This window comes from Melanostigma gelatinosum, assembly GCF_949748355.1.
Source record: "Melanostigma gelatinosum genome assembly, chromosome: 20".
Classification (NCBI taxonomy): domain Eukaryota; kingdom Metazoa; phylum Chordata; class Actinopteri; order Perciformes; family Zoarcidae; genus Melanostigma; species Melanostigma gelatinosum.
Genome location: NC_136653.1, coordinates 15,272,787 through 15,416,965, shown reverse-complemented (window position 1 = coordinate 15,416,965; position 144,179 = coordinate 15,272,787). Strand labels below are relative to the sequence as shown.

Sequence of the window (144,179 nt, the reverse complement as noted above, 5' to 3'; positions counted from 1 at the left end):
ATTGCTCCTAAAGAGTTTATCATCTTCATGAATGAGGCTTTTAATTCAAGTGGTTAAATGGCATTGAGTGTAAATCACTTTACAGAGCATCTCGACTTCACCGTAGAATTATTCTGCATGATAATCTATTCTGCATAGTTCTGCATATAACAGTTTCTTATGCGTTTTCTTACTTGCCATTGAATTTAAGCATAAATCTAGCAGAGTGGAATGGATGCAGTTTCGGCCATCTTTCATTTTAAATCAATTTCAACTGACTCCTGTCACTAAGTACCTTAAATAGCTACAATCTTTTGAATAATTGAAAAGAGTACAGCTTACACAAAAGCTAATTTGATGATTTTAATTTAATTATTCTTCAACAAGAATTTTTTAATTTAAATAGTTAATGAACTCTTGGAAATTGTCTAATTTCAGAAGTTACGCCTCAAGTGATCCCCCGACTCATCTTTTAAGTGAATAGCCTGAGGTATTGCCCTAAAAATAAGACAATGAATAACGCACTCAAGGTCATGTGCCAGGAAGCTCTTAGAAGAGCCATCCATACTGCTTCCAGGGACCGGCCAAGGTAAGACAGGCTGAGGCTTCATATTTCTTCAAAATGACATTAGCATTTTCAAGTCAAACAATGAAGAAATGTAGTTTGGAATTACAATAACTCATCTAATATTGCTCTCCTGCAGCAAGGAGGCCCTTTTGAATTCACACCGCGAGGTTCAATCATCTCTTCGTTACATTTTTGTGTTCGGTATAGCGGATAAAAACGCGCCCGCGCGGTTTGCTGTCAGGGCATGGTCGATTCCCCTCTTTTTCATGTGTCTGGGGCCTTGGCCGCTTTCCTGCAATCCTCTCACCTCACTCAGTTAAAAATAAATAGTGCGGAGAAGCAATAGAGCATGCTGGCCCCTGACAACACACACACACACACACACACGCACACACACACACACACACACACACACACACACATCCCAACTCTGTGATTCACATGTCATCTCAGACACCAGCCAGTGTGCACTTGGGTAACAGTATGAAGGGCCTTTTAGTCTGTAATTTGCTGCAATCAGAGACCCTGGACCTTTGGGGTGCGATGAGTCAGATACTTGAAATTGACACCAATCAATGGAGATCTTACTGTCCTTCCCTGTTGGTAGGCTTAATATGAAGTCTTCTTCCAACCTGATCTCACGGAGAGGCGTATAAGTAGCACAACATCGCAAGGACCCTCCGTCCGTCAAAATGTCATTTTGCGCCACCTTGTTTCTGTGTACCGGCTGCAGTTAGGTTTAGGCAACTAAATCACTTAGGTTTCGGGAAAACATCACGTGGTTGGGCTTAAAATACGTATAAACGAAGTCAAATGTAAATAACATGAAGTATGGATTAAATCGAAGTTGTAGGCTGGAGCTGAGGTTTTGATCCTGGAAATGACTAGTTGTCTGTAGTTTCATTGACCCCCAATGTAACAGTCCAATCATGTTGCTTCAGGAGGGCTTTGTAAAGAAAAGTCATGTATGGTGCCGCCGCTTGTTGCCTTAAGGGCGCACTTCAAGCCGGACGTTTTCTTGTCTCTGCTGTAGCAGTTTGGTTGAGATGCTGTATCTCCGCTACCATCTGGTTTGGCTCCGTTAAGTCAGTGAGTGTGCGCTTGAATGACCAACACGATGTTGCTGGTTGTTAAATGGCTCTCTGATGAATCTCCTTGTGGCACACACATATTCTACTGGCTGCTAATTTTCAGCTAACTTCCCGTCATTCTGCTGTTGATTTGGTTTTTGCGGAGCTTCTTTTTCTTTGGTTGATGGCATGTGGATTATAATGCCTCTATATGCTGTTTCAAAAGTGGGGGAAATGTGTTCTGGGGGCCATTGCGCCAAGTTTGTGCCTTTCCTGTCCCCAGGACATGACACGCATAAATATGCATGAATGGTATCTGCATAATACATTTAATCATCAAGCAAAGTGTCCTGCCCTTTGTCCTGATTACATTTTGAAGATACAACATGTAAAACCTGAATAGAAACTGAAAAAATAGGATTTCAGCTTTCCCCCACTCTCAACACTACACTTCACCGTGAAATTGAATGATTAATACATTTCCAAAATCTCTCTTTTTTGTATTATTGTGTGACTCTATTTCAAATGTAGACATTAGATACAATTTGTCATCGGACATTTTTATTAATATGTTAGTTAAAATACACATTTTAATCTTGTCTCCAGGTGTTCTCTCAGTCTGATACCACTGTCATATCTGTCGGCTAAATATGAAGCTAATGCCAGCAGTTAGCTTAGCATAACACAAAGACTGGAAACAGGAGGACACAGGTAGCTTAGCTCCATCAGAAACTAAATAAAACTAGTACCTCTGAGCTCACTAATTGTCACTTTATATCGCGTTCGTTTAACCGTGTAAAAATGTCCGACCGTGATTTAATGGGAGGTTCTTGGCTTGGCATCACCGTGCAGTTGCCAGGACTATATTTGGTCATAGACATGGTTCTTTACTTGGTACCGGACAAATATGATAACAGATTACAGAAGCCGCTAAGATTAACTTTCCTATTGGCATTCAAACATCATGGCAGCTTCCACGTCACGACGAAGAGTCCTTGTATTTTGCCATCATTTAAATATTTTAGAATCAAGTAGGAAACGAGGCTGCACTCTCAAAATTCTCCACTTACTTTTGCAGCATTTTCAAGCACAAGCCATCTTCAGTGCTTTGTCTGCAGGCACTTTTGTTATGCATCTTGTTGACAAATGCCGCTCAGAAACCTTTGGTTTGTTCTTTTTCCAATCCTACATTTCAGGGTCAGAATGACAGAAATCACAAATGTGGAAAACATCTGTCGACATATGACAGTTTTGATTAATTGTCAGCTATTCAGCTCTAAATATGTGACACTGAATTATATCTTTACAGACCACTACAGCATTGTGTTCTCTATAATTATGACTCCCTTAATTACAACTGTTAATTAAAGGCTACATATTTTGATTAACATCAAGTTCCTTTTTGGTTTGTGTCCTTGAAGACCATATCAATGCTCAGTTAAAAAAAAAATCATGAATTTGAAGTAATAATTATTCCGACAGATTTCACTCTTTGGTGTCTGTTGTCCTCACATCTGGACTGACTGGGTTTGTCTTAAATATGGAGCAGTAGGAGTCAGGGATTAACAGCTAATTAGTGTAGCTGTGTCATGGGATTAATTAATTCAAAGCATTTACATATATTCTAATTGTCTTACCACGGTTTTGCCACAGCCGTAATAATGCGGATTGTTGAAGTTTGTTTGCTTCCAGCGTAAGCCAATATGTCAACCTTGTGCATGTTGTTGTTGCCCTATCAGCTGTTTGAAATGCATACACCCGGTAAACACCGACTGAACACCAACAGCCTAGTGTTCATTCAAAACGCGTTCATGGCAGTCTTGGTTTAGGTCCAAGGCAGACTGTGATTATTGTAATGAAAGTTGTCAGACACCTGAAGCCACTCCTGAGAAATTAGCCAATTTATTACCTAAATTATACATAACAGATATAACAACTGTTGGATTATATATGATCAAGGCCGTACATTTCTTAACGAGTCATAAAACACAATTTTTAATGATGATTGAAATCTCTTTTTATGCTTTGTGTATATATTTTGTTGTTAATAAACACATTTACAGACTATAGTTCAACAATTAAACTCTTGAGTGAGTGGATTAAGTTACTTTATCAGTATTATTGATTAAAAAAAAAGTTCTATAAAGCAAAGATAGTTAGAATTTTTATAATTTCTGGTGGCAGTTCAAAGTATTTTGACAATGGAAATTGTTACAATTTCCCTTATCATGCAGATTGGGATTCTTGGAAGACATTTTTATATTATTTCCTCTGAAAATGTGATGAAATAAAGGCCAGTGTTGAGCTGTATTTCTGATGATATCAAATGCAATGCAAGTGGGGTCATGAGGTCATGTTTATGCATTTAGTCACTACGTTTAAACCTATATTGATAACTTCCACCAACTCACTGCTTGTTGATTCCAAAAAGGCTTAAGACCACTCACAAAAATGTCAGAGATAATTGATGCTCATCTGCGTTGCAGAGCATGCTTCAATATTTTAATTTAGCTGTACCCAGCAGAGGGAGGGGGCTTAAGTAGGGAGGATAACTTGGCACAAGGTAGGACTTCTTTTTCTCAAACCAATCTATTTCCTCTGCATAATTATATGAATTAAATTAATTGATTACATTTGCATATCTAGGTTATTTCTCTTTTGGAGAAAAGGGTCTTTGGAGAGTATAGAAACAATTAAAAGCTTGCCAGACGGTAAAACACCTCTGTTTCCTCCTTCACGTCTTTTCCCCACAGTGTTTTACTCCAGGGAGGATTTGGCCTCAGTACTCTGGAGGAAACGCCACAGTGCAGGACTCGCATCCATGAAGCAATTTAATGGACTCGGCAGCCACTCTTAACACACACACTATCACCGGACATCTTTAAATTACTTTGAACAGTTGTTGGTATTCATAAAAATGGAACTATTTGTCAGGGAGGGAATAGTTGAAATTAAGTTCTAAAGGAAAATTCAGACCTGATCTGATACTGGGTGGTATGGGAGGACTGTAATCTTCTGCTGCTGCCTAACAATGTTTCACTGCTGCATTGTAATATACTGAGCCAACGCGGTATAAAGCCGTAGCTATATTTCATCAACTAAGCTGATGTATTATATTGTTCGGAGATACTTCTAGACTATCCGACTCAACTGAAAGTGGCTTTCTGCTGGAAGCTCAGAAAATATCTGAGTAAACTTTGAATAACAGTTATTATATTTCACCACAGAGGGCCAATGTAGCTGTTTGACTGTAATAACTTGAGTGTGAGTGCATGCTCCAAATTCATCCGTCTCCCATTTATTTCAGATGCTTTCCAAAGGGATGCTGCAACTAACAATTCTTTTTCCTGATTGATCGGTTAAGCCCTTGTTCAATGAATTGCCAGAAAATGGGAAAAAACGTCCCCTTCATAATTGCAGAGCCCAAAGGTGACATCTTACAATGTCTTGTTTTGCCCATCAAATGGTCCAAACCCCCAAAATATTCAGTTTACTATCTCAAAAGATCGAGGAAAAGAGAAAATATTCCCATATGAGGAGACTTTTGTTTGTCCATTCTGGGTTAGAAACATAGCTTCAACATGGCAGCCTCCGTGAAGAGCATGTGTAGATATGAAGGGCCCATTCTAAGTTAACAGAAACACAATGATTCTTAGTTTCAGGTGATTATCGTGGCTATAAATCCCCATATATCCTACACACTGAGAATTCAACTGATTCGTCAATTATCGAATTCATAGACAAAGACCAGAACATATTTAAATTTAAAACCAATCAACCTGTCATTTGGAAAAGATGTTTAAATCAAACTTGAATGAAAAATCCTCCATATTAAGCTGCAGGCAGCTCTGTAATTCCTAATGTACTGCAGCTGAGTGTGATATTGCATCAAAATCGATGTTTCTGGAAGCGGAATACTGACTCAAACATGTACACAAAACTAAATTACAGTGATCTGATTATTCGTGATTTTACACTTCTGTGTGCTCCAACGCGGCCCTGGAAGCACATCAGTCCTGCATTATGAAGCCAAATGAAGATAATAACATTCTGCAGAATTTCAAATACAGCCAGTGTGAGTTCACGGTCCGGGTCACAGACATCCACCCACAACAGAGGGCGCTTTTGTAATCTAATGTCTGTCTGTAAACACCATAATAACACTTCACAAAAAGCAAGATTATGGTTAGTTTGTTGTAAATGAATCTATGGTTCTCAATCCAAGTTATTAAAAACATTATATCATGTGTCTGCATCTTACTATAGTTATAAATATTATATACTATAAATACTATAATATATAAATAGTTTGAAATAAGCGGGGGACCATGATGCATTACATTTCTTTATTTGTCCCAGTGAAAACAAACTGGGCTGTGCGGCCACTATGTCCATCCATAGAGACATTCATTGTACCCCTATTGTACCCCTATTGTCTCCCCCCCCCCCCCCTACAATGCTGTCATCTGAGGTTGGGTCCTATTCTGCTCAGCATCCTCTTCAGAGGTCGTGCTCACAGCCATCGGACATGTTTGATATTCCGTTCTTTGGAGCTCGAGGGCACTTGCAGACGTGTGATTAGCGCTGCTGTTTCACGTCATAGACACAGCGCGAGACGCAGAGAGTGAGTGGGAGAGGTCACGCAGGGCTTTGTTTGTTCACCAATCTGGAAAATGTCATCGTCATGGGTTTTAAAAAGCAAACAAAAGAAGCAATCATGTTTTCAATTTGCACTAAGAGCTGAAGTGTGCATTAGTTAGTTCTATTTATTTATTTGATCAAAGACTGAAATCAAATTTGGCCTAAAAAAAAAAAAAAAGACTGAGCCACACTGGATGATATCATTTAAATTCGTTTTGAATGTTTTGGATTTTTTTTGAATTGATGAAATTTGGTTGTGAATCATATGCTCAACGTGTAGACTGTCTCTCTACAAGCTTGAACCACTGTGCCATCTTCTGGTGCAACAGAACGATGTTTGGCATGTCATATTCTCAATTTGAAGCTAACATATGCTGCCCCCTGCTGGTGATTCATGTAAAGTGCACACCTGCTCGACGTGAGTTGATTCATTTGATTGTTTTTCTTTTACCACGTGAACTCAGATTTTGCAGAGGTTGTTCTTGGCGTCGTCTGTTCTGAGGTCAGTGTGCCACACTGTCTCGCAGTCCTTGAATGCCACATAGGGCTCCGTGTCACCAGGTCTGCTTGACTTATCCTTGCACAAACATGCAGAGATTAAGTGGATCAAGCTCATGATGGTCATCAGGAGCATAAGGAAACCTGAAGATAAGAGAGGACAGAGTAAACCACACAAAACAACGAAAACACATTTGATTGTTAAATGTGCATCTGCACCCTAAAGTGGCATCGTCTTACCACAATAGGCCGTGTTTGGGGCGAGATCATGGAAACGATAGCTTCTGGTGAACATTGCACCCAGGCCCAAGATGAGAATGGCGTAAACGCTGAATGTGTAGCGCATGTATTTGGCTAACAGGCAGCTCTGTAGGATGAACCTGCAACATTTTCAGTCATTTCTTTGAAATTCAATTTGTAGATAATTTTGCTTTACAAACAAAAGGCTAAATCAGATATTAGGCATCCCTTTAAATCTCCAGTTCTTCTGCCCTTACCATATTATAGTGCACGAGGAGACTATGGTGAGGACTATGGTGCTCGTCAGTGGGTCCGGCACACCGGTTTTGTACTTGAGCACGATGCCAATACCCACCACAGCGTTCAAGAGAGACCACCAGGCGAACACTGCCAAACCATTCTGGGTCTGCCTCAAAGATAATACAGATGCATTTGTGTCGAAATACCACATATGAAAAAAACAACTAATGATGATAAAATCTTAAAGTAGTCAAATACAATTTGGCTGGAATTTAGCATGGTTTCCAGTCTTTTTAGCAACTGAGTGTCCTCACCAGATAACGTGTCCACGAGATCACACAAGGGTTGTTAATGGCTAACCAGGCCTTGTGCTTGTTGAGGTTAGAGTAGGACATGTAGAGCATGTAGAAGCTGAGGACTGGGAGGATCCACCCGAGTATGACGGCTCCAAATATATCGCTGTAGAAAGCAACAGCAGCTTTTATTGCTTGTGCGCACACACATTTGTTGTTGCTGTAGTTGTGTGAGCTTCATTACAAGAGAATTGGCTCTACTTACTGCCTGTCCCATAGAGGCATTCTGCACATCCTTGCAATGTTGATCATGGTCCACATCAGATAAAATACTGGAGGGTGGATATCCGGACCGAGGACGTTTCTGCAAATGGAACAATAACACATCAAAAAGATCAAAGAGTGTTTGCTGCCTCGAGAATTCTTGGACCTGAAGTAGTAAACTGCACAGGTGTCGTCAAATAAAACAGGACTGAAATCTTGTGTCAAGACACCGCTCATGCTACCTTCTGAAAAGGTTGACCACTGCGTACAAGAGCCACGCCTTAGACCACAAGTCAATGATAACCCAGTAACTGTCAGACCACCAGTCCATCGTCACCTCCAGGGGGAAGGTCTCAGTCACATTCCTGGATGAGGTCTGAAACAGAGCTGAAGGCCAAGACAGAAATAAACAATCACTGATTCTTGGTGAAGATACAAGAGAACTTCCCATACAGGGACACATTGTAGCTATCGGGCATGTATATGATGATACATCAGTGTGTTGATTTGTTCACTTTAAACATACACTCTCGTAAAAGCACTGTAAAACAAAACACATCATATTTTATGTTACAGACTAGATCAGTCTAGATAGTGGTGTGTGTGTGTGTGTGTGTGTGTGTGTGTGTGTGTTTACATGTCCTAGTTAGTTTCATTGGCCTCCATCCAGGTCAATAGCTTTCAGGGCAAAGGTCCTTCAATAAGAAGTGTTCAACTTGGCATTTCATGATAACATTAAATATTCTCGACTAAATAAACCTCTTTTCGGTATTATTTATCAGAAATGCATCAACATTGTGAGTGATGAGCTAAAGTATTGTGGCATTATCATCTATGCACACACACGGACTTTAAACCATTGAGAAGAGCTCAGAGAAAACAACAGAAATACAAAACTCTCTTCGCAATATTTTCGGTTTCTTATTGAGAAAACAGACACACAATAACGTATCGCTTTAAAGACAACAATTCTCACGTTTTCCAGCTCTGAATATGAACTTCTGCTACGAGTACGTGATTGAAGTATTCAGTAGATGTGACGTCACTCACCGTTGGGCACGTTGCCGTCCTCTGCCAGGTTGCAGAAGATGTCTGAGATTATCTGAGCAATGACAGCCAGGACGACGCTCCCAGCATGTATCACTTCATGGTTACCGTTGTTCACGGAGAGGCGAGACATCTGGAACCTCACCATGATGTTTGACTACAGCTCAGACAGCTGCGAGGCACAATATTCTCTCTGAGTTTTCCCAATCTAATATATTGGACTTTGGATGGCCGTTCAATTTTATGGCACCTCTTTGATTACACTCGATTACTTGATTCGTGTGTTTGTGTGCGTGCAGAATAAGGTACTGGTGCTATTTCTTACTTTCTGTCCAAAAGTCAGGTGCTGACATGAGAACAATTGATACATTTGCAACATTGACGAGTCAAGAAATTATCCAAAAGAATTCTGATAACAGATTAATTGTTTAATAAATGTATTAAGCAAAGATGCCGGCTTCTCAAGTGTGAGGATTTGTTGCATTTCTGTGTTTTCTACAGTATGATTGTAAACTCAATACTTTGGTTTTGTAAGTGTAGTTTGAAGATGTGACCTTGTGCTCTGAGAAACTGTGATGGACATCTGTCACGTTGTTTTGCACATTTAGTTTGACAGTTTGTTTCATTGGTTCTGAAGAATCATTGTTGGTTTCAGCCTTGAATACGTTGTTTCTTTCTGGAGGGAGTTATTTCGCCGCCAAAGGTCCAATTATCTAAATGTGTTCTTTTTTGATCATTTCGATTTGACATTTCTTTAACTCTTTACTATTGTCGGTGCTTTTGTAATTTTGTATTCCAGCATTGGTTTTTGTAGTCTTATACCTGTTGGAATCTTTTGATGACATGTCTTGAGAAAGTAAACTTAGTGATAAGTGTGTGTGTGCAGGAATTAACTTTTTCTTTGCCAATATTTAGCTTTGCAATTATTTTTCTTTTGATATCCTTATGCCTCAAAACATGTATTCTACTTCATGACTCTTTCTTAATATTCTCATCAACCCATCATTTGTTCAGTGTATGATTAAAAAAACATTCTTGACTTCCTTTTATCTTCCATTTAGTCGTTTATTTGTTAAAGAAGCTCTTTCTTTTATGGGATGTGCGTAATGTTCAAGTGTTTTGGTTGTCATATTTTTGCAGTATTAACACAGACCGTTAGTATTTATTGTTAGATTAGTTCACTCTTAGCTCATATTCATAAAAAGAGTTTACTTTGTGTCAAGGCTATTTCCACTGGGGACATACTGGGTCTACTGTCACTGTAAAGCGGCCGTTTGAGACACTTCCACGTGACCAGGGCAAGGCGTACCACGAAGATGATGCAGGAAATTGCCAAGATAAAAGCTGATGAGGGAAAAGGAGATTAAATATCTGTATCAATCAATAAACAGTGTACAGAGAATAGCAGTAAAAAAAGTATATTGGAAAATGTGTGTGGTGTTAATACGCCTCAGTTCCAATGTCAAACAATACCTGCAAAGATGTAAGTCCGACTTTCAGGAGAGCCAGAATTGCTCAGGGTGGCGGTCAACCACAGGATTACAACAGGGTAGATGGTCACAATGTAACGCACATGCTCGTCAAGGTAGAAGTTCTCTAACAGAAACCTGGGAACAAACGGAGACGCAGACAAAAGATTAAGGTCCCGTTGCTCCGTGTAGCGTCTCTCAGGGGACGAAAGGAAACGGAGACAGCTCAACGACAGAACGCAACAGGGAGTGAGACTCACCAGACCAACAGCTCCATCAGAAGCAGCAGCAGCGACAGCATTGCACAGTCACATCTTAATATGTCTGTCTTATGCTGCAAGTATATCGTCAGGTTCAGCAGAGTGTAAAGGGTCCCCCATGTTGCATATACTGCGACTCCATTTTGCACCTGATTCAACACAGTGAAAGAAGACTTCATGAAGCATGCAAAGTTATGACCAGCTTCTATGGCAGCAGGCAACATTCTAATCCTGAAGTGTTTGGCAGATTTTCTTGCAGCTTTAAACCTTGTTTACTGTACTGGATGCTGGTCAGTCGCGGTGGCTTTATCGACCTCTTCTTTAATTATAAGTGCAAGGCAAGGAGGCACTGGAAACCAATCTGTTTCTGCTGCAGCCTAACTTGGCTGCTTCTCACCTCCTAATCTCGGGCCACAGTCGCCTTGTGCACAGACTTTGCACAGCCAGACGGACCGGGCATTTTGGAGAGAATTCGCTCATTAGATATGGGTGATGGAGCCGTGACTGACTTCTTGAACCTTTTATAGCGTGTCAGCAGTTTGCAGTGGGATTTAACAAATGGAATGCCAGCAACTGAGTGATACAAATGTGTCCTTTAAAGGTAAAGTTTGACATTAAAAAAATAAATAAAAAAGCTTTTTTTGCAAGTTTACTATTACAACTTTCTAAGAAGTTGCTTTTAAGGTTACATCTCCAATTACAGTAAAGATTGAAATGTACCCGGATGCAGGCCACCACTACAACATGTACTCTGTAGTTGTAACCTACAAAGAATGTCTTCTTAATCACTCCAAAGGGCACATTTATTTGCCGGATGTGTGAATTCATACGCTTTTACAAGCGTTTTAGTTGCAGTGACCATAAACCAAATACTTCCTTCCTTTTAAACTTGTTATTCCCTTTGAAGCGCAGGTTCGAGATGAAAAACAAAATCATTTATTTCAAAGTCCATACACAGAAAAAAGCCCTTTGATATCATTTTACCAATATTCTGATGAGCCAGAGGTCTACGTTGTGATATTTGTTCAACCAGGCTCCATAGACCTTCAGTCCACGACAGGAGAAATACAGGATCATGTAATCACTGAGCATCATTAGTGTGGAGATTATCAGCGCTGGCAGCAACAACCTACACACAAAAAATAAAATACAAAAAATACAGCTGTTAATCGTGTTTTTAGAAATAGAGCATCATATTTGGGTGGCCAACCTGAACTCGCACACTTACTCTCTGTCAAACAGAAACAACCATGTGATGTTCAAGCAAATATTGACGATGATAGAAACATGAAATCCATAGGGGAGCACTGCAGGCGTGGTGTACATCCAGTCGTAAGCACTCCTGCGGAGAGAAAGGATCATGTTGTCTTATTCGTGGGAGAAAACACACCACAGCAAACAAACTGTGCCTCTGGGGAAATAATCAGACTCTTTCATATGAAGCCGGAGCAATCTGCAACGTTGAAGAGCAAACGACTGCACGGAGGAAGAGTGAATTAGCTCTGGACTAGGTGGAGTGATTTACTGCGTGCACGAATACAACAGGATGCGATTAAAGTATTAAGAAACAGGCACAGTTATGATGCAGCTATTGAGCATTATTGTCTTTTTTGTAAATTATGCATGAAAATATGACAAATGGTACCTTCTACAGAGTCCCGCTAAAAAGTATAGAAACATGGCAAGAATCCAGAAATATATGAAATCCCAGACAAACAGAGCCCACTGAGCAGGAGTGATGGGTGTTGTATACTTGAGTGCCACATCTTCTGTGCGCTGCTTGAAAACACCTGGAATGAGATGAGCGTATAGTTTATTACTCATGCCTTTACAAAAGCTGCAGCTGATTTGATTTATACGTCAAATATTCACCTGATTTAGCACCGAATCCTGACAGATAGTTGAGCGTGATTGAGACTAAAAAGGCGAACAATCCAACAAACATGAGCACAACGCGGGCTGGGCTGTGGCTCACCATGGCGATGGTCTGAGGGTAGAAGTCCACAAAGGATTTAAGCCACTTTCGACCGAACCACCCCCCAACAAAAGCACAGTATTTATATTCTCGACATATAAACATCTGAATCCACAACCCACCTCTTCATGAATCCACTCGTCTTCATAGAACTTCCACAGCCGCTGTAGTCCAGCATCCGCAGGTGTTGTGAAATAGGGAATGACAGTACCTGCTATACTTGGCATGATATACGCTCTATCTTTGTCATCGCCTTTTATTACCCTGCACTGATCATCCATTATCTTTCCCTGTCATAAACAATCTGCTGTTTAGAGTAGGGTAAAGAGTAAAGACAGAGACATCTATTGAAAAGTGGGAGAGTTTTAGAACAAAACAAAAAGTTTTCTAAATCACCAGGATGGCCTTGGTAGTCCAGCTAAGCCTGAAATATAGAGGCACTTGGATGTAGCAATCTTTAGAGTGATGAATTCAAAAAATCATAAGGTTTTATGATGGCATGAGTTCATATCGACCAGGCTACAACTCCCTAAAAAAATCTCAAATCTCTCTTGCTGATTGAAGATGATCATTGTTTAACGAGCACAGCATCACATTAAATCAAGTACGATGAGGTTACGGCACTAACCGACCTGGAAATCATTTCTTAAACTATGGTATTGAAAGTATCTTGATGCTCTTGACGGTCTATTGTTTCTCTTATATGTTTGCACGAGAAGGCTGAGGTGAATGTGTTGGAGTGAAACCTTGTTGATTGTGTGTGCATCTAACAGATTTGCTGTTACGTAAAGTCACTGCAGGTCTTGTGTGTGCGGCTTTCTTCCACACAGTGGCACCATTGCATGATGGTGTGGGCAGTGGGGTCTCGTGACAGTGTTTGACATCAACTTACTTAACATTTAAATGAATTCAACTTTTACCTTTGGCTACTAAGTGTATATAAGAATGGTATAAAGACTTTTACTTGTATCTCTACACTGGTTTTGCAACGTTTACTCAAGTAAAGAGGACTTCACCGCCTCCTATAACTTTTCCCACAGTCTAGTAGGACATATAAACAGGTATTTTGTGTCCGTTTGTTGCTATTATATTGTCCAATTATACTGCTTCTGAGGATTGGCTTAGTGGGCCGGCAGGCTGTGAGACAGCAGCACAGCTGAAGCTCTCACTCGACCCAGCAAACCTCTCCTGCTGGTTCCCTCCGCCGGCACCACATGTTGCCTTGTGGTGTGGTGTATTTAACGCTCGGCAATAATTAATGCAGAGCTCCTTAGGAGGGCTTAGAGGTTTTATGGAGCCCTGCACACAAATGTACACACTAAAAAAGCGCGAACACACACACGCATTGTATGGTAGAGTTGAGTCATAACTCCTGACACATAACAGCTCTGAATTGATGCTTTTGAACAGCAGTTATTCGTGACCTGGTCAACAAGCTCTTCCCAGTGTATGAGACGAAATGTACCAAAAGAACACTTCACACTGCTGTTGACTTCACAGAAACGCACATTTCTGCTCTGTTGTGATCCCACATTGTGTCTGGATGACTCTCTCGAGTTTACCGACTGCTGTGACCCGCGCTGCTGGCAGAGGACAAGGCCCAATTTGTCGGCTGCTCATCATCTAATTACTGAAATCATATCCAATTACACGCCCGCCATCTTCGATCACTTACATTATGAGAGATGTGTGCATGATGGGTATTATAAAGGATCACTGTCACTTTGGGCGCAAATTATGATTCACTTTATGACTCATGTAGGTCTCGGCGACTTCGGTGAATTCTCAGAGGCTTTCTGCATCGCGCGGCGATTACGTTCAAACTTTAAAATGTCGAAATACTGTCAGAATAAGAAAAGCAATCACGATGAACTGACAGGCATCCGGATAAACAGAAAACAGTTTGTGGCTTGAAATCTTGATCTGAAGAAGAAAGAAACGATAATTTGAAAAGTAATATTTCAAATAGTTCTGCATGACAGCGGCTTCCTTGGCATCGTTTCTGTGCAGACTAGATTGGACAATTGGGAGATTCCTGCATGAACCGTTTGTTAATTAGGGTGCCATGACTAACGAGCTCTGTGTGTTTGGAGTGTTTATCTCCTCACAGCCCGAGCTAAGTGACTTTCACACTGCATTTGTGGGACGACATTGGTGGATCCCTCTAGAACCGGCTTTAACGTCACAATTAGACTGCCGTGACCAATAGTGGCGGCTGTGCCAGCGAGATTACAAATGAGGATGGTGAAGGATAACAAAGGTGAGTGGATGAGGTGAGTTCGCCTCTGAATGACATCAAGACTTACTCCGAGTCCCAGAGCCATAATTGAGACATCCATAGGAAAGTGTTATGTCTGAAGAGTACCAGCTTTTCATTTCTCTGGATAAAATACTTTTTCAGCTCGAAAGATGTTGGTGCTCAGGCATTACTGAATAAAAATAGCGAGTAAGGACACAACAACGGGGTTTGTTAAAAAAATAAGAATAAATCATCGCCTTTGACCAGCAGTAGACACCATATTTTCAGCTTTGATAGAAGTTTCCACAGGGATGATATCCAATCTTACTCCTTTCTGTCCCCACCTCTTTGACTCGTCACAAGAGATAAAGCTCCACATATGAAACCACTTTGGTCTGTAAGCTGTCAGAATAACATTTTCATTCCTCCACGCGACCCTGGTCACCAGCATTTTTTTCTTCCTCTTAGAATGTAGGATGTGTACAGACTGCACAACCTCAATGCCACTACTTTTCTGTCACTCAAATCCTGGGCGCTGTTCGTGGACTGTGAAGCCTGGAGGGGGGGGAGGGGGGGGGGGGTGACAGGACCCTTCAGACAAGCCAGGTGATGTTCAGTGCCATGTGTTAAATGAAGACTGGTTGTTGATAACTGCTTTTAAATCATACAGTAGTTAGAGTATAGGTACAGTGTGTGGAAATATAAGAAGCACTTTCCAGTAAAAGTATGAAATTAAAGGAAAAATGCAGTAAACGCAGATTCATCCATTAGGAGTTTATTTTGAGGGGTCACAGGCCAAGCAATTTCAAAAACCACAGTGTTAGACAGCGCTCTCCATCATCAAAACACCAAATTAGGGAATGTCTTTCAGAGGAATGGTGTTCAACCCTCGAATCGATTTTCAGAGACTTGAATCTCTGCCAAGGAGCATTGAAGCTGTTCTGGCACTTTATGTTGGCTTCTCCTTTTAATTTGTCACCTTTCTGTTGGTGTGCAGTCACGTGCACTTTTGTTCACATGCACGGCGATATCCCAGCTGATTTTTAGAATTCCATTCCTGTCACCCAGTTCCACTCTTTGCTCTCACATGTTGTCAACCTGAAACTCACACGGCATCATCCATCATGTTCAGCCTGATGGGGAGCGCAAACTCTATAAATGTCTGATGTCAAGAGAAATATACGACGAGGTGTGCCTTGCTGTAACTTGGCCCCTCTGATCTGTGAAATGATTAATTCTACTATTACAGGAGGATGTATCTCATTGAGGTGTAACTGTGGTTACTGTTGGTGGTGGATATAGAGTAACGATCCCTCTCCGTCATCCCGGCCACAAAGCTTTCCTTCAGCAAACCAACATTCAACAGCACATGTCGGCCCGCAGCAGCATGCCGCTCATTCACTCAGCTTCCTTTCTCTCTCTCCATCCTCCATGATTTACTTCCATATCCCCCCCACCCCCGCTCTTTCATCTCCAGAATGTAATGTCAGAGCCATAAACTCCCAGCAGAAGAATACATGGTGGTTTAGTGGCATTGTTGGAGTGTCTCAAATGTGGAATTGCTTGATTTCAGGTCAGGTTTGCACGGTTTTGTTTCTTACAAAGACTTTTCTGTCCTCAAACTCCCTTTAAGGAAATTACTTTTTTATATTGTAGCATCGATTTGGGTTATTTTGAAATGGAAAAAAGCCATGTTTAATTCTACGACAGTTAGTCATTCAACACATTTCCCAGTACAAACACATTTATTTTTTCCAGTAATGCATGTATTGTGTGGCTGCGTAGTGCACTGTGGTCTATTGAAGCCACTGTCAGCAAAGCCATGAGCAGCTCCCCCTCTTACACAACGGTTTTCAGACACAATTCTTAAATGTATTCATCTTATTTGAAAGTAATTGACATTGGTTCACAGCTATAGCAAGGGTGTGACAGGTCCAAGGTGACACTCTTTAGTGAATATGAGAGGAGCCATCCTGACTCCTGTCACTTCAGTTGGGTTCCAGTGAATTGAGGGTCCAGAGAAAGAGACAGTCAGAGACGAAGAAAAGAGAGATGGGGGGGCTGCCAAGCTCCTGCCTGTCTCTACCATAAGGACATGGCAGCTACAGCACCGAGTGGCATCACAGTGACAGAAAGTACCAACACATTCCTATAGTGCCAATATAAGCATCTCTCTCCCAGGGTGGACGAGGTCTCTCACAGAAATCCAAGGCTCCGATGTTATAAAAGCCTGCCGGAATGTATAAAGCATGCTCGGTCAAGGTTGCACATTGCTTATTAGTAAGACCGTCCCCATAACTGGAGGGTCAGCGCTTCAATTTGTGTAGCAGGTATGTGTTCATTTTTTATATTTATTTGCTCAATGCTTCACATTAGAAATGTACTGAATGACAGCATCGCATAATGGCAGGAAAGGGATAGTTTGGTTTGTTTGGGAAATATTCATTTTGCTTTCTTGTCGGGAGCTAAGAAGATAGATGTCGCTTTCATATATGTAAGCTAAATATGAAGCTAACACTAGATGTGATGGACAAGAAGTGATGGGTGAGCAGTATATTCATTTGAGTCATTGCAGAGATCAGAACACGTATTTACGGCAAAGTTTATTTTTTTCCACTTCTTTGTCATGTTGTGTTTTGTTCTAATTGATTTGGTATCATGGAGCACTGGCTGCCTCATTAAGCCAAAGTGTGAATTTACAGCCTCTAACATTACAGCTGGGTCACGATTCTGACTTTTACCTTTTCATCCACAAATCTTGTTCCAACTTGCTCATCCACTGCACTTGACAGACGACCGCTTTAACGTTCTCACTTGTGCCGTTCAATATTTAATACTTCACTGTGAATTTATTTTGTGAAGTTTAGGGAAGTGTGAAAAGCACAAGTCCCACAGAAGGATGGAGGGCAGGCGCTTGAATGTGGGAAATAGAAAGTGTTCTGTTCGGGGAGATGAAGGCATAGATTTTCAAAAAAAAAAAAACCAATGGGGGAACAGAGCTGTTTCTGCACAGTCCACAGGGCTCGCATTAAAAGACAGGCTTTAACATTGTACTCAATGGAAAGCTAATGGAAAGAGGACCCTGTAGACTCACAAATGAGCTGAAATGGCTTTTATCAATTGTAAATGTCTTTTACTGTGTGATGAGTAATTCCTGAGGCTCCAGCACTCATTGGTGATTCAGATGTAAAATGACTACGTTTATTTGAATGAACTCAACCCACAGGAGGCTGTGATATCACCAGTTCATCCTTCTGTAAAGTGTCCCATTCCTGACTCTCTCTCTCTCTCACACACACACACACACACACACACACACCCACACACACACACATACACACACTTAACAGATCATTGTCTCCGAATACAAACACACAAAGACATTTTTTAGAAAATCTCGTGTATTCCACCCCCTGCGTCTGAATTATTCAGCTTCAATGCCATTTCTATTCTTAGTACTTCAGTGTTTGGATGTCTGCAGAACCCTCAGTATACAGTGAACAACATTAGCGTACTGTATGCGTTGCATAATGCCGACAGAATATAAGCAAATCTTACAGCTCTTCTCAGCTCTTTCATGTGAATGCTGTGGTTAAGGAGGTTCAGATATAAAGATGTGCAACATTAATTGGGGAATTATAAAATGCAACTTGTTTGATGTTCCTTAACTTAAGACCTTCATGTTCACACCATCTGCTCTTTGCTTTACAGTGTGCATACGGTTGAAATGAAAGGCTAGAAATTAATTTGCTTCAAGACAAAGAGGCCTGAATTAAATCAAGTCGAAGCGATAGAGTCTTCAAGGGAACATCAAAGCTTTTGCAGACGTCCCTCTGGGCCGTTTCATGAGCATTGATCCAAAATGCGTCGTGGGAGTGTGCTTACGGTCTCCCATCCACTGAGACTGTTTTCTTTGAGATGTTATGCAATTCAGATTCCTTTCATCATTCACTCAACATTCTACCTGCAACATTCATCTCCACAAGTAAAAAAATAGAAGTCTTCTTAGCGTCATTTGATGTTTCGGTTCAACAATTAATGTGGCTATATCTTACAGCTTACTATTTGTTCAATAAAATACATTGCATTGTAATTATAAACCGCAACATTGCTGTGTTGACTGAGTCAATGCATGTAAAGAAATACGTCTCTGTAACAAGGAAGACATATATTATAATCGCCTCTTCTTGGAGTTCTTTGAGAGACTTTAACAGTTTCAGGCTCTGACAAAACTGTCAAAGTGTGATTTAATGGCAATTGTGACGACAAAGTAATTCAACAGTTACTTTACACTCTGTCATCTTTTGTATGTTTGCAACTACCTCCTTTGGTATGAATTATTGATAAATAGCTGGCTGTTGCGCGCTGAGCCAGAGAGAGGCGTAAGATATGGACTGGATTCAGTCACAGACGGGATCTTCAACTTGTCTGACAAAACCCATACACAGTACCAGCCACTCACGTTTCATCTGAAATGTAAAATGTGTTCAAACACTGCTGTTGTTGTGAATTTTAAATGTATAGTGTGTCCTCTTTTTTTCAGTTACATGTTCAAACAAAAATGAAGAAATTCAACATGAAATCTTGTTCAATTGCGTTGTTGACACGCCTCAGGGATCACAGGATTTAGTTTATTACCAATGTGGCATATTTGTGTTTCTCAGCCTCGAGACACATTTTGAGAGAGCCAAGCTATTTCACACCCTTTGAAGTGTAGGCCAGCATCATGGATGTACTGTACTTGCAGGATGCTGTGACGCAAATAAGATCACACATGCCTCCCGAGGGACTCACTGCACCGGTGCACGTTCCCTTAAAGACAACCACACACAGAAACCAATCTTGAATTTGACAAAGCTAACCTGTACACACACACACACACCCTTCCTGCTTAAGCCAGTGGAGAGCGAGGTTGTTGTCCTTTAAGGACAGCTCACCAAAGACTTACTGCGGTCAGCCAGTTCAGTTTTCCCCCAAGAAGAATCAGTCACCACACAGGGATCAGTTGGAAATAAACCATTACGTTGACAATTAAAGTCAAAGGGGGAATGAAAGGGAGAAAATGGTCAAAATTATGAGTCGGGAATTATACAGATCCAGGTCACCTCAGTTAATTCTGCCCCACTGGCAACACAGTGAATCTATCTTATTTGCATACAAGTGTGACCACTCATTACCTCTGCTTATTTTTTCTCTCGCTCTCCATCCCTCTCTGTGTTGTCACAGGGGGGGGGGGGGGGTATTGATTTCACTGACACCTCCAGGGAATGCTTTTATTGACTGTCTGCCAACAAGAAATAGTTGATTGCTGGTTGATGAAAAGGCTGCAGGCTTCAATAAATCCCCTGATAATGTCTCAATGCAGACATTTTCTCATGCAGTATCACATAACTGATTGGTTTAAAGCCTGATCACCCAAAAGTCCATGCTAACACACACCCGAAGCCTACAGTAAGTTTCGTCTTTGCTGCTGTTATGCCATTGAAGTAGGCTATGCAACTTTGTTATTAGATCCAGGCTGCCTGGCAGGCACAGAGCTCTCTCCCAGCAGAGCCGCTTCCAGTCATTCATCCGTATCACTGCTAGAGAGAGACAGAGAGTGATGGGAGAAGTGTGTGTGATGTGTGCGCTGTGCAGCGCGACTGTCTGTCATTCTTTGTGTGTGTGTGTGTGTGTGTGTGTGTGCATGAGAGATTTGGGTGAGAAAAACTGCAACGAAGGATCTCTTACTCCCAAACACAAATGTCAAGATGTCCCATTGTGTGTATTATTTGCAGCCCATTACAAGACATGATAATTCAATTTGAACATTTTGTCCTGACCTGAAGTCAAATGAACATTACAAAAGTACGAACACTTATTAGGGGGTTGGCTGTTGGGAAAAGAAGACATGGTTTTGTCTGTCTTTTGAATTGTAGATATTCAAATTGCTATTTTATGAATCATTTCAGGTCTTCTCTTCCACGTAGGCTAAAAAATTGTGAATAATCCCCCATTACTGTGTAAAGAATATATATGTATATATACTCCAACATAAATTATTTAACTTGCAATTTGGGAAGTCTTCAATATTTCATTGAATGTTGATGGTTGTTTAGTTACGATATATATATATATATAGATATATATATATATCTATATATATATATAGATATATATATATATATAGATATATCTATATCTATATATATATATATAGATATAGATATATATATATCTATATATATATCTATATATATATATATATCATTTGTCAAAAGGATGAAAAGTGTTGGAAATCTCTGAAAAATGCAAGTAAGTGGTTGTATCTTAAATATGGCGTGGTATACATGTATAATATTTTCGTGTGATTGATACACAAGTACAATATTGTATTATTGATTTTGGGGCTGAATTATGAAACGTAGGATTAGCCATTAGCCTCAGCCTGTACATGAGTTAATTAGTGATAAATAAAATGCCCCTTGGCAGGCCCCCCCCCCACGATGTGGCATCAACACAAATCGGCTAATTGAAGGGCGAATGTACTAGGATACTTATTATTAGCCTACGAAGAGGCTACTATTAATTTTAAGTTTTAGCTGTAAACTACCTCTTAATTGTTCTGTCTGTCGAATTTGAATGAGTGGACCGCCGAAGAATCCAAATAGAAGACTCCATGTCGGACTTTCCCTCTCTCCAGTCCTGTGAAGCGCTGTTTCATACGTTCAGTGATGCCTCTGCAGCCCACAGACGGGGCGACACAGGAAGACACTACAGTGCATGGGACCTTACCATCCAAGTGGCGTCCTATATGATACATCCAGACTTGTTACATTGTCAAGGCAAGGAAGCAATTTCAACGGAATTCAGAGGATTACTCCTGAGGCTGTCGGACGACCTGTGTTGACAAGGTAGGGAGCAAATGCGCAAATTGTTTGTCTCGGTTCATTCATTCTGCGGTGAGAATTTATGTGCGCTTGTCATGACTGACAAAATAGACGCACATGTTTCGGAAGCCACTTTTTTATTTTCTCGCGCGTGCAGTCCTGAACGTCATGCTTTTAGTTTCCGTGTGAGATTGTGCGTGGTGGACTGCATTGATTGTGTTTTTTCACAACTTTCTTGTAAACCCGGACACTGACAGAAATTAGGTAATTCGTTTTGACAAAGTTGTTGGACTGCGTCCCCCTCTGTGGCACCTTGCCAGCCGTCCTTACCACTTGCCGTAAGTGATAATGAGGCAAGGGAAGAATATCCACCCAAGCGCCTTGACGGAACAGCCGCGTCCGCAATTGCGTTTTATTATGAGGATTAAATGCAGAATATTTGTCCTTTTGCAAGGGTTAACAGCTTGGAAGCGGAACAGATCGCCACCACTTGTGGGAATAGGATACAGTAATGTTCAGCGGAACATGTGCCATCAAATCACACTGTGCCCAAGGCTTTGAGGTGTTCATCTGACCACATCTTCCTCTCATATACTCTGAAGCCTTGCAGGCTGTAGACACTCCAGCGATGGCTTCTGGGACACCCTGCCCTCTTTCCATGCCAACCTGCTCGATGTGTTCATTGAGGCTCTTTTGTCCGCCTGGAAATGGGTTTGGTGTTGCATGGGGTCTGCACAGACATCATTGCTGCAGACTAAATGTGTGATTCCACTCACTAAAACACTGCCACAAGTGCAGTAGTAGCTTTTGAAATGTAGTCGGCATGAACTGAGAACATTACATCTGTAAATGACTCTCTGGACTAACTCCAGCTGTGCTATGAACGGACCGCTTGTGTGATGTAAATGCACAAGTTAGTCTTCCACAATATAGCTGTGTTAATGGCTCCTGATGTCAATTATATGCCATTAGGATAGACTGCAATTATTGTTGTGTGTGTGTGTGTGTGGCACTGAGCCAATTGAAGAAAAAAAAAAAGCATTTCTTATTTTGACTCCAGCAGAGGTATAGAGTCAGATTCAAGGAGGATCGGAAGGGATCAAGGCTAAGAGGTCAATCATGTATAAAGAAGCTATTAGCACCCTACAAAAATGAATTAAGAGCCTGAATAATGCAGGAATATTGACTGAAAGCTGCAGGCCACATCCTCTAGATTTGATTTAATGTGCTACATATCTTCTTTTTCTTGCCTGTACATCAAGTGATAGGCATTGCAAGGCAGACATTTTACCAAGCACATTCTTTAATCTCAAAGAAACAGCGAAGAGTCCTGTAATCTGTTGATGTGCCCGTATCATACCCTTAAACCCTGCACACTTTCCTTGTTAAACACAAGGTCCCAGCATCTGCCCCCCCCCCCCATCAGAGACCCTCTGCATTTCGCTCGTATGACTGACTGCAGGGGCTTCTGTGGAAATGGAGTGTTGGAGTGATCATTAGCTTTGCTCGACATATAATTACGCACTCTGTACTGAATTCTCCACCTTGTGCCTGTGCTTCATCAGCTTCCCTTTTGTCTCGGTGCAGCTATCAGCTGTAGTGGCTTCCCCCTGTATCATTTTCATAGATCTCAGTCACCGGATACAAGTGAGAATAAATTACAGATTTGAAGGTATTTTGTGACTTCCTGTTATTATTCCCATGTCAATTAGAGGAGGGCTTATCCTGCTCCGGTCTGTGTTGTGCTGTTGGTGAAGCTGCGCTGTGGTTTAGTTAAAACACGATGAGATTTGCTCTGCTACAAAATACCTGTAAACACTGCTTCAGCCGCTTGCTTTCCACTCGCCGCCTGTGGAATATTCAGGATGCTTTCGAAGGGAGATAAGGGCTGTTGAATATTTAAAAAATCTCTGTATATTTTTCACACTTCTACCATACCCAGCAAGCCTCGCTTTTCCATGTAATTATGCAGATAATGCTTTCCGGATGTTAATGTGTCATCCCAGGCCGTCCGAATAGCCTTGTTTGTGTGTTTGTTGCTCTGTTTTGAGTCTCAGAAGTCATGGAACCCTGAAATTAAAATAAAATTAGAAAATGACCATCAGATTTGAGCAGACCAAAGGGCAGAATGAGGCTAAGAGTGGCACAAATATTGCTTTCTAACACCCCACGGCTTTACAATAAAGTAAGGGATGATGACAGTGAAGAAGATTGTGCACCGCACAGTGAAGCCATAGCTGTTACTCATGACTTGTCCCCCTCAGGTTTTTATTATTTTATTAGGGAAGGCCAGAAGTCACAATGGTGTTGTAATGATGGTTGTGGATGACAGCGATGATGAGTCGGCCATCGCAGTATTCTCTGATGCGCTATAGTTCCAGGCTGTGTTCTTTTCTTTGATGCATTTTAATTACACTGCACTGTTCTACTGAGCAGAGCCGTCAGGTCCCACAGCGTCTCGTTGCGTCTCAGTGGTTGACCTATGAGAGCAGGACGTTCTCTGTGTCCGAGTCTTCTCTCATGCACCAGTAAGACTTACTAGCTAATCTCAGCCCGAGCACTTTCCGCTGCACTTTGCTGCTGTGATTGGCCGTCAGCAGGCCAATTTCATTTCTTTATCTTTTCTCCTGTGGAATTATTATTTATTTATTTTTCAAAAAGCATGCAGAAGAAGCAGTGTGATCCCTCGTGGGAAACCAGTGGAGAACCTTTTATGTTTTTGTGCTCCGACTGTGAGGTTTAGAGAGAGCTGAACTTCTTTATGAAGCCTGTATTCACTGAACCGATGACCCTTATATTGTGCTGCAGCTGAGGCGGCGTGAGGCAAAGTGCATTACACTTACTGATGATGTCACCTTGCTGTGTACAGTATTATGCTGAGGGAGGACTGTGTGTGCAGCAGCAGCTTCTAAGTCACAGCTATTGAATGTCTGACGAAGAGCATTGTCTACCATTACAGCTTCCCTTCATGCCTGCAGGACTTGTACGTTATACGTATGCCTCAGGCTGTCTCTCTGTGTTGAGTGTGTGTGTTTCTCTACACACGCATCATAAACAGGAAGTCGCTGACAGTATGTCGTATCACATCCTTATATTTCCATAGTTCTGTCAATCCCTCTGTCTTGTCTATTTGTCATTAGGGAGGACATGCTAATGCAGCGCTCTCACCTTTTTTCCACTTTACGAACATGCAGTGACACTGGGTCCCTTTGCATGTGTGATGCCATTCATGCCACAGCACGCTATGTTGTCTGCTTTAGTGTGATCGCCTGCTTTTCATTTGCCTTTCAGCAGAAACTGGGGCGCTCATTTGTTGATATGAAGACGTACTGTAGACCTGCGTTCGACAGCGGACAATGTCAGTTCTGGCGGGAGAGCGAGGGGAAAGGGGCAGAGGCATGTTTGTATGCCTTCCAGCTATTGGAGCATGCTCCGACTGTGAAATGCCACTGCCATTGTTGGGTAACATAATCCACCAGGGAGGCCTTCGGCCAGACACTGGAGGACTGCCTTTACACCCCCCCCCCCCCCCCCCCCTCTCAGTACAGATGAATATCCCTTTCTTTTGCTGGAATCAGCTGCTAAGCAATTTTCAACTGTTACTGAACCTGTGTGTGGGGCGATAGTGTACACATCCAATTATTGTTGCCATTCTGAACACAAGCTCTCTGCTCGCTGACGGCTTGTTTAATCAGTCTTATTGAAAGCGGCATATATTCCGCTTTGCTTCACTGTCGGCGCGGCGCTGAATGGAGAAAAATAGACAAACAAATACCTCCTCTGGGAGAAGGTAACTCTCGAGATGACTCTCTGTGGATGGTTTTAATGAAGTATGGTGGTGCGTATGGTCACCTGCGAAAACTGATACCAACAATAATGTGTCCGATTTGTGGTTTGAGAGTGGAATCTGTGGCTCCAAATGGATTATACAGACGCGCTTTATATCGGATCGCTTGGAATCTAATAAGTATAGACATTATTTCCATAATCATCATGGAGACAGATATATTGTGGTAGGCTGTGTATTGCACTGACTCTGTGTACACGCATGCAAACAAATACGCACTCATACAGATACAACTTCCACACTTGAAGGAAGATCAACCTGGTTTCGGCTGCCTGATCAGCTATCACATCTATTTCTAACCTTTTCAGGTTATCAAATATCTTTAATCGTCAAACAGCAGTCACGCTGGTTCACATATTCACTTTTCTCACTTCCAATTTCATTTTCTTTGTGAGTGAAAAGCTCCTTGCTGCTAAGAGAAGCCCGTCATTGCCTCGATTGTGAGGGCTCTACATGCGAGTGGGTAGTATACATATTTGTTCTTCAAATAGCTTTTTTTATAACGCAACATTTTGCAAGCATAATACAGAAGGCACATATCCATTATAAAGCGATCACGCCTCAGAAATGGCTATACGCTAATGTTTTACAGTTTGCATCTCTCTAAACCGGGTTTCTCCTGTAATTCCAGGCATCATTTAACAGATAAATCTAAGATCTGGAAAGCCAGTGGCAGAGCTGATGTGAATTGCTTTGTTGCACAGTCTGTTAGCCTGTGTACTCAGTCAATCCAGAGAGACTCATTTGCATGCAGACTAACGCTTCAGGAAAGTCTAGATGTCTTGTCCACTACACTGAGACTCTTTTGAGAGGATTCTTTATAAGATCTTACTGTTTTGGCAGGAGGCACTAAAGATTATGATATTCATGGAACAATGTACAGGAATAAAGTTACCTTATAATTTAACGACATTGAGTCTACTTGAAACCAAATTTGTATTTTTCCATTTTTCTGACCAAATTTATGGCGATTTATTTTTTACAACAGTGCCAGATGAAGGCATGTGATAACATGAATTGCTTGTTGTTGAACAGATAGACACTCGTGCCTTTTTATGCTCTGACAATTGCCTCGACAGGCTAATGGATTCTGTTATCATTCCAGCATTTTAAAAAGGTGTCCTAGTTGGAGAGAGAAATGATTATAGGACATAGTATTTTCACAGCGATCGTCAAACCCCAGCCGCCTAGATGGGGGATGATGGGTGAAATAGGAATGGGCCGAAATCAGTGTTGTGTCAACCTATTTAACCTCCACGCTGCACAAGTGTCACGTCATGTTGTAAAAAAAAACGAATGTGACATTTTCACCGTTCCCTGACACTGGTGAGGATTTTTTGCAATCTAACCGAGATCCGGGTCCGTCTTGTTCCATCACTTCCTGCAATATTCATAACCGATCCACTGTCAAAAAATGATGAAAATGATCATGTTTTGTAGAACATTTGATGAACCGTCATGGTCAGTGTTAACCTCGCTGGCCAATACTTGCTTCACAATAAAAGCCCCGCCATGATTCACCAGTTGAACACTTTTAATGTGAAGCAGCAGCTTTATGAAATGTTGGGTTTGCATTAGCAGTAACTTTATGCAGCTTTGTTTGGGAAAGTAAACAGCTTGGCTGATAAATACTCTATCAAACATGAAAATCTCTACAATCATGAATTTGAACAAAACCCCACTTTAGTCCAGTTTCCATCCATCTTTTCCTCGCGTCATATTTCCCCCCCCTGGACTTTGAAGCAGCTTGTTGCTCACAGTGTCGGTGTGGGGAGGATTGGCTTGGCGGCGCAGTGAGTGGGCTTGTTTTGACCTGCCAGCATCCCTCCACGCCACAGCTTTCTGCACTGCCCTGTAGCAGCTGGCCTGGCTGCCTCTCAGTGTGGCGGTGACGGGAGAAAGGAGGATGACGATGAACCAGGCGCATGACGAAGATCTCCCCCAGCATCTCTCCGTGTCGCCTTGGGCACTTTCACACAGCGAGAGAATGTGTGATCACAGTTGCATTCAGCCATTTTAAAGCTCATAGGCAAGTGTGGTTCCGCAAAGCTGGCACACAAGGCCAGATTTGACATGTCTCTGGGGGGGAAATGGTGAAGCATTTAGCAATCTGTTTATAATATTGTTTTATTTAAACGCATTAGAATTCCATTGATCTATTTATTGGTGCCTCATCAATGACTACACATTTTTTAGAAAGGCCTCTCCCTTCAGCATAGAACACAGAGTTGTTGGCATTAGCATGTCACGCCTGTCAGAGTCTCCATTGGAGGTCCAGGTTAGTTAGGGTGAGTCATGTGACCCAACATCAAGGAGAGCTCAGCTCCTGTTTATTTAAAGCTAGGAGATTTATTCAAGAGCGTGTTACACAAGATAAGCTGCAAAAGGTAGAACTCTGAATGGAATAAAAGATCCAATTTGTAATTGTCCACAACTGCCAGGGTTAAGTGCCTGACTGAGAGATGAATAGAGGCGAGAAGCAAGAGAGGATCATTTCAACAACGGGTATTTTAAAAGGTAGATATTTTGTGATGACAGCCTTTAATTTATCTTATCATGTTTGATTATAGTAGTTTTATTGTGATATGTTTTTTTTTTATTGAGCTCGCCTTAACGTCGACAGCGCTCTGTCAGTTCACAGAAAGCTTTAGTGAGAAAGATGGCCTCAATGTTTGAACAGGAATTCTGGTACATCAATGGCTGAATTTCCTCCCTCCTCAAGCCTTACACGCTCAATAGAGAGAGTCACTTGGATCCCATCTTTGACAATGACAACCCACAAGAGATGGTCTGAGGCAGAACTTAAGTAGTGAGGTTTGACACAGTTGTTTTGGATCCAAAATGGCGTCGGCTCAGTGGGAAAGCCCTTTCATGTTCTTGATTTTAATTGAGAGAGAGCCCCTCAAGCGTGCTGCCAATCTCCCCCCCCCCCAGAAGAAGAAACCCTACAGGGAACATTTCCTGCAGTTGAACTACTCCTCGTCCTTCAGCGCCAGCGTACAGTGCTCGCAGCTTTTCTGTCTTCTTCTGTTACGAGAGAGTCTCAGCGATTATTCTTCTAGAAACATAAATTATGTGATTGACATTTGAATTGTAAGCTATGTCACTGTGATATTTAGTGTACTTGCGCTGTTATGTGTATGAAGTACATGCAGTAACCTTGATATGGTTGCATGATCTATAGGATTGTTTAGGATTAGCGTAGCTATCCAATTTGACATGACTGCAATAATAATCTGTTTAACTAATAACCTATTAATCGTGGTGGGAAAACCTTTATTCCCTCATGGAAGAGCCGGCAACACTTTTGACCTGACAATTAAATAATTGATTAGGAGAAAAGAAGTGGGGGGGGGGGGGGGGGGGGTCCAGATATGATCCTAACATTCACTTGAGTTTTATATAGGGCCCATGGACTGTGGAATGTCCATGTGAGGAAAGGCGAGGCCTTAAAACTCTGCCAGATTTCATTTCACGCTCTGCAGAGCACAGCCTCTGAGACGGTGACATTTACATGGCCCTCTATACGACCGCCAGTTGCTGCAGGCCAAAGGCACTGGCTAAATCAGGCACAAGGGCCAATGAATGGGGAGGCAATGCAGGAGGCGGAACAAGGAGGAGATGGCTAATGTGCTGTGCAGAGAGCACATGAGTTCATGATGAAAGGACTGTATCACATCACAGTCATCTTTGGTATAAGGACCTCTCTCTAGAGGAACATGCATTGCAGTTTGTGAAATATATGTATTATGCAGTGATAAGTTATCATCTTTGTCTGTATCGTCGCTAAGATGTTACATGCAGCTTCTGTACTGACCTTTACAAATGACTGTGGCTGCTTTGTGCAGCAAATATATGCAAAGCCATGAACTCCCGCAAAAATATTAAAACAGTTCATTTTGGCAAACTATTATACAGACAATAGGTACTGTATGTGTTGACTGTGTGTGTGTGGGGGGGGGGGGAGGAGACCATTGTTCTGTCAGTAACACCAGCTTTTCGGGGATTATCTGCACCAAAGACCAACTGGTCATCTCCGAACCAAAAGGTCATCTGGCTGGTTTAAATGCTCGTTAACCCCTCCTGTCCGATCTCAACATGCTCACTGTAATCTGATTGGGTTCTCCCCACCTCTAGTAGCTGCTTCACTTCAGCCGACATGAGTCATTTAGTCCGTACTGAGCTCCGTGTTTGTAGTTGATGGCGCTCCCCCTGAGAGGTTTCCCAGTAGGTTGAAATAAACATGCAGAGCAGCTGCACATGCTGAAATGTTTCTGGCTGCATTGAAAGAAAAACCCTTTGGCAGTAGGGGAGTGTTTCTTCCTCTGAAACCATTACAGACTGCTCTCACAGGTCTTCCAGTAAGCTCCTGAAATTGTAAAAAGACAATGCACATTTGGCTTAACCGCACAGGACAACTTGGGCATCCCCCCCCCCCCCCATGCTGAGAGTCATCATCTGAGAGTATTCTTTTGCTGAGCCAGTTGGCACACATTTCCAACTCCTTTTGGTCTTCAAATCCTGGCTTTTGTTTTTGGTCCCTGGCAAGCCACTTTGCTATGATATTTTTTCCCAGGTGGTGTGAAACTATAGTGCCGTGTGTGGAAACGCATCACTCGGTGTGTACTGGGAGCCTGTTCAACTCAGAAAGCTGTGGCGTTGTACGTGACAGCCTTTCGTTGTCTGCAGAAATGTTTTTTTTTTAAATTCATAACATATTTATAAAAAAACAAATGTTGGCCCATAACTGTCCCTGCAATATGATCAGATGTAGAAGGAGAAGAGGCAGATGGACATAATGACGGCAGTAGCTCGGGAGCAGGCGGAGGTCAGCGTTGCCACCACGCAGTCTCAACCGGCCTGTTCGTCATGGTGCAGTGAATCAATACGGCTGTTAAGCAGATGAGTCTGCACTGCTAGTCCATTACAAAGTGGTAAATCTCGCTATGTCGCTTACTAACCGCCATAATGAGGTGGTAACAAAGTTATGGAGCCGTTATTGAGCATGTGTCGGCGAGGGAAAGCAAGCTCGGGGAGGTTACAGCATGACAGATGGTGACTGTTTGTGTGTGTCAGTGTGTGAAAGAGTGAATGCTTGGTGCTGGTTCTCAGGGTTGTTATTGCTCAGAAACAAGTGAAGGAATGAGAGAGCATTGATGGGCCTTGAAATTGTTGCCGGTTTTGCTTTTACTCCTTTATGAGGAGGGCTAGTTGTGACTAATATGATTTCAATATTGTTTGCAGTTTGGAAGATGATTCATCAATAGCTGTTTTGCCATCTTGGTTCAATAGTGTCAGTGTTTTTTATTATATTTAGTGACTTATTTGGAAAGTGTTTTTATCCATGCTAAATTACCTTTCAATGTTTTCCACAAATGGTAGTTTTGACAAATATCTTAATTCAATTTAGCCGGATTCAAGGCTCCCTAATCATTCCCATTTTATGAGTAATAATTCATCCCAAACAATAATTCTAATGGAACTAAACCAAATGTCATGTTTGCATTAATTCCTGGATTATCTTTTGGTTCATCGAGGCAATCCTTTGTCAAATTATGTCTCTACGGATTGCAGAAGCCGGCTAACAACCGCATTCTTTTTATGATTTACACAAGACCCCAGAACACAAGTCTGTAAAATATGTGGTGTAGAGTAAACGCAGATCCTTGTGTGGTGTTTTTACGTTCCGCCGTAAATCACCATGTTGCGTTTTGGCTGCAGGGAGAGAAAAAGGGGAGAGTGGAGGCAGAGGAGGGAGGGGCTGAAACTGTGGTGTAAAGCCAAAACACGACCGATGCCAAGGTGGCAGCCATGGAAGAGGTGGGAGTGGGTAAACATCTTCTCAATCTAATAACCTGCATGGATGGACAGTGACGGACAGAGGACCTAATTATGACCAATCATCTAGATTGCTCCTCTATCTGCATAGTCAGAGGTATTAGGGCATACTTTTCTATAGTTTGAAAAAAGTACTTCCATACAGACTTGAAAATGACTCGAACTACACAATGGTGCACCATAGCTCACTATTCAATCTTTTTTTTTTTTTTTCTTAAATGGTTAAAAATAATAGCAAATGTTAGACATGATTTGGAAAATACACTGTTGTTTAAAAACTGAAATTTGAGTCCATCCCACGCTTTGTTTTTGCTGACTTTCCTTGGCAAAGCTCACCATGTTGTCTTTCCTCTCCAGAGATTGACTTTTTTAGTAATTGTAACCTCAAAGTGTGAAACCTGCACTTTTGCTAGAGCAGCTTTTTCTTCTAATTCCTCTCGTGGCTCTTTACAAACTCAGATTAACCCGAGTGACAGGGAATATTGCTCTGCACCTGCAGAGGGGCGAGGAGGGGAATGAATCAGCAGAGCCCGCCATCAATGTCATCTTCGTTTTGGCTCCTCTCGTCTCTTGACCTCCACACCCACTCGTTTGTGACAGAGAAATGTCGTGTCTCGATTTATTCGTAATTTAATTAGCGAGGAACAAAAAGGTCAGGACTGAGATCTTTGCACATGTGCGATAGAGAGAGTTCTTTGCTAATTGAGCACAAAATGGACAGACAGCTGCAGGTCATCAGTCTGGCCCTGTGGGCTGAGTGATGGGGCTGCTGTTGAATTAGCTGGCTTCTCGTCCTGTTATCGTGCACTTTTTCGGGTCACCACTTATGCCTGTATTCTCCCTGAGCCTTTTCAGGGACATGCCATTTTTAGTATAGCTAATCTAGGTATACATAATAAAAGTCGTTTTGGGTTGAATTCAGGGAAGAAGATTTGCAAAGAGATCAAAATATGTTTTTGGCTGAAACTATGTGTGTGCATGTTTGTCCGTGCGTGAAACAGAAAGAGAAAGATGAATGAATGTCACTGAGAGCAAGTTAATGCAGCGTGCAGGATGACTTCAGCACCACGGACAGCGACTCATGCTTCACGCATATCATGTTGCTATTTTATCTGTATTGCAGCACTCCATCTGTTCCCACGCAGTCACACTACATGCACACATACAGATTAAAAAGCAAACGTACGTTTATAGATTAATGAGCGTGGCTGTGGAGCAAGTTTCCGTGATAAGCTCAGCGAACACAAGCAAAAGGAACTGTGCTTAATTTAGCATTACCTGTTATTTTATCTGCTTATCTCCACAGCTGACTTTCACATGTTACACATTTACAGAAAGGTATTTGGAATGGTCATTCCTCAACCTCTACCGCTTCATGACCCTTGTTATGAAAGGGCGTTTGTCTCAGTTCAACCTCCAGTGTATATCTAGGCTGGCAGTTTTTGTTCAAAAGGATGAGTGAGTGCGATGTTCACCATCCGCTCCTGTTTAGCATCGCTTCACCCACCTGACAACACTCAGAGGAGGTGGGGGCTGAAAGGTGTTTCATCCCAACTCAAATTGAATATTCATTTCCATTTCACAAACTTCCCTGACTCCATTCAGACAGGCGTTTCATTGAAGTTTATAGTCTGGATAAGACGGTTCTGGCCCAGATTATGCTTCAAAAAGTTTGGTCTCTTTGAGAAATTCTTGTCTCGTCTTCGTATTTGCCACATCAAAAAAGAAGAATGAGTGGAAAATGCAAACAGGCACCTATTTACTCACTGATTTGAGATCAATTAATGCCTTTGTCCCTTTTTTGAATGAGATGTATCAAATGCATTATAGACAGCAAGCAAGCCTTTGTAGCACAATTAGCAAGTTGTTGAGAAGAGGATGCTGGGTTTTTTTCCTCCCTAAATGCTTTCCACACTGCCAGGCAGTGAAAGCCTGCGTGTCGAAAGCATGAAATACTGGCATCTGTGAGGACACCCAAATCAGAGAGAGAGAGAGAGAGAGATGGCTTAGTCAGGGTCATCACTAGCCAATAGCTTTGGATCGCTATGACAAGCCAGGGCATTTTCTCAGGCTCCAATAAGCTAAGTGAGAAAAGATCTTGACGCTACGATGCCAACAAACACTTTTCTCACGGTCTTTATCAGCCATAATTATCATACATTTCATGAAATGGTTCAGATTGTAGTGTTTGTATCAAACCTCCAGAAGCTTTCACAGCAGCAGGACATTTGTGGTCCAAATGAAATTTCATCTCCCGTGCACACTTTTGAGAAACTTTAAACTTTAAATAACACTGCTGACAAAACACAGACAGTTCTTAGCTTGTTAAGCCAGAAGTTTATTTAAATTGTGTCGCTCCCGGCTCAGCTTTCAATCAAAGACTTTCACCAGGCCGCCCACTCAGAGGCTTGAAGGCAAATGTTTCTGATGTACCTCAAAATACCGCTATTCTTCATTTCAATAATAGATTTGTCATATCACATTGACATGATTTTAACTGCAAAAACTTCTGTAATTTGAGTTTGACTGTACGAGCTTTTCTCCTTTTTTGGCAGTTTTTTTAAACTAATACAGTTGTCAAACTGAATTATCCTCATTCATTGTGTATATGGCTGCAATAAAGTGATAATATGCCCTCATTGAATGTAGTTTTCCATCATATGTAAAAAGCCACAGCAGGGGGCAAGGTACCTCAGTATGGCTGAAGCCAAACCGAGTCACAATACCTTTGTTTACTGCTGCACAGTGGGATTATTATTTGCATGTCAACGTGCCTGCATGCTCTCCTCTAGATGAGTCTTGTCACTGGAGATGCATTTAAGCATATACTGCTGTTATCCAACAGATGTACTTCCTGTGTTGACAGACACGCGAGCCGTGTCTCTAAAGCCACTGTGCATTTGTTCAGTGTGATGAAACCCAGTCGGACCCTCTCTGTTCAACCTTGCTGAGAGTTTGTCATCTTCAAGAGTCTTTTTGTTTCCCATATGAGGATGCTTTTTTTTGATATCAGTTTTTTTGAGAGCTCTGAAATGCGCAAAATATACACAAATGCACAAACATAGAGCAATAGATACTGCACTGACAAAATGCCACCATGCATGCACCCGCTCAAAAACACTCATTTGATGATGTCATTTGTTTAATCTGATGGAATCTGGGCCAGCGCTGACGAGAAGGCAGCCAGCGGGATGAGCAGTCACTGTCATAATGATTTGTTGTGTAGGAGGGGAGGTATGGGGAAAAGAGGTGTGTGTGTGTGTGTGTGAGTGTTCCTGCGAGTGTCAGCAGGCACAATTCTCTTGCTCATTTGCTTTATATGAAGGTTGCAATGAAACAAAATGTACTGACGCATGAGTTATTATACCTTGTGTTGTAATTTATTGCAGTCACTTGAATTCAAACAAAGTGGTTCTGCTCCATGTGCACCAGTAGTCATTTATGTTCGGCTGATCTGAACAGGAAAGGAACACGAGCAGGAAATGTGTCAAAGAAAAGATAAGAAAATGGAAGATCATTCATTATTTCAGAAGATATTTTTGAACAACTGCTCTTGTGCAGTTTGCTGAACGCTGTAATTACACCCAGCTGTGATAAATGGCAGATTTCCTTCAGGCTTTAATTTAGATTGTACTCGGCCTTCAAACATTTGCGTTACTTTTGCAATCGCTCATGTTTCCAAATGCCAGATCATTTTAAGTCATCAACACCACACTTTTTGATGAAAAAACATTTTGCTTTTGGTCGCAAGTCACGCAATAAATTGTTGGAACAAATCCTGAAAGAATTACAGGCAGTTAGACATCTAATTAAGCTCGTACTCGTTGCCAAACATGAATTCAGATTCTGCTTCATTATCAGGATAGTCGATGTAATAAAGTAGTTGAACATTTACACAACAAATGAAGACACGAAGGTATTTAAGTGATTATGACAGTTTTTTGTCCATAACTTGTGTTTTTTGCAATGACCTGTGAAAACTCAGCTTGAAGCTATCTAATTTGACAGCTAACAATCAATGAGTGTCTACTGATCTATGCACAGGCCCAAAACAAACTGGACCAGACCGTAGTGATGCGTCAACGTCCTCTGATTGCCCCAGAGCAAACGTCAATGAAAATGATTAACAGACTGCTGTAGACGTGTTCGGGCCACAAAAGTGTTGTTGTTGCTGCTACATGTAGTCATCTCTCAGGGTAACATTAATACAATGCTGTGAAGTCTTCAAGCTCTGAGACGACGTTGTTGTACAGACTAGTAGATTAAGACCTTGTGTATGTTTGATGGACAGGCAGTTTGGTGGAGCGTTGTACCGGACTGTTGTGGTGAAGATTTTCCTCGATTTTACCAGTCCATCTACATCCCGACCCGGACTTATGAGCTTTGGGTAGATGGGGTGAGGAGCTCAGGCATCCGGAGGGAGCTCGGAGTAGAGCCGCTGCTCCTTTGCGTCGGAAGGGGCCAGCTGAGGTGGTTCGGTCATCTGATCAGGAGGCCTCCTCTAGAGGTTTTCCAGGCACGTCCGACTGGTAAGAGGCCCCGGGGTATAGACCCAGAACACGCTGGTGAGATTACGTGTCTCGTCTGGCCTGGAAACGCCTCGGGGTTCCCCAGGGGGAGCTGGATGGATATTTGATGTAAGTTGTGTCCATTTTTTAAATCAGTTCTAAGACTTATATTTTGATAGATTGCCTCACATACTGTAACTGATGATCTCTGTCCTTCGTGGATGTTTAATGTTTCAAAATGCCCCAAATATGTTTTTACGAGTTGTATCTGAGTCATCGCATTTTGATAAAAGGTTTGACATCAGAGATACAGATTTAGAAGTTGGATTACAAATTCATGAGTTCACATTGTGCATCAAGTCATCATCCCTTTAAAATGTTTTCAAAGTCGGAGAAATGATGAGAGACAACGTCAGACAATCCCACCAGAGACGGGGACTTTAACCCATCCTCCATGGACACTGTTACAGTTGTATTGCATGTGGCAAGTCCATGTGTGCATGCACCAGGTTGTGTAGTATTCCCCACTGATGCCTTCTCTTCAGATGATCTGAGGTAGAGACCAAGGACTGCTTCTCTCACCAGGACACAGAAGGGACACATGGCTCGAAATAACAAAACCATGTCTGCTGAAAATATAACACATCGACCTCTTTAAGATGCCCAAGCACCATCCTTTCTCATGAGTCATGCGTTTCTTCAATAGGCCCTGTTCTTATGCAAGTGTGATCCCACGCTGCATTACACGTATAACCCACAGACTCTTGTGAACAATTACACACGAGGCAACGAGTTAATGGGCGATACAGCATATAGTGTGTACACACTGATTTCATTATTCCAGGCGTTCCATGAGGTTGCGTCAGAGAGCAAGCTGTAGTGTCAGCCAGATGGAGGGGGTGAGCGTTCAGCCTGCAGGTCCGCGTTTCACTCTCTGCACGCAAATGCATGTTTATTTATTCCCTTTTATGTTGGTGTGTGGATGCCATCTTTTATTTATCTGGTTAAATTGTCAGATGCAACAAATGTTCAGGAGCTGTCAACACAGTGTCGCTTCTGTGAATTTCAAAAAGGGGAGGGGGGGGGGGGGGGGTAAGACTAATGAGACTCTGCAGGAGTGGGACATTAGAATTACACGAGCATATATCCCATGTCTTCTGAAGTCTCTGTAGAACTATCACAACCCTGCAGTATGTGAATTAAAAGTAGAATTTGGTGCAAAGGCACAATAAAAAGAAAACAATGCTGCAAACTGACAAACAGTTGAAAAACAACAGGCTAAAGGGAACCCATGACAGGGGATCCATTTCTGTTTTGTCTTGATTTGTATGCAGTATGTATTATCAAAGATGTCTAAAGGCTGCAACGTGTAGAGCTTCAGCTGTTTCAATTCAATAAAGGATAACACTTGTAATACAATATTAAGAGAATAGTCTGACACTCTGGGAACTATTCCTGTCACGAAACAAACCCGTAAACAATGTGAAATATTATTCCCATAAACGGATTGTTAGAGTTCTTTGTCATGCGGTGTTAAGGGTACAGTAGAAAAACAACAACACCCTTTATATTGACTGTGTGTATTCAAGCAAGTATTGAACAGTTCACACAGTATAGTTACATCTGGGATGGCAAGTGTCCAGTGGTTAATGAAGCAGCTTAATGAAACCCAGTGTTTCATTAAGCTGCTTACCTGCACTTATCAACCTTTCAGAAATCTCTGTTGTCCCTCCCTGTCTGCGTTTATCTCTGAGACTGTCTACCGGCGACACACCTCCCCACCTCAGCTCGCTCACTATTCACAACACTCTGCCTCTCGAATGTCTTCATGAATTACATCATCACTTCATCCTGATTAATCTCGTATCGTCAAACACATTTCAGAAGGAGTGTTTCAACACAGACTCAAACCACATTTCAAGAGCCGGGGATGGTGCCTCGACTTGATTGGTATTTTATTTATGAGAAGATTGAACCACTTCATAAATATAATGGACTCCACAGAAACATAATCAATCTACTTAAGTGTCATAAATTGTCAGGATTCATTATTTTTGGAACTTTTAAAGGTTTTTTATTTAGTTTTTTCATTCATTGTTTGTACAATTTACAGACTATACTCTAATAAATAGCTCATATATTACATCACGTAGTATTTTACAATAGTGCAGGTCATCCGTCAGACAGGTTATCTACAGTATGTCTTTGCAAGAATAATACAGTAAATATGGTAAATGTATTAGTCTAGATTAACTCATTTTGTTCTTTTAGTTGATTGTTTGGGCCGTTTTTATAAAAGGTTGTCAATAAACAAAACCAATGCCTGAAGTAATAATATACATCAATAGTGGCTTAAAAAAATGACTGAATTGTTATCCATGTCTTCGTTTGGCGGCCAGTCAGTGTGAAAAGATATTGCTGAAGTCAGCTCTTCTCTTAAGGCCTGTCTGTTTTATAATGCTCGTGTATTTAAGATAAGACCATAAACACTGAACGCGTGTCTTTTTTTTATAGCACTGGTATTTTGCTCTCATACAGAGCATTCAAGTACAAGTAGTGTTTGAGGTTAATTCTTTGTGAGGAGGGAAAGACAATAAGAGGACAGCACTGCTTTATTCGACTGTATTCAGTCAGCCAGTGACAGGGAAGCTGTCTCAGAGCAATGTGATGACATGCTACCAAGTACTTCAGCCAAACACATTGTGGGTATGAGAGCTTAAGTTCAGGTAATTCTCCACCTTCCCATCTCATGACACTCAAAAACAAATCGCTGATACTTCCATGTTGTATTCCCTGGGTTTGAAGAACACTCATTGTTCCCCCCCCCCTCTTTTACCTGATCTGTTTGTTCCTTTGTTGGTCCTCTGAGCTGTACGATGCATCTGTTTCTCAGCTGTAACTCATCCAAGTGGTGTTCTAGAAGCTCGTTCAGTCCCACTTTACTTGCTGTGGATGACATGAGGGCTGTTCTCTGCCCTCCTTCCCTCAATGTGAGGGTTTAACGGTGTGTGTTATGATGTGTTCTGCTCGCTGCCCTGCACTGTAGATAGAGCTCAGCACACTTATTGGCTCAGTAATGGGATATCTGCTTCCTTCAGATTGGTAGGTTTGCTGTGTGAGTTTTCTGTCCTCACACATTCTTTAAGGACAAAAACATGTTAATTATTCAACACCGCTGAAACCTTGCGTTGCATAACCTCAAAAACATTCATCGTCAAGAAAATATCAGTGAATTATGCTTCCCAAGAGAATATTGCTGTTACGCAAGCAGTTTTAATAATTCAAAGGATTTTGTGTTTTTTTTTCAAATATCCACTCTATCTCAATTTAGGTTGAGGTTTAAAGGAAAGAATACAAAATGGAAAACAATGAAACGGCGACTTTCAATGAGGCCCATTTTGTTGTCTGATGGTGTGTTGCCGTTGTTCCTGTGGATAACCCCGCCTGGCAAAGAAAACTCCACACAATTGGTTTGGCAAGGCCAAAAAGAGCATTAACTTGAGACACGCATCATGTTAAGTGGGCTGTACAATAGACGGCTGACGGTTCTCTCCTTCACTTGGACAGCAACATGAATCAACTCTACATCAGATTGATGAACACACTGGTCTTTGACTGTGATTTCTAAACTGGAAACACTCCACCAAAATCATTGCGTCTTCATCATTTGGTGGCAAGAAATAGAGTAAGACACGCAGATGTAAAATGATGGTTCATGTTTTATCAAACCACTTAGTTTTGATAGTTGATTTTAGTAAGTTTACATTTGTATCTACTGTAAACATTCAGTTGCTCTCCCTCTCTCTGTGTGTGTGTGTGTGTGTGTGTGTGTGTTGTCATCAGAGCTTCTCCTGGCATTGTTGACATAGCCCAACAGGCTGTGCGTGATTTTAGTGCACGTTACAGCTGATAACACCGTCCCGACCGACATATCGTATCTTGGCACCTTTCACCACACAAAAAAGTGTTGAAAAGATATTCAACAAGACAGAGTTCATATTTGGGAAAATTGGTCACTCACTTGTCATCTCTTTCTCGCCTCTTCCTCCCCCCACACTGTCTGGCTTGGTCTGGGGAAAAAAAGTATCCCTGAGCTTTGTGCCTGTGTCTGGAATATGATGTGCACTGTTTATTTATTTGTGCATGTGGCAGGCGAGCAGATGACATGTTTGTGCATATATTTCTTAATGTGGCGTATTAATCCTAATATGGGAAAGGGACAAAAAGGGAGGTTATCCCCGAGAGATGAAAGAAAAGATGACAAAACGAAGCTAATCACGGTGAAAGCAACGTCACCATCACACTCGTCATCAGCCCTCCCGGTGCCATTTCCCAGCTAAGTCCCATTTAGTTTCCCTTTAAAGTACTGGAGAGCATTGAGCTATGGGGCCGATACATTGAAACGCATTATGTCTGACCCTTGATCAATGTAGTCGAGAATGCCAAGAGCTGTGTCTGAGAAAGAAACAAATAAAACCTCATAACTGCATTCTGTCATTCGTCTGGCTTGTGTCCAGGACTTTCAATCTATCCGTTCACAGCGAGAACTCAGAAAGAGATTGAATTAGGTCCTGGGCGTTGAACCACGGTTTCTTAATTGGCACAGGATTAGTTCACATTGATTTGGCCTGATTAGAGTCCCTAGCTTGTGTTTCCACTTAATCACTGAGCACACCCTTTTCTTGAACCACCATTTGCATGCACCCTTCCCCTCAGCCACACGTCACTCACTCGCATTCCACGGCAAGCGTTTTTGAATTTGCATGAAATCATTGACTTAGACTGTGGCTGCTTTACTATCGCTGCTTCTGCTGCTGCAGCAAACATACTACGCTGTGTTCATCAGATTTCTTGGTGGTGTTGTTATTATTACAGTCTTGGTACAGTATAGCAAAAGGCTGATGCTCTGCCAGGTCTAGAAAATTGCCCTCCGGTTACAGAAAATGTTCTGATAGATCGCTGCTGTTATTCTGAGTGAGCAGTGGAGAGCGATGGAGTGAGAGAAGGAGCCGCAGGGGAAATAAAGTAAAAAAAAAAAAAAAAAAACCGGGGAAAATCACAGATTATGCATGAAAGGGAACAAAAGAGGGGCAGAGACCGAAACAGATCACAAATAAGGTTTTGGGGACAATATGCTTGGAAGAAGATAAGAGGGAGACCGATATGAATGGAGAGGGTGACATAGAAGTGGAGATGGACTGGAGCTGTGACGAGACTGTCTATTTACAGTTAATTCTGTGCTTCCGCTTCTCAAAGCTCAGACCTTGAAAGCAAGTGTCTCCATTGAATTCAATTCATTAGACCATTGTACCGTCTGTGGAATTGATATGTGGAATTGCGCAACATCTTGGTGCCTGATGTTGAATTTTCTCATTGTGATGAAACCCGTCATCTCTCAGAATAACTTGCGCTGATAAGACATGTGTTCGTAAAAGTGTGCACTGGCGCAGGATGTGTCATCTAGTCAACGACATGATTGGGTTTGATTATGGGCTCAGACTACAGATGGGAATTTATAGGTGGTGTAATCTCACATTGCCAGACCAGGCCCTCACAGGAGAAATGTCAAACTAAACACTTTAATTTTAGATAAAGAAAACAATCTGGGCTGTTTTTAAATGTCCTAATTCAATCAGGGTTGTCATGGGGATGTCGAAATGGCACAACGCTGACAGGAGCTCATGAGGTGAAATTTTATTGAAAAGGTATTACGAACTAATTACCTGCCTTATGTTCAATTCAAATTATTTTTCCAAATTCAAACTGGTTTTTTTCTAACATTTGTTAGCCATTACTTTGCTGTTAGCCGCTATGATTTGAGGATACCCAAAGCTTTGCAGCTGAGTGTATTTTGCCCAAATATATATATATATATATATACATACACACCTACACACACACACACACACACACACACACACACACACACACACAATTTTCAATAAAATGACGACCTGTCATCAGTGTGTGGTTCTCACTTTACAGCACTGAATTCATTATGTGTGCCCTTTAGAAGTCTTACCAGCCAGGTGGGGTGCCGTCAACCCCCCTCCTGCCTCTGAATCACACCGTGCATTTCAATTGCAAACACTGTACACATCTCGGTGCTCTTCTACAAATCCCTAAATTATGCAACAAACTGCACATCAACCTATAACTACACTTGCAGACACAGCTCGCATTCTTTTTCTTATTTTGAACAGTTCAAAGCGTTTTATTCGTCTGTCTGTGTATTGTTAGAACTGATTGTTATGTCCAACCGAAGGGCCTGGAACACATTTTTATACACTCTGTCTCCTTCTTGAAATTGTCTCTGGCTAGCTCTCGGCCACTCTCGGAACATTTGGCCGATGTGCGTTTGTTTTCAGGCGAATGGACAATTGGGCTTTCGGTCCAATAGGACATTTTGCAGACGATTGGGGTTTCGGAATAATGGGCCATCACAACAATGGGCAGTCCCTCACATAGCATCGCGCTGAAAAATGAAAATTGGGGTGTTCATCCGGTTGTCATGTTTATATCACTGCCAATTGGAGCTGGAGCTGATAAATACCTGTAACTACAGCAGAGTCGATCGTCGCTACAATGAATGCCGATTCTAATCTTTCACAAAAGCCAGATGTCAGTGGGGAAGGTTTTTTTTTTGTCCAGTAGTTAGATTAATCGCCCGTGGTTTATTTAAAATCTGGAATTATTTGTCTCACAAAGAGATTTGGGTTTATTTTGAATCGGATTAGTGTGTTTTTCTGCAGATAGATTTTAAAAGTTCATTATGTACACTGTTCTGGCCCTCAGCTTTTTGAAGGATGTTGCTGTATGTTTATAGCTGCCTGTGTTTGCAGTTAAGGGATAAGGCCTAATAGAAAAAGGCAGGTCGGACCGGGGCGCAGCTTGGATTTATGGTTGCCTGAGCAATGTCGGTCCAAGGTGACCTGAGACGGTCTTACTCAATCATCACTAGTTCATGTGTAAGTGTGTGTATGTAGAGGGGAGGGGTGAGAGGCTCTTGTTGACTGGCAGTGGTAAATCTAAATCCTCATTTTTTCCGTCAATAATTCTCTGCTTTTTCACAGCCCCTCTAATCCTCTTTCTTACGTGACTCACCTCTATTTAACACCAGAGTGCCCGCATGCCTCAAACAATCAGGCAAAAGTGTGCATAACAGTCAGTTTGTACGTGTGTGCGCATATAAGTGAGTGTGATTTTTCAATCTCCGTTGCGCTTGATCTTCTAGCTATGTGTCCTTGCCTGTTTGTGTATTTATTTTGCTGTCTGCTGGCAGTTAAGGAATCGCATGACGCCTGAGTTGATGATATGAGCTCCTGCTCCGCAAATTCCATCTTTGTCCAAAATAAGCATCAGGTCCGCAGCCGACTGTTGCAAAGTCATGCTGCGGTGGAAATGTAATAAAGCATAGAGATAATCACTGCTTAAGTTTCTATCATGGATCTGTGCTACACCAGCGTAGAGTTTATGCATCATGCCGGCAGCCCGCTGGTGCTGCTGCTGCTGCTGCTGCTGCTGACTCAGTGCAAGCATAGCTGGGGCTCGGGGGGTTAATGCAGCCGGGCCACGGGCTGATCCACAGCCCATCCTCATCTGCCAAAACTTCAAAGGATGCCCTGACAGAGTCTAAATCGCCATCTCCTCCAGTCAAGGCTCTGCAGAACACTTCCCCTCAGTCCAACTTGGCCTCATCTTTTATGTATCGCTTGCCCCATTGATTGCGCTCTAAGAGATTCATGAATACAGAAGGCCCTATTTCCGTATCACACTCCAGCATATGGAGTTTTTTTTCTTTCTTTTTTTAAAACAGTGGAAATATTTCTCTCGTTTGTAAAGCTCTCGTTTTATTTCCCTCTCATTCTTTTCACTGTTTCTGTTCCCCTGTCATTCTTCATCCCGGTCTTCTCGCTCTCGCTCTCTCCTCTGACTTTCACTTATTTTGCGTAGAAGGTCACAGTCATTTCTCCTTTTGACAGACCTTTTTTCTGTTGGTATTTATTGTTCATTCATGAATTATTCAGATTGCCGATAGTGAATACAGTGAATTTGAGAGCTGCAGTTGATTTACAGGAAGCTTCCTGGAGATGGGTACTTGGAACAACTTCTTCAAATCAAATCTGGACACACCATAATAAAGACCCTACACGACAATGAAAACCCTTCTTAATCACTGACTCAAATCATAATGCAAGTCTAATCCCATTCTTGTTTTTCTGTGCATGTGGCTGTTGTTGATTTGAAAGTAGACACAGCTGGGGAAGGGCCAGTGGGTCTTCTTTGACTATTCTGCTTACTTGTACTGAGAGCAGTGAAAGCTTTATTAGTATGCCAATGGCGTGTCTCAAATATTCATTTATGTTCATCCCTTGGTTGTTTACTTATTCATGAAAACTTGTGTTGATCCATCTTTTTGTAACAGCCCAGCCCCTCCCCACCCACCCTCTGTTTCTGTACCTGTGTTTAAGTGATGTGCGTGTTATGCGCCCCAGCAGAGTGTGAAATTGAAATTTTCCCCTGCAGAGGTGACGTGATTGACAGAATACAGAGGACACATGAGATGTGAAATCCCATCTTTTACCGACGTTGTTGTCATTTATCACTTTAAAACTATTTAATCAATTTAAAGAGTTGTATCACTCTTGATAAGACTTATATTGCCATATTATTACATGTTTATAATACTATAATCTCATAGTGGTAACGGCTGCTGTTTAAATATTTATCTCACGCTCCTACATAATACAAGCCTTTTGTTTTTGTTGGTATCACTGCGTTCTAGTCATGTGAAAAGGACCTGAAGCCCCCCCCCCCCTGGAGCATTGCGCCCCCTCTGACCTGTGTGTGTGTGTGTGCGTGTGCGTGTGCGTGCGTGCGTGCGTGTGCGCAACCTGTCCAAACCAAGTCCCACCTGGCGAGCGTCGGATAGACCACCATCTGTTAAGTGCCCCCACAATGAACTACCTGCCACCTCCTCTTCATCGCCATAATGGGATCTCATGAAAAGGATTCTTTCCAGTGAACTGATTTGCAAATTGTTCGTCGATTCTCTTCAGCACAATTATGAATCTGGTTGATAGGTTATTACAAGGGATAATTATATAAGATGTCTGAGAACAGGATGTTTTCCGCCATAAGCCTTTTTCATGTGGGGAAAAACACAACATGACAGGCCAGTGCCTTGTGCTTTAAGAAATGGCAGTGAGAGTTTGTGATCTATCTGCTTTATTGTTAAGTAGAGTGAGTCATTGCCCTGAGACAATCACCCTCCCTCAAAACACGAGAGGACTTCACAAGCTGGATTTAAAGACGCTCAAATAGGCTTAAAATGATTTTCCTCCCCTTATCTTTTTTTTTCTTCTTGCCTCAATGAGTTCTACTTCATGTTCCCTATCTCCTTTTGTGCCGTATCCCTGAGATGTTGCTTCCCAAAAGACAGGTTTAGGATGAAAACCAACATGATTTTACAGCCAAACAAAACTTGGCTGAGCTGACCATACACAGACATTTTAATGTCTTTTAATTAAGCCACCCTCTCATAGTTTTCAATTTCTTTCTGGGGTCAACTTAGAAGCAGGAAGGTTTTTCTGTTCTTTTCTTCCAAAGAAGATTTGTGCCGTCTACCATCCCCAAGCATTTCACGAGTAATTGCAACACTGAAGTGAGTCTGGAAAAAGCGCAGGGAGCGACATCACAGCATGAGCACATGGCACATGGACCAGCACATTAGCCACCGGAGCACCACAGGAGTGTTTTTCTATGTTGTGATGAATTCTCAACCATGGACTCTGTCTTTTTTCACTTCAAGGTGGAGAAATGTGCTCGCACGGAGGACGAGGAGCCTGGAATTAAGCACAGGAGAGAAAAGATGCCGAAGATGAGACGATAAAGAAGGTGAGTTACACTTCTCTGCGTGCTTTTCCTCCACTAGATCATTATTGCCGACATTGCTCCTATAAGTAGCATGTATGGATCGTGAATTGATGCCTATAACGTGGGTTTCACTGAGGTGAGCAGTACATAAAGAAACATTTTGATGTTCTGTGTGTAATATAAATTCTGGGTGCTGTCAATTTTCACACCTGCATACTCACAGTTCACCTTTGACCCTTCAAATGCAGCCTGGTGCTCTAAAAGCTATGACCTTTCGGTGCGCCATTAGTGGAAACGCATCCGTCAAGCTTGACTGCTTACCACCGATGGCAGCAAAACTGAGACAGAAAGAGACACGAACGCTGAGCAGACAGCGACGGGGGGGCGAATGGCAGGAAAAAGGGGGATGATGGAAAGATGAGACGAACAGACCAAATGAAAAGGAGGTTTCACAGAGGCTGTTCGGATTCAATGCGTTTTCCTGTTTGCATAATAACAACTGGTGACAGAGCAGATGGTTGTGGTGAGATAAACAGTTTACAAAGTGTGCAAAAGTGCCTAATGGCAAATAAAAGTGCTGCACATGTTTACTGTGCCAGTAAGTCAAAGCACTCTAGCAATGTGGTGCAAAAAGTAAGGGAGGGCAAACCGGAGCGAAGGATTTAGAGTTATTTTTGTCATAGGACACAAATAAAAACATTATTACGAACATTGTAATCTGACATTAGGATCATCGTTTCATGACTTTCACTTGCGGATGGATGCTGTATAATGCACTTTGGATCTATCCTGTCAATGAATTTTACATTTTTACATTTTCTTTTTTCATCCGTGAGAGTCGTTCATTTAACAGCTCTTCAGCAGCATTTCAAAGATTGCTGGATATTTCATTTTTGGAAAATCTGCTCTGTGTAACTCATAAGAAGCACAGACTGGGGCTGAGGGCTGATTGTGCTGTTTGCCAAGTTTTCGCCACAATCAAGGCGCAGAAATCATTTTTGAGATGTCGCACAACAATTAAACATTTAACAGACAACCGGCTTCGTGATTGGGATCTCTTACACATCTCGCATATACAACAGGCGCTTCTCAACAAATGTTATGAATGACTTTTCAAATTGAATTAGTATTGATATGATCTGACCTGTAAATGTACCGTATGCTGTAAACTGTTGTCTTGTCATTTATCAAGCTGACATTTTAGATTGAAACATTCTGTTTTTTGTCAGACATCTCAAAAAGCCAGTTTGCTTGACAATGGACTGATTAGAGCACTGACTTATAATGAGCCATAATGCAATGTAAAGTTGTTATACCTGCAGGAAATAATTCAGAATAATTCTTTCACAGAATTCAACATTTTCCAGAATGAAATATGTAAAATAGGTGTGTGCATAATAATCACATCAGCTGCAGCTTAATTAGAAAGGAAAAAGTGCATCGTCATTACCACGAGGAGTTAATGTATAATCACGCATGGGGTCCCATCTCTCGCTCAGCTCTTGTAGACGAGCCAAACCTCAACCCTGAGGCCTGGAGCAACTGGCAAAAAGCTGGATTTACAGCGAGCGCAGCTTACCATTTGAAAATGTATCGTTGCGCTGGCTCGGATCATCATTGAAGGCTGTTTGAAAAGAAGTAATGTGGACTACAAACAGACTCCAGGCCAGTGTGTACCGTACATCAGGGAGGGAAGTGTTCGGCCGGCAGTGGGATAAACAGATTGATAACTGACGCCATATCACAGAATTCCCGCTGTGCAGTCACACTCTTCAATTTAACATATTTTTCAAATCCTGAAATCTTGATGTTATCCTGTGCAAACAACATTTCTGGATTCCACTATCAAGCGGGTTTTCCGTTGAGTGTGTTTATGGAGATTAGGCAGCGAATGAGTGTGTAATTAGGGTGTGTAATCCAATGAGGTAAATCTTGGCCAGTGGGAAGAAAGCCATGGCACTGATACTGGCAATCGCAGCAGAACAGAACGGACACCCGCGGAAAAGGGAAGGGAAAAGATAGAGGAGGGAATGACCAAATAATGGAGAAGGGAGGTACGTAAGGTTAGAGAGGGAAGAGAGGAGAGCGTTTTGTGATGTAACAGAGTGGAGAAAAGGGGAAGGCGACCCACAACTGGGCTGGACATCACACGTGTAAAAGCTGCTCCTCATACCGCACTCTTGACCGTCAAAGATTAACAATAAACTGCCCAGACTGAGCTTATCTGTTGCACTCATGGTGGATGGAGCTTCAACGCAAGGTGTTGTGATTCATTTCTTCCACACTGCAGGCGATACCAAAGATGATACAGAGAATACACGTTGGCATAAATAGGTTGCAGTAGATGACACTAGATCTGGGACAAACCGTTTGGTGTGATCGTGAAGCACAGAGCACGCATAAGAACAGCTTCATTCACAAGTTCAGGCGAGTATTCTAAAAGTAATCACAAACCGTTATAAATCCATCCAAGCTCTCAGCAACTCTTTAAGTGGTCCACTGTTTCAGAATGGGTTTTTTTTATGAGTAAGTTATTAATGAGGCTTTATTATATTTTAATATAGAGCACAAAGGAACGCTCAGCGAAAGCCTCCTTATCTTTCAGCCTCCCCACTTCATTAATTCATTATAAACTAAATTTTAATGATTTTTTTCCCCTACCTTTCAAAGACTAATTTAAGATCATATCTCTTTGTTGCAGAAATGAGACTCCTTTACCGTGGTTCACATCCTGAGAGTTGCCCGTGATAGATGACAGCCAATATTTAAAAAGTTATTTCATGCGATGTGCGTCACCGGAGTACCACCAGTAAGTCGGAGGCTGTTATCTGTGTGTACCTGAGCAAATTATGAAATGAAAGCTAATTTAACTCGCACAATGAGCGGCGCATTTTACAGTTAATTTGGTCGTTCATGAAACACTCAACAGCAAATCACTTTTACATCTTCAGTGCTTTGTTTCTAACACTTGAGGGCGGCTGAGGAAAGACGTATAATGTTCTCTTTACAACACTGTAAAACACTGCAACTCGATCATAACTTGGATATACTATCATAAGTTCAAGTATCCTTGAAAATGCATAATATTTGATCTTGCACTTGAGATGAACCCATTTAGTTTCTATAAACATGACTAACATTTACTTTCACTTGACCTGTATTCGCTTCAGTCTCCATGGAAAACCATTAACAGACAGCTAAATCTGCTTTTTATGCCTCTGCGCTAGCTGTTGCTTGAGGCACAATGTTTTCTGGTTGTCCGTCCGTCTCATTCCCGTGAACACCGTGGCGACCGTGGCTCACTGGGTTAAGAGGGTCGTCTGGGAGCCGGAAGGTCAACGGTTCGATCCCCGACTGGGACGTGGCACTTGTCGAAGTGCACCTGAGCAGTACGCTGAACCCCCGGCTCCCAGGGCGCCGATCAATGGCAGCCCACTGCTCCCTATATACAGGGATGGGTCAAATGCAGTCGTCAAATTTCGTGTATGTGTAAAAATGTATATGACAATAAAAATGGTTTAGTCTTTTTCTTCTTCTTCTATATCTCATGACGGCATTAATGGAGATATACAACCACGATGTAGTAATTCCATTTTTTTTTGCAGTTTTGTTGACGAGCTTAATTATTTGCTGAGCTCAAGGGAGTTATTTCATATCGCAATTATATGCAACTCACACATCGTTGTTTGGTATTAGGCTTCACTGGCACTTCATGCAATATTTAATCTTTATTGACCACATATTGTCTGATAATAAACGAAGAATAAATAGCTTGGCAACGGACATATTCAGCCAAAAGACTATGAGCACATTAGCTGTGTGTACTTGAGGTCGGCTCTGTTTCCTGACATGTAATTAACTGTAGAATCAGTTGCTTGAAATCACCTGACACTCTGGACGCCTCTGGCAGAAGTTTGATGACCAATGCTGCCTGGCAGTGGCAAGTGTGACTGCACTGTGCATACTGTACAAAAGCTGCATGCGCACACAGCCACGCTGCTTGTTCCAGCAGGGAATGTTGTGTTTTTCTTCAATAAAAACAACATGAATGCTTTGCAAGTCGCGTGCAATGATGCATGCACATTTTTTAGCGAGTAGGCAGCTGAATATACAAACGGTTTGTTTTGTACGGTTTAATTGTCCATGTTCAGTTTGGGCTGCTCACAAGCTTGAGTGGAAATGGCAGCTGTAATGAAGAAGCAGCAGCGGTCTTATTATCCGCTACAAGTGTGCGAACACGGGAGAAATGCCACGAGGAGGAAACGGTTGCAAGCCTTACGGTGACTTTAGCAGCATTAGCAGTTTTTTTTTTTCCCACGTGTTTCCTGGCCACGGTGGATGGTTGAGGCTGCAGTGTGTTGTGCATAACATGCACGGAGATGCGCACACACGTACTCCCTGACTCTACAGGGTTCAATTTACTTATCGTCGTCACAGCACTATGCCGCTTCCACACAGTCCAGGATTAGACGCCCCAGATTTCACAGCTCTTAAGAGAGAATATAAACATGGAGGTTATTATTTTGTGTGTGCACAGATAGAAATATGCATATCCAAACAAATGGAGAGGATTTTTGCCTGATGTTTTTTTTGTTTGTGCGTTGACAGGCTCAGAATAGCTTTTGTTGAGCTGTCCCACTTTTAGGGAATGCATATTAAAGTAAAAAAAAAGAATTGATGCACTTCATTTTCTTACCATATAAACAACGTTTTGAACACAACGCTTGTCATTGTTGTGCAAAATCCTGCAAAATGAAGGAATCATTTGAAATTGTTGAAGTCGATTCCATTTATATACTCAACACTCCTGTACAGATGGTTGACAGGTGTGTTAATAAGGCAATGGGACACAAGTAGCTTCAGTTTTCCTTGGCATAGATTCTACAAGTCTCTGGAACGTCACTGAAGGTATGAACAGCATCCTCCCAAGAGACATTTCCTATTTCTTGTTTTGATGATTGTTGCGTTAACACAAGCCGAGGTATACTTCCAAAAGAACTATTTTGTTGACGTGCCGTCTGACAGCAAACATGTTTTGTAGCTGTTCTCTAAGGTGAGGTGATCCTGCTGTCATAGGTGCTTATTTGGGTTTAGATCTTGTGGTCTGTGAATGTCATGTCTACTGTACATGAGCAGTCGGTATGACATATAGCGATCTCCCCAAATTCTATAGTACCGGCACTCCTCTAAATGCGTTCACATTTTCACATTACATTTATCACAGACAATAAGTCCATTTTAATATCTTTCTTTTTTAGCGTTCCCAATCAAATCTATCCTCTAAAAATACATTTTTTTTTAGTATTTCCTTGCTTGCCTTGCAGGAAACATGAAGAAATAAAGCATAAGAAATGGCGTCTTTGGTTGCTGTCCACACATATGATCCCAGAGGCTGGTACATGAGTTCTCATTAGCTGAGGTGAAAACACGTTTTCCACCAGAAAATCCATTTGTTTCCATGGTGATGATGTGTCCTCCCTTTGCCTGCTTTGTATGGATAGCTTTATTGAGCTTCATCTTTTTTTTACAACATGTTTATTGGCTTTTTGTTCATTTTGGATATGAATCCGAGACAAATGTAATACATGTTAGAAAGGTGTCCACATCTCATAAAAATCCTCAGCTTAAATTGCATGCGTGCGTGTGTGTGTGCGTATATGACAATTTTAAATTAAGTTTTAATCAAATTTAATATGACGGCTTGTGGCGGTAGATCATTTGGGAGGGCTCAAAGTGAACTCATCTAAAACACTTTGCTCCCGGGCAATAAACTAACGTCCATATTCAGTATCTATTGTTGCTTTTTATCCAGTTAATTTTATCTATAATTGAAAACAGGAACATTTACTTCGTGAAAAAATATAGCCTTAAACTCAGAAAAAGTAAATCCTTTTTTTTCATCAATAGTGTAGTCAACCCAAAATACCTCCACACTTTACAGATGTTTTTTAGGGAGGCACCTATTTATTTAGTTCAGTCCCAAAAGCAATACCTGAACTTTGGGTATGGGATCTGACACCGGTGTTTGATTCATTCTTCGTTTTTGTGGAAGGCAACATCTTGCTTTCTAAACTTTCTAAAACAAAATGTAACAAATATATACTTGGATATAAATGTAATGCATTGTCTGTTGAACTCATGGTATATACAATACCAGATCTGCCCGTTGTAACTGATCCAGCTGTTTGAGTCGGAATCGGACCGATTCGTCTTTTTGTCAAGGAACCACATCTCTTCACATAACTTTGCAAGGTTGACCCAATCAAATTATATTTTGCATTCGGAGTCGGCTATAAAGAATCGTCAATAATTGTGATTTTAGCCTATATCACCATGTTATCATAAGCATCTGGACTTTGAAGAAACGTTGCTGTGAATTTGGCCTGTTTAGAGGAAAACAAGATTCTGTTTTGAGTTTTATTTTTTCTTATGAATTCACAACTATAATGTCAGAATATTTTGTCTCAGACTATTATTTCTCCCTACAATGACCCGAATACACAGTCGCATCGTGCTGTTTAGGGAAATAAATGAGTATTGTTAGAATTGCAAATATCCTCTGAGAGATCTGCCTTGTATAAAGAATAATATCTATCTGTAAATCACACCCTTTAAGTGAATAATAGGGTCTGTCTTCTTTATCCTTGACTCCCACTGTCTGCCCATGATGGATTCAACCTTAAGCCATATAATACCAATCTCAGTGGAGTCATGGCCTTTTGTTACCAGTCAAAGTGTTAGATCCACTGAGTTCAGCCTTCATGAATGATTACATTCATTTTTTATGAGAAAGGGGAAGATGGTTTTTCTGCACTTTTCAGCACACCAATCTCAGTCTGAACTTCTTTCATGTATTATTGCAACTCATGTATTCCTACAGTGTCTGCAAGAATCCATATTAAATGAGTTATTTCCAGTGAATTAAATATTTTTAGTCTTTTGTGGAAATAAAGATTAAACTAAATGAAAATAAGCATATCAGATATGACCAATACAAAGTTATGATGTGCTTTTGCTGAGCTGTACACTGAAATGCAATTGCAAACCTCTTAAAACAACTGTGGAATTACCTTCAAATTCCATTCCAATAGTTCGCCTCCATTTTCAAGCCGGTTTTTCTGTGTCGTCGAAGTATCCCGAGCGTCGGTGACAGCTCTGCCTGCAGACAAACACCACCAGTCTTTCTCTCGACTTAATGCCTGTTAATTTGTTTACCTTGATCAAATAGACCTCATCACTTGAGGAATTTGTCCCCGGAATGTGTTTGGCGGGGACTGAGCTATAACTCCCCGCAGTCACTCCATTTGTCAGAGAGAGGCCCTGACAGTCAGCCTAATTAGTTTGGTTGTGACAAAGGAGCTGTCTTGTGGAAACTGGGAACATCAATCCATCCATGAAGGAATGTGTTTTCATAATGCAGCCGATACAGTGAGCAGAAACACGCCTATTAGGCGTCGTCTGAAACTGCATCTACAACGAGGCAATGATCTGTTTGGTTCAAAAATGAAATGCTTTCAATACGTGCTGTAAATATGTATTTGTATGCCAGGTTATTTAACATGCTTTGATAAAATGTCAAGCAAGTTCTTTTCATTCTTGGATAAAAGCTGCATATTACATCGGAAGCATGTTGTGTACGCTGTCATGTATTGATACAGTAAAGAGTTACAGCCCGGCTTCTTATCTTCCTTGGTGTCAATTTTTGAAACACCTTTGTACAGACCTGTCTGTGGTGGAGAGCGAATATGCCCCTCCGTGAAATAAGATGGAATGCTGAAAGCGTTTTACTTCTATCAATTTTCAACTTTATGGACTTTTATCATGTGCTCTATTGCTTTTGTAGACATTCATATATTTTATGAAGCACATCATATGAACTAAAAGCAGCAATTTGCAGTTTTTCTTCAAAATATTGCCACGCTGCAGCCAGACAGGACAGTCGAGGAAGACGGTCATCCATCATTTAAGAGTCAATTTAACAGGAAGACATTAAGGTTGGTGGTTGTCAGCCTCTCCTGACATCCCTAAAAGCCACTTCTACATAATCCGGAAACACAAAAAAAAAAATGACCAGTTCCCTCAACGGCTGTTTGGCCCCCGGCTGGCTCTTAAAATGTTCCACGGCATCGTTCCCTGGGGATTTTTTTTTTTAAAGGCACTGTTCACACATTCACAATGAGTACATCCTCTCTGTCGCTGTTGCTGCTTCTCTGCCAGCTGCAGCTCTCCTGTGTGTGGACTTGCTGTGAGAGTGTCTGTTAAAGTGCCTCCACAAAATAACTGAATATACCTCGTTATGGGAATTTATGTCTGCATTTACTGCTTCTCAGTGTTTTTACAGTGAAGATTTATATTTTTTCGCTAAATTGACTTCTTCTGCTTAGAAAAGCAGAATGCTCTTTATATTTAAAAGATCAAATGCAGTAAACAATCACAAGTATTTAAGTCTACTGACATCCTTTTCTGTCTCGCATGTAGAAACACTGTGCGCGTATCCTCACCCTTATCCAGTTTGTGCAGTAATATCTCGCAGTATACTCGGAAATATACCGCCAACGTCTGCAGGATCAAAGGCAAAACTTCACTTGACCTGGAAGATGGAGATAAAGTGCTGTACTCTTTCCTCCTCCCACACATGCGCCCACATAAGAAGAGCCACGTCCACTGAGGTGATTGCATGCCCCATGGAGAGCAGACTGGTAGTGTTTTCAACCTTTTTGAAGAAACCATTGCTTCTCTTTGAGTGGGAAGAAGAGACCTTTTGTAGCCTTGTGGCCTCTGAAGGCCTCAAAGAAGCTCTGTAAGCCATGAGCTCCGTCTTCCGTCTTGCAACCGGCGTTTGATGTCGGCCGAGGAATGTAGACGGAACGGCAAGCAGCCTTTTATTTTGCCAGCGAGAGAAGCTGCAGCAGTCTTCTCACACTAAGACAGATTGATTTCACCCCTTCCTACAAAGATGGTGTGCTGTAAGTAAGTCAATGTTACTTTGCATATTCCTACCAACCTTTTTTATTTGCTTTGGTAAGTCTCAAAGCTCGGGGTGAAGTAAAGCAAATTAAGATTAGATTTGACCACTATGAGGCTGCTTTCAAATTTGGCTACGGAGTTACATGATGGAGAAGGAAAAAAATCGATTTTCCATTTATCTCATCTGAGCCCAAAGAAGCAGAGCATCTAAATATAATTTAGCCTGCTGTGCTGATGCAGTGCAGGTGTTAATAGGCATTAGCATTCATAGCCTGACGTGTTTTATCTACTCCTGCACGTTGTTTGCACACCTTGCTGTTCAGCACACAATCACTGCTAATGAAATGTAATGAAGTCTTTGTAGTTTTCCGAGCCTGTTCACGCAAAGTATTAAAGGAGCACGTTGTTTGGGTCTCCTTGATGTTTTTTGTTTGTTGGTTTTGTGTCGTGTAAACAGGGATTTTAAGCGCCGTAGTTCATGAAATTGTTGTGCTGCTGGTGTGGTTCAAGACAAATATCCATGGTGGCAATTGACCATTCACTGAATCCATCCCACAAACTAATTGTCCAATCATAGCTGAGCAATCAGAACTAGTCATAGCACGCTTGTCAAGTTTTGGATTTCTCTTATTTTACGTGTCAACGCGGTGTTCATGGGACTCTAGTAAGAACACGCAACATGTTGGGTTTGGAGGGTGGTGTCTTGTTTTAAGCATTTCCTGAAGGCTGCTCTAACCTAAGCTACATTCATTAGCATGTACGGCTAACTAGCTTAAAACCTAACGCATTGCCAACGCCAAGAACATCACAAACTAACCACATTAGTTTGCAGGGTTAAAGGTTATGTTAAAAAATCCCGTTGGTTAGTTTTTGCTGAATCATGTTACTGTATTTCCATGTCTATGGCTCATCAACTGGTGAGAATGCTGACTTTTAGTTTGCAACATGTAGTTTCAGTCTTTCTTGGCATTATATCATGCAGCCATTGAGTGCACATTAAAGACCCCTTTTGCAGGACTCTTGTTTTAGAAAGAGTCAACTGAAACATCCAAAAAATCTGCCAAGGACTCGTGCAGATACAATTAATTAGCTCACTAACCACAACTGATCAAATCTGTCAGCAACCGTTGTTATTTCAGCCGGTAAAAAAAAGTCAGCAGATCAAAATGGAAAGCCTGCTTTTGTCTTTACCTATTGAAATCAAGGACCTTTTGTTTTAAGGACCGCTGTCATTGTTTTCATTGAAAATTGTCACGTGCTTTGTGAACAACATTAACTCGGAGTGTGGCTTAGCAACATGTATGGAAAGACCAATTACAACCCATACCTTGACAGAAGTGTTATTGTATATGTATTACTATTTCAGAGTTCTAATATAGCCTGTGCAGTTGTTGGTGTGCTATGTTGAGGTTGACTTGACCAGACAGGTAGAGACACAACTGGGTCAGTCAGCTACGATGGACATGGAGCATAATACATAACCACAGCTGTCCATGAGCTTTCCTCATGTCACTAAAGGCCAGACACGGCAGAACCAGCAGAGCTTCTTCTTCTTCTTGATAACCTGCATTTTAAAAACTAGCAGCTACATCAAAATGCAGCTTGTCAGATACACTATGTATTTGTAAGTGTGTGTGTGTGGCTAGCAGGCAGAAAGCCAGCATGACCCAACTTCAGCTTAGTGCAGTGCTGCAGACAGCTGTGCCACAAACACGCTGCTGTGGATCACCGCGAGGGCCTTTTATTTAGGTCACATGCTGTGCTTCAGCGGCCGACAGAAGGGATCTCTGTCAACTGCAATGAATACCTTTCGTTGGACACAGCCCACTTCTTAAGTGCCCTGCAAGAAGCGGACACTGTGCGTGTCTGTGTGGTATGTAGCGTGTGCTTTGTGTGAGTTCACGATGTGTGAGTAAGTGAATATATTCCAGATGGAGTTGGGTTTTGACGATACATTTCGTTTCATTTACACTCTTCACAATACATCTGTAATATATTGGCTTAATTCTCTGCCAGAGTGATATGATCCCCTGGTTTACAAGGGAATTGCATGAATTAATCCAGCATCCAGTTTATAGCCACATAAAAGAAAATAATAGATCTGACTCACTCTGTAGTCATTATACGTCCTACATGAGCCCTACACAGTGTCTTCTAGTTATGTAAAGAACTGACATATGTCATTCCGCTGCTCTGCCTCCCTTCGTTTCTCTCGTTATGTTTCCTTCCTTTATTTCCGCTTCCCCTTCCTCCTCCTCCCTTTTTTTAATTTATTTTTTATTTACCACAGTGACCTTTGGTAGAGTATTATGAATTGCAGTGATGAATTCTCCGTGCAGACTCAGCCACACTGCCGTCACAGTGCTACACCGCGGTGCGTGGGCTCTTATTATTGTCTCGTTAGCTTCACCTCCGGTCCATTGGAAGCCGTGCGGGTTCAGCGGCTATCCAGCCCCAGATGGGTAAGGAGGGCAGTTTAAGGGCCCTGATGGATGCCATTGTTTTCATGTCACCATGTAAGGGAAAGGTGGTTTATTGCCGCTTGCCTCGACCGGCCCAGAAGCTGTCGGCTGGGTTTTACTGGCCAATTAGTTTGCTCTTAGAGTAGAGCTAGAGGTATAGAGGAAAAGTGTAGGATCAGGCAGTGAGCATTTGTTGTGTTTGTGACCGGGGGGGGGGGGGGGGGTGCATGCGTGCACACTGAGCAGGTGTACTGTAAAGCAAAAATAAATTTACGTTTTCAGTACTACCCCATGTTTTACAGAGGATCCCTATGTGTCTGCATTACCAATTTGTCAGTACCCTCGAACAACATAGCATACACTTGAGCTAGAAATAGATTTGAACTCTTCTTGAAACCCCTTCTACCTTTTGTTTCTCTCTTTTTCCTCGATCTCCTGTCACTTTTTCATTGAAATCTTCCAGAGAGAACGGAGAGGTGGTAGAGGAAGCTTTAACACAGATTTGGATGGTCTGGGACCACATGCCAAGTGGCTGCTATATTTAGAGATTCTCTTTGTTGAAGTTTTGAAGGACAAAAATCAAAGAATAGGTCCAACATCATCAAGTTTGATCCTCTGTGAAGGAGTGCCAAAAAGCATCTTCAAATTAAATCCGAAGAGGACGCTGTGCTTTGAGTGTATGCAAATATGAGACATTTATAATTCTGTTTGTTTGTCTCCACACTTCTGTGTGTTTCTTTCTTTTTAGAGCTGGTTTTGGGGCCTGTGCAGACTTCCCACGGCAGCAGCTGGATGTGTATGTCGACTCGGCCACGATGACGATGAAAGGCCTGTCCAGCAGCCGTAGTCACCACCACGCGGTGACCTGCGACCCCTCTTACGACTCCATGACCGTGGGGCACTCGGATCGCCGGTCCTACTTCCTCAACTCTGGGGAGGCTCATCCTACTGACCACCCCTGCTACACCCAGCGCAACTCCTTCCAGGCTGAGTGCAGTGCGTACCCTGACCTGGCCAGCTGCACCTTCCCTCGCAGACATTACAGCTCTCACCATGAGCTGAAGGAGGAGTGTGGCGCTGTGGTGCCTTATACAGGGCCAACAGGGAGCATTAAGGCAAGCGGAGGAAACAACAACCGCATCCCTTCTAACCTGCTAGAGCAGTTTGAGCGCCAGGCGCCGGTGCGGCGTGAAGGCTACCACACGCTGCAGTACAAGCGCACTGCAGTGGAACACCAACGAAGTGACAGCCCTGGTCGAATACGCCACCTTGTGCACTCTGTCCAGAAGCTTTTCACCAAGTCCCACTCCCTGGAGGGGCCCTCAGGGTCTGGTGGTGGTGGAGGGAGTGGGAGGATGAACGGCAGCAAATCCAGTCCTGATGACCCACCCTCTTCTTCTGGCACCCTGAAGCACAGTAAGCGCTGTAAGAGCAAAGACCGCTCCAAATCAGAGCCGAAGATGCGCACGGCCATCTCGGGCTACTGGAGCTCAGACGACACGCTCGACCGAGAGATGTGCCTCTACCGCCATCACCACGGGGTAAGCAGTGGCCTGCCTACAGGGGTCATGACCATGGGGCGCCACCCGGAGAAATCTCAGTCGCAGTACTTCATGGAGTCCTACAACACCATCAGCGCCCACCCTCTCAAGACGTCACGCAGCAACAACGATGTGAAGTGCTCGACGTGCTCTGGGGGCAGCAGCGGAGGTATGCCGCTGGTGGGAGCCCTGGACGGACAAGTGCAGCTGAAGAAGAGCTCGTGGTCTTCTACGCTGACGGTGAGCAGAGCGAGAGAGGTCTACCAGAAGGCCTCAGTCAACCTAGATAAAGCGCTAGTGAAAGCCGACCAGGGACGCACCTGCCACTTCCTACAGGTAGGAGAGTTACAACAGCCCCACCTCTCGCATGTCATGCTTCATGCTTCGTGCATCCTGCGGTGCCAGCTGCTCCTCCATGCTCCAGTATTTCCGCATGTATCTCTGTTTGTTTGTTTGTATGTGTGCCTTTTAGAGGGGACTACTGGAGAAGCAGTGGCCCCATCCTTTCACTCCCCGTGACTTCAATAATTATGGGTCTTCAGAAAACATTTAGCAAAATCATCACATGTCAACAGCTCCTCTGTGCTTGTCTCCGTGTGCATGGAAATATTCATACGTGAAGTAATGCGGTGCCATTACTTCTGTACTGCACAGGATGTCAAACCAATTGTCTGACAGGCCAGGTTCATGTACCAGCACCCACAACCAGCATTTATTTTTCACAGTCTACAAGCACAGGAAAGCAGACCAGAAACACCAATCTAATCTGTGTTCAGGCCATAAATGGCAAATTGTAACATGGAACAACATTTCTGCAGACTGTACTGGTGGTCGTCACAGCAGTGTTGTGTGTGTGTGTGTGTGTGTGTGTGTGTGAGAGAGTATATCTTATTCACTGAGCGAGAGTAGGGTGCTGCTATAAGATTGGAAAGAGCCAGAGGGGAGGAGACAAAAAAATGGAAGTGACTCATGCGATCCTGCTTCTTTTTTTCTTTTTTGGAAAAGATCAAGATGTTTAAAACTGCATACATTCCTCAACTCAGGATGTGTTTCAAATATAAGCCAGAGGAGAGACATGGAGAAACAAGGCAGGGAGGATAGAGGGAGGTGTGTGTGTGTGTGTGTGCGCGCTGTCGGAAAAAGACAGAAAGAGAGTAAGTAAGGGCAACAGAAGAGGGCGTGAATGGGGAATGCAAGAAGCAGAAAGTGAGAATGAGGGAGCATAAAAGACTGAGAGAAAGTTCTGTGTGGCCTTGCATTTTAACAGCCTGGAGCCGAGCGAGCAGATCAAGGGAGGATGTTGTCACTGCAGTACGGCAACAGTTCTCCCAGCCTAAAAAGAGCCATCGCTTTTTCTTTTTTTCTTTTTTTTTCTTGAAAGAGAGACTGAAGAGAAAAAAGCAGGCTTTTAAGGGGAGCAGCCAGGACAAGTTAGTCTGCAGACCTTTTTTGAATCCTGAAAACAAGATGTGCCATTTGCTTCGCCTGCTGGGGTAGAATCCTGTAATCCTTATTTGATGTTCATTCTCACACACACACACTTAAATTAATGCCAAACCTCTTTATGCACTTGTGCAACATTCACACAACATTTAAGAAATGATACACTATACTGTGAGGGTAATGACATTTAAAAGCATGACTCGACTTATTTTTTTACTTTTCCTCAAAAAGAGTAAATGCTTTTGAGGTCATTACAATCCCGGTCTTTCCCGAGGTGTTACCACAGTCTGTAGTTGCCCCTGACATCAAAGTCGGCTCTGTTTCCTAGTTACGCACCAGTCTGTTGAATGATTCTCGCTCTGTATCTCATTCCTTTCACTTCAGAGCTGGTGCCCTAACAGCCACTCACATTGGGACTGCAGTGGTTCTGCTGAACAAAACCCCCTTTGTTTTCCCTCTCTCTCTCCACGTCATGCCGTCTTTGACTCTCTCTCTCTTTTATATTAGAGATGGGAGATAGCTTTGCCTCCTTTTCATTTTTACCTTCATTAGTGTGTTTGAAAAGTCAGGAGAGCAAACCGAGGCCAGGGTACTGCGACGTTTTGTCAAAACAATTCATTTCTCTGCTTTTGATATGACTCATTCATCACAGGACAGACAAAAGAAGGCCTCTGGCACTCACAGGCTTATGGTATGATCAAGCCGGACCCTGCATTGATACAGTTGCTATTGAATCGTTTAAGGCATGACGTGCTCTGTGTGATACAGGTATTCATATCAGGCCAGGGTAGAAAATGTTGCAGCCTTGTGTAAGTGCATCTGTATGAGCTCTTATGTCTGGAAGGGGACCCGTGTTTGCTCCTTCTTTACAATATCTCACCTCATATCTACAGGTGCCTCAGGATGACTGGAGCAGTTTCTCTCCGCTGGGGAAGGACGACGAGATCCCGTGCCGGCGGATGCGCAGTGGCAGCTACATCAGAGCCATGGCAGAAGAAGACAGCGGTGATTCGGACTGCAGCCCCAAACCCTCGCCCAAGGTCCAGGCGCGACGAGCCAGCTACCTGAAGGCCACACAGCCATCCCTCACAGAGATGACCACACTCCAGTAAGTGTGTGTGTGAGGGCTAAAACTGATCAATTCTCATTATCAATTCATCTTTTAAATATTTTTTGATTAATCAGAAGTCTCAGAAAGTGAAAAAAACACAATTTCCCAGTGTTCAAGGGGTTGTCTTCAATTTTCTTGTTTTTTTTTCTCCCACCAATAGACCAAAAATATAAAATTTACAATTATATAAAACCGGAATCATTTACCATTTCTGCTTGAAAAATTACAAAAGATTAATCAATTGTTGTTGATGGATTTGATGTCATCTACTTGATCACTCAATTGACTGATCGTTCCAGTATTTATGAGTGTTCATGTTTGATGTAACTATCTAATGTAAGATCTGAGGTTAGAAGCCGAGCTTCATCATTTAAAGATTTGAAGAGAGTTGTTTCTTGTTGCACAAGGCATTCTCTGATCAGACGACTATTTTTGACAGCATGAGATCATAACGTTTTACAGCAATATTACATCCATCAAAAATATTTCTGCCTCAGCAAAGTCTTGAAACACATCAAGTTCAGAACATTGTCCACGTAAGTTATCTTGAGCTAACACAAGGCACTCAGTGCTTACGTTCTTTTGACTTCATATCTCTTTCTGAAGGAATAGACTGTTCAAATTTCAGAATTACAAATTGGGAGGACAAATGTAATGCACAATAAATAATTTTGTAAATATTGGTTTCATACATATTCAGTTTTTTCCTCTGTTAATATTACTTGTAATCCAATGAGTAATGTTAACATTTTACTAAACAGGTTTATTTCTGATAATGTTTCAACATTATCAGAGAGAGGTCCATCGGGGCAAGAACCATGCACAGTCAAAAAATAATAAAAAGCTAGAAAAAAACCAATCCAGTTTTACAGAGCAACTTCCTGGTTTGACTTGCAGTAATCATGCATGTGTGCATTATTTTGTGCAATGAGGGATTATTATCGACGTTACAGGTGTGCTGACTTTTGGTTTTACCTTCAAAAGTGAGAAAAAAACATTGTAAAAAATCAGAAATGTCCTTTAATTTGTCACAATAGCATTTATCCTTTTGCTGTTTTCATTACTGGACATGACTAGCCATGACAGCTTGAAACACTGAAAGTATTGGGAACACAAGTGCTATGTTGCAGCATTGGGCTGTGACTGATTAGCTGTGTAATATACAGAGATGAGAAGAAGACCAGTGGGTGCTCAGTCATTGTTACTGGTTGCACAAACACAAGCGCGCACACACACACACACACACACACACACACACACACACACACACACACACACACACACACACACACACAACCTTATGTAAGTGCAAGTGGCGCTGCTTGGGGCCCACTAATGACTTGAATTTGGCCCGGGGAATGCCATCATCATCTGATGGAACCCAGTGGAACAAACCAAGCTGCAGTGCTGCACATTGGAGATAGAGAATGAGGAGCAGCTGACGTCTTGTTTTCACACTGTGCGTTTGGGAGCTGGCACACGTCACTGTGCACTCCGCAATGATTCAATCAGCTTTGTTGTTCCATATGTTTCAAAAGCCGTCCTCTGACCATTGTGTCCTTGATTAGTGAAGAACTGCTCCAGAGAAGTTGTGGGATTTTCTTTAATCTCACCCAATGTTAACCTCATCCTATATTAAAACACACAGCGCACAGATAAAGCATGCATTTAAACGCCTGGGATTATTCCTGGCAGACAAAACAAGCTCAGGAGAAAATGACATCCTTGTTTGTCTCCCTCAGTCAGCAACAGTCGTCTTTCTTTTTGCCGCAAATTCATTTATTCGTGGCCTAGATTTTATCATCTTCATTTTTTTATATCTCGCCGAGAACAGACATCCTGAATAATGTCTTGCAGTAATCACATCGCCGTCTTTCTGTCCTCCCGTCCCTCCAACCACAGTCATCCCTCTGTAGACTGTTATTCAGGCAGTAGGAGGAGGAGGATGTAAGAATGGTGGATGTGAGAATTTGGACAGAGAAAACTTCTCAAATGACGACGCAGGAGAAACTGACTGACAGGAAAGACGAGGTGAAGCAATCAAGGGGACAAAGTGGAGAAGATCAGACGAGAGGAAAAGACCAAAAAAAAAATCCAGGAGTACGTCAACACTCTGTATTGCGGTGAAAGCCAACAGACGGCTTTAGCCGGCCCTGATCCTTGACTAGGAGAGAGGAACATGTGTTCATTAATGTCACTTGTTCGATAGAGGGACACCCAGGGACAGACTGAACTTCCCCCCTAAGGTGGTACTGATTACAGGCTTGGTCTGCCATTCAAGTTGCCACAAAAGACATCATTGGTTCTGCCGATAATCAGCCCCACAGGGAAATCAAGAGAAGATGTGGATAGAGATCATGGTGTGCAGTGGATTCTTTCTTCCTACAGTCACAGACTACAGGCAGCTGATATGGAAGAGTCATACCAATCTGAGGTTTGAGATGTGCAATTTGAATTTTTCTTCGTTTAAAAAAAGAATGAACTGGATTGATGAAATGAACCAGTAACCAAAGCTTTGATACAGCAGCTTTCAGTAGATTCTGCTCAATATTTAAAAGCCTGGAGGATGGTTTGTAGTGGAGATAGATTTTAATATTAGTAACTGCTTTTCCAAAATCATCTTTTTTTATTCCCATCTCAACAGCTCATCTGTCCTTTTATTACTCTGGCTCTCTCCGCTGTCATCTCCCCTCCATTCTTCCATCCAAGAATAAATAATCTGGTTTGCTTTGCTGCGGTAACCACACTCTATTTTATGGAGGAAATACATAATTAAAGCAGGCCTGACCTGGAGGCAGAGAGTCATAAGAGTTGTGTGTATATGTGTCCAGTATCTGTGTGTGTGTCCTCTTTATATACACACAAGTTAACATAAGGGACGAAGTGTGAAATAAAGGGGATATTGGATCTAACTCCTCAGAGTTGATTTGAGATTAGCTGTTGCACTTTGTTTTCTGGAAGTTGGTTTACTAGGCCACGATGTTCATCAGGAGGAAAGCGAGTCAGCTTTTTAGGTTTCATTTCCCCTGATTAATGAATTGTTTAGCTGGCATCCAACTGCTACATAACCTACACACACACACACACACTTGTAATCAAGTACACACACACACATGCACATAGGCGTGATGCATGCTGAGCGATCAGATTGGAGGCAGGTGAGAGCTAATGAGACACCTATTCATCTTCCTTGAAGCTGTGTGTGTGTGTGTGTGTGTTTTCTGTTGATCATGCGTCTATGATAAATCCGTTTTAATGTGAAGGTCATTAGATTAAGCACACTTCAGACACACACACACAGTTCCTCTCCCTTCTCCTGACATATGTGAGTGTTCTCACTGCTAAGTGTTTTAGAACGTGCTTACAAGGAGCTTCATGGACAGACCTGAACTACTGCTGGTGTTTCTCAATGCTACTGCGCTTGTTGATTAGATGAGTGTCTCCTGAAGCAATTGTGGATTGATCCGTATCGTTTGCTTTTTACCAAGCTCCTTTTTCTTCTGCTTTGACTTTTTCTTCTTCTCTTGTCCCGCCTCTTTCCGCTCCTTCCTTATTTTGTGGCAGGATTTCCACAGAGCACTCGCCCAAGCTACAGATCCGGAGTCACAGCTACCTGCGGGCGGTGAGTGAGGTTTCCATCAATAGGAGTCTGGACAGCTTGGACCCAGCAGGGCTGCTGGCCTCGCCTAAATTCCGCTCACGAAACGAGAGCTACATGAGAGCCATGAGCACCATCAGCCAGGTTAGTGCCACCCAGGGGCCTGTGCCTCTCTAAAGTCAGCCCTAAAGCCCCTGTACCTCTACTGCTATGTCCAATAAGGTCATGCAGGGGGGAGGAAATCCCATCCGTAGCTGTCCTAAAGGCCTGAATTAACAACCAGGTCACCAACCGGCAAAACATGAACGGTACGAAAACCCCCCATCTCCCAATTAGTGTATACGTCTGCGTGCTGTTTTCTGGAGCTCAGACGTATTCAGATTGGCTAATTAAACAAGAGGGCAGGCATAAGCCCCCCCCCATCCTCTATTTCACCCTAATATGCTCCTTCTGCCTCGGCATACTTTGTGATGCAAAATGACAGGCTAAAAATGTTCTTTTCAATTTGGCATCTGCTATGTACGAGATGAAAAACAAGAATTAACATGCAGCCATACAAATTTTATGAATAATTGAAATTGGGATTGGTTCCAAATGATGATGGACATTTGCCTAGATTTGATATTGAAAAATATTGAAGAATTGGCGAGGAAACACAACGTTGGAGGTCTGTTATTGTCGTGGCTGCTGCAAAATACGATGTCAGTCATATTGGATTTTGAGCACGGCTTCACTTTATTGAAGTGACAGGGGAGCGTAGCGCACCATTTTGCCTGGGGTAATGGGGACATGTACTCCCCTCCAAAGCCCAGGGACAACACGTTGCCTCATCGGCTGAATGATGGACCCTTGAGACGTCCCTTCAAGTCCTAGCAATGGAGCAGGCCCAGAGGAGAGTGGCACACAGGCCCTGGCATCCACAAAAATGCCACTGAATAAAAGAGGTGCTGGTAGGCTCTCTATCTCACTCATTTACTCTCATATTTGTATGCACATAGAGTGTGGACTAACGCACAAAACAGAGGCTAAACATCAGTGGATTGAGTCGACTAAACATCAGTGGATTGAGTCGACTAAACATCAGTGGATTGAGTCGAAGTCCACAAACCTTTCCGTCTGGGTGTTTGCGTGCACGTACTGTATGCCTGCGTGTGTCTCGTCTCTCACAGGTGAGTGAGGTGGAGGTGAACGGGCAGATCGAGGCCGTGTGTGAGTCGGTGTTCAGTGAAATAGAGTCGCAGGCGGTGGATGCCCTCGACCTGCCCGTGCCCAACTGCTTCCGCATGCGGAGCCACAGCTACGTGCGTGCCATAGAGAAAGGTTGCTCGCAGGAAGAGGAGGAGGGAGGCGTCGGGGCGAGGACCAACTCACCCCCGTGTACCACCACCACCGTCAGAACCATCCAGAGCAGCACAGGTCGGTGGGAACAAGGCACTCGACACACACAGACTCATGTACATGTGTGAACATGCATAATCCATACCTGTGCATAGAAAGTAATGTATTATAGATGTGCTGTGTGTGCAGCATGTGTTTCGTGTCAACGGCAACAAAAAATAAATGATTTATTATTGCCGTTAGGGCAAAGAGAGATTTATCCTTGTATTAAGATTGTACTTTGGATCAAGGGCCATCAAATCAAGTTCTTTCATTTCTTATTCTCTTCTGTTAAAAAAGGCTTTAACTGAGTATTTTTTCATAAAGGAAAGAGTTACCGTTAGCTGACCGGGGAGTAGTTTCACTCGGCAAACGCAGACCCAAACCCTCTGCATTATTATCCATCTGACCCAGTTTTCTTTTTCAGATACAATATGATGCATGCAGAACTGTTTTTCCCCACATAATAGCTTATTGGAGCTGTAAAGCTCACTGGCTGCTGGATCTTATTTTAGCCCTCTTGTGTGCCTCATGGTTCTGGAGCGCTTGGCTTTCCAGCATTACTGCATGCAGTATTGATGCTGAGTGGTGCTGGCACTGGCTGCTTCTATGTTTCCCCACTGCAAATCCAAACGTCATTCCCTTACATTGTGCACGTTGAGCCACCGCCGCCTGACGCACACTGGCTTTCTTCTCCATTCCTTTTTAATTATGCCAATTGCAAGACAGCATTTCCCCCAAAACCTAGCCGACAAGGTTACAGTCAGATAATCAACCGCCTTCACTGCAAATTGGAAGAATCGCAAAACTAGTTCAATCAATTCAAAGGGCTTGAAAGAAATTCTGAGAGAACATTTATTTCATGTTGTTTAAGACTTTCTGCAATTCCCCTATTCAATAATAATTTATTTCTCTAGTTCATGAAGTATTCAAAGTATGAAGTTGCAATTTCACATCTATTGATAATTGAAGATAACACGATTAAAGGGAATCAATAGAGGATTCAGTTGATTATTGTATGGTGTGGTGGTAGTTATTGATCTAAAAAAGGAGACAGATAAGATCAGGAAAGGGACATTCGGAGCTCCTTCCCCTGAGGAAGCAAGAGATAATGAAGACCATCTATCAGGTGAGGTGTTGTTGAGACTAAACTCTGGTTTTCAAGCCAGACAGCTGCTCTGGGAGTGCTACATACACTGCTGTTACACATACTCTTTCTCTTACTTCCAGCTGTTAAGTGTCTCTTTCCATTCTCTGACTTTTACATACTGTTCACGCAGCGTGTGTAAAATACAGGGGTCGCAGGTGATCTCGGACCCTTTCATTAGCACCACTTAATATTCACCAATGCTCCTTTAAAAATGGGATTTTTTTTATGGGGTGGGGAGATGCAAAGTTTAAGTTTATTGTTTTATATTTGTCTGTAATGTTGCATTTTGTAATGTTAAGAGGTCAGAAGCAGCGCAGGTGACGTCAGTGAGGGTGAACAGGCAGCTAATGCGTACCTAATCATTGCAGCAACTGCTATGTGAACATAAAGCCCTCATGAATTAATGCAAACTATACATTTAGGCTAATTAATCCGGTCCGGCTCTTTTGCATAAGTAAGGCCTTGTTTATGATACAATTTGCATATGGAATAAACATCTCATTCTGCAATATGAAAGTCCCTTTTCATCCAAAGGAAATAATATCAACACATGGCATGGAGGATGTTGTTGCATCATGATGCAGGACAAACACATATACACACATGCATTCATACATTTCACAGGGAACCACCTGGGAGCCCAACGTGAGAAGTGAAGACGATGTAGTGGTGAATATTGCATGGTGTTTCAGAAGGATGTGTCAGGCTGCAGTTCCAGAGAAACAGCCAACGCTTATAGTCTCTGCTCCCACTTGTCCCTGTGGCAAAGCAGCAAGATGTCTCACACACACAAACACAGACAGGCGATAGACCTATCAGCTGTCGCTCATGCGCCTCTCCAGTTTGCCCACTGCGCTGCTCCAGGCCATTATTATTGATGACCGTTTTAATCCTGAGGAAGGAGACCGAAGTGAGGCGCTGTCCTTTGATCTCTTCTCTTTGAACGTCAAGTAGCTGTGGCTGCTATTGCCTCCGCCTCTGTGCACACTCAAACGGGCACGTACGCACACACTTGCTAACCCACGCGGTCACTAACTCGCACGCGTATTACGACTGCATCCGACAAAACGTGTTGGCCGAGACATCAGCTCCTTGGGATCAGTTTAACAACATCTGGAGCAGATCCTGTTTTACAGCCTGGGAAAATCCATAGCAATCGGCTAAGGTGAGGATTTGACTGCCTCTCAGCCCTGGCTCCTTCACCCCGGGTCGTCTCCAGTTCACGTATTCACTCTGCTTTGTCTTGCCCTTCCTTGGCCTCTTACAGTTACATCCCCTGCCTTTGCGCAATAACAGCATTTAGGTTGTGCGGGTAAATCAACATGTTGTTTCGCTGGGAAGACAAATTGACCTTCAATTAGAAAGAGCATACACACAGATCTTAAGTCTGGGAAATGTGCCTGTTTCTCTATTTCTCACCCTCAGCTTCTCTGGCTCACTGACCTGCTGTCAATTATCCAGCATCTATTTTTCAGAGGTGCTGAGGGATTGGCTGAATAGAGCGTCTTTCCTCCCCTCGCTCCTGTAAGAGGCTACGGGACAATGTTTAATTTAATGGCTGTGAATTTCCTTACGGCCCCGAACAGAGGCGTTGCACTCAATAAAGCATTCCTTAAGTAAGCATTTGAGGCATGCTTGTGGCCCATTTTGCTGATGGTCTTATCTAACACTCTCTTGGCACACTTTTCTATTTGTTGTGTAGCATGAATAATGACTGGAAAAGCCTTTACACTCTTACTTTGTCCAATGTTTATTTATCATATTATTTATCAGTCGAGCCCCGGGCAGCTTCCTGCTTCAAGCATCAATAGGAAACAACTAGTTTATCCTTCTTATCTATAAATCATGAGGAACAGGACACGGTGTTAGGAAACAGTGAAGAACAATCCAAGTAAAAAGGTCAAGTTCAGCTGCAAGAAGTACGAGTCACAGTAAAGTACTACATGCTCAAATACAGCCTGTACAACACTGCCCCCAGGGGCTCAGTGTAACACAGCACTGCACCTCTGCCCTGTCTTCCTGCAGTAGCTGTGTGAGTGGGTGGATGTAAAACTGCTAGACAGCCTGACCCAATTAACAACAATCGCTGCCATTACTGGCACTTTCCCAAGAGTTCTGTTCTCAGAGAGCTTGTGAGAATAAGTGTCTTTGGATTTCCCAGTGTGCTAAATATAAGTGGCAGGGAGACGGACGACTAAAGTCTGGTGGAATCAAGATGAGGTCCAGCATTCGTCCAGATCTCCCCTCACACCTCCACCAGCCCACGCAAATATCCAAGAGCAAGCCTGAAATTAGTTTTTCATGTCATTTCAGTTTCCCTTGAGTATAGTGATGTTATTTGTTGAGCTGGTGCAATACAAATAAGTACACTGGAACTAATAAAAAGTTAATTCTTATTCAGTTCATACAAAATGTAATTTTTAATGATACATTTTACAGAGGTCCAATTCGTAACGCTTAAGAAGTCAGTAGAGAAAGTTATGTACAGTTTTCTAGATGACTCTGTGCGGGACTGTCCCACCCAGTGCAGGGTGAGCTGTAAAGTGTTTGTGTGGGGGGGGGCGATCAAGGCGCGTCCACATCCTGACATAAGATCCAATATCGTCAGAGTGAAGAAGGAAAAGAGGGCGAGAGGACTCCTCCTGACATCTCATCCCGGCTCAGTGTTGCGGATCTTGCAGCTTTCATGTCGTTACTTCAGTGTCTGTACAGCGCGCTGCTCGGCACGCGTGATTTCTGGATCCGCTTTTGTGAGTAAACGCCGCTGCTGTGCTTCTCTGTTGTTTGAGCGCGAGACATGACCGATCGCGAGCTGCGTCAGGCCAGTCGGGGCCAGGAAGTTGGGTTTATGTAGCCTTCAAAATAAAGGGAAGGCGGCAACAGGTAACGAGCATATACAACAGCAAGATGGCGACATAAAATGCTGCCGGACGCGATGCAAAACACATTGGTATTGTAGCGCTTCATGTTCAAATAAAGATAAGTTGATTTATAGGGTAGCAACAATGGACGTTAACTTCCCGACGTCAGGTCAGCAAAGATAAAAGGCTGTATGCTACCAATGAAAATGCGTCACTGGCCTTTACATTGAAAGCTGGAACAGGAAGTCGTGGATTTACGGTCAGTCGCGTGACACTGAAGGTGTCGGCGCCCATCCCGTGCTTCTCTCTGCTTATTCATGCTTCACATGCAAATATTCGTATTAAATGAGAATAAAAATTAAATAAGCCAATAACAGGACTTCACATTGTAATTAACGTAATATGGACTACAAAAAAAATTAGGAGTTTGATCATGATATTTCTAAACTAATTATAAACTGGTCGGATTTTTTTAAATTGCTTATTAATCAAACTTAAATTATAAACTACATAAAAACATATATTTCCCCTCTGTTAATTTACACGCACTCAACTGGCAAGCTCGTGTCACCTCTATTAAATACACTTTCAGGCCCTCTGCAACTGGTTTTCCCTCCAAATCTGACATCATTTTATTAATAACCTGCCGTTTGCTTGCCCCTCCCCTCGTGGTATCCAGGAAATGTTGAACGCCCTTCAGCTCCCGGTCTATTTTGGTATCCTATTTCTGATGGGAGGATGACAGGTGTGGCCTGCATCATACAGAGCAACTCCTGGCACAGCATTACAGCACCTGCCTCTGCAGGGTCGAGTTATTTAGGTCGGAAGTGGGGAGGGGTCGGGGGCTAGAGATGCTGAGCCCCACAGGCCTTATGGGAAAAGAGATCACTGCTTCCGCTCACCAGTTTGAATGCTGCTAGGGTAGATGGAGAGCCCCTAACACCCTACTGTGTGACAGATGAACAGTCTGTTGCCCCGTGTCTCCAACCGGCCATCTGTGTTTCAGTGAGTCATGCACGCGCTATTCTCGCCACTGACGCCGCGCCGCCTGCCCGCTCACCGACCAGCTTTCCGCTTTCTATTTTCGGACGAGGCCATCCTGAGCACAACATGCCATGGACAGACGCATGCTGTACACGCATGTGTCTGGTGATCCAAGTGGCGATGTGGGATAATGGTTGTATGATGTAAATTAGGGAAAGCTCAGCTGTTGACATCATTCAGGAAGGCCTTATTAGCACTTAATTATCAAGCTGTAAATAAAACCAATGCAAGTTACTGTGACTGTAACACTTTTTCAATCAATAAGGGACTTAAATGTGATATAATTGTTGACACTTTACACAATCAATTTCTTTTCTTTTTATTAATATTTTTGGCTCTGGTTTGTGCTCAGACATTTTTTTCTCAGCTGAATCACATTGCTGTCTTTGCTGAAGCTATTTCAGCCTGAGGGATCATTAGTTTCCTTCAGTTTCATTCACAAATTGGTCCAACCCATGGCTCAAAATTCATCCTGAGAGAAATGTAGTCTCGAGGGCGCAGTCATATTTTGAAGTGTTTAAAAGTATTGGCATTTAAAATGATAATGGTGTAAATGGTTTCAGGAATTACTTTTCCCGGCAGGCAAGGTCGTGTTAAAGAGCGGCGTTGTTGCTTGATTTCAGTATTTCAGTACAAAGGGGAATATATTTAACGTTTTACCTTCAGGCTAGACTTTCTTATGTGGAAAAAGCAGGTGTGCAGCATTTGTTGTTTCTGGACCAAATAGATAACAATCTAAGTTTAAAGGAATCGTTTCACATTTTATTCCCCTTCTATCTATTTCTAACATTCATTCTCTGTCTCTTTCGCTCACTTCATTTCAGGGAGCCTTCATTTGAGCGAGACAGTCTTGCTGAAACCCACTCCCACGAGTCTCTCTCCTCCACTTTCTCGATAATGTGCTGTCACTTGTCCCGTCATATTTTCCCAGCAACTCTCTCTGTTAACGGGTGCCCCTTTCTTTCTTTTAAGAAGCAATTATCATGTTGAAGCTGTAAGCTTAGGAAGTACCTGCCAAGGGAAAGGCAGACACTTATAGTTCAGTCATCCAGTGAAGGTATGAGGTGTCCACATTTACAGTACCTTTGAATGGAGATGTGATGACAGGAAACTCGTAAACACAGTCTCCCTGGCTCCGGGGTACTCCGGGTTTCTTCTCTCTCGCTTACTTTTTCTTTCCTCACTTTTAATCTTTCAACTTCACTCTTTCATCAGCCTCTTAATTCCTCTGTGCTGTGGGCATAGTTAACTCCAGATCCTGGCCTTATACTTACCAACACATTTTTGTCTCCTGTCTCATGAATATTGAATATTGCATTGAATGTTTTTACCTCAGTTGATCATTTTGGAAATGTTGGAAAAACCACAGCTTATCAAGAACATCAATAACGTAATTTGTAAGAAACAAAGGAAAGTGCAAAATGAAATAACTGTAAAGGTACAGAAAAACTCTGAGTATTAGCTTAAAAAGAGTCCCGACATGATTCATAAAATCAGTGCAATAAATAAGAGGAAAATGACAGGTGTGCCAATTTGTTGTCGTTTATACATTTGATGCAATACAATATTTTTCGCTCATCCCACATGAGATTGCAAGGCACGCTTCAACCATCAAAATCAAACGTATGAATAAATATAAAATATTTCACATTTTACAAAACTAATATAAATGATCATGATAACATGATATTAATTCTAAACTGAAATATTACAAGGTGGTTCTCAGTACAAAGAACAATACAAAACACAATGAAACTCCAGTTTACTGGTTAAATGCCACTCAATGTTTGACATGTTTGTTCAGTATTCTCTTTAATATTTGCATTAATGCAGTAACCTTTCGATTGTTTTTTCAATTTAGGGTTATCGCCACTAGAGGGTGCATCAGCCCCAGTTTCAGAATAAACCAAGCCTGCCTTCTGTCTCACCACAGCAGTGGGCAACTCACAAGTTTCATCTTGTGGTATTGCTGTAAAACGTTATTTTAGACTCACAGTGTGTCTTAAGTTCCACTTTTAGAGGAAAAGAGAGGAAATGAGATGTGAATCATGACTGATGTTCATGCTTTGCTTGATGTGTATGTGCCTGAGAGACATGGAGATCAAACGCTGTTCATTGAGGAGGAATGTTTCTTTGAGCTCCAGCAATCCCTCCTGCCATGTCTGCTCCTCAGTCCCACACACACACACACACACACACACACACACACACACACACACACACACACACACACACACACACACACAGATAGGTCTTCGTACTCTGGCGTTAATTACAGGGACAGATAAAGCCCTGCCTTAGCAGTGTATGCCGCTGCATGTGTGAAATGCACCTGTGAGTCAGTGGATCAAAGCTGCCATCCTCTAAGGTGGAATTATTATTCAAAGAGGGGATGTAAATGAAACGGTACTCTGGTGTCATCTGTCTCTCCAATTCTCTCTCTTGTTCCCTCTCACACACACACACACACACCTGCATAATGCTGTCATCCCACATGCGTTGATGGTGCAAGTAGGTGCGTTTGACAGGAAACGAGAGCCGGGTCGAGGCATGCGGTGACACACTAGCTCATGCACATACATATGGAGCAAAAAGGAGGAAGACACCAGTTGTGGCAGGCATCCGTACCTCGATTGGAGCTTCTGAACGTGTGTGCACGCATGTGAAGTGTCCGTGTATGGCTTCTCTGTTTGCAGCTGCGGGATCAAGCCCCAACTGGGAAGCTGGATGTGGGTAAACTGTGATTTGGCTATCTCTCTTCCTGGAGGAGATAAATCCCAACCATGCTGGTGTGTCAGCCGCTCAGTAATTACTTCATCCTGTCACGGCTGTCTGAGAATGCGAGCCAGTGGGAACTTGCGCTGTTGCTCTTTCATTGACAGAAGGCAAAAAACACACTCCGCATCTCTTTTATACGGCTCAATGTCGAGTTTTAAGGGTGTTAGTCATCGGATAAAACAGATGCAGATGGATTGAATTTAGTTAAAGTGTTTACATCTGTGGATTTACTACCTGTTATTCCAGCGTGTTCAGTTGTAAACGTGTCATTTAAGCTGAATTTAGTCAATTTAGTTTAATTCTAGTGTGTCTGACGTCTAATTTATTTTCAAGTTAATACTATTCCTGTGATCAAGGTGTAAGCAGGGAAAAGTGAAAATTCTTGACTTGCAATACAAAATCTTTCACTAGATGTCGTCGTAACCTCAGCTACTACGCCGCCAGTCAGATTTGTGTAATCTGGAGAAGTGTTGAGTCGTCCCAAATAATGCGTAACGCGACGCTCTGGTGCAATGTCATTGTAAGTAACCTGTGCAGATGATTTGCACCTGTAGGAATTAGTTGAATATCTGTGCAGAAAGCGATACAGCATAAATCACTGTGAAATCCCTGTGCATGTCCACGACTTGAATCAACAGGGATTTCCTGCCTGGACACGCTCTACAGCAGAATAGAAGCCAATAGGATGTATCTGCTCAAAGCGTTTTGTTGGTGGCTGTTAGGTGTTCATGTTTGCTTACGACTTAATTGGTCCCAGTGTGTTATGGCCTGGAATGCTTTGATTGTAGCTATTTAGGGAGGAAGAGTGGCATTTGGATGTCTTTTGACACAGGAAGAGAATGTCATTCATTCCTCTGCTCCTGCTCTGGGTTTGAAAAAGAAAAAAGGCAGAAGAGAGGGGCGCAGGGAGGAACTGACAGGGCTACGACAAATACAAAGAATGTCTGCGGCATTGGACCCCTGCTGTTCGCCGCTCTCTGCAGAAAGAACACATACACCGGCTTCCTGCGAAACAGAATGAATCTGAAGTTTTACTTTGAGGATTATCGAGATGTAAACGGCACATTTTGGCATGTCTGATCAGGTGGACAGACTGCTCTGTCAGGTAGGGGCTGTCCCCCGCCTCCCTTTTTGCTCTTCCTGTCTGTGTTTTGGCATCAGAAGGAGCAAAGGAAAAGCAAAGCCCCGAAAGGATTTCCTCAGTGTTTATTGTGGATGATCCTCATGGCTCCTGCATTCTAAAGCTGGGCAAGGCAGGGCCCGCAAACTCAAAGCACCGGGGTGACTGAGAAACAGAAGAGGGGGTTAGGATACGGAGTTAAATGTCTTCCAAGGAGGCATAAAGACGAAACATGCTTTTTGCTCTGCTCTCTTGACAGGATGTTGAAAGTTCTTTTTTTTGACTTGACAGCTAAACTGTGTGGTTGATGTTGCTTTCACTGTTCAGCAGGGTATAGGGAGTATGTTGAAGTAACTCTTAGGAATGGTGCATGGATGTAAGTGGGTGGTTTGGGCTCTGCAGTGTGGGAGGCCAGGCCCCAGTGCAAATTAAAGACTGCTCTGTGAAAGTCCCAGACTCGGCTACAGTAATGTGAGTGAGTGTGTGTGTGTGTGTGTGTGTCTGAGTGACTGAGCCTGTGTGTAAGCGGCCGGCGGAGAAGAGACCCACCCCTCCCACTTTTTATTTTTTTTAACCAGTCATTAAAAATAAGCCACAGCTCACCCCCGGAACACACTGAGAGACAGCGAGAGGGAGAGAAAGAATGCATCTCCTCTTTCTCCTCCCTTTCTTTGAGCTTTGCTGCTTCACTACCCAAGTAAAACGGGGAGGAAAGGGAGGAGGGGGAGGTTGTGTTCAAGGGGTACTGACTCCACTCAGAGGCTTTTAAGACACACTCTCAGACCCCCTCCCCCATGTAAAGTGTTTTTTCTTTTTTTCTATCCAGGAGGGGAGAGAGAGAAAGAGATGAATGGGGAAAGGAATGCAGGAGACAAACGAGTGCTCTCGGCAGGAGAGTGGGAATGTTGGAGAGACTATTGTTCCTCCCCCATAAGATTCTGCAGGGAGTGGATGTAAACAAGTGGGAAGAGGGGTGTGAAAAATCACACCTGAGAGACAATTAGAGCTCTGTAGCATCTAGTCTGACATTCATATTTACCCTGAAACACGGCGTCTCCATTGCTCGCTACTTTGGACACACAGCTGCACACACATGCAGCCAGTGCCTATAGCTGCCATCTCGTCTTTCTCTCCGCCCCCCTCCACCCCTTCAACAGGATGTATAGGGTCAGAGGGTCAGGACTGGAAACCACAAAAGATAGTATGCGTCAGTGTAGCCTGGTTCTTGTTCCAAAATCCCCCTCCCCATAGCCCCTCTTGTTCCTCCTACCTTTTCTCGCTCCCCCTCTTTTTTCTTCAATTTTCCTCTTTCTCTCTCTCTTAACTTTCCATCTCCCTCTCTCCATCCGTCCTCCTCCGCCGGCCCCGTTCCTCCTCTCATATAGGAGATGCAGATTTTGTTTTTGGGCCCAGATGGCTTTAGCATGCCTCCGGCGGTGGATTAAGCCCGCCAGTGTCTCCTTTCCCCTCCATGTGCAAGTGGTCAAGACAAAGAACGTCAAACAGGGCGACGGGAGGAAGGAATGCAAGGGAGGGAGAAAAAAATAATGTTTCACGGCATTCCTGGAAGAGTAAACTCAAACGCTTGTAAAAACCGTCAGCCAGCTTTCCTGTTACTTTTTGTGCCTAGTCATTTTATGAATCAAGTTCTGGGCTTCGTGCCTCCTTGGAGTTAATCCCCAGAGTGCTTGTTGCATGCAAACCATGGAAAGAAGAAGTGAACTTTTGACCACATTCTGCTGCATTTATATGTAAATAGCAGCTGCAGCAAGCAGTGATCCTTCATGTAATGACATGACATCGGCATTGTGTTTCAGCCCTCTCACGATTCCTGCGTGTGTGTGTGTGTGTATATATGTGTCAGCCCCTTGTCTTATTCCCTGTCTGGCTGTGTGTTTGCTATTTCCTCCCAGAGTCCTCTGCTCCTCAGGCCTGCGGTTGTGCTTTCCTGTACTCGGTCGTAACTTCACTGGCTTTCAGTTCTTGTGGACAGTCTGTCATGTTTTATCAGGGAGCTGCGTTCAGCACTTGGAGACAGTGTGGTGGCAACATTGCTGTGTTGTTGTGGGTATTTTTAATGTGGCAGACACTGGGCTAAGTGGGGCTGTGTTATCCACTTAGCAACACAAAATGCCATCATTAAGCCTCTGTCCTCTCTCCTTCTTTCACTCTATCTTTATCTCTGTGTTCTTGACATTAACAACATTTCTGTAGACTTCGTCACTGCTCAATCACAAAGCCAGTTTAATTAAATGACGAACTGATCTCTCCCCCAGCGACATGATTCTGTTTATAGATATGCCAATGGCTTGTTGCAGTTGCCCGTGCTGTCATTGCCGGCACACGCAATGTGTCACTCCGCACGGTCTACTCTTAAAGTCTCAGTCAGTCGGTGAGCAATGCTGTGGGAAGTGAGTGCAGTGAAAGCATGCGTGAGATGCATGGGCGTGTTAGCTTTAGCGCTGGAGCTCAGGCTCAGGTTCATGCCCCGCAAAGCAGCTGGAATGTACAGGAACTGATGGAAGCGGCTCAGCAAACTTATCTCCTGTCCTATCCCCTTTTCTCTTTGTCATCCTTTTCTCTCTCTCTCTCTATTGTTCTTTCTTTATCTCTCACCCTCTCTTCTTACGTTGAGTGACTATGCGCTCTGTTTTAACCCCCTGCAGGCAGATCTATTGGACAGAAAACAAAAGACTAATGTGTCTCTTCACGCGGTTGTGCAGTCGTCAGGGTAACGGCAAGAAGTAAAGGAGAACACTGGAAAAGGCCTGGAGCCGTCACAGAGCAGGTCTAATGACAAAACTGCCACCATGTAAGAAAAGTCTTCAGGAGATTAGCTCACATGGAGGAATTCAGGGATTCCATATTTAAACAAAATCCAAGATGATTATACCTGACAGTGTAACAAATGTCATCTAGTTGCTATTTACAGTGTTGACGATTACATTGCTGTTAGAGTAATTGTTAGTTATTTGGAGGTTTTAGAGGGATATAAAACAGTCAGTGATGTCACTTCCCCCACATTGTTTAACTTCAAAACACTGCATCTTCAAGGCAGTATGCATCTTAAATAAACGTGACCAGTAACAAGTGTGTTTTCAAAGTCAACTTTAGCTTTTTTTTATTTTCCCGCCCCATTTTTTGTTTTTTGTTTTGTTTTTTTGTCAGCTCTCAGCATGTCTCTCCCTGCCTGTCACTGATTGACGTTGCGAGGAGAACGCCGGGCCATAAAAGAGGAATGCAGGTAACCAGGCCCCCTATGAACTCGAAGCTCAGGAAAGTGGGTTCAGTGAAGTGAATCTGTTGCCTAACAGTGAATAGCTGCCTGCCAGATTTAGCGTTGGCTGACAGTTGTAAATACACTCTTATCTCGTGATTCAGGAGACTCGAGCCTGCCAGAGCAGTTACCCACTGTTGACACGGGTTTCTGTCAGAAAGGGCGCACTGAGCACACGGCTTTGTTGATGGCACTGTTGGTCTCAGGACACCGGAGGCGTATTTCACAAATGTTTCGTGCTGATAGGCGATGCATGCTTATGTTTAACTCAAGAAAGAAAGAAACAAACTATTTAAAAGCTGCCGTAGTGCAGGATGTTTACCACACTGGTACCATTTGCACTGAGAATTCCCTCCCCAACAGCCACTCACACATGCTAAATATACTTCTTTAAAAGGCACTCGGAGACTGCCACCTTCCCCTCATGCACGCACACGTAAACACACAGGCGCACACAGTGAGCTATTGTGTCTGAGAGAGTTCAGGCATCTGGAGAGCAGGTGACCTCTGACCTCCGGTGGCTGAGAGGCGTGGACTGACATGCGGGTTTCTGGGAGACTTTCTGGTGACTCAGAGGGCTGTCAGCAGACTTTTTAAGGACCATTGTATACGCTGTGTACAGGGTCTGTTGTGTGTCTGCAGTGTTAGTTGTTCAGCATTGATACGTGATGAGCAACAAACCTGCTATCTTAGGTTCGTTTAACACTTTGAAACTCAAGGCTTCTCCTACCGGAGGCCATGTTGAGTCATTTAAAGTGTGCCTTGTGTTTCTGCATTGTTGTTCACAACAGCAGTGTAATGTCAACCTGTGTGAACCTTTCAGTCCATTGTAATCTCATGACACAAGCCTTTTTTCTTTTTTGAAAACAATCCAAGACAAACTGGTCGGTGGAGTGAAGTACTCCGCTGCACAAAGCTGCCGCTTCCCGTCCAGAAACATTATTGGACATTCATTTGCAACACAGTGGCACCCAGTGGTCCTCTCTATGCCGTTCTCCCGGTGTTTATTTGATTTTTTATTTTCCGCTCGCTGCGACCCATCACTCCTGCTGTGTTCTTCCTGTTGGCCGGTGCTTAGGTGGGTGTCGTTGCAGCTGCGGTGCAGTGTACCCTGTCAAGGTAAACAAACGGCCAACAGAAGCTCCCCTCCGCTCGCTGCTGGTGAAACGCCAAGCCTCCCGGCAGACTTCATGTTGCTGTGCGTCGCCATGGCGACGCCTTCACAAAGGACTCCAGCTGGTTTTCTATGCGTGTGCGACAGAGAGATAGATGGAGAGGGAGACGGACACATGGACAGAGAGCGAACAGACGGAGCCAGGCAGCAACTCTCTGATTTACGCCCGCTCCTCCTCCTCCTCCTCCTCCTCCTCCTCCTCCTCCTCCTCCTCCTCCTCCTCCTCGGTCTTGTTCGGCTCCTCTTCGCTGTCCGCTACTCTCTGCCATCTCCCCTCTGGCAGACCCTCATCCCAAACACAGTGCAGCTGGGCTCAGCTGTCAATGTTCCCCCATACTGACCGCCCCCTCTCCGGGGCCTTTGTATTTGTTTGGATGCTGGTGGATTTGCCCTTGGCCCCCGCGCGGGGGAGCCCGTTCCTGTTTGCTAACCTCCTAAAACCAAACCGTCTGCTCTTTGAAGTGGCCTATCACACAGATGTACAGATTGGAGATTACAAGGCAGCTGCCTGCCTTCAATCTGTCCGGTATCATAAAGACGGTGATTAAATAAAGGAAACACCTATGCGGACACACAAATGGGGACACGGTGATCAGCAGGGCCAAAAGGAGGTGGCTAGCAGATCTGCTTTTGTTCTGAAAGGCAAGCAAAATGAATGAAGCCTTTGCTTTGTCTCAGGGGAGGGAAGAGGCATTCTTTGATATTATGAAGCTCAGAGGTGGGGGGAGTGCTCTGCCAAGAAGAACTGCTATTCACACCAACTTGTCGGCATGGGACTTTTGAAGTATTTGTCAAAAGAAGGATTTGGCAGAGAGCCACTAGAGTTTTGTCATTCACAAACTCTTCTCTTTGGGATGACAATGCTCGCTGCAGCTATACCTCTGTGAGCGAACGGATGAAATTCCACAATTACATTGAGTGAGGAAGTTGTTCTCATTTCACAGGCTGCATGAATGATGTCTTTCTTTTTCTGTGATCAAAGCGCCACTAACCTGATGTTATGGATTGTGCTCGTCGGTGTGTGTTCGCGGTTGCCGTAGAGAGTTTTCCACATTCCTTCTTGAGGGTCTGGTGGAACCCTGCGTCACATTTCTACTTCACTTTGTCCTTGACTGTCTGTGTGCGTGGGAGGTCCTGGCTGTGTAGCTGTCGAATGCGTTCATGGCTGCAAGAGGATCAAACTATTTTCTTATCATTTCTGTGGCAACTGGAAACTTGGCTCCTGTTTTATCGGGGCAGTTGTTTTGGTCAGCTTTCCCCTCACTGTTGACACAGGCAGGAATTAAACTCACTTTGTTTCTTTTAAGTTCTTCTAACAAAGGGACTAAAATCCATTCATTTTGCTCAATGTTTGATGACACATCTTGACACAGACTTGCATCCAAGTCACAGGCACGGGCCAAGTCACTGTTGACAACAGCTCCTGATGAATGGAGAGCATATCAGTGGCAGGAAAGCTGTGGTCTCCCTTGATGTGGAGCGGTTGAAACGTTAAGCTGAGTTGTGTCAATGTTATTTGTGTGCCTCCGTGCCTACGTGTGCACATGTCTGTAGGCCAGTGTGCGCATACACTCGTGTGTGTGTGGGCATGTTCCGACTCCCGAGTTTGTTTACTTAACCTGTCTTGGCATTCAAAGCCCCCTGTCATTCTCGGCGTGTTTGGCTCTCGCAGTGACAGCTAGGTGGGACTTGGCGTGTCATCTCCTGTTTCATACGGCGCTTTATTGAGCGGATGAAAACCCTCTGTTCTTTAACCCTTCTCTGGACCTGATAGGAGCACACACACACACACAAGTGTGACTTTTAGATGACTTCAGGGGACAGAAGCTCTGAAAGGGGCTGACATTCTATCCTTTGAACCTCCACGCCTGATAGGGGCAGGACCTCGCCCCGTCTCCCTCTGTGGGAGTGCATGTGTGTTCACTGTGTTCTCTTGCGGGTCTGTACTCTGTGACCTTTCTGAAGCTTAGCCCTGGATGTCGATCATATTCCCTTGGCATCTGTGAAAAGATGAGACAGTGCTGCATATCGCGACATGCTCAGATGATCCGGCCTAAGTATGTCTGTGGCATTCATTCCTGCATATACAGTATCTCCCAAAACGCAGAAGGAAATACAGTAAGTCATCTCCTTTTGTCTTTCTTGTGGTTTGCTACCCCACCATCAAAGGCACTCACTTAAGCAACCCTGATCTCATCTCAACGCGGCATTCATCCTGTCTGAGGACTTTCCAGCTTGTCAAAACCTGACAGAAATCTCGTCTGGGATCATCCAATCACTGCTGGCGAGGCAGGAGGAGGTGGGCGGGTGCAGAGCGGCGGATGACTCTGACAAACCAAGAGGATGAAGTCAGCCCTCTGTTCACCTCCAATATGTTAGGGCCCCTCTGTAGCTGTCAGTGAGATGGCAAGACGCAAAGCAAACAACAGCCCGCTCTAATAGTTTCGGACATGGCTGCTCGTGCTGGGTGTGGTTGGCAACAGTTGTCTGCCGCACACAGAGCAACGGTCTCTCCATGGTAGGATGTTTGTCTTTTGTAGGGATTAAAAAGGGATCCAGGAAACCCGGTGTCCTAGTTTAGAGAGAGAGAGAGAGAGAGAGAGAGAGACCTAGTTTTGATGATAACACCCAGCCAGGAAGGTGATTCCAAGGCATAATGTAGTTAGGAGGTGGCTGTTTTTGTCTTTCTTTAGACTGGCTGTGTTTTTTGTCTGTTGCCGTGTTTCTATAGCCAGGCTCCTGAGTCAGCGTGTGAGAGGCTCCATTGTCTGTGCAGAACCTTTAGCTGTAACCTGAGAGGGAGAGTGTAACTGAGCAGCACGATGATGCTTTTTAATATCTGTAATGTAAAGCCTTTGGAGTGCACTCAGTTCTCTAGCTGTCTTCTACAATACAATTTAACTCCTGTGATTTATCAGAAATTAAATTCAACTTCTGTGCAATTGTGCGCGCAAACAATAGCGGGGTAAACAAGCACGCAGGGCTATTTTCCGGCACCAACAGATTGTTCTGGATGTGGACAGTAACTGCGTATAGAGGGCTTAACCATCTAGATCAGTGGGTCAAGTGGCTGACAATCCTATTACTTGATGAGGCTCTGATTTGTTAAAGTTGCCCCTAATCTACTGTCCATTTTGACTCCAACACAGGGACCTAAGGCCTTGTGGTAAACTGTGAGGGTCTTTTTCCTCTTGGGCAGTGATTCATCGACATTTAATACGTTTTTACAGTAATTTACTGTAATTACAGTATGTTGTAACATGGATGCTGTATTTTGATACTTTCATTTACCAATTTCTGCTCATACATTTCTGCCATGTAGTTGCTGGTTATTATGTTAAATATTAAGATTTTCTTTGTCATTATTTGCTTTTGCACCAATCCAAATCACCAATATGGATCATTAAAGGTGTATTTCAATGATTTAGTAATTGCACTTCCAAAAAGTTGTGGAAGTCAAAAGAGACAAACAAAACGAATGTTTGAAATTGCAGCAGGTAAGATATCCTGACTTTTAGTCTCTAGAATGGGTCTAATTTTAAAAACACTTTATCCTAAGTGTCTTATAACGCGACTCAACCCTGCCTCCTAAATGCCTCTTTCTTACTCCACATCCCCAGTTTGTAATGCAGGGTTTCAGTTAGAAATGTTAAGTTTCAAGTCCAATCTGAGATAACTCTGATGATGTCACAATGACATCATTTGGGTTATTTCTTTCAGAATTTAGACGCTTCCTCCAGAGCCACAGAAGGAAATATACACTGGCTCCATTCTCCTTCTCTTCCTCTTCTACTCCCCTTGATGAGTGAACTGAACTTCCAGTGTAAAATATTTGCAGTTTAGACTTATCTTTTATTTAACAGATTTTTGAGATGTACACTTTTTTTATTCATACGTTTTGTCTTTCTCTGTCTCCTCCCTGCAGTGTCATCATGCATCACCACCTACAAGAAGACGCCTCCCCCGGTCCCACCGCGGACCACCCCGTCCAAACCCTTCATATCCATCACAGCACAGAGCAGCACCGAGTCCGCTCAGGACGCCTACATGGACGGGAGCTCCGGCACGCGGACTGGCATCAGCTCCCAGCCGGGCCTGTCCAACTCCACGGAGAGCATCGACAGCATGAAGGCCCTGACAGCAGCCATAGAGGCGGCTAACGCTCAGGTGCACGGCCCAGCCAGCCAGCACGTGACCAACAGCACAATCACCATCACTGCCACCGCCACCACCTCTGCCGTCGCGCACGTCTCCACAGACGGCAAGGCACAGAGGGAAGCGCTCCGCAAGTGCCTCTCCATAGGGATCCAGGTTTGTGCGCGAGCCTGTTTAAGTTCTCAAGAAAAACTCTGTCTTGCAGTTTGACAGTTTCTCCCCTCCTCTTAGGTGGACCCAGAGGAAGAAGAGCCGACGGAGGAGCAGTCTAAATTCCAATCGATAGGAATTCAGGTGGAGGATGAGCGATGGTGAGTAAAGAGAGAAAGAGAAGGAGGTTGTAAGGGTTAAACTGGATAAGTCTGATGGTCGGGATGAGGAAGAGATAGCATGAGCAGGAAGAGGACCCGTGGAGACAGGGAGAAGTTTGTAGTGTGCTGCAAAGCTTTTGCCCCCCCTCCCCTGGCTTTCCTGCAGCAGCTATCCCCAGTTCAGGGGAGGTTGGTGTGAGAGCCCCCCTCAGCCAGGGGCCCAAAAGTGACAGCTGGGCCAGAGGATGTTGTGCAGGGAGTTGGGAAGGTGGAGGGGGTGAGTTGACAGCCATCTGTTGCTCCAGTCATTGTGATTCAGGCTACTTTGAGGCTGTGTGTGTGTGTGTGTTTTTGTGTGTGTGTGTTTTTGCACATTGGGCTTATCGAGGCCTCTGGTGGGACACGCAGGCATTTTTGGTTTCTTCGCCTGCTTTCGTTTACGCTGTCAAAGCGGTGACCTTCTGTTCGTTGAGGGAAAGTGACAAACTTAGCCACATTGCTGGTTTCCTGCTGGGGCCAATGCATGCTTCTGGAATCCAGAGAGACGTCACCTTGATTCAAAGGTCACAGTGAGGGCCGAGTCCAGCACTTTAACACACACTTACACAGTGTCGGGGAATGCGAGGGGCTTTCTGAAAGGGGAGGTCTCAGCCGAGTGACCAAGCTCTGAGTTGCCAGAGTTGCCAAGCCAAATATTAACTCACCCAGACACCTTCTAGTCTGCGGAGGCTTGGATGTTATGCGGCACTGCAGCGTGTGCTTTTTCGCTGGTTAATGTTTGGAGTAGGTGGAGGGTATTTTTGTTGGTGCATGTTTTGATTGTTTACCTGCTTGCTTGCATCTGTGTGTGTGTGTGTGTGTGTGTTGGTCCATGCGTGTGTGTACCTGGGAGGTCTGGGCATGCTGCCCCCTACATTAGATTCCCAGACAGCGAGAGTGCCAAACTCCTACAGACTCAGACTCGCTCCAGTGCTCAAAGTGCCTTATTTGTGTGTGTGTGTGTGTGTCTGTTAGAGAGCGAGAGAGAGAGAGATAGTCTTTATATGCAGCAGTCGCAGGTCATGACCTCACCAAGCTGATTGAACTAGGATTAAGTGAGAGAGAGTGGGAGAGAGCTGTTAAAGATATAAACACAACCTACAACGTGCTTATCTTTACACTTTATTCAATTGTGAAATGTTGGAAGATTAAAACAAATATGTTTATATATATTTGTTTTAAACTGCTAGTATCTGATCACAAACATGCAAAACAAAAGTACAAAAAATGAAGCATGTATATATAATAAAATGCGATGGGTCAATTGACAGATCCCGATTATTTTTTGGGCCTTTCAAGTTCAGGGCTGGGATTGGTGATCACCAAATGGCTTTGTGGTCACAGGGGAAGTGGCGCTTTACTCACGGTCCTGTGACTAAACCATATGCACAACCATCTTGAAAAGTCAATAGAAGGGACAGCTAGACTTCCCTGTCTTTTTGTTTTTGTCCGAACTCACTGGAGGTTTGTCTTCACAGGCGCAAGACAAACAAAGAAGGAGCCTCTCATATGCGATCCCAAATGTCAAAAATGTGTTTTCTGTCATCCAACATATCTCTCTCGGCTTGTTCCGGCACTTCTTCATCCGAATAAAACATCAGGCTGTTTTTGTTTACAGAGGCTTCAGTATTTCCTCATGTTTGTGGTATCAACCATGTTCTGTGCAGATGAGAGGAAAATGAAAACAACTTGAAACAGAAACCGAGAGGTTACTAGGCCATCCGAAAGCGGCAGCGTGAGGAATGCAAGACTCCTCCCACGTTGTGATTTACAACTTTCCGTCATGTTCGCCTCACGAATGTAATGAGAACATGGACTTTTCCACTTTTATTTCCTCCTACATACCTTCCTGACATTTTACAGTCTTCTGTCTCACATTGGCTTTTTCTCTTTTGCAATGCGCTTCCTTGTTCTTTCGCCCTCCTGTCCATTGATACGTCTGTCTTTCTGTCTGGGCTGTGTTTGGCCTCGCCCGTCTCGGCCCCTGCAGGAAGTTGTTAGCAGGCTGATAGAAAGCAGGCTGAGGTCGTTAGAACTGAACACCTGCTCGGAGGAGTTACTCTTTAACTGCTCTCCACACACTCACACTCATGGGCTGCTTGCATGTACACACAGAGCGCACACACACACACACACACACACTGTTTGATCGAGCCGAAGTCACTCCCTTATTCTTGCGCTCTCTTTTCCTGTTCACGGAAGAAGAGAGATGAATGAGAAAAGGGGAGGTTGGAGATGAATGGCTAGCTTCGAGGAGGAGGAGTGTGCATTTGTGTGTGTCATGCTGCAGGCAGGTCATGCTGAGGTTCATGTGTGAGAAGATTGTGGGCGTGTTTGGATCAGAGTACAGCTAGCAGGCTGGCAAGTCCATCTTTTTTTTTTCTGGCTTGGCAAAGTTGTTACTACTTACTAATTTCCTGTTTATTGACAGCAAAATAGTAAAATATGTAAACCTACACATGCAGGTAACAGTCAGATGAGCAATGCTTGGTATACCAGAATTTTAAAGTTAGCGTGACGACATATGTGATGACTTCAAATGTGTCCTCTTCCGCTTTTATTCGCTCTTTATTTATGTCTTCTAAGCCCCTGTCCGTGCGGGCCCTTATGTGTGCTTATCCAAGTGTGTCTCTTGTTTGCGCCCTGGCACATTTTTGTATGTGTTAGTAAAAGATGTGCTTTGTGTCATGTACCAATTTGAGGTGTCATTGTGGTGTTCCATTCATCACTGGGGTGGCGAGCTGCTCTATAGAACAGAGCATAATGTCTGGGTGTGTTGATTTGATCTTTGTACATGTGTGTGTCTGCTGTTGCGGGTAGTAGTGTGGAGGGACTTGGCAAAGTCTGTCCGACAGCGGCACAAAGCCTCTGAGCCAAATACGACACGACACACACAGCTGTAGGGAAGGTGTGTGTGTGTGTGTGTGTGTGTACCCCGTTTGTGGTGCCACGGACGACTGCATACTCTGTTGCTTCTGAATGAGCCAGGTGTCAAAACACACACACAAAAGACGTTCCACACTACAAAAGCTATTCATCGCTATCAGTGATGAAATTGCATTGATCATTTCAAATTTTCATACTGGGATCACCTCCAGGAACTGTGTAAACAATTTATCATAATTACTACCAAAAGGAGACGCTAATGTGGTTTTACTAAACGATTTGTGTGCAATCAATCACATAACATCAAATGTTGACGTGGGTCTCTGCTTCCTTTCCTAGTTACCGCAGGATGACCCGCTCCAACAGCGTAACCACCGCGGTGCAGGCTGACCTCGACGACCCCACAGACGCCCCAGAGCTGCCGCCTCGTCACTGTGCCACCATGCCACGCCAGCTTTCCCGCGACGCTGCCTCGTCCACCGTCAGCATCCAGGGCTCGGGGAACCACTACCACGCTTGTGCCGCTGACGACTTCGGGGAGGTGGGGTTCGACCCTTCAATCCTGCCCCCTCCAGACCCATGGATGGACAGCGTGGCAGAGCCAGAGGAGGAGGCTGTGGAGGCTGTCGGCCGGTCGGTGTGCCCCCGTGACGGCCGCTGGTTCCTCAAGTTGCTGCAGGCTGAGACGGAGCGTATGGAGGGCTGGTGTCGACAGATGGAGCAGGACGAGATGGAGAATGAGCTGCCTGATGAGAGTGAGTAAATGATAAGGCTGATATCAGGTCTCTTCCTCATCCTCTCCTCCTCTCTGTTTTGGAGAGTGCTGATATTCATGATATTGGACCACAATAGCTGCTTGTTCCTGTCTCGGGCCCTCTGGCCTCCACAGACATACCGTGCATACTTATCAATAGGCCTCTGCTGGCCCCAGCCACACATCTGTCCTTTAGACACACTGTATAATGAACTCTCCCACAAACTCGGTGAAAGGGTTTCTCTCCCCGCTCCTCCAGGCAACTACTATTTGATCTTGATGTAACAAAAATATGCACACTGCAGAGCATGTCAGTATACACGCGTCCAAATATGTTTTATGCATATGCACTTCCATGCACATACCGGACGGAGCAAACGAGCCTCAGGCAGTAGGCACTTTATTTATACCTGACCGTACTGCACAGCTGATTCCATGTCTTACCGAAAATGTCATTGTTTATGCAGCTAGTGTGCTGTTATGGTTTCAGGCAAGATATTCTCTCACAGACAGGGAGCCTGTCTCAAGGTTATGTTTTCCCAGATCCCACGCTACCATGTACACACACACACACACACACAGGTACACACACCCATCCTGAAGGAGTAGAAAACATTGTAGTGCAGATTCATTACTCCCCCTCTCAGTTTCTGATCCCATTTTTCCTCAAGTACACTAATGTATGCACTGACAGTTCCTCTCCACAGGGATATGTGAGTCAATAGGGCTGACATCGGTGTCAGGTTATGCAGTACAATCTTGTTTATCTCATATATCAGTCTGCGAAACAGGCACTGTGAGAGAAATATACTGTAATAATATCGTCTTTTTGGACCATATGCTTGTTTCTTCTTCATACAGGACATCGATGAAGGCTTTTATTATGTGCTGTAAATGTGGCATTTTGCATTGTGTATTCATAAGGGATTGCTATTTTTGCATGTGTTCGGATTTGGAATGTCGGTGCATTTTAGTAATTATTTCACGTCCTTAAATGATGACCGTTTCTGAGAGACACGGATAAAAGAGGATTCTAGCGCATCCTTTTCTGTTGCATCGCGATTTGCCCCCCTCTCTGCTAGTGCTGCAACATGCCTGCAGTATGCGGTACTGTGAGTAATTGCATTGTGAATTCTGTGTGCGTGCGTGCGTGTGTGTACGTGCGCGCATCCATGCATGTGCGTCTGTGTCTTTCTGCAGTCCTGGGGAAGATCCGCAGTGCAGTGGGGAGTGCCCTGCTGCTGATGTCCCAGAAGTTCCAGCAGTTCCGGGAGCTGTGTGCAGAGAATCTGGTATGTGTCACCTCATCCACTGCATGCTTCCAGAGCCCTCCCCCCACAACACTGACATCATCCTGCACAAATCACCCTGACAGGACAGACCAGAGCTCATTTACTATGCAACTAGTGTAGAGTGTGCATCTGCACACCCTTACTGTCTTTCACATGCAGAAGATGGAATATGTTTGTATTGATGTTGTTTATGAAGCAGTGGACAACATTGAATCAAAGATTGTAACTTGACGGACAGACTTAAATATTGATATGTCAAATGCCTTGCCCCTCAATATGCATTTCAGTCACTTGAAAGCCAAATCTGTGCAATTTTGGTAAAACTGAGTCGTCCGATAGCAACAGCATCTTTCCAAAAATGCGTGATATGCACACTATGTGGTTGTATATGTGTGTTCATGCGGACCTTTTCATTTCTGTTACATTTTTGTGCATCAGAACCCAAATGCACACCCACGGCCCATCTCCCAGGACCTGGCAGGTTACTGGGACATGCTCCAGCTGTCTATCGAGAACATCAGCCTGAAGTTTGATGAACTCCACCAACTCAAAGCCAACAACTGGAAACCTCTGACCCCACCAGAAATCCAGGTGCATACACACATTGCCAATATGAAATCCATCGAATCTCAATTTTGTTTTGGAATGCTTTACTAACCCGCATGTTATCTGCCGTCACTGCTGTACACTTAACATTGCACGTCCGAATGACTGGCAGCTAAGCTTTGTCGTAGCATGTAGTGCATATGTGTTGCATACGCTCACGTTTGCCTGCCTGTCGTCACCACTTGTGTTTTTGTTTGTTCTGTCTTGTTGTCGACAGTGAGCCGCTTTTGAGAAGCTACACTTCCTGCCAGGCACCGTTGGGGCCTGTCCGTCTCCAATGGTCACTTTTACCTCAGACAATGGCAACCGCCGCGCTCTCTTACCCCACGCGAATGGCTGCCACTGTGAACCATAACCTCATTTCAAAGTTGCATGCGCATTATGCCGACAAAAGCTCCACTGCTCTTTCTAACCCGTACGCAAGCTGGCTGCAGTTGTGTTGCTCCTTACTGTGTTTAGCTGCAGCTTGACATGAGGACTCAGTGGTTTATCACTCAGACTTTGTTATTCCTGTCCAGGAGAGAAGGATGCCCCCACCTGTGCCAAAGAAGCCCCTGAAGGGCCGCCACCCTCCCCTGGCTAGGGACCGCTCGCTGGAGAGCTCTGAGCGCCAGCGTCTGGAGGCTCGCAAGCGCCTGCTAGCTGCCAAACGTGCCGCGTCCGTTCGGCAGAGCTCCGCTACCGAGAGCGCAGACAGTATCGAGATCTATATCCCAGAGGCTCAGACCAGACTATGAGACACACGGATGCATGTACCCACACACGTGCCCGATACACTGTTCCATACACACTGAAGCACTGAATGGTAAGGCTAGGGTGCTAAAATAACATAATCACATTTTTGTTGCGGACTTCCCAGATCACTGTGGAATTAGTCACAATGGAAGAAGAACAAGAAATGTACATTTACAGCATTTATTTATGTATTTATCAACCCCCCCCCCTCCTTCATTTCCTTCTCCCAGCTTTGATGTAGCAGTCCCGCCTCACTTACAAAGATGTATCTCATCCCTTTTTTAAGTGGCCTAATATTACAAAGTAAGCCAGGTGTAGCACAGCAGTGATGCTTCACATTATTATGTTTCATGTGCTGAAAATCAGAGGTAAACAGGGAAGGAGCATACATGTTCATGTGGACTGTGTGTGTGTATGTATGTACATGCAAACACATACGAGTGATGTGTTTTATCTGCTCTGATCAAATGTATCAAATCAAATGGAAAGACCAGACCTGACCGATTGACTCATATTTAAGATGTATTATTTATGCTTATTTTGTTTTTGATATTTGTATAAAAAGACCACGATCTGACTTTTGATATATTTAATGAGGCCAAACATTATGAAAGGAAATAATGGTGAAAAGACCAGACAAGGAAGCTACGGTGTCCAGTTAGCGACACAATTCGCCCTCTGTCTGAAAATGGGTCTTTCCAGTAGCAAGAGGTCGATCCCCTTAAGAAAGGTCAGATGTTGCTCCTCCAGGTGAGGCAAAGTGGCCATTGAGCCAGGAGCAGGTCCTGTGCTTCTGCAAAGACTGCAATTCACTGAAAGAACCACTGTTTGAAAAATGTCACAAAGCTAATCTATGTGTGATTGAGAGAAAGAGAGTGTGTGTGTGTGTGTGTGTGTGTGTGTGTGGGATGATTCAGATGTTCATTTCAAAAGTGCTTCCTATTTTTCTAGGTCTCATGGGTCCTAGTTGTAATTGAAGATGAAGGTAGCAGTATCAACGAACTGTAAACAAACCACCCATCTTGTCTCATTCTGAAGTTTGTATCAAGAACATACAGTAACATGACGCGCATGCTGATATTTTTGTCTTTTTTAAAACAGGCTGAATCCTTTCTCATGTTGCGTTCAAACTCTTCGGCGTTACAGGCATTGCTAAAATACTGATATTTGGTACAATACTGGTAGTTGTACTGTATTTTATGACGTCATTTTTAAACAAGAGAGGTGTATTGACAGTATTGGGACGAAAGGACTGAAAAAGGGAATATTTCCTCCTCACTGTGTGTGCACTATCTCTGCCTCCAGATGAAGCAATTCAAAATAGATCCAATTTATAATATTTTGTATTCATGTTTAATTTATTGATTAGGAGAACAATGACTGTTTATTGACATTGTGATTATCATTATGCACTGACAACAAGGCCCTTCTACTGTGTTCATTTTTTATTTGTGTTGATTATTTAGCATGACGGGCACCTTTTTGTCTTTTCTGTTTCAGTGATCAGCCTTAATTTCTAATAGTCGAGCACAACAGCGGTCTCAGGGGAAGAAGTGTGTGTGTGTGTGTGTGTGTGTGTGTGTGTGTTTGTCTGTCTGAGAGTGTGACTGACTTCATGTGACTGTGTGTGACCCATGGCTTTGTCTCTTACTGTATATAAAACGCCAGTCACCAGGATAGGCCATGATGGTAAACAGGGGATCAGTATCCATGCCATCTTTTGATTGATGCTCCGATTGAACATCCCGAATTCCTTCAATGTAACTGCTTGAATGTGGAGACAATCCTGAGCCAGTTTTACCATCACATACTTGTTTTGATAACAGAATAGCAGGGCATTGGGGCGTAGTTTGATTCTCTGTGTTGATCTGACAGAGTTTTGTGCCATTGGATAACTATAGGTAGCCTATGGGTATATTTCTGCTATTTGTCCCAAACGGCTACCTGACATTTTCACTTAGAGACGTTTGTGAAGGAACTCAAGTGATGAAGTAACCGTAAAGTATGATTTGTATTTCCTTTAGTTGGTTCAATATGAAGTTAAGAGAGGATGCCTACAAATAATAATCGTTCAAACTTATTGCCATTTCATGTAGATGGTTATTTTAGTATTTTTTTTTTTTACTTTGGAACTTGTATTTCAATTGAATTGTCTGTCAAATGATTGACTACTTATTTATGTTTATGATATTAACATATCAATATCATGCTCCTGGTATAGCAGGGAGATAGAAACCAGAATGTTGGATTGTGGTTAATCGCTAAACTCTAAAGACACTCCAGCACTTCTGAAGCTTGTGACGTAGTTATATTCAGAGAAAAACATTCAAATCAACATGTGTACATACATGAATGTTTCCCTATGTAAATGTCCACAAACCCCCCCCCCCCCCCAATCAAATAACCTATTAAGCAAATATACATTTTGTAATTAATGTTATTACACTGTTGATGTTATGGCACGTGTATGAGCTCTTATCAGCATTAAAAAATATATCATTGCCATCGTGTTCATTTCTTTTGCTGTCTCCACATGTGTTTTCAATTGGAAGATAATTAAACAAATTACAAGGCCAGCATGGTGTGCTTTTAGGGCATTCCCCTTCCGCAGAGGCGGGTCCCCGTAATTAGACAGCATTTCTGGCCTTGGCTTAGCCCCGACACTCCTGTGCATGCAGCGTCTGGTGATTCGTCATTCATACATCAGTCATGCTGATGATGGGAGGCATGCTGACCTCAGTGGCCAGAGTTCAGGAGAGGAGGGGGGCGGGGGGGGGTGATGGAAATGTGTGTCGTCTTTGTATGAAGCCTGGCCCAGGGTCAGTCTACCTCTCAGAGGACCCACCACGGTGGGCCTGGAGGTCTGCTTAAACCCGTGGAAGTTGTTACATCCCCAAGTTTGGACCCAACCTCCACCGCAAGAGCCGTCATTTCTGACAGGCAATGTCTGACAAAAAGTGAAAAAAAATCGAAATGCATTCTGAACATTTTGATGAATCACTCCAGCGACCAGCCTAGTAAATGTTTTTTTTAAATATACTACTTTGATATTGCCTTTTAGATACAAGTGCAGACTATAGCTTGCTGATAAGTAAGGATAGGGTTCTGATTGTTCCTGCGGTCTTAATGAAACCAAAAAAACAACCTCAGCAAACGTTTATATTGTTTCAAGAGTAATAAAGACAAGAGATCCTATTGAGGCCAATCAAGAAGCTTTAGCAGGACCAGGAGGGAACAGCTGTCGTCCTAGCCTGGAACGAGCCAGCGCACTCAGTTGTAAGCTGACTTACATCGACTCTATTGAGATGCAGGCGCACATAAAGCCCCTTTGGCAAGAAACTGTTGACGTCTGCCATTTGCTCGTGTTAATTTATGCAGGATTATGCTAATTGACAAGAGCCGTTGTAAACCTCTCGCACACAGGAATGTCTCTGAAAGCCTAACGGTAGCCTATGGAAAGACATGAACACGATGCTATTTCTGCTCCTTTTATTTACAGAGCATTGTGACTTAATACGCTCTGCGTATCCTTAAGGGATGAATCGGTAATCTCCACAAAGTTCAGTAGGATTTACAAGAACAAGAAGCCTGTATGAATGTGCGTGATCCGAGTGATAGAAACGGTGAGATGTAGAAACACAAAACTTTATTTGAATCCCATGTGACCCCTATTTGCCACAAACATTGCACAGTATGAAAAGAAATCACATCATTGGGCATCATGTCACATTTAACTATACACATGGTCCTATTATACATGGAAATGCGTTTTTTTTTTTGGTGATTTCAAAATTGCTGTCTTAGTCGGGTTGTAAAACAGCAAATGTAGAAAAGACATCTGTAGTGTTTAATTTTCCAGTCCACTGGCCGTCGTTTTCCGCTGAGTGATGGGATGAAGGCTCAGACTAAGAACCTGCTACATTGGTCATCTGAAATATCCCTTAGTGGGGAAAAACAAAACAAAAAAAGAGTAAAAAACAAAATAAAAGCATAGGATTTTTCTTTTAAAATAGCTAAAAGTAAATTACAAAACTATACTCATGAAAACACAACAATTACTACAGTAGTGAAGAAGTTTGTCATAGATGCTGAGAGCAAAGTATGCTTAAGACACTGAGATGACCTTCCTCTGCCTTTTAGTGTGCAAACAAACATGGCAGACTAATCATGAGCTGATCTCTGAAATGTAAAAGAGTAAACGTGTGTGGACATGTGACCGATCTGTGTGACCGGTCTGCGAAGGAGCGCTGATTCTAGCTCATTCTCCGTTCTCTAAAATGATACACAGTATAATGGAAAAGACATAAGACAGGCAGCATTTCTCCGATAACATTTTTGGTCCCTGTGTGCAAATAAGATACACATGTAGTTACATATGCATGTATGTGAAATGAATAAACAACTTACAGCCAAGGCACCTCGATACAGTTTGTTTTTTTTTCAATAAAAAAAACGTCCTCATCAATTTGATTGGTATACCAAAAATAGAAATGATCAGGCTTTCATGTGGATTTGTTCTCTGTTGCGTGCAGACAAGTCACTGAACTCTGACGAGTTCCACAGTCGAGACACAAAGTCAGTCTCTAATCCATCCTCTTCTTCTTCTTCTTCTGTCACTTTTAGGAGACCAGCTGTTTGGCTTGCAGCTCCATCTCCGCGGCCCGTTTGAGGGCCACATCCACCAGGAGCTGGAAGCCGCTGAAGTCTTGCGTGAGGTCTGGAGGGGTGGGGGGAGGGGTGTTGAAGAGCCCGCTGCGGGGGCTCAGGTTGCCCTCCATGCCGGTGCTGCCGAGGATGCTGGTAGTGGTGGGGAGGGGCTTGCCGCCCTGCCCGTCATCCTGGCACCTGAGCAGCGCCTGGACCTGCATGGCCTGCAACAGCTCAGCTGCCCTGTCGCAGTTCATTCCCGGCACGGAGGGGTGGGAGGCTGTCGGGCTTCCCTGCATTGCTGTGGTGACAGTGGTGTGACAGATGACGGAGGGGCGGGTGGGCATGAGCCCCGGAGAGGGGCACAAAGAGGTCGGAGAGGGTGTGGAGGGAGACTCTGTCTTCCTCAGGACACCGGGCACATCGGGTTCGAAGCTGGAGGGATGGAGGACGCGCTTGTCATAGCTCTCCTCGCCGCCGCCTGCAGGGCTGCCGTGTTTCGGGGACTGGGAGCTGTCGGAGAAGCTGTCGCCCGCTTTGCTACCTTTTCTGGAGATGGTAAACTGGTTCGGATCTTTGCCATCTTTTCTCAGCATCTCTGGAAGAAGTCGCCGCCGCGCGTTAATGAACCAGTTGCACACCTGGAGAAGACGACAACAAAAATCCATGCGGTGAGAAAGTAGCATTACATGGCTCACTTATGTTCTGCCATGCCATTTAAAAGGAAATCACTTAGGTACACTTATCCCCATGTGCGGATTGCACCTGTGTTTTCAATAGAGAAATCGAAATAAAGAAAACAAAATGAAACACCGACCCAACCCGTCCTACACTACGTCACACCAGAGGCTGTATATTTCACACCATTAGCATTTTCAGCACTGCAGAAATCAAAAACCAGACCAAAGATTAGCACAACATCTCAAAAGTATGAGAAGCTAAACGTTAACTTTCAACAAAAGGTCCAGTTTGGAATTCTATATCCTGTATTCAAAAATACTCGTCAATAAAAAGGAATCTCCTTTGTCCCAGCAGTAATCACGGTCATCTCCCTTCCGGTTCCCTCAGTTCTCCAGGCTAGTCGTAACTAGCTCGGGGAGACTTGCAGCTCTAACCATGCAAATGACTCCGCATTGTTCCCAGACAGCTGGGATGGAAAGGGGCTGGAGGGAGGGAAATTCCTGTCCAAGTGCCTCAGCCAAGCCCTCAGCACACAGGGAGTGAGTTCACTCACTTTGTCTCAGACTTTCATGTTGCAACATCAAGCTGGTTTGGACAACCTTCAATTCACTGTTGATGTGTCATGTTCTGTTTGTCATCACGACAGGAAATGATTCAACCGAGCTGACACTTGCTTCCTCTGGACTTTTGCAGTGATTTGTTTACGCTCTAAGGGTTCAGCGGTGGCGGAAGCTTAGGTAATCCTATCTTCTCGGTCCATACCTGTAGTGTGGAGAGCTGAGTCTGCTTGGACAGGAGGGCTTTCTCCTGCTCCGACGGGTAAGCGTTGTAACGGTGCTCGTACAGCCAGTCCCTTAGGATCTGAACCGACTCCTTGGGCAGATTTCCCCGCCGTTTCCTCTTCCCGCTGCTCCCCGAGCTGGACGACAGGTCCAGGGGGGCGTCGACGCTGTCCTCGTCATCCGTCTCGCTCCCCGACAGCATCATCAAACCTGAGCAAGCGCGGTGGAGACAAGAGTGTGTGTGTGAGAAAAACAAGACAAAAGAAAATGTATCCTCTTATGTCAGCCACCCTGTTGCCAGTCTCCCAGCCGCAGCCGTTCACCAAAACACAAGCTGTCTGGGAGGCAGCTGATGTGTCAGAAGCAAGCTGTCAAGTTCAGCCACGTGATTCATATAAGGAGCGAGGGAGGGTGTGAGGAGCAGGAGGAGGAGGAGGAGGAGGAGGAGGAGGAGGGAGGGAGGGATGAAAGGGGAGGGGGGGGGGGACGTCACAAAAGGCTGGTCTGATGCTGTGTCAGTTATAAAACCTGCCTCGACAAATACAAGCCAGGTCTATTGCACAGACTGGGAGCACACATTGCATGCTTGGATAAGTAGAGTACACTGGGCTGACCACAAGAGCAATCCCAGCATAAAAGGGAGATTTTGTGTTTGAAGAACAGCAGCAGCCTTTTGTAATGATTACAGAGCTTTCTTATTGAATTGTAGGCATGTCTAATCCAAGCCAATCATGATCAAACAGGATTTGGATTGAAAGAGGGAAATAAATCTGCTGTTAAAACTTTGATCAGATTTGTAGTGTGTTTCAGTGCCGTTTTTAGCATCTGTTAAATTGTACGTAGGCTCCAATTGACCCACGTCATGAATATAAATAAGTACTTTTTTTTTGTTGCTGGTGGTATCCATAAGCACTATTTACACATGTTTATATTCACTATTTACGCAGCTCACTCTTCAGGCTGCCCAGACCCCATTCAGCAATAAGAGTCGGAGTGCATTTAATCCACGACCCTATGCAGTCTGCTCCGGGGCAAACTAGTGCGAAAGCAGGAAGAAAGTTCCCAAGTCTGAGCGGCCAACAGGATGAGGTAATTACGTAGGCTGGAGCGAGGGGGAGGGGAGACCTGTTGCAAATCAGCGTCTCCAGACTAAACAAAAGAATCTAGGGCTGCGTGGTTCTTTGTATGCGATTCAAAAGTTTATACACGCAAAACAGTGAGTTCGCCATGAACTTAACTCCCTCCGAAATGTCACAGTTTACCAGAGTGAGGGGGGAATACGTTTGAAAAGGCATAAAAGGTCCTGGTTTAGTAAGTTGAAGTAACTTGTAAGGGGTTTTCTATTGTGTGTGTGTGTGTGTGCGCGCTGCACCACGAGGTCCATGAAATGTAACAAGGCAACAGCAACTTCCCACAATGAGGTCAGGATGATTATGAGCCTACGATTGGATTTAGATACCGTTTAAAAAAAAGGTGCTGGTGGTGTTTCCGTTCGTGGAAGAAGAGATGCTATCGGGGTTTTTTTTTAAAGCTCGGACGGAGTGTAAATGCAACACTTCAGACTCTTGAACTCACAACAATAGCCAAACTTTGACTTGAACCATCACTTCTCCTGAAAACTTCGACGCAAATGTAGCGTCTGTGACTTCAAATGAGCGCGTATTCAAACCGAAAGCGAGCCGCGGGTTTAATTAAGTTTTGACATTTTACGGGGGCTCCGAAGTTAGGCTAATTACACTGCGACCGGGAAAACTACACGTATGGCGACACGGTCGTATGTTATTGTGCCAAAACTTGAATTAAACATCTCTTAAAAAGCAAACCTAGCTTGCTCGACTTTTGATATCGCGCCAGCACATGGCAGAAAGAAATCCCCCTGTCATGTCTGGGAAGGAAACAATAGACTGCACGGTTTGCATGTGAGGGAAATCGTTCTGCTCGCTGTCTCCGGGCATCTAAACTCGTTTTGACTTTATTTTTCTCATAAGCATCCAACCTACCCTTTTTCGTCTTCATTTCCCCCCCGCAAATGTCCACTTTATCCTCGTCAAGCGCAGAAGAAAATAGTCTTTGTGTTAGTGCAGTGTTTTCCTCTTTTCTCCAGATATCCCCAGCGTGTATCCGAATATCCGAAAATCCTTATTCATCAAAACTCGCTTCTTCCCCCTGTTTTTTTTAAACAAAAATGTTTTTCTTTCTTCTGATCGTCCTTGTTTGGAGACGGGAGGGGGTTACCTGAGATCTCTGCGTCCCTTCGGCTCAAAGCCCTGTTTCTCATTGACTGTGTGTTTGATCCTGAAACTGGGTGACAGCTATCTTTGACAGCTGCGTGACTCAACGCACAGAGATCCTCCCACCGCGGAGGGCTAGAGGGAAAAACCTCTGACATCAGCGTGGCTTGTTCCACTGACATGGATACAGTGTAGCCAAGCTGTTCCCGCTGCAGACCCCCCCCCCCCCCCCCTCACAAAGCCAAACAAACGCCGACACCGTGTATATTCAATTATGAACCACAAAAAAAGGCGTTGGTTTAGGCGGGCAGTCCGAATCACAACAACAACAACAGCAGCAGCAGCAGCAGGCTGCTGGAGAGCACTGCGGACCTCGTGGTAACACCCCACACAAATAACAACCGCGATGAAATATCACATCTTTATTGATAAAGGCTATGGCTTTTTGGGCAGATGGTGACTTGTGGTGTACCTGCCTTGTAGTCGGTATCGATATGGTCGCATTTTGTGGTTTTATTTCTCTCCTTTTATGTCACTTTAGCAGCGATTTTGTTGCCCGTTAACACATCGCGAAGAAGTATATGTGCCATTTAATTGCGTTGTACTCCCTGTGTATATATGAGCGTAAAATCCACATTATTGTGCACAATAACAAGTTGACCCATATTCGCAATACCAGCACACGCTGTGTTTACTGCACTTTTCCCTCCAATGTCGTCACCGTGGAAGCTCATTCTGTTGTATCAATGTAGCGACTGAATCACTTTTCCTGTGGTTTTTGGTCATTTCCTTTTAAAATGTTCACATTATCTAAAAGTCTGTCGTTCCAATTCACCGCGGGAATGAGAACATGTGTAAAACCAGTCCAGGTCTATGTGTATGTATGGGGAGGGGGTGTTGAGCCATCCCTGTACCAGCTGCAGGTCGGTGCACCAGTTCATGTTACTGAAGACAACACGACAGCGAAGCAAACGATCCGAGGCGCTCATTTGTATGCCGCGCACAGCCTTGCGACAGCTGCCGTAGCGCCGCCTCTTTGCGTGCATTTGTTCCAGGCAGGCCGGTCGTTTCTCCACGTGAAGCTAAATGTCGCCCCCGCGTGTGCATGTGTGGGATTTCACTGGAATGCAAAGTCATTGGAAAAACGAGATGAGATCCTCGGCCTCCCTCTGGTGGGCGTTCGACTGCTGTGCGAGTTAAGTGACGTTTTGTAAGAAGTGGCGTTGGTTTGAAAAAAAACAACAGAGAAAAATATTATATTGTGTCCACTTGATAAATAACACATCTTTAGTAAATAGTATAATTGTCATCACCCAAACGCCCCATGTTGTAATGTTTCTTATTTTTGACAAAGTCATTAGAAATGAAAACGGCCAACCCACCATTGGCAGTCTCAACTTAATCATGTATATTAGTTCGACATTTTTATTTGTAAGGTTACTTTTCATCTGTTACTGTAACTAACTCCACTGAGGTCATATCTATATTAAGCACCAAACGTAATGTGAATCAGTCAGTGTGTTAAAATTAGACATGAGCAGGTCAGGCCTGCTGTCGCCACCACTGAGCTCATATCAGCCAGCTCCATTATTCAACACTATGTGTCACACCCTTCAACCGAACGAATAATAGTTATTATAATAAGTATCATAATCACCACTGTAATAATGAAAATGCTGAATCTCAAAAACCCAATTGTAGTGCTTGCTGAAGTATTTTCTATTTGGCAGGCCTCTTAAAATACTGGTAGTAAATGATTGATTTCATTATTCATTGAACTGAAAAACAAACAAACTTAAATTCAACAAGTTCACTTAATATTTTGTATTGATGCTGTGAGCTTTAGTTTGGTTATTTATTTTATTCGTGTTGTAGGGACTTTTTTCCCCCCGAAAGAAAGAGTAACAGCCCACTTTAACTTGTTACTGTCATACATACTGTCACCCAGCTCATACTCATCAAATCCTGAACATTTGTCGACTGATCAACAGTGACGCACTTCTTCATTTAGAACCTGACAGTGGACAGCTGCGTCAAGCTGCATACCAACATTATGACCCATACCGGACATTGGCTAACCTGCCTTCAAAATAAAGTTATCATTATCACGTAATTCTCAACAATGATAATATTGAGTACAGTAATAACAATGTGACAACACACTTCAAACAAACCGTGCAAAATGTCAACATAAAGCTTATTCTGAACATGTCTATGTGCAAGAAAAGTGTGCACAGAACTCCTTCTAGTGCCTGTGACAAGTCAAGTGAAGCCCACACAGGTTTTGCCAATTTAACTAATTAGCCGTTGTGACTTTTAATCCAATTAGCTGCACCAGTGGTGATCTTGATGTGCACTGTTCAAGTTGAATCATGGAACGAGTCCAAAAAAGAAGCGACATTATATCTACGTTGATTCAATGTTACAAGACATTAACAATGACATTTTTTAAAGTTCAAATTTCACTTTATATATATATTTAAAACAATTTAACAATGCTCTATTGGTCGATACGAATTTTATTTTTTAAAGCATTTGAACGGAAGACGTATCGGTTTCATTCTGTCTGACTTCACATTGTTGAAGCAGAGTGTCTTGTTACATTTTAAAGTCTAAAATTAGGGAGGCTCCCCGACAGCAAATGACGCAAGCCGAAAGCGGACCGTCTGCGCGTCTCCGTGTGTCAATGGTACCCGGACTCCGGGCCATGGAAACGTCCCCTACAACTGTGCTGTTTGTTGACGACACGTTGGGTATTTTTAGATGTTGTCATCTTTCCGTAACAGCCCGGCTGCGACGTTCAGTATAAAGGACTCCTTCCAAAATGCAGCTGTACAACAGTGTGCTGACACACTACCCGAGGGCGTCTCGCAAAGTCACAATAACTTTGTCGACCAGATCCGAGCGTCTGAACCCGCCAACGCCGAGCTCCTCTGACGCTCGCAAACCAGGATTTACCACTTCCACGACCAACGGGGATCCGGTGAGAGAGACTGCTTCTTCCGCAAACATGCCTGCCTTTTCGTGTTACAAGGCTTCATCTATGAGGCCTGTTTACTTCACATCCACCGCTGAGATATTAGTCCGCAGACCCGATGGAGTGGAGAGGACTGTGCCTGTCCATGTCGTGAGGGAGTCCAAGACCAGACCCCTCTCTCCCGACTCACATAATGGGGACAGAATCCTCGATGAGCACTGTGGCTCTGACGTGATTGTGGACTTGATAGATCGTATTAGAAATGGCACGGATGAGCTTTTTCCTGACTGTCCCGAGCTGGTTGGAAGTCACATTTTCAACAGAAGCAACACCTGCGGACCCAGAAGAGAAGAAAGCAAGAGGGTGGCTGGAAACTCAAGTGAGGACGATACAGTTTCAGCAACTAATGCCCCCTTCAGAAGCAATGGATGTGACTTATCACATGAAGGGGGAACAGTCCCCTCCAGAGCAGATCGCCCTGAAGACCTCACAAAGGCAGATCTTCGGGATCTGAGCAGTGGCAAAGCTGCTCCAGCATCGGATGAGAGACGGGCCTTTGAGCTCAGCGTTCTGCAGGAATCCCCCCCACAGAGATGCAAAGAGCGCGAGCAGGTCAACAACAAAGTCACCCGGTACCTGGCGGAAGTCGAGAAGCAAAACAAGTACCTCCAGGAGAGGCACAAATACAGGTACCACATCATTCCAGATGGCAACTGTCTGTACAGAGCTGTGTGCAAAGCCACGTACGGGGACCAGGCGAGGCGCAGGGAGCTGAGGGAGCAGACGGTGCACCACATCGCCGACCACCTGGAGGAGTTCAGCCCCATCATCGAAGGGGACGTAGGAGAGTTCCTGATCAACGCGGCGCAGGACGGCGCCTGGGCCGGTTACCCCGAGCTGCTCGCCATGAGCCAGATGCTGAACGTCAACGTCCACCTGACGACGGGAGGGAGCTCGGAGAGCCCCACCGTCTCCACCATGGTGCACTATCTCGGGGACGAGGACGCCTCCAAAGGGGCCATGTGGCTGAGCTGGCTAAGCAACGGCCACTACGACGTCCTTCTGGACAAGTGTCTCCCCAACCCGGAGTACGAGGACTGGTGCAGCCACTCGCAGATGCAGAGGAAACGAGACGAGGAACTGGCCAAGTCGATGGCCGCCTCCCTATCCAAAATGTACATTGAGCAAAATGGATCGGCGTGAAATGAATGAATTCAAGGACGCACACTGATCCAGTAGAATGCAGGACCTCTGATTCTGCTTGGTAGTCTACATGATTGAAAATATATTTTTTATAAGATTTATATCTGCAGAGAGAGGAAGTGCAGTGCACATACTTTGTATTTTGTACATGCCAGCGTTGCCAAATTAGTGGCAGTGTTTTCTGGAAGAGTTTGAAAGTGTGTGAGGCTGTTCTTTGTGATAGGGTTATGGGTTATGTTGATATGATTGAACCTCTTTAATGCTGATAAGTTACTGTATGAGGAAGTGCTTTTGGGGTATTTATTTGCCTTTTTATTGGCAGACCTGTTGTTTTTCTATGTTTGTGCTTTGTAGACCATTGCCATTTACAGAAAAAATAACTTTGATTTGGTATTTGTCACTGTAGCTCCTGTTAAATATCTGTAATGCTACTCTCTTTTGCACAAAAGTCCTGTCAGACAAGTCCGGAGAGTTTAATTTGCGTCTGTGAGAACAATTCAAGGCTTCTTTTTTTCTATTATTCCAGTTCTCCTCAGGCTTTTGATGAACTATTTCAAAATAAAGTTTTGAAGAAACTTGATTCACAGTGATTTCACGTTTAATTTTCATGCTCATTGCTTTATTATCCTTCTCATGCGTACGTTGCCACATATTCTTATTCAGCATCACAATGATAATGTCAGCTACGTCATCTTGGGTGCTGTCCTAAAGTGACGAGTGATGTTTGGAGTTTATTGCATGCAGTGACTCAGGAGCCTGCGGCCTCTGATTCAGGTCCAGGCTGCAGGACTTAGTGTATCAAGCAACTGTGATCTCAGTACACAGATCACAATGGACCTGAGCTGGGTCACAGCGATATGGAGGTTGAAAGCATTGTCTTTGCATAGCACTAAATCTTTTCATCAAAGTTGCTGTCCACCAGTAAAGTACATTTTCCCACAACGGAATTGTAATGTGGATTCGTGTATATATGTTATAAAAGCAGCTCAAAAATTGATGAATAGGTTTGTGGGAGAGAAAATAAATAATCTACGCAAACATTATAGAATGACAGGCCTATAAGAAGAAATATAACTTGTGTCACAGAGGCTGGGTGACCTGTAGGCCTCCAATTTAGTACAATAAAAAAAAGATTTTTGCCAGAGAGGAAGTGATTCAGCCTTTTTTGTGATTTTTAAAAACTGCATGTGTCTTATTTGAAACAGCAGTTTGTACAGTAGCTGTTCCAGACGGCAGAACACTTTTTCTAGGGTGGCAGCCCGCTGATAGCGTCGCACGTTTCCGCCATTAGGTGGCGGTGGAGCCCCCCCCAGAAACATTGTGATAAACTAAGATTAAAGGAATTTGTTCTTCTCAAAATGATTACAACCTGGGATTGTCGGACCTATTGCATTGGCTTCACAAAGTTTTTGAATTCGAAAAACAAAACAAAATGTTGAATGTAGTATTAATAGATAATGAGGGTAATTATAGATTTTTTTTTTACATTTGAATTAATTATTTGGCCCAATCAATTAAAAACAACTTTGTATCGACTATGAATGAGATAACCGAATAACGTGTTTCCCTCCTGGTCCTACAATGTGCTCTTATATTCATAAAACATCAGTATTCAACTTCCTACTTCAACTTTATAATGCGTTTAATAATGTATCTTTTCCCATGAACGCAACAGCGATGACGTAACCCTGCAGTCATGTGGACATTAAGGGGTAAAGTTTTTTTGAATGTCTTTTTTTATGCAGAAGGCGCTACAAAGGTGTCTTCCCCTGTTCCAGTGTGTCCCTTACGGTCCGTAAAGTGTCGGGCTACAGAGCGAGCTGCTTCACCGCAGTACTGGCGCACAGTCAGCACATAGACACGCTGGGAGCAGAGGGACAGTCAACGGCAGACGCCCCCCTCCCACCACCACCACTAGTGTACGTGAATGATTCCCACGCGCCATACGCACGGGGACGCGGTCGACCTCGACGCAGTTCAGCCCCGCGTGTGCTCGGGAAGTTACCGGATACTTTGAAACAATCCCGGAGACCAGAGGAACACCAGTCGGGCGGTCGCGTGGCTCAGGACGATGTCGGGACACCGGGTGCAGTTTGCGGACCTTCCTCAGAGTGAGCACAAAGGAAGTCCCAAATTTCACAGTAAGGGAAACTATTGATCAACCTTGATTTCACCTATACGACCAATGTATCTGGGAAACGTTTTGGCTTATTTTAGGAGTTACCCCTTTGCTAATTTCATAACTTAATATTTAGGCCTAGTAGTTTTTTTTTAGTAATACAGGATATGAGTTGAATATGTGCTTTTCCCCCTTTTTCTGTCATATATTGCTCATTGTAGTCATACTGTATCCTAATTATATACCACATGTCAGCTGGCTTTAGGGTAACAGATGTGTTCAATAAACCTTTGCCTTGACTATTATTATTGTTCTCTAAATGCCAAAATAATTTCTCATTAAAATACATCCACAGGAAATAATAGCTTTAAAATAATATTTCTTCCAATTTCCAAGCAAAACTTGTTATTTGCTCTCATGTCTTTGAGGAAATGTAATCACTGTTTGAGGTATACAAATGTATGTGGCTGGTAATATTGCACATGTTATGTTCCCGATGCGTGACTGGTTTGTGGGGGTTGTGTGATGACCCCCCCTCACCTGCATCAGTGGTGTGATCCCATTCAGTCACCACTTGCTACACTTATCTGAAGTGGCAGTTGCCCTTTTACGTGCTGCTGCTAACTTTTAATCCTCGGCGAGTGTAACACTCCTCGTGCTCTGTCTCAGTAACGTGACGCTCACCTTGAGATGCGTTCAGGTACCACTTCACTGCATCCCACAGTCTGTAGACTGTAACAAATTAGCGGGCTGTTGTAACACATTGGGGGCTTTTGTGCTTTTATTGCACAAGTGAGTGTTTTTAAAGATGTGATGGCGTGTGAGGTGCGACAGAGTCAGCTGTGCCCGCCTCTGCTGCTGTGTGCTGCAGTGTAAAGCACGAGACACTGAGAAGCTGAGCTCATCTCCATGGTGACAGGTTGAGTGACAGGACACGTGAGCAAGGACGCAACGTAAAATTGCTAGTTTGCTGCAAAGCCCTCCAGAGGTGCATCCTCAGAGCACACTGGTTCCATGACAGCGCACATGCAAGTTTTTGATTTATTCGTGTTTGATGGAAGCTGTTATGTCAGTCTGATGGGGGTTGTTTGTGTGTGTGTGTGTATGTGTTTTGTCACTGTCAGCCACTGACATGCATGTGAGCAGCAGGGTGAAAAGTGCTGATGTTGTGTGCAGGTCAGGCCTGGGGATACAGAACGGCAGCTTCAGCAGCAAACCACACATTCTCACTCAGCCCTGATGTCCAGATGCAAGTGACAGTTGGGTCAAGTCTCTCGCTCTCTCTCTCTCGCTCGCTCGCTCTCTCTCTCTCTCTGATGTATAAGCTCACAACCATTCAAGCCGCAATATCTGTGTTTTGACATTTTCGCACAGACATGGCCATTGTTGTGTCTCCCCGTCTCGCACAAGTGAAAGTACTGTGCCATCCTTTTCTCAGGGTTATTGATAGCGTTAGCATCTGACACTGTGGCAGGCTGCTCTTTTCGGTAGATTTAGCCGCGGTGGCTGTTTCTGCTCATGCTAACTGCTAACTTTTTCTTGCTGTGGCTGCACATTAATTGCTGTGTGCCCAAGGTTGTTTCCCAGGGAAGCCCTGGTAAAGGCTTTCATGAACAGTTGAATATGTCTAGTCTGTTGTGCCAGTTGCATAACAGCAAAAGGAGGAGAAGTGGATATAAGTGTGACATTATTACTTCAACGTTTCCCCTTTCAGTCAGCAATAAAAGCTGTTTATGTAGAATTACAGAGCAAGAGGAGGTGTGAGTAGTTTTGTCCGTTTTCTTAGTTGATGCTATGGAAGTTCCAACATGTCTGTGAAAGGGTGATCCTTCTTATCGTGAGGTGACTGTAGGCTTCATTGTAGAATGTCTGTCTGTAGAGCTGCACTCTTATAATGAGTCACAATGATATGTCTTTCAGTGAGCTGCTTTACGTCCCACACAGCTGCACTCTGCTGTTTATCATCTCAGGTTCCCAGTGATATATGAAGATGATGTCAACAGTCTCCGGCTTGGAGAAGGATATGCAACCTCGATTGGATGCCAATGAATGCAGAGATCGACTTTATTTTCCCATCAGTCTGGTAACAATTCTCACGAAGAAAGGGTGGAGCACTTCAACGTCAGAAGAAATGGTTTAAAGTTAGTTACTTAGTTTGTCCTCTGCCAAGACGTTGTGTTCGCTGACGTTGTTGCTGGACTTCATTCCATCGTTGTGTGTGCAACACTTATACATGCTCTGCTTTAACTTGAACATGTTAAAAGTTACAGATTGCAGCTCTCAATGAATACAGCCCGGTGCTATTTTGGGTGTGTTCAAAAATGAAAGGTGTTTGCAAATCCATGCCTTTCCTTATTTTAATGAGCAGCTCTGAAATAACTTCTTCACACCTTTATAATTCTCTGGGAAAAACACATCAAAATCGCTGTGAAGGTGAGGATAATGCATGGCCTTAATTATTAAGACGTATTTTCTACACATAGCTCACTCACTGCTATTAATGTGATCACTTTAGTGAACTGCTGTCACCGCGGGTAAGGTGTGAAATGTGGTGTTTGGTCGGTTGTCTGTCCCATTGAAGATGCTGATCTCATTGATAAGCACTTGAGATGATCCTTCTGGAAATAGTGAGGCCCCTGAGACACGAAACAGCTGTTTTCACAGCGGATTAAAAGCCTGTCCCTTAAGGGCTCTTTAGTTCCCTCAGAGTGTAAAACACATGGATTTAAGGGCACGCTGTGGCCTTCTGTGCCCAACAGTAATATACTGTTGTTTTTCTCGCTTTAACTCGGGATGTTGCTCTCTGATAGAAAGGCACAACCTTGAGTTGTTATCCACTTTGTGCTTTTGTTGCTAAAATACTGAGCATACTTTCAGACGGGAGACTCTTTGAATCACAGAGCCTGTCGTCACGAAGTTTGGTTGCTATTTTGCTATTTTTTTGCTGTTTTAATTGTAATGAGAATACCAATATTTCTCTTGGCTTTTATATATTTTGCAGCTATTGATTCATTACCACACTGTCATTTCTTTGAGTTCATTATGCTGAAAAGGTCATTTGTGATAGTGAAAATAGGAATCAAAAGGCTTGCAGACATTTCAGATGAGCCTATTGTACTTTCGGACCGTCTTCTAAAATATATTAGTGTGTATTTCATCTCCAGCACTCTCACATTCCATCCATTTTCCGCTGACCTTTTCATATCTTTACAGCCACTTTATTCACAACATCCGGCTCTGATGTTAGTCAGTGTTCTGCTTCTCTTTGGCCTATTCTTGAAAAGAATGGATACTATTTTCTGACTCCTGACATTTTGTTCCACCATCAAGCATTTGTGAGGAAGCAGAGTTTAACATAAAGGGTGTGTCAAAAGACCAAAAAGGGGGGGAAAAAAAGATGGAACATCCGAGATTTACAATAAGAGCGTAACATACTGCAGAGTGGATGGTATCTTGTGGCTAGAATTACTGCTGGTTGAGTCATCACCCCTGTCTCACTGAATGGCTATACATCATGAAACTTTGCGTGCCTAATGAATTATCCACCCTCTCCTGACTTCTCATGTCTCTTCAGCAGCGGGATGCCCGTGCTATGTGGAGATGAACCAGATGTTTTCCTCTTTTTTTTTCATTCTTTTTTTTCCAATTGATTCCCTCTCCACGAGTTCCTTCCTGAAGAAGATGGGATGGAGTATCTATAGTTTTCTCAAAACTGCAGGAGAACTAAAGTAGCGCATGATGTCAGTGCAAAACTAATTCCCCACCTTTTTATGTGAAGAATGGGAGATCGTGAAGCTGTCCTGCGTGGCGGCAACAAGTGACACACTAGACCTCTCAGCGCCAGGCACTTGAAGCTTCTTATTGGCTGCTGCAGCTGAGCTATAGAACTCACTCACAGCGCCCGTAGACACCACGGCATTGTCATCCCCCTCCGCTGCTCTTTTCTCGCCCGTGGAATCAGCTGAGGAGTAAACAACGCTCCCTCTTGTTTATAGTCATCCTACATCTGGAAGGATCTAAGCCTTGATAATACACAGATGGGAATCGCTGTTAAAAATGATGACTCCTAAAGGGTGCTACAGCTCTCCGCACAGTTGTCATCCATCCGCCCCGAGCAGCGGTCTTGAAATATCCGCGCTTCTTTATTGGTGATTAGAGACAATCTGGCTGTGTTTCTGTGCTGTTGGGGTACAGGGTGTAACAACGCTCTGTGCATGCTCTCCTCCAGCACTAATGATGCGTGATGCCGGCCCCCGATGACGTTGCTTTTATAAAGCAGCGACGGGAACAAAGAATTGACTTGGACACCAGATGGGTGAGAAGTTCAAATCGCCTCTCCTTTGATGCTGCAGCGAGGTCATGTTCAAAGGGAAATATCAAATCGATACGTAGGGGAGAAAATGAGGCGGTGTTTATGTGAGTACGGTTGTGCGCTGAAGCTTGATATAAAGTGTGTGTCTGTGTGTGTGTGTGGGCACATGATAATTAGGCTTATTTTAGGCTTATCTTCAAACTCCATGCTGACGACATCGAGTCTTTTATTCTCCTGCTGAGATTTTAATGACTTTGCAAATCATCTGGGTCACTGCCACAGAGGTCGGCCTAGACACACACACACACACACACACACACATTGACACACACGTACGCACACAGACATACTCATACACTTAAACAAAAAGAATTTCTGCCTTCAGTCCTCATTGTCATCATTGTGAAAGGCCGAGCATTTTGAACCTCATTTGATGAGATGAGAAGATTGATCGGTTTACTTAACTTAGCATAAAGAAAACTCAAACACACCGAGCCTGGCATGGTCCAAAGTTAACAAAATCTACCCAGCAGCACGTCTAAAGCTCCCTAATTCACATGTTCAATCGGTATAAAAAGATACATAAAAACAACTACTTGTGGTCTCACGCAGAGATATATTTGAGTCTCTGACCAAGAAAGCGTATAACCATTGCAACATCTGCTTGTGTGTGTGTGTGTGTGTGTGTGTGTCATTTAGTGGGAAGTATGTGTTGCTTAGACACATGATCTGTACAAACGAACACACCTAAGACAACTATTTCAGCATGACTGATCGCGGTATAGGAGAAACCCAAAACACACATACCTGCACATTTCCTCAGTTTGATAAGCACCTCCTGATTTCAAGCACTTCATGCTCACTCAACACGCCATCTGACACCACGCATTTAACATTCCAAACAGTTTGCTTCAGTATCTACTTTGATAAATAAGCTTGTGGACGGTAAAAGAATCCACTCCCAGTCAATAACCGCCAGCCGCTCCTGTCAATGTGATAGATGGGAGGTTTAGTGCGAGGATACAAGTGGGTGTTTCTAAAGTGGATCGGGTCGCCACTGATTGGGTGAGGCCACGGCAAAGGGGGCCGTGGGAGGAAAGCACACGTCTAGAAAATGCTGAGATGTTCAGTGATTGCCCCACAGCACATTCTAGCAGCGATATACGTTTCCATCCATACGTTTCCATCGAGGACACCTTCAGCTGCAGTCGCACGGCAATTATCCGTTCCAAACGTTCCGCAGCTTCTATTTTTGATGACAGGGGAGAATATTGAGTGGCAGAACAAGCTCCGGCCTATTGCTTTATCAGCAACATTCTTCATGTGGAAATGAGAAAATGAATAGAAGCATTGCTGTGTGCAGTCCGTTCTTTGTCCCTTCCTGTGAATTTGCAGGTTAAATTGTGCTAATCCACGCTGCTCCCTGGAAAGTCTCTGAAATCACAGCGTGCCAATAAGAGTGGTGCTGGCATCAGCAAATGGCGGTCGCTCCTTTTGATCCAAATGGTAATCTGGAGACAAAGGAGTTTTTAATTAGGAGCCCTTTCTATTGTGTTCAGCCACCACATTTAAATCCACTCATTCTCTGTGGGTCAATCTTCTTGATTTGAAGAGTGAATACGGCTCTTACAAAAACCTGGCTTCTTCAAATCTGTTTTACAGAAATATAACAGTTAGTACTGAAAAAAATATATTTAAATCACTTTAGAGTCGCTTCCTTATTTTGAGTGGATACTGTGCTGATGTTGTCACATTACCTATCGTCCTTTGCAGCTTTTCGGAGCTCTCACAGCTGCTGTGGTCGAGGAGGTGAGACTCGGTGATATTTAACAATCAGCTGTGATGTGCCGCCTCTCTGTTATGTATGTGGAGGTGAACGCCGAGATGATGAAGACTCTGCTGTCATGGCCGCGCCTGGCGGTCTAAAGAGGTGGCAGCAATCATCGGACCTTTTTGGCCAGGTCAGCGAGGTCCTTTACTCTCTGCTTCTCTCGTTCAGTCGCTCTGTTAGTCAGCCGGAGGAAAAAAAACTGGTTCCTGTGTGGTTTTGTCTGTGTCGAATGAATTAAAGCGTGGGGCTTTTTGTCTGCTGCCCTCTGTTAGAACCGTAACTTCCAATCATGCATGGATCTAAAGTTTATCAAATGTTTTTGCACTTCGCTAACTCTCTTTGGGTTCATGTCCCAGCGCAGCCAGAGGAAAGAGGAGCTGTCGGTGTGTGTGTTTGATGTCTGCTGCGTCTGTGATAGGAACAGCCCCTTCAGGCATCTTCTTGTGCTGCCCAGCTGTACGAGTTGGACCACCAGGGTGGAATGCACACTCAGCATTTATAGTCTCTTTAAGACGCTGCTGAGCGGTGTGCACGTCTCATAGCTTCTTAGATATCTCTGTTTGCCCCAAAGACCTCATAATGTCATATTTTCAGGCTTTATTCATGCAACCATTGGTTGGTTCACCATATTTCCCAGCATACATTATTTTAGGGTGAACTGTCTGAGGGCCTCCTTTGATGAAGATTAGTATGCACTTCAGCCCCTATGCACATGCTGCTGATTTGAAAAGTCCCTGAGAGTACCCTCAGATGTTCTACCTTTTATATTAGCACTGTTTGAAGTGACTCATGACTCAACTGGAAGAACTGACCTTGATACAACTTCAAAGTGAGAGAATAAATGTGACAGGAAGGCAAAGCTGACAAGTGACGACTAAACAGTCGTTGATTAAACTTAATGTGTTAAGTTTCTGAAACAGATTTTTACAATTTCAGTGAAGTGAAAGCAGTTACCAGTACCAGTAGTTAAGCAGTTACCAGTATACCAATTTTAGGACTTGCATTTTGCCTCACAGCTGCTAGTTACCACTATCTACCCGCAGCTGCTGGTTATCATCTTCTCCTTCCAGCAGGAAGCTTATTCAGCAGCAGCCAATCACTGAGGTGAGAAGAAGTTAGCTCAAACTTTCCACTGGCCTCCGGGACCTTAATGCTCCCCAAACCCCGAGTCACCCGAGCCCCTGCGCCTATACCTCAGAACTTGACACTGAATGGCGCCCAGGAATTTTAATATCATTGGGATTGTGGGTGCTCCAGACTGATAGAGGTTTGGGGTTGGTCTCTGCGTCTCAGAGTGAGTTCCTCAGTTCATTAATAAGGAGGCCTCAGCCCACATGAATCGGGCCTCTCAAGTCTTTTCATCAGCACGCTGGGGAAGCGGTAGGTGCACAGGAAACACCAAAGGGGTCCAGCTCAGTCTGGACTGGACACAAACACTGAAACGTGTGTACACAAACCTGCGACCTGGCAGAGGGTCGGGGCTGATGTCAGACAAGGGGCGCGGCAGACAAACCCCTGAGTCAAGTTCTGAAATTGAAGGCCAATCAAAAACACGTGTGGCAGAGCCCTAGTTAAGTTGCCTTTCCTGTTGAAAAGACATATTTGACGAATTAACTGTGGAAGACAAAGAACCGCTGTTGGGTCACTTTCTTGGCAGCCATGGCACAAAAGAGTTGGACGTGATTGACTTTTGTCAAGCAAGGCGTTGTACTCCTGTCAGTCAGTAGTTGTGGAAACTTTGACTTCTCGATGACACTTACAGAAACCCTATCTGTTTCCCAAATAGGGCCTGAGATTGAGGAAACAAACTGCAGATGTTACGACATGGGAATACACATCTTCCAGTAAAATTAGACGTAGCGCTCTGTTTCCCATAGCTGTCAACATTTTCCTGCAGCTATCTTTTGTGCAATTTATTACAATTAGCATCAAGTCGATGGTATTTCTAGCTGAGGAACTGTTAATAATTGCCATAGAGGAAAGCCATAAAGATTGGAGCTCATTACTCCTGTAGGAGCATTGGGCCATAGTATAATGAAGAGAAGTGCAGCTAAAGAATCTGTGTCTTTTGTCGTTGAGACCAGATTTTAAAGCACGGCATTATATCTTTCAGACGAGTTCCTCCACCCTGGTCCGTCATCCATTCCTTGCATCTTTCCCTTCATCGTTAACAGCCTTTTAGCCCTGATTTATTTTTACTTTAAGCGTCATATTTAGTGCCCTGATGTGCCCCCCTATGTGTCTTCGTCCCGTGTGTCTCTTTTTGTCAGATTGCTTATCTCTGTCCTGTTTGTCTAGCCCCCCCCCCCGGCCCCAGGCTGTTGGTTCAGCAGATCCCTGCTGCTGCCTGAAGCCGTGTGTGTGTGTGTGTGTGTGTGTGTGTGTGCCTGCCTGCTTGCATTCATGTGTTCAATTGGAGGACTTCCTGTTGTGTTGTGACATGGCTGCTGATGTGTGCTGTCACTGCAGTTCACTTGTAGCTGTTGCTCATTCCCTACTGAGGCTTTTGGAACCGCACACACAGAATTTGGGTATTTCACTTGAGAGATTTCCTTTTATTTTTGGTTTTGTCTGCATCGTCCTGAGCATCAGACGGGATGCAGCGATATTTGAATCAAAGTTTGATGACAGTTGTGTTATTTCTTTAGCTACTGTCAACTCTCAGAGTATTCGTTTTTTCCCCACCAAAGTTTATCTTGTTGCATTAGGTCCTGAGTATTTTTAATGATTAGTATATGCTCTATATATATATATATATATATATATATATATATTTATATAGAGATAAATACCCCCCACTCTAAGCCATTTTCCTCCTACTAGAGCACATGGCGCTGTCACTTGTTATAAACTCAACCCCGCAGCCGTTCTCATGACTTGGAGTTTGGAAAAGCTATTCATATTCATATGTCATCTTGCTTCCAAGCACTTGGCCTTCTGCCTTGCAGTGGAGAAACGCAAGCGATGCTCAACGAGGAATGAAAGAAATTCCGCATTAATGAAGATCTGTAGAGCGTTGCATGGCTGGCTGGCCTAATCTATCTCTTCTGTGCAGACATAGGTTATAAAGACATACAGATTAAAGTGGGGTTTTTAATTAATTGCCGGTTCTAAATCACAGAACACATTGGGGATGAGGTCATATTTGGAATAAACCTATGTATGGTTTTATACAGGCTTCTATCCTGTGAGTTATGAGTGACATATTTTTGCCTCTGTGAAATGTCTCAACTTTGATCGACAACATGTGATATTATTGTAACGGTTAGTGCTGTTGAGTGGAATGATATTCACAGGTGAAAGTATGCAAATTAATGGGGACGATAATCATTTGAAAGCTGTCAGCTTGATTTAGAGACTCAAGCCATGAAAACCTCCCGACGGAAAATCGACTTTCTTGGCAAGCATGCGAACACACAGACATGCACACGCGCAGATATAGACGCAGACACGCAGATTATTCACAATCCCCCCTGAGAGCGCTGAGACAAATGGCATTTTCACATGTTAAAGGTCAAAAATGAAATCGCGGCTGTGAGCACACATTTGGGCACTCGGCTTCTATGGTGGAACGAGAGCCATCGGTATGACACATTACTTACTTCAGGGTTGGAAAACCGCCAGATTAACTGCTGAGAAATTCACGCTTGAACACATTAAGGTTCATATCAGACTGTTCTCTTACCCGACAGAGAACGTACGTTGCAAATTAAGTGCAAGCGTTGTTGCATTTGTCTGGAAAATTGTCCCCATATTCTAACCTTAATTGTAGAAGAATCCTTATTTGTTGGTTGTTGTTTTTTTGCAGATTTTTGTTTTGTTATTGTGATCTCAGATGTCCAAGCTGTTGGCTAACAGAATAATTGTAAAAGAAAGACAATGTGGCATTGAGAAAATAAGTTTCATCAAATGTGTATGTGGTCATGTAGCCTACTTCATATTTTGGTCAATGGTTCATTTTGTCATTCATGTCTTATAGGGCTGCCTCCTTCTGGCTCAAAACACATTCCAGTTTTGCTCATTTTTTAAACATGACTCGTATCACTTACTGTCAGATTAACCAGCGTTTGGACTTGAATTCGGCACAGGGATATTGGTTCTTTTATTATGTAGGACCTCATGATGTATATTTTGAACATTTACTTTTACCCTTTTTTTTTTAAAAGAGCCAAAAGCAAGAGGCAGCCGAGGTTGCAGCTGTTCCAGCACACAGAACACATGCTCGTTCCTCGTCCATAATATATGAGTCGCTAAAAAGCTCCTTCAGCTCCTCAAGCTGTTAACACGATGCTAACAGCAACATCAAACAGGTGCTTACGGAGCCTGAATGCATGCTCGCATTTTTGTTTTTAAAATCACGTCAAATTGAGCTCTCCTGAAGATGAACAGGTGAGATAAAACAAAGAAGAAGAGATATTTCCTTTCATTCCCATGCATGGACTTCAGCATTTATTTTAATATATTAACCTTTTTCTGCTTCTCGAGCTGATGCTAATATTTTGGTCATGAATGTTGCGGCTATATATATATATATATATATATATATATATACTGTATATTTGTGCCACAAGCAGCCATTTGAGCTCAGACTTGACTCCGGAAACATCATCTCCTTAATTGCGTCTCTGTAATACTGGAATGTTTTCCACCCAGCATGTGAATAAGTTCATTGTGTTTTCCCACCGCATCTGACAGGAAGGTTTCAGCCTCTTTTCTTCAGACTTTTGCCGTTATGGTTACTTAACTTTGGGGGGAAAAAACAGAGTATACAATGTCACAACGAGAATCTTTTCATTACCATCAAAATCCTGACAACATAATCATCTCACAGCGCTAGACTGAGCTGTGTTTGTACAGTGGATCTGATTTCACTCCGACACACTGTGCAGCTTGTGTTTGTGTGTTAAGTGCCATTAATTGATTTTGTTCCCAGAAACATGCTGCTGTCTCAGAAGCCGGTAACCTCTTCTCTCCGTCTTTCTTTCTATCTCTCCCTCCCTCTTTTCTCTTCTGCTGTGTGCAGCCAGACATCGAACTAAAAATCAATAAGCCATAAAGAGAATGGAGAAGCCTCTTATTTACATCAGTGTGAATGGAGCAGTGGTTTCTCTCCTCTTATCCTCTTTATACGCTTCAGTGTTTGCCTCCAATAACACACTTGATAGAATGTCCAGTAAAAGATGCTAAACTCTCCTAAAATGCTGAATCATAAAGGATAGGGCGAGGGCTGTGAGCCTAATGCGTATAGCCACTGCCTCAGGGATGAAAATACGAGTTTAGAGACAGACATTTCCAAACTGTTAGGGGGGTTCTGAGCATGCGAGTGCTCACACGGCCCATTGAAGGTGGAGAGCAGGAGTGATTCATAAGGCCACAGGGGGGCCCCAGAGACGGGGCGGTAGGAGGAAAACATATTCATGACGACGCAAACTGTGGGACTTCGTGCAGATCCCCTTCTCACCGACAGCTGTAAAACAACTCAATACCCACTCTTTGGTCATGATGGCGTTTTGCTGTTTTTGTTGCCCTGCGTCATGTGAATCGTCACAACATTTGGAGTCAACAGTTTCTGTTCCAGCGTCTGTTACAATAATCCTCTTATGGGTCCATGCTAAGAAGGGGTTCTATTTCCAGGGACAGGAGCTCACCACAACCAAATGACATTGTTTCCCTAAATGGTAGAGACCTTTTCCTCCATTTGAACACATACACTTCAAGAGGATAATGCGTGTATTAGCCTGTCAACTATACATTTTGGAAGAGAGAGGAGATGGAAAATGCAGCACTATTTGTTTTTTTATCTTATAGTGCTGCAGTTGCTTTAAAGCTTCGTCTTGCAATCTCTCAGTATTGATGTGGAGGAAAATGCTCAAAATATCTAAGAGTCAATTGATGTACGAACTGAAATTCATCTTTTCTTTTACATAAAACACCCGTCTCGGCTTTTTGCCCTTGTTTATCTATTTGTTATTATAATATCGAAACAAATTGGAAAATGAGCCACGAGAACAAGTGATCGGTTTTTGGTGTGGTCTAATTCTTCTAAAAGTATTTGTTAACATTGTGAGATGGTATTGTTTTGCTTTAATTCATGAGCAACAACACAGAATGCATCCTGTTATTATCCATCACCAGATGCAGACTAAACATTTCTAAACATTATCCATTGTTAGAATGACAACATCAGATGATCTCGCAGCCTCGGCGGAGACATGCACTTACACAATGCTTCTCAATTTGAATTTTTGATTTGACAAAACATAGTTTGTCAGTGTAATGCTTTTGGGCAGCAGATTATTAGTTCTTGGACTTAAAGTCTTTTCGAAGCTCATTCCCATAAATCAAATCAAATGAATAAAGGTAGGAAATCAAGCTTGAACACTTTAAGTATGTTTTTGCACAATTTTTCTTCTTTATTTTTAATTCAGTATCGTACTAAAGACTTGGAAATGGAATGGAGCCAACTCAAGGCAAGCCACGTTGTTAAGTTTGGTTACACTACCGGAGACTCGCCTCGATCAGTCAGGTTTGTTTAAGTGACAGTTGATGATAACGGCAGAGACGGAACTCCTCCTGACTGGGCCGCCGTCTCCTCTGACTTGCTGACTGAGTGGCAGCTCCTCCGCCTTGATCAGTGCCACATTTACTGTGACTTAATGCAGCAGATGATGTGACATGTTGGGTGACGTTCCCCAGAGAGCAGCTGAGTGTTGAGACGAATTGGTCCCAACTTCACCCGCGAGAGCCGGGAGAAGTCAACGACTAGAACTACAAGAGAGTAAAGAAAAATCCCCGACCTACTGCAGTACTGGTCTCCACACACTCAATGATACTGTTCTGCACGATGTGCACTTCTGTAGAGCTTGTGTGCCTTCAGAAACTGATTCAGCGGCTGATGTTGAGTCAATGTTACCGTCAGTAATGACTCGTGATATGGGAGGGAGGGAGCTCTGAGATGGAATGTAGGAAAAGAAACAACCAACCCCCGAGGGCTTGGAAAACATACTCAACTTTAATCCTCAGCAGAGAGGTACACAGCTCACCCATCCCCCCCCCCCCCACCAATTGCTTCCCAAATCCCTCTACCTTGTAGTCCACCACCAACCCTGTGTAAATGTGGCCTTTGTGTTTATCCTGCATCAACAGCCAATCAGTGTGCAGTTAAAACTGCTTTAGTCAATATTTCTATTTGAACAATTGATCAGATAATCATGTATCTTTGAAAGGGGGTCACTCATAGTGATGAACACACAGATAATTACCATCCGGGCTGAATGTCGTTAAGAGTCGTTTCCAGCTGCAGCAGGCAGATGTTTCCAGTGGAAAAGCTCCAATAAACACACTGTACACCACCTGCTCATTACCATCGGCACACACACACAGTATGCAATAAGCTGGTGAACACAGTGGAGCATTTAGCTGCTAATGAGACAAATATTTTCTCGAAAAAGTTGGTGGTCTAAAGATCTAAAATGGGGCTGAATGTTGGACGAGGAATAAGGCTTCTTTGAGTGGATCAGTTGACTCATCTGTCTGTTTGTTCTCGGTTAACTTAGATTACAAGTAAGACTTATTTCCAAGACACTTTGAGATGAACACATCTCTGGTAAACACAAGACTGAAAGTGATTCTTTGTGGACAAGCTCAATTTTACAAATCTGTCGATTTAATCAACTATTCGGTAGCCAAATAAATGCTATGAGCGTTAGACCTAACAGACCTAACTATCACTGTTCGTCAAACGTCTGCTGTTTGGTTCTAGGCAGCTAGGGTACAGTCTATTTTAGTTTATTCTGGACCTCAGTGGGTAGTCCTTGTCTGTCAAATAAGTTACATACAGCGAGTCAAACCTACACTGGCCTCAGCTCAGTTCGTGGAGTCATTTGTAACCTACGCCCCCCCCCCCCAGTTTAATAATAACCCTCAGACCAAAAAATCTGTTAATTAGAGAAATACCAAAGATTCACTCTGACAACTCTTGCTGAGCCCACCATCCTTCTTAAATACATCCAACAACCCCTCCTCTATACACTTATGGGTCATAAGCAGATATACCAGAGCGTGTCAGATTTTCTTTTTCATCATCAAATTCTCGTAACTGATGATCCCAAACTGCTACTTGGCACTGGGAAGCCTGGTGCTAGCCAGGACTATCTGCTCAGACAGCTGTGGGTGGCAATTTTGTCATTGAGGTCTTTATTGTCAGAGCCAATATCAACTCCTCAGATAATCATCTTCCACAAGTTCAGTTTTTTGAAGTTGAAATACTTGCGGTAGGTTGTTTGAAATGCAAATTGATGCCATGCCCGGATAGTATGTCGACAGTGGGGTTAGTTATGTGATACTTAGACGTACTTTATGATCTATCGCATTGCACAAAATCACAGGCTTAATTAGGAAACTCTAAATTCTATGTCATTTGAAGCCTTTGAGCCACGTTCCCGCCGTTTGCCTACTGTACAGTTATACATGGCTCAAAGTCTGGGAGGCATCCAATCCACACAGAGGGCTTTCATTTACTCCCAGCATGTACACACATACAAATAGCCACTAACCATAATATGAGAGAGTTGCCGTTCACTTACTCATTGAAACCTATATGTCTGGGTTTTTTTTGTTTTTTTTTGAGGTTTGATGTAATCCTTAGTACTCCGATGCCGTAAACTCAGCAAAGCTGGTGACGCACAACTATAATCTGGCACACTTCTAATATTTAATCTTATGGAAATGTCTATCTTCTTGACTTTTTTTTCTCTCTCTCTTGCAAAAATCCATCAGACATGCAGCGTTTCCCACGAGGTTGTTAGCCCTCCGATTTTGTCAGTCAACTATTCATTGGAAAAGTATGTAGGTCAATCTGCTTTGCTCTTTATCTGAAGCCTTACAGATATGTGGGAATATTATGAATATTTCATATCTATACAATCAGCGATGGCTGTCATCGTGTTCAGAGGGCTTAGTTGTCTAAAAGGCAATCGGGAGGGGGGGGATGCATCAAGCAGGTTCCGAACAGAGCAGTGTAAAGCCTGGCGGCACATATGAAATATTAAATCAGGCTTTTCCATACTGGGACTTTTAACTGGGACGTTTTGTGATATCTGAGCGGCACAGCACCAGGTCGGAGAGAGAAATCGTCCCTGTTTGAACCGAAGCCCGTGATCCGGTCCATGTGGATAGTTGCTCTTTTATAACGCGTTGCCTGGACACGGTTGATCCTTTTGCTCACTGTAATCCATTTTCTGGTGTTTAGTCTGTAAGCACGGAATGGTGTCCCTGTGCGTTATATCACATGTCCATTTCGCATGCTGCCTGTGACACAAGTGTCACAGGCGCGGTGCTTGAAATATGGTGACCTGTGTGCAGAGGTAATGAATTAGACGAGTTTATAGGATTGTGGTTTACTTTCCAGAGTCTGTCTGTGTCAGCAAGATGTGCTTTTACAACAAGAAACAGACTTCTCAGAGTTCTCACTTTCTCTAAGATTAATGGCCGTAAAATCTTCCTTTAATGGTTGTTGTTTTTGCTCTTTCGGCCCTACGAACAATGATTCATACTTTATTGTTCCTGTCTGGCAGTGATCACTGTGTGCTGAGGAAAATTCCTGTGAGTCAGACAATAGTTCGAAGCACTTTGTCTGAAGAAAAGAAGTGTTTTTGAGAAGAAGTGGATTTTTTTTCTGGACGCGAGGAAGAGAAGTATCTGCAAGCTCTGGTCTTCTCCTGCTTACTGTTTCTCTCCGAGCCAACTTCTGCTGTTTTTATTGTCACAGCGGATGTCTTCGGCGCAGGAGATCAGAACAGCTCCATTGTGTGACGCTTGTATACACAGACACACACACACACATGCTGTAAGGCTCCCCTCCTTTGCGCTCTTTAAATCTCTGTAAATTCCACCAGTGAGTGAAGGGCTTGGTGTGTTGTGTTGTGCATGTGTGCATTCCTGCCTCTGGTAGCCTGAACGTCTCATCACATGTGAGGAGTACAGACTGGAGAGTGGAGGGACGAGAGACAGACAGAGAAAAATATGAAGAATGAGGGGAAATAGGATGAGGTTAAGCCAGTGATTGTACCAGAGTGGCTCTGAGCGGTCGGCTGATGACGTGAAGCGCTGCACACACATCTGGAACAGCTTGTGCAGCTGCACCTGAAGAGAAGGGCTTCTCCGCAAAGCCTCTGCCAGCACTTTCTCTATCTCCCTCGTGCTCTCTTTTTCTCTTTTCTTTTTTTTCCCCTCTTGCTGTCTCTAAATCTTCCTGTCTATGGTCTCCGTCTGCCGGAGGGCTGGAATGGTTACCCGCTGAGCATCAGCAAAGAAGAGCGAGTGAACCGAAGCGCAAGAGAAGAGAAGAGAGAAGGCAGAAGAGGACAGTAACATGGGAAATAATTGTCAGGCATGAGGTAGGAGAGAGAAGTTGACAAGCATAGTATGAGAGCAACTGAAAGAGAGAGGGAGCGCAAGACATTGCAAAAAAAGAGAGGGATGGAGAGGAAGAGTGTGTGAGAGGCGGAGGAAGAGAGGCAGAGGGGGGATTAAAAAGCCGGAATGCGCTGACATCGGAGACCTGAGTTTCTGTTTGCATTTGACACAGCACGTCCTGTCACTCCACAGGTTTGTCCACACATGAACCAGTTTACCGGCACACACACACACACACTCACGCACTGTTTGCTTTGGAGGACGATCCCAGGGGGCCACGCCAGGAGAAGAGATCCAAGGATCTGTTCACCCCTCACCCTCTGAGCTCGTCTTCCCAAAAGTGCCCTCCCTCTGGCCCTCGCAGCCTACCTGCACCAGTCACAACACGCTGGAGCTGGAGAGTCACAGAGTCACACTGACTGAGAGCAGAGAAGCCCTGGATTGCCCACGGCACACAGCTGCAGTCACACTGGCTGAGAAAGACTGAAGAGGCTGTCCTGATCCGCCGACCCGTAGGATGTCCAAAGCCTCCAGGCTTGTCCGGCCCCCCTCCATAGGGGCCAGATCCAAGCTGCCCCCCTCCAGGAAGGAATGCCTTGGCACCGCCGGTCGAGCCCGGGTGCTGAGCGTGGGGGAAAAGCTGATGAGGGCTGGTAGCGACGGTATCCTGAGCAGACAGAAGTCTTTAAAGGCCGCTGTGCCACAGGAGAAAGCACAGAGCGAGACCCAGACTGAGACTCGGGCCCCCAGCCAGGGTCCAGGTGAGAAGGGCCAAAATATGGAGACGGTCCCTCCGAAGAGCAGGATCAGCCCACCCAAAGTCGCAAGTCCGCAGCAAGGCTCTGTGCACAGTGAGTAATGAACCGAGCTTCATAATCCGAATGCCGACTTGGTTTTCTCACATGATCAGTTCACAAGACAAACTTTGATTTTAAATCTGTGTTATTGCACGTTTAGAGAGCATACCCAGATTTAATTAGGCCAGTTGTGTCCTCTTTCTGCTCATCTGTCATCTCATTTGTTGGCCAGTTGAGCATGCAGGGGATTCCGCTTTTTCTGCTTGTTGTGCCCTCATGCTCGGTCATTGTGCACTGACAGTATTGATTAGGCATTCCCGGGTTATCTGTGATCTCCTTCCTGCCCTGTGGCAAAAGGATGGGATGTTCACGTCAAACATCCGCAATTAGCAGGCATTCGGACCAAAAATAGCAGTGTTAAAAAAAACAGGGGTCTGCGGGGGTTGCTGCGGATACCAGTGAGAAGTGATCCTGCAAGTCCAGTTTGAGCAAAACATCCTTGACTTTGGAGATTTATCAGGCAACAAAAAACTTTACGATTAACAGTATAATTGCCTTGTTCATTTTACCAGGTATTCCATCAGGAAACCTCCACTGATTGGCCACAATTTCTCGCGGACAACCTTGCATTTTTTGCCGGGTGATCCTGCCTTACCCCAGAATCCCGCTGATGCATTGGTCTCATTGAAATAATTATTAACGATTGTTTATATTTTTATATTCTCCATATTTTTTGTTTGACACAGTGCTATTGTCGGTGTGAACATGGCCCCAATAGAGGAGAGAGGAAAGACTGCTCATGGGATCTCTGTCACTATCCCACTGCCTCGGTCTCTGTTGGGTGCAGATTAAGAAATGGGGGCTAAGAGGTTGAGGAAAGTGGTCTTATCATTCCCTTTTGGCCTTCTCACCAGATTCCCAACTCTGCAGGGCGCCAGCTTTCATGGTTTTGTCAGGCCACAGTTATCTCACACTCTTAAAGGCAACTTGACCAAGGTTGTTCAGGGGATGAATTTGTGCACTCTTACTATACTGTTAGCAGCAGGTTTTTTCCCCCCATTCGTCAAGTTGTGTCCTGTAAATCATTCTTGAATCACACTTAACTGTTCAGCTTGTACTCAAAAACAGCAATAAGGAGGGGGGGGGGGGGTGTTAAGTGTGGGGGAGACGTAGCAACAGGGGTGAGTCAAGTGAAAGAGTGACAGAAGGAGGTCAGGAATGTGAGCAGGGCATGCTGGGAAATCAACAGGTCTTGAGTTGTGTCTGCTTGTGAATCCCTCCCTGCAGTAAAGACAGGTTGTGGGTTATAAGGGGGCAGGTTTGTACTGGAAACCAGATGTTCTTGGCTGTGTAGCTTCCAGTTTCTTCTTCACACAAATAAAGGGTCGTTCTGCAGAGCTGATTCACGTCTCAAAGGTCTAGGGTCAGTTCATTTGGTCCTAAATGTGCATTGAAACCACGCTGATGGATTTGTTTAAGGACATGGGAAGTGACACATCCCCTCTTTTTACAGTCTATTATATTTCTAAGTCTGTCTTCTTTTGTCTTCTGCTCTCATGTCCTCCCTCGGTCATCGCTTTGGCATGCGTTTCTTTGTCTTTCTTCTCAATGACACACGACACTTTTGTTTCTCGTTGCGTCTCTCTCCTCTTCATTCCTTTCCTTCCTGTCATGTTTTTCGACAGCAGTCGCATCGGTTATTGAAAGATGCCATCGCCGCCCACACACACATATACGCAGACCAAAAGAATATATTAACTGTGTGTATTCTCTGCATTTCGCCTCTGTCCCAGTGTGAGTTTTTCAAGTGTTAGTTTTTCTTCGCAGTCAACGAGAACTCTGCGAGCCTACGCTTCTTGTTATGGACAGTAACTTTGAAGTTACACACTGAAAAAGCAGTGCTCTCAACAGTGCAGTCTCTCTAGAAACCAACTTGACTGATTCAACAGCCCTTTGACATATAAATGCTGTTGGCTACACGGAGCCATATGCTGCTTAAGTATTTGGATTTTAAATAGGCCAGTGCAATTAAATACCCTTTCACTTCTGCCTAATGGGCAGCTCATCATATTCCCTATCCACTTATGGCTTGTATACAAACAAAGCTGGTTAACGTGGCGGGTTCGGACCGTGCCAGGTCCTCATCTCTCCAGCTAATGCCAGTTACAGGGCATGACGGCAGCTAAAGCACAGACCCACAGGGTCAGACAGAGCTGATGCACAGCGTGCAGGCAGACGATAAGTGCGTGTGACAGGTGACATTTCCACCGTGTGAAAGCTTCAGAGCCGACTGCTGCTCGCCAAAGGGTCCAATTTCAGCATTAATGTGCCAGCTTCCACCGAGAAGGAAATCCGTTTGACATCTTCTGTCCAGAGAGGATATAATACGAGCTTCAAGTACAGGTTCAAGTTCTGCTTCCTTTTTATACTCTGACATTGCATCAAACCAAGGTTCAGCAACATTTTGGCTTCTTCCTTTCGGCATCTCTCATCCTGGGTGTACATCTATATGTATTCTTGATTTATTATTTGGCAAAACCATGTGGACTTCCAAACATTACACCCATATGTGAACATCTCATTCAACAATCATAACAGCCTCCAACCTTCCACAAGATTAGAAATATAACTTTTAGATCCCCGATCACGTTCTTTTTGCAGCCGATACTAATTCTGATCATTGATGATTCATAGTGACGGATACAGATCCCTTTGTAGTTTGATTAGCAGCTGGTCTACAAGGACCCAAATTTGGGTAGTGGGTCCCGGCTTGTCATTAAGGGGTGATGGTGGGTCCCGCAGCCAGACCAGTTGAGAACCACTGGACTATGTCCTCGATGTATTTATGAGACTACATTGACTCACTACGCTACCTGCCCAGCAGCAAATAGCAGATGGACAAAGTTAGACACGAGCCGGTGACACAAGTGGAGCATTTAGGAGCGAAATAGTTTTCCTCATGAGTTGGTGGAGACCAAAACAGAGCTAAATGCAGAGTGACTGTGGGCTTTACAGACACAAACACGACGAGGATTTGCTTTCAAGCTAATCTTGAGATAAGGTCATCGCTCAGACTTTTGGGTGACCTCACCTTTGTGGTGATTGAGAGGGTGAGTCAATAAAAGAAACGGCGCGATCATAAGCCTCGTCTGCATTTTCTTTGCTCATCCAGACTCGGGCACCGGCACTTATGATATGTTGCTTCTTGCCTAACATGGTTTTGCAAGATATGTAACCACATCAGTATGTGCAGAGTTGCTTCAGCTTGTTTACAAGTGATGGACGTTATTAAGACATTTCCGTGTTGCCCCAAGTGAAATAAATGTACACGCGTACTACCACCGTGTACTACAGCGATAACCGCGTGAATCATTGGCAAGAGAAGTGTTACATGCTTGTACATGCTCACTGCATAGTACACTGTGTCAGTTTTGCTGAAAGCACTTGCTGTTGGTAGTCTGAGGGGTGTGTATCCGTGACAGACTTTTTTCACAGATGCTGCCTTACTTTCCTTTGGAAAGAACCCAGCTTAGTGTCATGGGAATGAGTTCGAGGATTGGGATGTGATCGCACATTTCTTTGACATTGAAGCCAAGAGTTAGGGATTACTTTAATTGCAGCCTCTCGTGACTCTTTAAACCCCCAGTTGTCTCTCTGGGTTTTCTTTCTATCAGGCAGACACAAGAGTTATTAAGATTGCAAAGTATTTCCCCTCCACATCAATTGACTCACAAAACGGATATGTATTTCTGATTATTCAGAAATAATTACCTTTTTATGTCTGTCTTTTACAGGGCTGGATCGTTTACAAGTTTCTTACACACATGTGCAATGTCTCGACAGTGCTTTTTACCGAGCCAAAAGGGAATTTGAGGGAGTGAGTTCCTTTGAACTATACAGACCTTCCATTTTTTTGTGATTGACCTGACAAATTGAAGCCCGTAAGTAGGGGGTTGATTTTAAGCAACCCCCCCCCCCCCCCCCCCACTCTCACCATGAATCGAGCAATCACAAACTTTCACTAAGGATTCATATTATTTACTCACCGTTATGTCATGCTGTTCTTGTTCCTTAGCATATGATTGAGCAGAAGAAGAAAAGAAAACCTTCACATCTGTTCGTCTATGGACTTAGGTCAGTTAGAGGAGTTTAAAAAGGTTTTAAAATACATTTTACTCTAAATGTCACAAATCATTGTCATGCCATGACAATGCTTTCTCAGCTGTGGGAGACAACTCGCTTTTGTCTTAGGCTTGTCAATAAGCACCCAAAGACTGGAGAGAAGTCCAATGAGTCATTAAAAGAAAGAAGAGTAGGTGAACTAATGGTGCATTCATGGACCTGGGATGTGTGTTGAGAAAATGAGTGGATGTGACTCATCCCTCAAACAGAAACAGAGAATAATTGGGCCACTGAGCAAGAAGAAAGAGCTTTGGTTATGTGACTACCGGTACTCACGAGTGTGTATTGTAAATCCCCTCTGGTGTGTTTTTCTTTTGGGGTGAAGCTTGGGGCAATGTTGCTTCCTCCTGATTCCTGAGGCTGTGCGGCTCTCAAAGACAAACACCAGAGGGGACTGGCTTTCTCTCCGCGTCAGATTAAGGATAAAACAAAAGCCTTAATCTCTGTGTTGCCCACCCCGACTTCAGTTCCCGAGGTTTTCACTTGTCGAAGTCAAATAACATGTCTACATCTTTTGCATATTTACTTTCAATGTGACCTATTAGTTCGGCATGATTACACAGCCAAGTCTTCAAAGCTAATACTGCAAATGTGGCATGACATTCCTTCAAACCAGACATCTCACTACAACATTTTTTTTTTCAATTAAATGTAATGTGTGTGTGTGTGTTCTAGCCCAAAGCATAAATGTGGTTAATTCATCCAACCGAGGGGTGTAAAGCGGATGCAAGGCCTCCCTCAGGGCTTCCTCTGAAAGAGTTGACAGAAATCAATATGTCTCCACCTCCCCTCTTACAGCCTTTTGCCCTTCAGGCACACATGATGTGGTATGTGTGTGTGTGTGTGTGTGTCTGTTGGACAGTCTGTGTGGGCATTGGTGACTGTGCACAAACTGTCTGTGGGCCCTTTTGTACTAACTGCTAAATATTCACTCACTTTTATCTCCACAGTTCAGACGAGTCAAATTGAATCTCCCGCTGTGTTTATTTCTTTAACATCGACATGTAGTTTCAGGGGACTGAATTTTTCATGAATATTACATTAATATTTAGTGTTGCTGGCGGTACCCGTCTGTGATCTTTTCGCAAGGCGAATATTCGGAGGATGTCATTAAAATAGTTCTGTGTCCATGTAGCAGACTAGGAGAGAGTTTCTACCAGAATTGAACTCAAGGTTAAGTTAAAATAGAAGGAATGGTGTGATTTTTTTTTTTTTTTTTTGGGGAAATATACGAATTCACTTTCTTGCAGTGACTTAGACGAGAAGATCAATTCCACTCTCATGTTTATGCGCTACGTGTGGAGCTGAAGCCAGGAGTTGACGAATGTAGTAGCAAGCATAGATGGAAGCAAGTAGAAAATACACAAACAAACTAAAGGAAACCAGCAAAATGTAAAAGAAGTTATGGTTGTACCTGCTGTAACAATTCTTTAGTGAACTAGCGGTGCCAACAAGATTGCATTGTCTGTAATCAATAAACGATACAGTAAAAGCTTTAGAGCCAGGCTAGCTGTTTTCCCCTGCTTATAGTCTTTATGCTAATCTAAGATAAATGCTTCAGCTCTGTACTTACTTAGCATACAGACACGAGAGTGATATTGAACTTCTCATCTAACTTTTGGCAAAAAAAAGCCAATAATTGTACGTCCCAAAATATTGAATTGTTCCATGAAAACAGCAGCTGATTAATGGTGTTAACCTACTGTGTGAGCATGTAGCATAGACTGTATATAAAAAGTGGGCGTAGACATTTTTAGGTAACAGACTTCTATACAATCACACTTCATTGGCTTCACTTTTCAGAACTGGAGTTTGTCACCTGGTGTGTAGGTGTTGAACACATGATCCACCATGCTTCCCCATTGACTGCTTTTCCTGCCTTGTAGTGCCACTTTTATAGAGACTAAGTGTTTTTTCATTACCTCAAGCCATGGCAGGACCTACTGACCTTTAGCTGAACTCATTTAAATCATATCTAAGATAACATGAGAAGAGCAATCAATCACCACCCTAAAGATGTGACCAGAGATTTGAGTGGAACCACATTCTCTCGCTCCGGTTGTTTGGGATATTCCAGTGGGCCTTAAAGGATAGGAAATACAACTTTTTCTCGATTGAAAAGCTTTTTGAGTTCCCCAACAGGGTATACAATGGAGGTTTTAAGGGCATCTCTTGAAAGCATAGTTGTGGTGTATGGTCAGGAAGAGGAACTAAGAGCAACACAAAAAAGTAATGTTTCTATTCATTGTTGAGGACAGAAAGGACACTCGGGTTTTACTTCTTGGTTGATCCCTAAACTGAAGGGAAATGGACACGTCATAGCCACATTGGAGTAGAATGTCTTCGCTCTCTGCTCAGTAAATGCTAGTTACAGATTCAAAAATAGAACCATCATGCATGTCTGAAGCCCCATGGCTATTTTGGGATTTTCCTCTCGTCTTTACCCTGTTGTCTTCTGTGCCGCTTCACTGCCTCAAAACTTCCAGCACAAAAACATGTGAACATACAGTGTCTGGTGTGAAAGTCACACAGCTCAACAAACGACCAGCAAACTTTAATCTCTCACAATACTGCTTGAAAATGAATCGTCTGCACATTATAGCGAACAAATAACAACGTGTGTCTTATCTTGTGGTCTGTTTCATGTGGTGGAAATGTATCATATGGTTCTTTTAGTTATAACTTGTATCGCTTAAACCTGCATATATCACCCTAACCCACGAAAAGGCTGGGAAGCTGGCCTTGGTGGGTGCAGCGGCCAACAACATCTGCGAGGGTGAGGGTGAAGGGAGAGGAGACGAGATAACGCGCATATATACTCTGTTTTGTCTTTTTATTGTTGTTAGACCTCCGAACCATTCGTGGGGAAAGAGCTCTATCCATTCAGCTGAATTTTGATTGAAGTGTCTGTTCATTAAATATGTTTTTAATACTTTAAGAAGTTTCCATCGTGATTATTTCTCACAGAGAGGTTCAAAAGATTTTTTTCCCACCACATTTCAAACCCTTATTCTGTCTATCAGAGGTGGATCTTTGAGTCAGCATCCTGTGTTTGAATTTCACTTTTCAAAAACCTTTTTTTAAAATGTTGTGGTGCAATTACATGCAGAAAATATGCTCCAAGATGCCTGGGTTGGGAGTTTGTGGTTCCAGCAGGAGCCACACATTATCCTTGTGTTTTAGCCGAGGCAGAGCGGCTCGTAAAGGTTATTGATGATGTACACCATACGAGTGCTGAGCAGGATGAGGCAGCATTAAACCTCACTGATGTATAGGCCTCTTTCTCTCACTCTCCTCCACTGTCCTGGGAGAGGAATAGAGAGGGCGACTGTCAGATGAAGAAGAGAAATTAAAGTTGCAGGATTTAAAGAGCCAGGCAGAGCTGGTCCATACTTTGATTTTATATTTTTCATTTTTTGATTTTCTCCTCATTTCTTTTTTCTTGGCTGCATCAGTGGCAGTGACGGTTCATCTGTGTGCTAGTGTGTGTGTGTGTGTGTGTGTGTGTGTGTGTGTGTGTGTGTTTGTTGACTTGCAACTGTAGTGCTGAGAGTTTAATATGCACTTCAGACAGCTGCATGTATCAACGTGTATTTGATAGAGGTGCTTATGGAATGAGATATGATAAAAGTGTGGCTGTTATGGAGGTTTTATCAACACCCTCTTACATTACCGGTTACCCAGCAGCAAGAAGGTACCCATTATAGCTACTACACCCTTTGCAATGACTGGATAATGAATCATGGCTCAAGTAGCACTGAAGGAGCCTCTCTTTTGGCAAAGGGCTTTAGGTTTGCAAGATGGACACATCAATTGTATTCACTCTAAGCAGCACCCTTTTTTTTCAAATGTCTGTTTAAATATGAAACTGATAACTCAGGCATTCCCCTCTGTCGGAGGAGTATTTACTCAGTGTTTACTCACCAAAAAAAGCATTTATTTGCAAAGACTGTGCCAGATCCTCCACAGACTCGGGAGCTTGTGTGGTCTCTGAATGTGTATGCCCTGTGCTGCTTCAGGCCTTCGATGGTGAGCGTGATGAACAGTATATTCATAATTAAGAAGTCAGACATTGAGTTTTCATTTGCCATCTTTTAAATAGTAGGCCGAATGGATTGTATTAACCATTTGTTTGCAGTGAGACCTGATCTATGCGGATCTCAGCCCCCAATGAGGGCCTAAAGCCAAAGTAATCGCATTCATTAGAAATGAATTAGAAAGATAAAGAGACACGGTGTATAGATCACGATGCTCCGAAGCAGCAGTGCACCGAGTCCTTGTTCCTTATGAGCGCAGTGACGCTGCAATATCCCGCCACTTAATAACTGTATCCGCCTAACTGTGGCTTATAATTGAGTCAGTTTTAAATGTACCTTATTTGCCAGCAGAACAGACGGACACTGTGCTGTAATTGTCATGTGCTCAGCAAGGTCTCGGCCTGTCGTAGTTAACATAATGACTGTCGGATACAGAGAACACCCTCGTCCTGCTCTGAAGCCATTAAGATCGCTGTGACCCACATGCACTGAATAATCATTTCCTGCTTGATGTGTTCCTTCAAATTAAGGCGAAAACGTCACAACACAAATACAGATTCTCTTTTTACACCCGTTTGTCACACTTCCTTTGGCTTTTTGGTAATACTGACAAGCCATATAGCAACTGAATATAGATATTCATGGGGCCTGTTCTTTAGGCCGACATGTCTGTGCAATGCGTGGAAGAGCAGAGCTGTAAAACATTGAGCGTGTGTGCTGTTTGATGCAAAAACTAAAAATATGAAATCTCTCATCTTTAGCTTTTGATGGTGAGCAGGTTTTCCTACCACTTCACATGATTACACCCAACAACACTAAAGTCTTTGACATCAGTGAAAGTGTGGTGAGTTTCTTCCACTCCATGCTGGAGAGTTCAACAGCTCCTAGCATGTAGCGCCCCCAGCTGTACAGCTAATAGGATTTCAGGTTGAACTTGATTCCGTCTAATGTCCAAACCGGAGTTCCAGTCCTCGTGGAGGTTTATGCCTCTTCTGCGGTTTTGTCAAAGAGTTTAATTTGATGTTTAGTCATTTCATCCCTGCTAGCACAGCTTGTTCAATTAGGCTGTGACTAAAAATTTCAATTTCAAGTTTTGGTGATGGCACTGACCTGTGCAGCTCCCTGCAGACTGTCTGTCTAAACCTTGTGCGAACATCTTTAAAGTGTCAGCACCCCGTACTAGCCAAGTGTATGCCTCATGGCTACTGCAGCCCCTTCTCTCTTGTCTCTCGCTAAAAGGTTGGCTCACACATCCATGCTGAAATTTTTTTTTGTCAAATAGCGGTCACAATGTTATAGTTGGTGTTGTTGTTGCGTCTTGTTGTTGCTTCAGAAAAAGAAAAGCCACATTGTTTTAACTAAATGTTGCCGGAAATAATGATAGCAATTGATGAAAAAGTGTAAATTTATCATGAAACATTCTAATAATTCAATTACAGAGGTGTAAGTGAAATCATAGTGTAGTATAAACAGTAGTTTTGTAATGTATTGTATGTATAGATGGCTGAACACAGAAATTATGTTTTTTTACTCTCCTCTCTCTGGTTCTCTTTATGTTCATGGAGACAGAATATTAATTGTGATCGGGACCAAATGTTCCTCGGCGCTGCATATTTCATAGCACATTTGTTTGTTTGTTGTTGTGTGATCCCCCGAAATCCTTTGACAGGCAGGCAGGGAGCGTCTAATATCACTGGGAAGTCAAGAAGGGTATGCTAAGTTGCTGATTGAGACCCACAGTTCACAATGCGACGGCTGGCAGTTCATTTGATGTGCAACCATCAATTATTCATTGTTGAAACATTTTTGCAGAGGAGCAATAAAGGATGCTTTTACCGATAGGCAAATCACTTATATCTTTAGGGCCGATTTAACTCCAAATTCCTTGCAGAGATGTTTTGCATGACACATATTTTGAATGCAGCTATAGCTATAAAAACCCTTGCTTATGGGGAAAGCACATTTGTCCATTTTTCTTTTGACATTACATGAAACATCTGATAAATATTTTAGTTTCATTGTTCTCATTTTATTTAGACCAATCATTTTTATATTGCACCAGAAGGCACTAAAGTGCACTTATGAGCCAGATACAATTAAGCTAAATACATTGTATTACTCCATAAACCTGATTAGAAATCACATTTCTATGACAACAAAAAACTTGCATTTCCCGTTATTGTTTGCTCGGCTGCACTCGCAATGATTTTAAAGTGTTACACAATAGAGGGGTAATGTGAGCGGCAGAGATAGAGATGGAGTGATGGACAGATGTGGAGGCAGGTGGGAGAGGAGAAGAGCCTGACCTGACCAGCTGGTGGCCTGGCATTGTTGCCAACCATTTCGCACACGCTCACTGTCTCTGGGTTATTGACAGTTGCAATTATCCTGGAAAACACTGTAGTCTTCAAACAAAGTTTGTTATTAAAAGCATGAAACGCTCAAAGTGCATAGAGGTCATGTCTGGTAAGATTGTTGTGGATAAGAGTTCAGCCTTCCAGTTTCTAATCACCGTCCATTCTGACCCGACTGGTCTCGTATTATTTTAAATGTATGTGAGACATAAAAGTTGTTTCATTTTAACAATTTCCTGCCACGCTGTGAAATGAGTTTGTTATTATATTGATATTAAAGAAATGTTAACATGCTATCAATCAGAATAAGGTAGACACATTTAATCCAACCGGATATTTTAAACTGTGGCTGTAAAAAAGAAAAGGCGATTCTAGAGAACTGACATTGTGTGTTGGTTATAGGCAATGCAATGTGCAGCCATTGTTGCTGCATTATGAGTCCTTTTGTTCCCTCTGTAATTGAATTCTTGTAGCAACGGACGGCTTTACTCAAGGGCATTCTGACAATAGTTGCTGAGTGACAGAAGCACTTTTCTGACTTACTTTAAGATAGTTTGTAATAAGGTATTTCTGCTCGGTCTGATATTCAGACCTGAGATCGAGGAAGAAGTTGGCTAGTAATCCCGCTTTTTTAACCTCTAGACCTTTTGTTGACCAAGTCTTGGCCGTCATGTTCTGTGTTGTATCTCAGAGATTGTCTGACTGGAAGACTGATTGAAGTCTTCAACACAGAATATTACACTCACGTTCTCTCAAGGACGTAATCTGTCGAACCACATCTTCATGGATGCTGCCACTTGTATTCAGGCATGTGTAAGTGTGCGCCCACCCAGAGACGGAGAGACCAGCAGCCAGACAAGAAGCACAGTCATGTGACCCCTCTGACCCTCTGGTGCTATGTTCCCCAGCTGGGTTGTGTCTCATTGTTCCTCTCTGTCACTGTTGCAGTGGGCCACAGGACAATCAGACTGGCCTCATAGTGCCACATTCACTTTTCCAGCCCGGGTCTGATGTCACACCTCTCACTTCACATTGTCATCACTTCAGGCTGTTATTAATTTATTTAATCAATAGTTGTTCAACTTCTTCTACGCGGAAATCCTTAATGGCAGGCAGATTCACCAAGCTGCTACATCAAGTTATGACCGTGAGTTGTGGTGTCTCCGCAGACTGCCGAGGTGTTTGTGACGGGTTAAATGTGTCATAATGCAAAGAGTTGGGCATGCTCATCATCTTCAGACACTTCTCTCATGAGTAAAGTCATGAACTCAGAACTTAAGTAAGATTTCTGTTTGTGCGCTTTTGCAGTGTTTGCCGCTGACTCGGAGATCTAGACCAGTGGCTCCATTGTGGCCATCGGCTAAACTCTCCGGCCTCCCTGTAGAAGATTATGAAACTGGCTTTAAAATAGAGAGCAGCAGCTCACAAGGGCTTTGGATGATTTCAGGCTAAATATATGAAAAGGGCAGCTCGGTCCATGGGCAAGAGTGGGATATGGGTGGATTGCATCCAAGGCCTTTGGTGCATCTTCTTTCTTTTTTTTGCACTCTGTGTCACTTTGGTAGAAAGATGCCCTGGAAACCAAAACCTGATGTGAGCCAGCAAGACACTGCCTCTAAAGTTCTGGGTACTGAAGTGAAAACGACTCCGCAGCAATACCTTTGACTGTTAAACCTACATCGTGGAGTTAAAAAAAAGCTTTATAACACATTGAAGGATTCATTATGTTATGCTGTTGTACCTGTTACAAATATATTAATACAAATGTCCTTATCTCCATCTAACATACTGCTAATAATTGCTAAATGGGGCATTGACGTAAAACGTTAGAGCAGCCGAGTAAAGCTGTTGGGCGTTAAGGTTATCAAGTGCAACAGTAAAATTGCGTAAAATATAAAACTGTGTGTGAATTTCAGCAGCATATCCCCACAGACATTCAGCATCAGGGCCTTTTTCAGCATGTCAAGCAACTATGCAACATTTGGATTAAAGTGACCACATGACAAGCTGTCATGTTGGATAACTCCTGTTCTTTTTTTAATTTTTATGATATGACTCATCTTTACTGAATTTCACGATTTCTTTCCCGTCTCTCGACTTTTATTTTTATTTTTTAAAGCCGTCTTTGAGACCAGGAAAGCTACCGCATCTCTTTTTTTTCCCCCTGCATCTTTTGTGCATTTGTGTTACTGAAAGCAAACTGCCTGTCATTTCACTCTCTTTACTCAAGTCAAATTATACAAGTCGAGTCGTTTGGTGTCTTCCGAGGCAAGCAGGTGGCTCATTCACTGGGTTCCTCCGTAGCAGACGGAATAGCTTCAGGTGTAATCCTCACCTGCTCTCTCGCTTGTTAAATCCCAAATGTTTTTGATTTATTTTGTCTCCCCTCTCCATTTGTTTGGGTCTCTTTTCAGCAATGGACGGATTTAGAACTAAGGGATTAGTCAAAGTGGGCCTCTGTTTATATTGTTCATACAGGAAGAAGGTGATGTCAAGGCATTTACACTTTCACGTGGCATCAAGAGCCCAAATAGCATTCATCAGCACATGCACATACAGTTTCACATTTTCACACAACTGCACAAATATTGCACTGTATACATTCCCTGCACCTGCCTCCTGTTATGTGCTTCATAAATGACTCTTTGCTCTGAGTCAACATCTCTCTCCCCTTCTTTATTATGTGATTATAGCGGCATAAGAAATGGATGCTGATGAACAAAGCCTCCACGCCGACACACCTGAGCCACACAGGGCGTGCACATTTTCCTCTTTTGACGTTCGTGCCGCTTTGAAGTTTCGTTGTTTTGTGCATCTGAGCCCCTAAACAATGAACCACAGCAGTGAACGTCCAGGTCGTGTCTGTCAGTGTGGGGTTTTTCTGTGCTTGTGTGCACAGGAGGAGGGGTCTGCGGAGGAGAGCGACCTCCCAGCTCCAACACATGGTGCCCAGACTAAACAAGAAGATGAATGTTTCCTGAGTCCAGCCTGGCACAGAGGCACCCCGATCTGCCTGTGTGGCTGACTGAATGAATCACATTCACAGCCTGTGAGAACCGATGTATAATGTCTTCTGTGGCTCTGGAGGCGGAGCCCTCCAAAGTCAATCTAAATAACCTTGACTTGCGCTCGGCCTCCACTGCTTCGATTTTGACCGTTCTTTTTTTTTTTAATCTGTCACTTTTTGAGTCCCACAACTTTGCCTTAAATGTCCAGATGATACAAAGTTATTTGGATAAGAAAACGAAGGTAGCTCAACGCTAATTTACAGGATTTTCAGTGTGCCGTTTTCAGGTGCATTCGGGGATTACAGATCTTGCTAACTTGTTGTCTTAGAGTCTGACTTTCTGACTATTTGTGTATCAAGGTGCTGTTGCACTTTGTCGGACCAATGTTAGCATATTCTCAGATCTCAGTAATAACTTCGGTGCAATGTTATCATAACCAAACAATTAAAAAGGCCCAAGTTGTAATAAACCAGAATTATTCTTTGAAAACATCCTTATCCTATTGAATCCAATGCACATCCGTTCATCTCAATTACCAACATATATATGTTTTGCCTCCAAAAGCTGTATCTTGAAAGTAAAACATGTGTTTCTAGTTATACCACCTAAATGTCTTCGGCTCGGTCTGAACTCTTCCACAACCCACAAGGTGTTACCGGCATGCGACGATGGAACTGTTAACAACACCAACAAAAGCTCAGTGTGCTGCTGTCAACCTGTCTCCTCCCACGCGTCACCTTTCGACCCTGCCGCCCCGCACCCCCACATCACACCTCCAACCTTTTTTTTAATTTCACCCAAAGGCCTGGAGACAGAGCTGGCCTGGCTGTGCTAGCAGCTTAGTGAATCCATGAAGTAGAGGCTCAGGCTTTGGGAGAAGAGGTTGAGATATCGTGGTGGAAGCTTTTGGCAGACTATGGTAAAAGGCGCCTCTGTTTTGGAGACAGAGCTCTGAGGCTCTCTGTGGGGCTATGATGGGCTGAGCCTCATTGCGGTTTGTAACAACAAGCTGTTGGATTTGGAGAGAAAGTTCCAGACACACCCCCAACCCTTACGCAACGCCGCTACCCCCTTTTCTTCATGCCAGAAAAAGTGTATCTCTCTCAGTAAGACACTCAAGCAGGAAGCCCCCTCCATGTGGCTTTCTTCAGCCCATCAGCCTCCAGAGAGCTTCGGGTCGTGGCAAAAGGTTCCCTCTTGGTCAAGGGGGAACACACACACAGACATGTGACAAGCCCCCGCTAAACAATGGCTGTTGGCTGAGGGAGAGGAGGGGGCGGAGGGGCAGCGGCAGTTCTTGGATGGCCTGATTGGAGCATAAACAGCAGCCCAGGAAGTGCTGAAGTAAGAGGGAGAGAGGGAGGGAGGGAGGCAGAAATAGAGGGAGGGAGGGGGAGCAGGGGAAGTGTGCCGATCTGCCGGGAGAGAGCAAAAAGTTTGGGACTGCGACGGTGTGTTAGTTAGTTTGTGTCACTCTGGTCGTACCCAAGACTTTGGGCTTTATCGATCAGGACTGGATTGCAGAGAGCCAGAAAAGAAAGGTGAGTAGCCACACCTCACGCAAGAACACGCTCTCTCACACAGATGTGAACTTAAATACGCACAGATGCTCAGTCATACAGGCTCCATGTGAGTACAAAACAACACCCATCTTCTCCTCTGTGGATTCAAACTGATGTATTCTCAGGCGAAGAAATTCTTGCATGACTTGAGAAGTGGCTTGGTGTTGTTATTGCACGCAATGCCATTTTAAATTCCGGAGGAATTTTGAATGGGACACAGCGTAGTGTCCTTAATGTGTGTGTGTGTGTGTGTGTGCTGTTTGCTGATGGCTTCCCCTGGCTCTGAAAGCTGCTTGTTTTGCAGAGCTGTTTTTGTGGTGCCTTGAACTGCAGCCAGCCATTCAGTGTGTGAAGCGAAAAGGGGACCATCGAATGTGTGTGTGGCTGTGTCTAATTAAGCTAATGGGGGAGTCGAGTGGTGCGGGTCAGACCACGAGAGGCTGAACTTGAAAACATCACGGTCACTTTCACGAAAACACAGTCCTTACACAAACTGTTCCATGAATCGTCTCAGATTCAACCACTCTACAGAACATTTCTTCGTCGTTTTCGCTGCGTGTGTATCTCCCTTTTGTAGATCACAGAGAGGAGTGACATTTGTAGATGAAAGCAGCTGATTTTAGATCAGATTGACTGTAGATTTGGCCATGTATGGTGCCGTTTGCTCTCTGGATCAAATGGATTGTTACGTTTTCCCACCGGGGAAATGCTGCATTCCTCCTCTCAAAGTGAACATCAATGTCGATACGCGTCTTCAAAGAGACTACTCAGATGCCTCTTAGATTCATAGGCCGAGCAGTAAACCGTTGTAAATCGGGATCTCTTATTATCTGAGTGCTGTGGCTACCAGTTACTACTATTTCACTAGTTTGTCACCACGCTGCAAATACAACAGCATTTTAAGCATTCAACTGTCTTGACAAGCCTATTTTCCTGTCGGGAGCTCTCCAATACCGCTGGAACTTTTTCCACTGTTGAGGAGATTTACATCTGGAAAAGAGTGGCCTGCCCAAGCACGAACACATAGAAAAGTCAAACGCTCAACGTTGTGATCTGTCGAATAAAGGCAAAACTATTAAAAAAAAACAAAGTAACACGCCAATTAGCTATGTTTTCGCTTCACTGTTTTGTAATTAATCCTGCAGGAATACAGGTATGTAAAGATTCCATAACCCTCCTTTTTACGAGGCAGGTGTTCAGAGATGGGTGTGATTTGTTGTGTCTCTTTCAGCGATGAGTATATCAACTTCAGCTCCTGTGCTGGGGGGGGGGGGGGGGGGGGGTAAACAGGCCGGAGAGGAGTACCTCGTCAGAAAGAGAAATGAGTTTACACCCTGCCACAGCCCCCCGGACTCCATCCTTCATCGCTTGTTCCGGGCACTTTGACAGCGTTAAGACAGCGTTCTCACAAGTTTTATCTGTGCTCTGCTGATGTAGCAAGTTGTCAATTTCTCACAAGACCAGAGGAAACTGTTATTAACTCGAAGGCACTGCTTTGGCTGCCAGTTTAACTCAGCCAAGCTATTTGTCTAAATGCTTGCATATGAGGCACAGTGATTTTGGCAGTGGTTTTTACAAGCAAAGGCACACAGTAGCTCCTGGCCATATGCATCCATTTGTCTGATATCGTTATGAAGGTTATGTTTTGACCACTTGATTACCTTGCTGGACTGCTCTCTTGCGTCGGTATCCAGACTTAACAGTTCGTGTCTGGGTCTGAGCAGGAGATCAAGCACTAACCTGGACCAGATGTATTAGCTGATGCAAATCTGTGGCGGTGGAGTTTGATGGCTGCCACGGGACATTGAGCTCGGTGGAAACACACCTCGGCATGTGGCCGAGCAGTGCTGAGGCCGGGGGGGGGGGGGGGGGGGGCCTGACCAGGTGTTTCTCCTGCAAGCTGTCTGCACTGTCATCCCTTAATGGGCCCGAGCCAACTCGAGTCACGTCTCATTGAGCATCAGCTTTTGATCGAACCTCATTACAGAGCTCTCATTTCCGCCACTGTTGGTGGCTGAGTTACAAATGACAACTGGATGAAGCTCCTTGAAGTGCATTTGTTTGTTTGTGTTTGTAAAAAAAAATAGATAGAGTTAAAGTATCATTCAAGGATAGGTTCACCCAAATCACCCCCCCTTTTTATAGAGCAAAGTTCAAGTAAAACCTTTTCGATGGAGTGCGTGGATTATCCACAGCAACACGGATACTGACTGGAAAGAGCTGGTGATCTTCTAAATGCCATTGCAGTGATTATGACGGAAATCTCTGAAAAATTTCCAGTAAGTGAGACTTGTACTAAAGTTTTTGGTGAACCAAACATTTTCAAGGTCTTTATTAACCTTCAAGCTCTGAGTTTTTTTGTAGTTGGGTGAACTGACTTTCACATCCACTGCGGTTTTCTTCATTCCCAATCAAGATGAAGCCATTCGTTTCAAGGTTTATTGATATAAACCCTGACTTCCTTCACAGGGTCACTTCATCGCGTTTTCAGGCAGTAAAGTGTCCACTGCTGGTATCAGTTTTGTTCAATAAGCTTTAAGATTTTTCCTGAAGCGCATTTAGTTCTCAATTAGCTGCAAAAAACTGATCTCGTCCTCGAGGAAGATTTCCTATCGTTTCAGCAGCGAAGTCCTTATGGCCAAAACAACTGGAGTCTAATAGAGGTGCGGATGAATGCAAGTTATAATCGGATAAAATCTCAGTCACATTAATTGACTTCCACTTGTTGAGAAGTGACCTAATTTTGAGCTAAATCATAATCACGGGAACAGGCACTCTGTGGAAATCTCTATTCCTGCACTGACATTAAGAAAGTACAGTCTACGCCTTAAAGTACCTGCCCCCCCCCCCCTTAAAATGAGCAAAAGATAAGCCATTTCCATTATACACAGACTTTGTGCGTTCCTCTTGGATTAAAGCGAAATGACTTTCAGCCAGCCGCTGATGCCAACTTTTTCATGCCTTGTACAGAGAAATGTGACAGACCTGCAGAAACTGATTTAATAAGGCAGTAATTTAGAGTTCAAATAACAATGATTCATTACTGTCAGACACTCATTGCCTGTGCCCTTTGTTTTTGATATTCACAATTGATCTGAATGGAAATGAATTCTTTTTTTCTAAATCTAAAAAGCAGAAAAAGAATTCAGCTCCAAATAAATATGTTGGGATGCAAAAACTCTCCTGCACAGTTCTAAAGGAGGCAGTGATATTGCAAATGTTGTTTCCCTGGTGTTGTCTTCTATTGTTGTGCTGTTGGGCAACAGTAGAGGCTTATGTTAGACCTCAGCATTTGCTGCAGTGAATGCTGTCGGCTTTGCTGTGTCAAGGATAATCCACATGCTTCCTGTCGTGACGTTCGATGCTGCTGGAGCTAATGGCAATTTTGCCAAGACATGAAATTCGATTTTTTTTTCCTTATTGGAACATGCCACTTTCGGTTAACCTACAAATGGGTGGACCCACATGACACAGCTGTAAAACATCTGTTTATTTCCTGCGAAAGTTACTCTTCATTCTAGTAAAAATGCCCTGCTTAGGTGACAAAGCACTGTCCTTTTCCTCACTCTTCACTCCCTCTTGACACTCGTAAGTTTCATATACTTCAGTCACTCCACCTATTGAGTGAAGTCATTTGTTTGACCATCTCTTCTGGCAGTGATGAGAAGGGGGGGGGGGGGGGGGTAAGACAAATGTTCCCCACTGTTGTGAAAAAAATGTGCTGTAGCTGTTTTTCACACTTTAGAGCAGGTTTAAGAATGAAACAGAAGCTCTCAGAGGCGTATAGTTTAAATCAAAAGCAATAGGTTTATTTATCGAACAAAGTTATTCAGCCAACACAATTAAACATGCATGGGCTCTAATGATTTCCCTCTCAGAGGTCCACCATAAGACACGCTTAAACACATCAGCATCATCCTTAATATATGGGGTCCGCCCCTTGCTACACATTGGCCAAAGTCAAAGATGCAGGCGTGGCACGTTTGTACGTTATGACACCTGGGTGGAGGCCGTGAATGTCCATTCACCTTTGGCCCCTCCCAATAGGCGTTGGTTTCCGTCAGTGTGAGTGAGAGTTTGAGGCGAGAGGACCTGGGAAAGAGTGTGTGGAGAAAGCCGGGCTCAGCTGGGCGTTGGCCCTCGCTTGAATCTCACTGTCTATTGTGTCTTCCTTATCTTCTCTAAAGATGGCTGCCTGTTCTTATGTGACGCAGTTAAATAAGTAACCTCTCACCTGCTTCTCTCTGGCCTTGCTGTGTTGTGAGCACTGTATAAGTGGTTAATAGTGCTGCATAAGATAATGGTTATTAAAACTACAAATATACTAGTGATTAATTAAACTGTATATATAAGCTAGTTGCTGATTAAGCTGTATATAAGCTAGCTGTTGAATAAACTGTATATAAGCTAGTTGCTACTTAAAGCTGCATATAAACTAGCTGTTGATTAAGCTGTATATGAGCTAATTGCTGATTAAAACTGTATATATGCTAATTTTATCAACACCACCCACCGGCTCAGCCGGAGGCGGGAGAGGCTCAAGCTGACAATGATCTGACACTCTTCAGTCGCTATTAACCCCTCCAGGTCTTTTCAGCCAGTGTAAACATCCCTCCGCCTCTCCCACCCGTCCACTCCTTCAGGCATTTGGTTTGTGTCCAGTGACAGACACGCTTTGTGTACACGTGAACATGACCAGGAGTGGAATGTTTTCGTCCATCTGTCGACAACCGTCTCTGCCCTCTGAGCAAATTGATCATGAGGCAAAAATGAAAGAGTGGTGACAAAGAACAATCCAAGGAGGCCAAGCTGATGTTAGAGGGAAGATGAAATGCAGTAAAAGTGCACTGATGAAACATATAATCTACAAATGTCCTTATCTGTCCGGCCTGTAAAACTGTATTTGCACAAGTCATTCTCACTCTTTGAAAGTACTCAAGGTTTTCTGTCCCCATAAAGCGTTGGTAATTAAGAAAAGTCAGAATTTGAGTCTTAAAGCTGCCTAATCCCAATTAATATGGATGAGACTTCTGTCCTGAACCCTATTTCACAACCTGCAGTGTCTTGCCCTTTCTCCTTAGATGTGAGCTCTTTTATGTTCTCTGTCGACCAAATTGACGGCTTACTAATGAGTCACTATCGTGGCATGATTTCATAATTACCCCTCTGCCTGACAAGCTCGACACACTCTCATTTAGCCACAGTTGAGATTATAAAAGTCCTAAAATATTCTGTAAAGCCTGTGACACACAGGATGTTTTCATTAAGCCGGGCTGTTCTAGGAACGGCGGCTACCTGAGCTCTGGAGTTGGATGTTTTGAGGAAACCTGCCTTCTAATTCTTCACGGTCTGCTTGGAGAGCTCCTTCCTGCTCGGACTGATAAATAGACGAGACCATGTAAATACTGGAAAGAGGCCCAGAAGAGCAGTTTAATGAGTATTTAAAAAAAAAAATGATAGGAGACGTACAGGAGTGGCTGTATTTGCAACCATGTCTGGAATCTGTTCATGCTCAGGACTTTATCTAAGGAGTAGTGGATTATACAAGCGTGACACCTCTTAACTTCAAATCCGTTCTGCAGTTGAAAAACGGATTTCGTCACACAAGATACAGACGCAGCGTTTGGTGGAAGCGAAGTTTTCAGGCTGCAATCCTAGATTCCCACTTCTCAAACGGGAGTAAATAGTGTTTGTTGTGGACAATTGTCAGGCGTGTGCTTGCTTGTATTCAAGGCACCAGGACCGTGCATGTTGGATAAACTCAAAACAAACTTTAGTTCCTCATCATGTTCATCAAAATGAAGGAAGATGTGCAACGGTGTAGCTCATGTGTTCTTGAACAGTTTTCTTTTTAAAACAAGAGGAATAAGATAAACTTTGGCCACATAGGCAATACTTGTCGATACGATCAATTTACTGTTTGTTCTATCATTGGTCTTCTTATTTATACCATAGACAATTGAAAAATAACCTTTTCGGTTAATAAAAAGTTTTTTCTTTTAGTTTTTTGCAGCATTGTTACCTCCTTATATCTTCCACTACTGTGCCTATGAGCTATTCCACCCCCAGGCTCCCCTCAGAGTAATGAAAGCCATCTTGTAAAACCTGACATTTTCAATGTTGTAGTAAGTCTTTTACCATTCTGCTTCACCTCAGTACCCTCAATGAGTTTCTACAGTAGTGCCAGTGTTAATAAAAGTGAAATATGTCCCCAGTGTGAAAATATTTGAGTAATATTTTAGCAGTCTTTCTAGCTGAAAATCATAATAGGCCTTTAACGGTATTTTTCCATTTTAGCCTGCCCAGTAGTGACGCGGTTCTCGTCTGAGTTTTCAGCTCATAAGCTCCTTCACAGCACTCGTTTGTTAAAGCTAGTCTTTTCAGATAATATCTATATTACGGGGCAGCCATAAGGTTTACCAGTCTATCATTACATTCCCATAAAAGGGGGGAAACTATGGCTAGTAATTGGTTTAGCTTAGAGTTTCCATTCATCCAAGATCCCACTCTGCGTCTACCTTCATTTTCAAGGCCACAGAGTATTCCATGAAGTTCTGAACATTTCCATTCATTTTTTATAATGAAGAGGAGGAAGAGGGGAAACGGACCCCCGACACACACGTTCACACACACACCAA

The 144,179-nt window shown here is 43.5% G+C and overlaps 4 protein-coding genes across 11 annotated transcripts in view; 3 read left to right on the top strand and 1 right to left on the bottom strand.

The window, feature by feature from the left end:
• Positions 1–45,658: 45,658 nt before the first annotated feature.
• LOC306793971 (disks large-associated protein 1-like) lies at positions 45,659–92,855 on the top strand. Its single transcript, XM_079291817.1, has 11 exons — positions 45,659–45,742; positions 57,901–59,027; positions 61,028–61,242; positions 64,810–64,987; positions 66,013–66,259; positions 83,550–83,935; positions 84,011–84,090; positions 87,355–87,770; positions 88,970–89,061; positions 89,500–89,652; positions 90,186–92,855. The coding sequence occupies exons 2-11, from the start codon at positions 57,966–57,968 to the stop codon at positions 90,402–90,404; spliced, it is 3,048 nt and encodes a 1,015-aa protein (XP_079147943.1). The 5' UTR covers positions 45,659–45,742; positions 57,901–57,965; the 3' UTR covers positions 90,405–92,855.
• A 1,178-nt stretch (positions 92,856–94,033) lies between these two features.
• Positions 94,034–98,771, bottom strand: tgif1 (TGFB-induced factor homeobox 1). 2 transcript variants are annotated; one of them, XR_013772904.1, is made up of 4 exons: positions 98,513–98,771; positions 96,493–96,722; positions 94,810–95,690; positions 94,034–94,342 (listed from the first exon to the last, which is right to left on the bottom strand). XR_013772904.1 is itself a non-coding variant. In XM_079291659.1 (3 exons), the coding sequence occupies exons 1-3, from the start codon at positions 98,526–98,528 to the stop codon at positions 95,022–95,024; spliced, it is 915 nt and encodes a 304-aa protein (XP_079147785.1). In that variant the 5' UTR covers positions 98,529–98,771; the 3' UTR covers positions 94,034–95,021. The 2 variants fall into 2 exon arrangements, 1 of the variants encoding a protein (XP_079147785.1); XM_079291659.1 differs by having other exon boundaries at positions 94,034–95,690.
• Positions 98,772–101,442: 2,671 nt separating this feature from the next.
• otud1 (OTU deubiquitinase 1) lies at positions 101,443–103,503 on the top strand. The gene has a single exon (XM_079291881.1). It carries the CDS (start codon positions 101,568–101,570, stop codon positions 102,921–102,923), a length of 1,356 nt encoding a protein of 451 aa, XP_079148007.1. The 5' UTR covers positions 101,443–101,567; the 3' UTR covers positions 102,924–103,503.
• An 18,615-nt stretch (positions 103,504–122,118) lies between these two features.
• kiaa1217 (KIAA1217 ortholog) overlaps positions 122,119–144,179 on the top strand; it is a gene marked incomplete at its 5' end in the record, with an annotated part of 74,417 nt that continues 52,356 nt past the window's right edge. For 6 of the 7 annotated variants that reach the window (XM_079292198.1, XM_079292199.1, XM_079292196.1 and 3 more), the window contains one exon: positions 122,119–122,452. In XM_079292198.1, coding sequence (XP_079148324.1) covers positions 122,119–122,452 — 334 coding nt within the window. Of the gene's footprint in view, positions 122,453–137,430; positions 137,521–144,179 lie in introns of those variants that run through there. The other variant, XM_079292202.1, reaches the window with a different exon arrangement.

What these genes read in the sequence shown, in the direction of transcription:
- LOC306793971 (XM_079291817.1), top strand. Translation starts at nt 57,966, where the DNA reads ATGACGATGAAAGGCCTGTCCAGCAGCCGTAGTCACCACCACGCGGTG. An exon ending in GCACCTGCCACTTCCTACAG is followed by an intron (nt 59,028 to 61,027) that starts GTAGGAGAGTTA and finishes TCATATCTACAG; the next exon opens with GTGCCTCAGGATGACTGGAG. An exon ending in ACAGAGATGACCACACTCCA is followed by an intron (nt 61,243 to 64,809) that starts GTAAGTGTGTGT and finishes ATTTTGTGGCAG; the next exon opens with GATTTCCACAGAGCACTCGC.
- tgif1 (XM_079291659.1), bottom strand. An exon ending in CTCAGCTCTCCACACTACAG is followed by an intron (nt 95,691 to 96,492) that starts GTATGGACCGAG and finishes CGTCTTCTCCAG; the next exon opens with GTGTGCAACTGGTTCATTAA.
- otud1 (XM_079291881.1), top strand. Translation starts at nt 101,568, where the DNA reads ATGCAGCTGTACAACAGTGTGCTGACACACTACCCGAGGGCGTCTCGC.